Source organism: Solanum lycopersicum, chromosome 10, assembly GCF_036512215.1.
Source record: "Solanum lycopersicum chromosome 10, SLM_r2.1".
Lineage (NCBI taxonomy): Eukaryota > Viridiplantae > Streptophyta > Magnoliopsida > Solanales > Solanaceae > Solanum > Solanum lycopersicum.
This window is the reverse complement of record NC_090809.1, coordinates 59,655,217-59,773,272: the sequence shown is the minus strand read 5'-3', so window position 1 is coordinate 59,773,272 and position 118,056 is coordinate 59,655,217. Positions and strand designations below refer to the sequence as shown.

The 118,056-nt window shown below is 32.7% G+C and overlaps 18 protein-coding genes, 1 long non-coding RNA gene and 1 pseudogene across 20 annotated transcripts; 13 read left to right on the top strand and 7 right to left on the bottom strand.

The window, feature by feature from the left end:
- The first annotated feature begins 11,577 nt into the window (after positions 1–11,577).
- On the top strand, positions 11,578–13,774 carry LOC101257121 (large ribosomal subunit protein eL21x/eL21w). The gene is made up of 2 exons (XM_004249138.5): positions 11,578–11,894; positions 13,329–13,774. Exons 1-2 carry the CDS (start codon positions 11,658–11,660, stop codon positions 13,584–13,586), a joined length of 495 nt encoding a protein of 164 aa, XP_004249186.1. The 5' UTR covers positions 11,578–11,657; the 3' UTR covers positions 13,587–13,774.
- Positions 13,775–15,600: 1,826 nt separating this feature from the next.
- On the top strand, positions 15,601–25,057 carry LOC101256818 (carbon catabolite repressor protein 4 homolog 1). The gene is made up of 12 exons (XM_010313769.4): positions 15,601–16,204; positions 20,564–21,317; positions 21,654–21,740; positions 21,817–21,900; positions 22,005–22,091; positions 22,187–22,273; positions 22,602–22,655; positions 22,736–22,827; positions 22,934–23,048; positions 23,972–24,119; positions 24,279–24,430; positions 24,847–25,057. Exons 1-11 carry the CDS (start codon positions 16,041–16,043, stop codon positions 24,422–24,424), a joined length of 1,818 nt encoding a protein of 605 aa, XP_010312071.1. The 5' UTR covers positions 15,601–16,040; the 3' UTR covers positions 24,425–24,430; positions 24,847–25,057.
- An 846-nt stretch (positions 25,058–25,903) lies between these two features.
- LOC101256534 (probable protein kinase At2g41970) lies at positions 25,904–29,138 on the bottom strand. Its single transcript, XM_010313768.4, has 8 exons — positions 29,000–29,138; positions 28,427–28,644; positions 27,719–27,969; positions 27,509–27,635; positions 27,107–27,380; positions 26,709–26,841; positions 26,352–26,438; positions 25,904–26,264 (listed from the first exon to the last, which is right to left on the bottom strand). Exons 2-8 carry the CDS (start codon positions 28,536–28,538, stop codon positions 26,139–26,141), a joined length of 1,110 nt encoding a protein of 369 aa, XP_010312070.1. The 5' UTR covers positions 28,539–28,644; positions 29,000–29,138; the 3' UTR covers positions 25,904–26,138.
- On the top strand, positions 29,892–29,993 carry LeU6.2ps (U6 snRNA pseudogene; annotated as a pseudogene).
- On the top strand, positions 30,400–32,039 carry LOC104644358 (uncharacterized). The gene is made up of 2 exons (XR_002028737.3): positions 30,400–30,486; positions 31,789–32,039. It is a non-coding gene; the product is annotated as an uncharacterized lncRNA (long non-coding RNA).
- Positions 32,040–36,447: 4,408 nt separating this feature from the next.
- LOC101256232 (uncharacterized) lies at positions 36,448–40,520 on the top strand. The gene is made up of 3 exons (XM_004249135.5): positions 36,448–37,917; positions 40,052–40,131; positions 40,220–40,520. The coding sequence occupies exons 1-3, from the start codon at positions 37,036–37,038 to the stop codon at positions 40,311–40,313; spliced, it is 1,056 nt and encodes a 351-aa protein (XP_004249183.1). The 5' UTR covers positions 36,448–37,035; the 3' UTR covers positions 40,314–40,520.
- Positions 40,521–40,712: 192 nt separating this feature from the next.
- LOC101255936 (thioredoxin-like 3-1, chloroplastic) lies at positions 40,713–42,999 on the bottom strand. Its single transcript, XM_004249134.5, has 5 exons — positions 42,518–42,999; positions 41,459–41,533; positions 41,256–41,322; positions 41,134–41,151; positions 40,713–40,969 (listed from the first exon to the last, which is right to left on the bottom strand). Exons 1-5 carry the CDS (start codon positions 42,817–42,819, stop codon positions 40,871–40,873), a joined length of 561 nt encoding a protein of 186 aa, XP_004249182.1. The 5' UTR covers positions 42,820–42,999; the 3' UTR covers positions 40,713–40,870.
- A 4,446-nt stretch (positions 43,000–47,445) lies between these two features.
- On the top strand, positions 47,446–51,680 carry LOC101255642 (protein trichome birefringence). Its single transcript, XM_004249133.5, has 5 exons — positions 47,446–48,923; positions 49,468–49,660; positions 49,786–49,979; positions 50,082–50,240; positions 51,003–51,680. Exons 1-5 carry the CDS (start codon positions 47,749–47,751, stop codon positions 51,355–51,357), a joined length of 2,076 nt encoding a protein of 691 aa, XP_004249181.1. The 5' UTR covers positions 47,446–47,748; the 3' UTR covers positions 51,358–51,680.
- A 2,423-nt stretch (positions 51,681–54,103) lies between these two features.
- LOC101255151 (uncharacterized) lies at positions 54,104–56,476 on the bottom strand. The gene is made up of 2 exons (XM_004249132.5): positions 56,234–56,476; positions 54,104–55,714 (listed from the first exon to the last, which is right to left on the bottom strand). The coding sequence occupies exon 2, from the start codon at positions 55,702–55,704 to the stop codon at positions 54,451–54,453; it is 1,254 nt and encodes a 417-aa protein (XP_004249180.3). The 5' UTR covers positions 55,705–55,714; positions 56,234–56,476; the 3' UTR covers positions 54,104–54,450.
- Positions 56,477–58,143: 1,667 nt separating this feature from the next.
- On the bottom strand, positions 58,144–60,488 carry LOC101254854 (peroxidase A2). The gene is made up of 4 exons (XM_004249130.4): positions 60,113–60,488; positions 59,767–59,964; positions 59,266–59,431; positions 58,144–58,732 (listed from the first exon to the last, which is right to left on the bottom strand). Exons 1-4 carry the CDS (start codon positions 60,347–60,349, stop codon positions 58,317–58,319), a joined length of 1,017 nt encoding a protein of 338 aa, XP_004249178.1. The 5' UTR covers positions 60,350–60,488; the 3' UTR covers positions 58,144–58,316.
- Positions 60,489–64,828: 4,340 nt separating this feature from the next.
- Positions 64,829–69,923, top strand: LOC101254548 (DNA-directed RNA polymerase III subunit 2-like). Its single transcript, XM_010313766.4, has 3 exons — positions 64,829–65,005; positions 65,826–67,409; positions 67,900–69,923. The coding sequence occupies exons 2-3, from the start codon at positions 65,841–65,843 to the stop codon at positions 69,778–69,780; spliced, it is 3,450 nt and encodes a 1,149-aa protein (XP_010312068.1). The 5' UTR covers positions 64,829–65,005; positions 65,826–65,840; the 3' UTR covers positions 69,781–69,923.
- A 4,196-nt stretch (positions 69,924–74,119) lies between these two features.
- On the top strand, positions 74,120–81,010 carry LOC101251637 (DNA-directed RNA polymerase III subunit 2). 2 transcript variants are annotated; one of them, XM_010313765.4, is made up of 7 exons: positions 74,120–74,491; positions 75,433–77,032; positions 78,466–78,582; positions 78,679–78,759; positions 79,039–79,143; positions 79,225–79,305; positions 79,393–81,010. In XM_010313765.4, the coding sequence occupies exons 2-7, from the start codon at positions 75,455–75,457 to the stop codon at positions 80,890–80,892; spliced, it is 3,462 nt and encodes a 1,153-aa protein (XP_010312067.1). In that variant the 5' UTR covers positions 74,120–74,491; positions 75,433–75,454; the 3' UTR covers positions 80,893–81,010. The 2 variants fall into 2 exon arrangements, with proteins under 2 accessions (XP_010312067.1, XP_010312066.1); XM_010313764.4 differs by having other exon boundaries at positions 74,138–74,491; positions 75,355–77,032.
- On the bottom strand, positions 79,688–82,313 carry LOC101254252 (putative germin-like protein 2-3). Its single transcript, XM_004249128.5, has 2 exons — positions 82,069–82,313; positions 79,688–81,777 (listed from the first exon to the last, which is right to left on the bottom strand). Exons 1-2 carry the CDS (start codon positions 82,186–82,188, stop codon positions 81,247–81,249), a joined length of 651 nt encoding a protein of 216 aa, XP_004249176.1. The 5' UTR covers positions 82,189–82,313; the 3' UTR covers positions 79,688–81,246.
- A 1,357-nt stretch (positions 82,314–83,670) lies between these two features.
- On the bottom strand, positions 83,671–85,007 carry LOC101253951 (putative germin-like protein 2-3). The gene is made up of 2 exons (XM_004249127.5): positions 84,783–85,007; positions 83,671–84,428 (listed from the first exon to the last, which is right to left on the bottom strand). Exons 1-2 carry the CDS (start codon positions 84,898–84,900, stop codon positions 83,893–83,895), a joined length of 654 nt encoding a protein of 217 aa, XP_004249175.1. The 5' UTR covers positions 84,901–85,007; the 3' UTR covers positions 83,671–83,892.
- A 389-nt stretch (positions 85,008–85,396) lies between these two features.
- On the bottom strand, positions 85,397–89,737 carry LOC101253639 (uncharacterized). The gene is made up of 4 exons (XM_004249126.4): positions 89,283–89,737; positions 87,475–87,618; positions 87,126–87,331; positions 85,397–85,738 (listed from the first exon to the last, which is right to left on the bottom strand). The coding sequence occupies exons 1-4, from the start codon at positions 89,528–89,530 to the stop codon at positions 85,581–85,583; spliced, it is 756 nt and encodes a 251-aa protein (XP_004249174.1). The 5' UTR covers positions 89,531–89,737; the 3' UTR covers positions 85,397–85,580.
- A 10,499-nt stretch (positions 89,738–100,236) lies between these two features.
- LOC101251345 (probable protein phosphatase 2C 43) lies at positions 100,237–103,451 on the top strand. The gene is made up of 4 exons (XM_010313758.3): positions 100,237–101,028; positions 101,685–102,049; positions 102,421–102,633; positions 102,705–103,451. Exons 1-4 carry the CDS (start codon positions 100,725–100,727, stop codon positions 103,203–103,205), a joined length of 1,383 nt encoding a protein of 460 aa, XP_010312060.1. The 5' UTR covers positions 100,237–100,724; the 3' UTR covers positions 103,206–103,451.
- Positions 103,452–104,453: 1,002 nt separating this feature from the next.
- On the top strand, positions 104,454–107,881 carry LOC101251048 (probable protein phosphatase 2C 43). The gene is made up of 4 exons (XM_004249682.4): positions 104,454–105,975; positions 106,242–106,597; positions 106,830–107,045; positions 107,116–107,881. The coding sequence occupies exons 1-4, from the start codon at positions 105,672–105,674 to the stop codon at positions 107,554–107,556; spliced, it is 1,317 nt and encodes a 438-aa protein (XP_004249730.1). The 5' UTR covers positions 104,454–105,671; the 3' UTR covers positions 107,557–107,881.
- A 1,296-nt stretch (positions 107,882–109,177) lies between these two features.
- Positions 109,178–112,127, top strand: LOC104644307 (probable protein phosphatase 2C 25). Its single transcript, XM_010314095.4, has 4 exons — positions 109,178–109,964; positions 110,510–110,874; positions 111,052–111,267; positions 111,339–112,127. The coding sequence occupies exons 1-4, from the start codon at positions 109,661–109,663 to the stop codon at positions 111,927–111,929; spliced, it is 1,476 nt and encodes a 491-aa protein (XP_010312397.1). The 5' UTR covers positions 109,178–109,660; the 3' UTR covers positions 111,930–112,127.
- A 603-nt stretch (positions 112,128–112,730) lies between these two features.
- LOC101250757 (probable protein phosphatase 2C 43) lies at positions 112,731–115,199 on the top strand. Its single transcript, XM_010314094.4, has 4 exons — positions 112,731–113,559; positions 113,763–114,127; positions 114,315–114,527; positions 114,598–115,199. The coding sequence occupies exons 1-4, from the start codon at positions 113,265–113,267 to the stop codon at positions 114,973–114,975; spliced, it is 1,251 nt and encodes a 416-aa protein (XP_010312396.1). The 5' UTR covers positions 112,731–113,264; the 3' UTR covers positions 114,976–115,199.
- A 944-nt stretch (positions 115,200–116,143) lies between these two features.
- LOC101250464 (probable protein phosphatase 2C 43) lies at positions 116,144–117,760 on the top strand. Its single transcript, XM_004249680.5, has 4 exons — positions 116,144–116,471; positions 116,579–116,949; positions 117,020–117,256; positions 117,335–117,760. The coding sequence occupies exons 1-4, from the start codon at positions 116,189–116,191 to the stop codon at positions 117,614–117,616; spliced, it is 1,173 nt and encodes a 390-aa protein (XP_004249728.1). The 5' UTR covers positions 116,144–116,188; the 3' UTR covers positions 117,617–117,760.
- The last annotated feature ends 296 nt before the right edge of the window (positions 117,761–118,056 follow it).

The following is a 118,056-nucleotide window of genomic DNA, read 5'->3' as shown; positions in this document are numbered from 1 at the left end:
TAGATGAAATGCACATAATTATTTTTAATTAAAGATTAATCTATATTCAATAATCTTACTATATATTAAGAAATTTACTAAATAATAAGAAATTATGGATTTCAAACTTGCTAAATTATGTAATCCGATACATGCAAAATTGAACAATATTATTGTATTTTACTGATGTATATTATTTTATTAATTAGATAACTACAGCCATTCTAACCAACAAAAAGGAAAAAATTTGTTGTATCAGTTAATTTAATTTGAATTAATAATTTATAAATTATTTATTCAAATTAAATATTATATATGATCACGGTTTGATTTAGTTGTAACACACACCTTTCTCCCTAAAATTCTTCCTTGCTATTCTCATTTCTCGTTGGTCCTCGCCTCTGTCATTTTTATACAAAACACAAATATATAAAACGTGTTTGTCTTTGTATTAAGTAAGAGAAAATTTTACATATAATTATGTATATATTTTTTCGTTCGCCTCTCTCCCCAAGAGAATCTCGCGTTCGCCACTCTCTCAGATCTCACTGGCCAGAGCCTCTCTCACTTAATACAAACACATATGTATATAAATTGTTGTATAAAGCGATAGTAAATTGTATATACAAATACATGTATTTTCATCCTATATATGTATACTTAATAGTATCTTTCCCTATCCAATTTTCTTTTGTCTTTCTCTTTTATTCGCTTTATATCTGCACAAATTATACAATTAATTCTTTTATTATGTATACTGAAACAGATTATACAATTAATTTTTCTTATATATATCGTAATATATATATTAATAACCATAAAAATATAAAATTTATCATAAAACACAATTAAATATAGCTATAACATATAAATATAACTTTAAAATTTACTTTTAGAAAAAGCCTGTAAGCCTTTGGATTTTAATACCCCACAGTCTGGCACCGAGATCGATTGTCAAGTTTTATATCATATAAATTTTAAAAGTTTTATGGCAATACAAATATTGTTTCTTATTACATGTCACAAATTTTATCGTTACTTATATTACATGTCACAAATTTCAAAAGTTTTATATTAGTACAAATATTACTATAACATGTTATATATCTAAATTTCAAAAAAAAAAATTCTTTTTTTGTTGAAATTTTATATTGAGTTAAATTATGTCGGATAATTAATTAATCTTAACAAAAGTAGTAAGTTACTAGCTAATTCGATATTGTATTTTAAGTGGTTCACAAATAGTTGTTTTATATAAGTAATCTGATGTTTTAAATTGTTAACTTATACTAAAGATCATTAAATAGACCACTTCCTATATTGGTCCATTAGACCTTCCCAAAACCCTAATATAAACAAAAATATTCTTCAATACCTCCAAATACCACTTATAACTTTAGAAAACACAACACACTCACACACACACAAAATCAAAATTAAATCCATGGAGAAGATTGGAAGAGAAGCTGTTGATTACATGAATATGAAGTCTTTCTCTCAACCCCTTAGAAAAAAATCCATTAGACTTTTTGGTAAAGAATTTAGTGTTGGTGATAGTACTAACATGTCTGAATCAACTGATAAAAATCCTTTGCATCATGAACCTAAACCAAATACGATGAGTATCTCCGCGAATCGTATCGATAAAACAGGTCATGTTGATGAAATCAGCAGGAAATATGAATGTTACTATTGTTTTAGGAGCTTTCCAACTTCTCAAGCTTTAGGAGGCCATCAAAATGCACACAAGAAAGAAAGACAAAATGCCAAACTATCTCATCTTCAGTCTTCAATAGTGCATGGTAAAATAAAGATTTTTTTTTTTTAATTATATAGTTTATTTTTTGATAATATGACGGATTAAAATGTTTTTCAAATAATAAGTCATTATTTTCTAGGCTTTTTCTACCTAGCTCCTTGAGTTGAGGGTTTAACAGAAACAACTAAGCTCTCTACATACGTATGTAGTGATAATATTTGCGTACATTTTAGATCATGGGATTATGTGACTATGTATATATGTTGTTGGTATTACCAAAGCACACACACATACATAGTGCTCGATCATCATTATCATCATCATTCAACATATGATCATTATACTGTTACTTTAAATACAACGTTTGTTCATTATACTGTTACTTTAAATACAACGTTTGTTTTGATTGACAGAGACGAACCGTAATAGATTTGGTGAACCATCCACTGCAGCTACAAGATTAACTCATTATCATTCAACATGGAGCAACATTAACAATAATAATGTTTATAGTCCTAATTACAATGAAGCATTTTGGCAAATTCCTCCAACAATTCATCATTATCAGAATAATATTAATCCTCCATCTTCTTTTTCTCATGACTCATTTTTTCCTAATGATGAAGAGAAGAGGGAAGTACAAAATCATGTGAGTTTAGATTTGCACTTATAAGGATCATAGTTATAATTAATTAATTAATTAATTTGATTTGCTTTTGAAGAATGATTGAATGTAGTTATACATAAAATCATTCATCATATATTATGGTGCACATAATTCATTTGTGTAATTGAATTTCATCACTTAGTGTGAGTTTTTATATATTGCTAATTATTTCCCTTATATATCTATATGGTTACATATATAATCTTTTAAATGATTTAATTAAATGTAATTTATGTACGTTGAGTAGCTATCAGCGTATAGAAGTTGAACTCTTGTGATTTTTGTTTTTGATTATATTTTATGTATTTTAAGAAATGCAATTAGGAGGATTGTTTTAAATATATAAATTAATCTCATTTGTTTTTCTGTCTGCTCTATTTTCTAATGGTTATTAATCAAGGTCAAACACGATTATATTTAAGAGGGATTAGTATGTAGACATGCTCCTTAAGGCTGTCAATGGTATCCTAGCAACTTTCGATCTTTAAAAAATTTAAACATTAAACATTTTATACGCATACTTCTTCGAGCATTTAGAATTAAATTTAATTTATTTTATATATTTTAAAATAATAATTTTGTTAATTAGTTTATACTTTTCTTAACTTAAGGACCACAATCACATACTTCAAATAATTGAAGATTAAATGTGTATTATAATCAAATAACACAGAGACCGACCGTTATTTTCCCAAATTGAAATGTTTTAATTTCAGTTCAAATATATTTAATTGAACTTAATTTATCTTAAAAAGTCAATTAAATTAATTTTCGAAAAGTAAAATGTGATTAAATATTTTAAAACGAAACGAGTAATAAATACTTGTACATGCACATTTGCACAAAATATAAAGACGAGTCATTTAATCAGTCACCATCTCTACAGCCCCTTTGGTAAATGCTTTGGACTTGACTATTCAGGTTATAATTTTGATCCACAAATTTTTCTTACATTTATGTCATTTTTTGTCTTTATATACATACAAAAAAAAAAAAAAGTATGATTGAAGTGTTTTATATATATTGTAAAGAAAATGTGAGATTGGAGTTGGAGTGTATTGAAAGAAAAAAAAAAGAAAGATATTTTATTTGTCTCAGTTTTTAAATTTTAAAATTTTAAAAACATTATTTTTAACTATTATGATTTTTAATTTTTTTTTTTTTGGAGTTTATAACTTATAACTTGCATTTCAAAAAAGTTGATAATCACATGCATAAAAATCTTGTCAAATTTAAATTGTTTTATTTTTGAAAGATGAAAAATGCACATAAATTGAAATAAAGAAAGTACAAACTCTGTATAATTTTAAAAAGTTATTCAAATCGATCGAAAAGCGATAAATATTACATAAATTAAAATAGAGGAAGTAAGAGAAAAACAAAATAAATGAATTGTGAATTATCAAAACCGGTGAATTATACACTGATTAAATTAAAATAGAATTAAAAAACAAAAATTTTAAACAGACACATTATAAAACAGGTGTACGTTTTACACTAAGGACAACCTTAAATTAAAACTATTTATTTTTCACATGGAAAAATTATGACTCTGTTTGGTATGATGGAAAATGTTCCTGAAAAATATTTTTCTGGAAAATAAGTAAATTTTAGATTTATTTTTTTTCATGTTTGATTGGTAAGTAGAAAATATTTTTCGAAAATAATTTTTAGTATTTAATTTATAAATGAAAAATATTTTTTAAAAAAATCTTTTATTTTTACTAGAGAAAAAATTAATTTATTTTCCTTCGTACCAAACACACTCCTAATTTTTGTTTTTTTTCGTACGACTACCAAGTTAATGCAATAAGATTTTATTTTCACTTCACATAATTATTGGACCCTATGGTTCATGTCTTTGAGATAATGTGTTGTTCAACTGACACAGTAAATATTAGTTAAAGTTTTAGATAGAGATGGTAATGGAGTGATGCAGTTTGGTACATTGTGAAGGGGTTGAATTTTGGTAATGGAGTGATGCTGTCTGGTAGGGGGTTGAATTTAATTTGTAAAAATTTTAATTCGTCCGGTATAATTTTAAAAATTTAAATTAAATTTAAAATTACATATATTCGTAATCGTCCATCCGCATTAGTTTTTTAAAAAACTCACTTTAGTCCGTCCCACATGCCCAACACAATCTTAAACTCGTACCCATAGATGTGTATTTTAAAAATTACAGTATTACATTTTTATATAAATTTAATTTAATTTAATTTTAATTAAATTTCAAAAAATAAATTTTGAAAAGTATTTTTTAGTTTGAGTAATAAATTCTTATATGTACAGAAATTAAAATATAATGATAATTCATTTAGCTACCATCTATACGGCCATTTTGGATAAATGCTTTGGATAGATTCTTTAAATTATAATTTTGTACCATCATATAGGGAAAGGCATAAATACTCCATTAAACTAATCTCTAATTTTAATTACACATTTGAATTTTCATTTTATGTATTTTTACTCCCTTGAACGATTTTGGAATAAATTATTTACGCCCTAAAAGTTTAGGTGACAGATAATGTGTGTATTTTAGTCAAAATAAATTTAATTTTTTCAATAACGTTTCATCATATCAATTTTTCTTCAATATCGATAGAATTTAATTAAAAATAACAATAAAAATTAAAACATGATATTACACATATATGCTATCGTCAGACTTTAACAGAGATTTTTAAAATTTTATTATGTGTCACTACTTCAAAAGGTGGTGAATAAAGAAATAAGAAAAACATGAACTATTAAAATTAAGTATTCGATAAGAGAAATTAAAATCATACAAAAAGATATATACCTAGTATATTATTATAACTTGTTTCTCAAAATTGTTTGAAATATCTTATAGCTTACGACTCAAGATATTACGCTATCTAACTTTGAATATACAAAAGTAGTACAAAGCTTTATCAGTAATAAAATACACATACATCCAACTTAACATATACAAATCACTTCGAGTGTATCTCATATGAAATTGTTACGTAAGTTATCATGAAAGACATAAATATAAGTCCAACTTTATATAAATCTTAAATGGATACTTATACACGCCTATAATTAGAAATTAAAATTAGAGATTAAAACTATCCGTTAAAGTTAAATAAAAAAAAACACATTTATATAATATTAAATGGAGATTGATATGATACTATTAAATTGCATTAATTTTTAGACCTCCCCTTATAAATTACCTGACCCTTTTATACGATCATAAGGTCAATTTCATCAGTATTATTGCATTAGCAATAATTGTTTAACCCCCTGGCCATAAGTTTTATTTACAAATAGTTGTCAAACTCATCATCAATAAAAGATGTGACTCAGATATGTTTTTCAATATTCTTAAAACGATTGGAAGAATCCAACGTAATCTCAGCTAACTTCTTTAAAGGCAATAACTCAAAACATATCCAATCGGTACGTATCTCTATCGCCATATCATGCATTTACGCGAATTTATATTTTATAGAGTGTATATAATATTGTTGTATTTTTTTTAAACAAAAAGTACTTAAGAGGTGTGAACTCAATTTCACGGTTAAAGTATAGTATAATAAGATGATGATTAAATGTATCTTTCTAAGTTAGGATAGAAATTTAAATCTTATAACTTTTTTTAAGTAACATCTCTCCAAGTGGTTATCGGTACATTTTTTTGACATTTCAATTAATTTTTTCTTTTTGCTTTAATATTTCAAAAACTTTTGAGTGTGATTGGAAATTTCTAAATAAAAATTAACGCTTTAATTTTTTATATAATTAAATTATATGTATATATTAAAATTTAAAGCGATAAGTGTTAAAAACAGTACACTTAAATTATTCTCTTTTTTTCTTTTAGTTTCTTATCTAAATTATCACTTATTAGTTTGAAAAAAGTATCCAATAATATATCTAATATATTCTCTCTTTTATTTATAAAAATCTTGTCATACGTTATTACACATTGATAATATACTTTACCTTGACAAACTATAAAAAGATTACTAAAAAAAATAAATTCTTTTTTAGAAAAAAAAAAGAAGTAATTCTACCCTACCCCATAACCCTCTGCTCTTATTTTTTTTTTTAACTTATTTACTTTTTTTCTCGTTTTGTGTTATGTATATTTTTAGAAAAGTATTTTTTTCCTACTTAATTATCGAATGTAAGAGAAATAAAAATTTTCTTTTAAGAGAAGTCTAGCGACAAGTAATATATATATATATATATATAACACAAAATTAAAAAAATAGAAATAAAAGGTTATGTGGGGTGAGGTATAATTTTTTAAATATATATCTGTTATAAATTCATTGAATGAGTGGATAGTCCATAAGGTTGGTACATGAACCTTTTTGAATAAGAATGTATCTATTTATTATGATACTTAATATGGTGACCTTTGGAGTGATTTCTCACTTTATAAATAGGGTTGTTCATTCACTATTGTAATATAGATACAGGTGAGACTTACATACACTTGAATAAGAAGAAAATTCCTCTTCTACTATCTACTTCTCTTGTCTTCTTCTCTTTATGATTATATTCTTATGAGCTTGATTTTATAACACGTTATCAGCACGAGTCTCTAACCAATTGAGATTGAGTTTTAGTTTTACTTTAGCTCATATTTCGGTTGATCTCGTTATGAAGATCAAAGTATTGTATGCATAAAATCAAGTATGTATTTTCTAAAATATTTTATGATTTAGAATAAAATAGTGTTCAGTCACTAACAATTATCACGAACCGAAGACATATACTACTATTGGTTGAATATGACATGCTATACAAAATTTCTTAAATAGAAAAAGGTATAAAATTTTAATAGCATGAATTTGAATGTTATTTTGATTGTTTTGAAAGACTCAAAGGATGAGTCATGTTGTACTTCGATTTATTATACCGTTGGTTAAGGGTAAGACATCAGGTAAAAGTCCGGATGCATCATAATAAAAATATTTGAGGATAAGACGATAGATTCAAGTTCTATCGCACCAAAAGGGTAAGACATCAATTTGAGATTTGATGCACCGTGATTGGGTTCAAGTCCCATAGAATTATGGCGTAAAACGCCTTATATGGATAAGACATTGAGTTTGAGTCAATGCACCATAATGATGATATAATGATGACTAGGCTTTGATGAAAAGTCTTGAAATTCGTTCTATTGAATTTGCTTCATTCCTTGAAAAGAATGTGGTAGCAACATGTAATAACTCTGAAATCCGCCTGTTAACTTGCTCCATTCAATCATATGAATGTGGTAGCAGTGAATGTTAGTCTGAAAGATGACAAATGATTAATGATCTGAATAAGGGCGTGGAGGGACATAATTATAATAGTCATCATTGTGGTAATGATAAAAGGAAGAACACTATAAGTTCTTCAAATAGTCCTTCAAAATGTGAAGGCAATTTAAATAAATATGTGAACTTAAAGTTCAAGGGATAATTCAGCTGCATAATGTTGCAAATCAGTTGCCAGATGAATACACTGACCCTATGATATAATTCAGCTGCAAATGCTCCAATGTGAAGTCCTCGAAGGACAGAGTCTATGATACGCCGGAAGCGTAATAGACCAATCGATTCCAACTATAAAATTCCTTGAAGAAGGAAGGAGCAAATGATCAACATGGTCATGATAATGAGGCAAGTGCTATAAAAGAGCACATTGACATAACAATTCATAAAATCTTGAAAAAGGTTCAGGTACCTGAAATAATAAAAAATGAAGAGATCTCGATAAGTTATGTCTTGTTGGAATCGATATCAAATAACCGTCGACGGTATCTTTGATATGAGGTAGCGCTCAATGATATAAATTGTGATGAGGATCTTGAATTCAAATCTGTCATATAGTGTGAACAGATAAATGGTTGGCCAAGTAAAATGCACAATTCAAGTATATTTTGTTTCACTTAGAAAAGTGACATTTTGGACTGGTAGTCCATAAATCAAGGTATAATGTCAGTGGGGTACAAATAAATTATTATGCGATAGTATAACCGTAAGATATCAAATACGGTTTGTGCCTTGGGGCATAAAGGTTTATCGCAAAAATCCTGACATTATTGGAGATGTTTTCTCCTTTGGTGGATGCAGTGAGGCTTGTTTTGATCTGGCAACATATGAAAAACTTGAATGCATGTAATGAAAAATTGTAATGAAGGTTATATGAAAATCCTTGAAACAATCCAGGTGTCTGAAGCATATAAAGGTTTGAAAGAAACTTATCCAATAAAGCTTCAAGAATCCTTATATGGATTGAAATAGTCAATGAAGAAAAAGGGTACAAAAGAATGACTCTAATTGTCCTTGTATTTTTATGAAAAGGTCTTGGTAAGACAAAATTTTGTCTTGACCTACAGATTGATAATTTGACAAATGAAATATTTGTCTAACAGTGCACATACATTGAAAAGTTTTGATGCAATTTTATATGGATAAATCGCATTCATTGAGTACTCCAATGATTATGAGATCACTTGAAAAAAAATGATGATTCAGTTTGATCTCTAAAGAAGGATGAAGAGTTTCTTGGTGATGAAACTCTATCTTGGTGCAATCAGGGTACTAGTGCATCTTACTAACAATATTTGACCAGATATTTGTTTTGCAGTAAATTTACTGGCAAGATTCATTTTCTCCCCGATAAAAGGACATTGAAATGGTGTTGAGCACATGATTGAATATCCTCGAAGGACCATAGTTATGGGTTTATTCTATCCCGAGGAATCCAAGACAAAATTGATTGATTACGCAGATGCATAATATTTATCTGATCCGCATAAAGCTCTATCTCAAGCACGCTATGTGTTTGCATGTGGAGGCACAATAATATCCTGGGGATCAATGAAGCAAATGTTGCTCTGCAAAAATAAAAGTCCTCCATGAAGCAAGTCAAAAGTGCGTCTGGTTGAGATAAATGACACACCATATTCAAGAAATGTGTGGTTTTTCTTTTAAAAAGGAATATACCAACCACAATGTACGAAGATTAGAGACATCATCACAAGAAATTAAGTGATGTTTTAATCAGGGGGAGTACAATACGCGTTGCACTCTTTTTCCCTTGATCGAGGTTTTTTCCCACTGGGTTTTCCTGGCAAGGTTTTTAATGAGGCAACAAATGGTGCGTATCAAAAGATATGTGTACTCTTTTTCCTTCACTAGAATTTTTTCCCACAGGGTTTTTCCTAGTAGGGTTTTAACGAGGCACATTATCTATGGACATCCAAGGGGGAGTGTTATAAATTCATTGAATGAGTGGATAGTCCATAAGGTTGGTGCATGAACAACCATTCATATTCACTAGGTTACATGAACCTTTTTGGATAAGAATGTATCTATTTATTATGATACTTAATATGGTGACCTTTGGAGTGATTTCTCACTCTATAAATAGGGTTGTTCATTCACTATTGTAATATAAATATAGGTGAGACTTACATACACTTGAATAAGAAGAAAATTTCTCTTCTACTATCTACTTCTCTTATCTTCTTCTCTTTATGATTATATTCTTTTGAGCTTGATTTTATAACAATATCTAAATTATTATTCGAAGGGATTTGCCTGGGGGTGGGGGATGAGAAGTTAGATTTTTTAAGAAAAAGAATATAAAAGGTTTTTCTTTTAGAAAAAAAAAACTAAAAAATTTGGATGGGGTGAGTATGGTGAGAGAAAATAGTTGTGAGGTAAGAAAAAATATTTTATATTTTTATTTTATAATGTTTTAAGGGAGGGATAGTAGTACTTTAGTCTTTAACTTTAAATAACATTAATGATTAATTTAATTTTTTATCAAGGTGCAAGTTTTATTTATGTGACATGTGGATGTGACAATTTTTTTAAATAACAAAGAGAGTGTATTATACATACCATGAAGAGCGTATGATAAAAGAGAAAAATGTATTTTTCAAATTGATAAGTAATAATTCAAATATAAAAATCACACTTTTACTAGTTTAGATATAAAATTAAAAACAAGAGAGATGATTTAAATGTGTTTTTTTTTATCAAATTTAAAACTAGTTGTATTATATATTTTGAAACTATAACTTCTAAAATTCAACAGTTCATTGTTGAACTTAAAGGTCAAAATGGGCAAATTTATATCTTAAATATATTTTTTCATGATTATACATCCATCTTATTCTTCTCTTTGCCCCGCTTCTTTCTCTGCCTCTCGCTCGCCTATCACCTTATGTATTTGTATTATAAAATCTATTTAAATTTTTACAAACTTATGTATCTCTGTATTCAGTACCAATTTTATTCCATGTATCTAATGTCAATTTCATTAATGTATTTGGTATAAAAATATTTAGTATATTTGGATTGCAGCGATGCTATTCTGATGATGATGTTGTTCGAATCCAACCAAAGATAATGTGCGAGATAGAGGTATTAATTGACTTTATACGATGAATCAACCTCTCTCGCAAAAAAAAGTGGAGGAAAAAAGAAATAAGGGAGATAAGAAGGTGGAGAGAAGTGCTGGGGGCGGGGAGGGGGTGAAAGAGAATGATAGATTGAGTATACTATATTATTATTGTTAATGAGAAAGACATTGTACTCAACAATAATATAATCAATTTTGATCACATATCATCAATACTTAGATATGACTATATTCCTTTTTAAAACACTTAACTTTGAAATTATGATAAAGAACTTGATATGAAATTATTTCGTCGATAGAAAACAAAGACTAGTATCACTATTCGTGACATTAAAAAATAAGATCCTTTAATTAGAGAACATAAATACAAGCAAATATGAAAATATCAGTTTTGCTAACAATAAGCATTTTCTAAATAGTATACATGATTAATATATTCCTACCTAGAATTGAACAAGCACAAAGTCAAGCCAATGCGATAGACGTTTACGACTTATCTCACATAATATAGTTTGGATAAAACTTGAAATCATGACAATTCAATATAACTTGTAAGTTCTATCGATTTATCATGACTTGCACAACCTAAAGGTGCTATATTTCAAAACATTTTTATTAAACTTAAAAGGGTCATTTATGCACAAATGTCTACTTTAATTGAAGCTGTTAAAGCCCAAATTGTCCTCCTCAGTCCATATTCCTAAAAAGCCCATATTTTATCGGCCCATTCCCAATCTAAAACCCTAGAAGCTCTATACATATATACAACAGGCTCTATATTTATCTTACGCTAGGGTTTCAGTTGCTCTCTCTTTTCACAAGCAATTACAGCGAGAGCAGAAGAAGAAAATGCCGGCCGGTCATGGTTTGAGGTCTCGAACGAGAGATTCATTCTCTCGCGCCTTCAGGAAGAAGGGTACCATCGCACTTTCGACCTACTTGAGGATTTTCAAAATCGGAGATTATGTTGATATCAAGGTGAATGGTGCTATTCACAAGGGAATGCCTCACAAGTTCTACCATGGACGTACTGGTCGTGTTTGGAATGTTACCAAACGCGCCGTTGGTGTTGAAGTCAACAAGCAGGTCCTTCCTCTCTCTATCTTTCACTTTCACACACAATTAAACTTTATTTTTGAGCATTTTTTGTATGATTATATCATGAATAGAAGCTATTACTTTGTTTGTTTTGATTTTGTTGATTCGATTTATTAGGTTTAGATAGTTGTAATTAGTTTAGGCGTAGAGATCTAGCATTTGTTTACCTTGCCTTGTCGTGAATGTATGCTTATACTAGTAACTGATTGGTTTTGTTTATTTAATTCATTAAATTATGATGTTATGATTGCTAGTTTCTGTAGAAAGATATGGTATCTCCTGATTTTGGCTTTGCTCGTTCATTGTGGTTAATATTTGTTCTAACTTTTTGCTAGTATTGGCGGATTAGTTCCATATTGTGAGTGTCTGCTTTAGTTTTGTTTATTTGATTTACAGGTCGAGACATTTAGTGCTTGTTTCTGATGAGATATATGGTATCTTTTCATTTTGCCCTTGCTTGTTGTTCCTTGTCTGTTTAGTATATGCTGATTGAATTTGTAGTTTTAGATAGAGATGTATTTTATCTTCTTTGTTCGTTTTACTTGTGTGTTTAGTATTTACTGATTGGATTTGTATGTTTAGATGGTTATAGATAGACTTCATGTAGTATTTGCTGATGGAATTTGTATGCTTAGATAGTTGTAGATGGTTCACGTAAAGAGTTCTGCGGTACTCTCATTTTGCCATTGTCCATTCATGTTATTGAAACTATTTTTTTAAAGCAACTTTTAAGTCAATCCGTTTGCATGCATATATGTCATTTTTGGTTTGCAGTGTTAGAGAGGAATTTATACATGGGGATTCATAGAAAATACTCTAACTGTGACATGTAGGTTCTAACCTATGGCTTGAAGCAATGCTTGAATCCCCTTTGTCATGACACTAGAACCTTTCCTTATGGAGTAGTTAGAGTTCTGTAGTGTAAGTTTCTATGATTAAGTTAAATTTAGCTTAATGGACCTTATTGAGAACGTATATTGGTTTAACATAAGCCTCATTGTATTTTTGATCATCAATTTGATGTCATTTGGAAGTTGGGGGACAAAAATTTCTAAACAAGTTTTTATTTTATTGTATCATTCAATATTTATATGAATTGTGTTTTACACTACTTCCTGCATCGACCAGATTAAAGACATTGAATTCATGTTTATTGGGCTTTCTCTTATTCTTTTCTTACTCTTCGTATGATATCTGACACATTCTTATAATTAAAAAATGGTGGTGTGTTTTGTTAGTTCTTCAAAACACTGCTGTTGTTCCCCTTAAATTTGTGCAATAGTAGGATACTGATTGAATTATGAAAGACATTCTAATCCATATCGGAGTTCTAGTTGTTTTTTCACATCCTTGATGTGAAAGTATGTTGTTGAAATGTTTGTGCTGTATGTCAATCTGACTCTTTAATGTTCTGTTTATCAGGTTCGTAACAAGATCTTAAGAAAGAGGATCCATGTGAGGATTGAGCATGTCCAGCAATCTCGATGCACCGAAGAAGTCAGGGAAAGGATCAAGAAGAATGACCAACTTAAGGCTGACGCCAAGGCTAGAGGAGAAGTCATCAGCACAAAAAGGCAACCACTAGGACCCAAACCAGGGTTCATGGTTGAAGGTGCTACTCTGGAGACAGTTACCCCCATACCATATGATGTGGTTAATGATTTGAAGGGAGGATATTGATCTTAATCTGTTTCTGAGAGGTTGTTTTTTCTATTTGGTTTTTCTGAAATTGAAAGACAGAATTAGTTTTGTTGGTGTCAACTCCAGACATTGCTTGTTAGTTAAATTTTGTTTACATTGCCATTAGAGGCCTTTTGTTGAACTTTTACTACAAAGGTGAATTCAAGTATGTCTATCTATTACCTAAATTCCCTGCATTTTAAGATAATTTTCTTGATACGATTGTCTTCTTGTGCAATTTGATTATGCGTATTTATTGGAAATATCTGCTATTTTAGTAATTGGTCTAGTTGCATGTGAAATGACTTGAGAATCATGAGATGTTTTATTTGAACATTGATGGATAGAGTTTACCCATAAGTTACATTTAGTAAGCCCTCAAATGAGCAATATAAATTGTTGGGCTTTTATTAGTTATACCTACAGTAATCAAGTAATGTTATACTATATGTATTCAATTTGCTGTATCTTATATATATTTGGATTTGTTGAAATATTTGATTATTATTGTATGATACTGCAAAATCTGAAAGAAAAATCAGCGATCTGTTTGGTTTGATATTTTTCCATCATCAATATAGTGAAAAGCACGTCTAAAATAGCTAATCCCGGACAACTTATTTTGTGTCCAACCATACTTGTCCAGTTGTCCCTGTTAGCATTTACAATATTGAGATAGAATCATGAAATGTAAATGTTGGTAAATATTAATATGAAATTATTAGTCAAACCATAGTTGATGCAAAAAGTCGATGGATTTAATTGAACCTGTCCTTACAATGCTAGATTTAGCAACGTCCATTACATTTCTTGGTGGTTCATTAAACATTTGCAGTACGATTTCAATGTGTTTCGGAGATTCTACCCTACAATGACCTAATCGAGTTAAAAATGTTTTGCACGATATATTACATATTGAATGTGTCTGTCATTCAACGTGTTTTTTGGGGAAGAGAAAATGAGGGAGAGGATAACAAAGTGAAGAATTGAATCCTCACTATAATAAGATGAAAGTTTAGATAATCAATGTTGGTGAACGTAAACTAGATTGTTTTAATTTTCCAATATGTTTTTCAGTTACGAGTATTCCAAACGTTCCATGTGAAAAAAGGCACTAGGAGTTTGTCTTTTTGATTACCGTAGGCATGTTATCCATATGTCATACATGCCAAAATTTAGTCTTGGCTACATTTTCTAACTTGTATTTTGGCCTCCTTTGTTTTATTTATGAGGTATGTATTTGACAGATATATATATATCGGCACGCTAACTAGTTTGGTTTTACGTTGGTAGGGTCCATTTAAAGAAGAAGTGTTTAATATTGATTTGTTTTCCTATTCAATACAATTTTGTTCTTCCATTACAACTTTCTATGAACATATATTTTGGTTCAACAAAAAGCTCCAACAACATTTTTTTAAAATCAACTAGATCATCCACATCTATAAACAATAAATTAAATAATAATAATCTAATGACTATGCTAACAATTAGTAATAACGATTGATAATTGTCGATTTCGAATGCTTATTTGATTTATCGAGGTATGAATAAAATGAAGATTCAAGTTTAGCACTTCCATTAACATGAGTAAAATGAGGTAAATAATACTCAAATATTGGTAAAGCTATAGCTTTTATAATAATTACGCCTAATAATTAATATGGTATAACAAAGTGGAAAATTCATGTATTCGAGCGTTCATACAAAAATAAACAAGTTAATTTAATTTTCAATCATTTAATGAATCAAACAAATGGATTAATTCAAATAATTTGATTCATTAAAAAAAATTATTCAAACAATTATAATATTAATAAAATCTCTCGACACATATATTTTTAATAAATTTATTTATTTGTTGTTATGATCACTCACAATACATGTATACTAATGAGACTAATTATAATTTAACTTTAATTCGAGTAATTTGGTGGATTTCAAATATTATTTGACATGTCATATTGGAATATTATCAAAATTTAATTCGAGTAATTTTTAATTTAATAATTTTATTATTATATATATATTGGAAATTAGCATGTCCGGACGACTCTCTTCAGCTCCGCTACGACCATCTTTCTTCTCTCTAAAACCCTAAATCGATTCATTTCTGTTCCTAAAATTTTCTTTTTTTCTTTGATCTGTCGCTTTTTCCTCCCAAATCTTTCAACTTAGCATTTGATTCCATTAGATCTCTCTCAATTTTTCTCTGAATTGGGTATTTTGTTTTTTCATTTTTAGGGCTTTTCTGCGATTTTCTGTTTAATTAATTGACGGTGGAGAAGCAGAAGGTAAGGCTGGCGATTGGTGTAGAGTTCAGGTTATGGCGGATCCGCCATATGTCCGCCTACGACAACGATTTTTTCTGAATTATTTTTGCTTAGTATTTGTTGGTTGTGTTTGTGGAGTAGTGTTGAGAAGAGAGTGGAAAGCTTTTTGTGAACTTCGAGAATGCTGAGTGTGTTACGAGTGCATCTCCCCTCCGATATACCGATCGTAGGCTGTGAACTCACGCCTTATGTCCTCTTACGACGGCCGAACAAGGACAAGTCTGTTATTTCTGAGGATGTTTCAGAGTCTGCACCGATTGATGGATATTTCTTGAGATACAAGTGGTCAGTTGGTTTATTTTTAGCTTTTTTCGGTGTATTTTGCTATATTTTTTGCTTTGTGATTTGATTCTAATGCGTTTGTTTGGGGAAAAAATGTAACTTTATGGTGTTTCTAATTTACAAAACATTTTGTGGAAGTGTACTGTTTAGTCTGTTGAAGTCTTGAGGATTTGTAATCAAGCAAGTAAATAGGCAAACAGGATCAAAAAGACTCTGTCTTTCTTGGTAAGAATTGATCTAAATAGATGATGTATTGGAATAGCTGCACTGTTCTGTGTTCTCCTAAAAAATTTTTGGTGAGGATTTTTCATGCTCCGTATGTGAAAGCAAAAAGGGGCAATTTTTGTCTGATTCGTTCTTTTTTTTTTGTATGGAAAGTCATATATTGTGCAGATGGAACTTTCTGGTAGCTCAGATGGGTAGCTCGATGTTACTGATGGGCAGTTTTAATTCCTCACTTTATGAGGACATTTAGTAGATGGTAGATATATGATCCTGTTTGGAATGATACTATGAGGCACTTTGTTAGGCATTTGCTAACATATGTGGGTTTCACTGTTGCATAATTGTACTATTTTAATAGTGGCGGGTCTCAGTGACAGATGTGTGAATTTAGGTTGAATCTTTAGGATTTGTTGCCAAAGAAAAAGAAATATATTAACTTGGTTGATGTTTGCGTTTCACTTGCTTGGAGTGGCTTGAATACTCACATTTTATTGTTTGAGCCAGCAGATGGGAAGCTTCTTTTTTTCGTGGTGTGTGTTGTGGTGGTAGTGGTGGTGGTAGTGGGGGTTAAGTGAATGAACTGAAAGTTGTGTTCTTTTGGCAAAAGAAACATGTCCGTTGAGGTTTTCCGATCTTTACAGTGGCTGCTGTCTTTAAAGAAATAGGATTAGAATGGCTTTGAGTTTAAAAACCTGCTGTCATTAGTTTACTCTGAAAGTGCAGTTTGGATTTGATTCTGTCCTAGTATCTGATAAAAGTTCTGTGATAAATATTATCAAAGTCTAAGCTCTGTATGAGTGTAGAAGGTGCAATTTGCTTCTTGGAGCCGTATGAGGTGAAAATCTCACGTACGATTTTGGAACGGAGATTCATTTCAATTGAATGACGACCATAACGGATGTCGGCTCAATTCGAAGGAAATTACGCGGAAGCTTTGCAGAATCATCATGAAGCCATGCGACTAGAAATTGATCCCTATGATCGAAGTTATATACTCTATAATATAGGGCATATCCAAACAAGTAATGGAGAACATACGAAAGCTTTGAAATATTATTTTCGAGCACTAGAATGAACAAGCTAGGGAGGATAGGTAGTTGTATAAGAATTGTACTGGTGCTATATTTTGGTACAATGTTTGTTTGCAAATGTGTAAGGTAGGGTTTATAAGAATTGTACTGGTACTATATTTTAGTGCAATATTTGGTTGCAAATTTAAGTCTGGTTTATTAGTTATACACTCTATTCGGTACTGTTATTGTACATAGAAAGCCATGGTATTAATAATATGGGGTACTATTCCTATTCTACTACACCTATCCTGATTCAGTACCATTCCTATTTTAATACACCCTATTCATTTAATACAATAAACCAAACAACTGATAAGAATAATCTCAGCATAATGAATCCCAACATTAATAATACACCTGAGTCAGTTTATTCTCATCCATTCTACCAAACGACCCCTTTTGGATGAGATACTATTGTTACTTGAGAAAATTATCAATATTTGGGATCAATTTTCCCAAAACTGGAAATATTGATGATTTATTGCGATCATCTCATTGATGAAATATCTACCTGTCTGGTTGTCTTATTTGTTTTTTTAGTTAAGATAACTTTGTATTCACAAAAAACTCATCAACAAAAGATGACGAGGAACATTTTACAATTTACACGTGGTGTGTGCATTTACCTCAGCAAGGACGACTCAAAAAACTTAACAAGTTTCCTATGAAGTCAACTATGTGTACGGTATCCCCTACCGTATCCTGTTTATACCAAAAATAAAGTAAACTAAGGCGTTGGATTCTAATCTTTTGGCTCTTGATCCCCTTGCCTTCAAAACATCTTGAGTTTCTCTCCTTCCACAATGTCCACTAGACATAAGCTGGGATGGATGGATGGATCTCCACCAATTTCACTGGCTTCTCCACTGCCAATACCTTTCCAGCAGTTGGGTAACTCCATAGAAGATTTAGGCACTACCGAACTAACTCCTACGATATAGAAGAACATATTCCACATAGCTGCTTTGGCAATGAAGAAATAGATTGTTATCAACCTCTACTTCTGGATTGCATGAATACACCTTGAGAAAATCAAGTAAACCTCTTCCTTGTAACACTCCATGTGTAAGCTGTGCTGGTCTTACCACCAACCAACTAAAACAAGCTACTTTTAATGGGATTTTACCCTCCAAATTAACTCCCAGGTCCTTACTTCTATGTTGACTTGGCTATTGTTCCTTCTCCAGTAGCAAGACGTAACTCTGAAAACTCCTTCATCTTATGTGTTGTGATGTTATCTTGTTGCGCTGGTTCTTTCGAATTTTGGCGGAGAGAAACATAATTTGTAAGCCAGGCATAATGTGGTTTCCATTATTCTTCGATGAAGAAATTCCGACTTTATTTGGATGTCTTGATCCATTCTCTAATAAATTACTCCCTCCATTCCATTTAATGTGGAGGTATTCGACCGAGTACATAGTTTGAAGAAATTCAATACGACTTTTACGTGTAACCCAAATATATGCATAGTAGTTCAAATTAGTCATGACATTAAGGGAAAAATGAGGATGCTAATAGTCAATATTTTCTTAAAAAGAGAAAATATCTATCTTTTTCGGACAAACTAAAAAGGCAAGTGTGCCACTCAAATAGAGGGGTTATGGTGTAAGCTACAATCATTGAGATGTATAACTTTTTATCAAACATATGTACTTAATTGGGCGTGCTTGAAAGTGACATTAATGATTATTTTAGATAGAGGATCTTGCCGCAGTAGGGTTCTCCTTATTTACTCCACATGGAGCTGAGCTGGGAAAATACTCTCAATTTACGCCCTGATATTTTTTCCTCGTGTTCTTACCTAACCTTTAGCTATGTTGCTCGGACTCTTCAATAATGTCAAGGGGTGCGTGTCGGATTCACCAAAAGTAGTGTAAGTTTGGAGAATCCGACACGGGTGCGGCATCGAAAAAGTGAAGAGTCCGCGCAACTTAGACCTTTAGAGAAGATGCCCATCACATCTTCTATAACACATTAGAATGTTAAAGAGTCCATCATCTTGAGTGTCTAGTTCATTTCCTGATACGCCATATATCTTTCATCTCGTTTACTAGAAATTTCTTGCAAGTACATGTATTTTTTGGTTGATAAGTTTTAAACTTTTTCTGCTCCAATTGTCTAATTTATCTTGATAACTGTTGCTGGAAAGTGGAAACACTAGCATTCCATGAATATAACTTAGTGATAGGCTAAATGCTGAAAGTAAACTTTGATTGGATGGTTTGCGCAAGTGTCATATTCGAGCGGTATCAAGGAAAATTTAGTGCAATAGATGAACTATTAAAGCAAAAGTGCCACTAGGTGTGCTTAGAATTGAGCTATTTTTGTGCAGCCAGCTTTATATCAATGTAGAAAATTATTAACATTTACTCGACAGTATGTAAGTGCAATAAAGGGAGTGAGTTAGGAAATAATATAAGAAAAAGGGAATGAGTGACTTATCATCTGTGTTGGTGGTAGGTAGCAAGCTATGTTGCTCGGACTATTCAGAAACGTCGGTGAGTGTGTCGGATCCTCCAAAAGTAGTGTATTTTTTGGAGGATCCGACATGGTTGCGGCAGCAATTTTGGTGAGTTCAAGCAACCTAGGTAGCAAGTATCCGGTGGAATAGTTCAGGTGCGTGCGAGCTGGCCCGAATGCTACCATCAATTAAAAAGAGAATGAATGACGCATTCTGAAATTCACATTTCATGTGAGATCGGTGGCTCTTCTTGCATTTAAAAAAAATGCGAGATCAGTCAGCTTTTAACTACGCCAGTCGTATGCGGTGATTTGAAACTAACATGTTAATATTTTATATAATTTATATGGATTGTCTGGCTTTGTCTCAGTTAGGACTCAATTGTTTTCTAGCGGTCCACGTGTGAAAGAAAATCCTTAAATACTTTCAGCATTAAAACAAAGTGTCACAGTTGACTTGCCCACTCGGATCGCTTCACCAATTTTTCTATTCATGCTTATGATAATTTTAGCAAAGCGGCGGAGTTTGTTGGACTGTAACGCCTCTGTTTTGTACTTTAAGTTGATACTTTCTCCACTGGTAACTGTCTGATTTCTTTTGCAGGTATCGTATACAAAGTGATAAAAAAGTTGCCATCTGTAGTATCCATCCATCTGAGCAAGCTACATTGCAGTGCCTTGGGTGTGTGAAGGCCAAAATCCCAGTCTCTAAGAGTTACCATTGCTCACCTAAATGCTTCTCAGATGCATGGCAACATCATCGTGTTCTGCATGAACGTGCCGCTAGTGCTGTAAATGAAAATGGAAACGGGGAGGAAGAAATATTTGGGCAATTTAATAGTACCGGGTCTGGTGTTTCTAATGCAAGTTTGGCTTCTTCTCAATCAAGTGGCAGCTTGGCGAATGGAAACGCACCGTTATATCCTGCAGCAATAACCCAGAGAAATGGCGGTGAAACCTGGTTTGAAGTTGGACGGTCTAAAACATATACGCCTACTGCAGATGATATTGGTCACGCGCTTAAATTCGAATGTGTTGTTGTAGATGCAGAAACAAAATTACCTGTTGGGCCTTCTAGTACCATATTGACGTCCCGAGTGATTCCAGCTCCATGTCCAACTCCACGTCGCATGTTTTCAGTTAGCGGAGTTGATATTCCTGGTCATCTGGATTTGGATGGTCGATTATCATCTTCAGGAACTTTCACTGTGCTCTCCTACAATATTCTGTCTGATGCCTATGCTACAAACGAATTATACAGTTATTGCCCCTCTTGGGCTCTTTCTTGGGCATATCGTAGACAGAATCTTTTGCGCGAAATAGTTGGCTACCGTGCAGACATTGTTTGTCTTCAAGAGGTGATGGAGTAATATCTGATAATAGAATTAACATTTTTGAGTGGGTTGTTTTTACAATTTTTGTAGAGGTCAAACTAATTTCAGTTTCTTTGATGGGTAATTTTTTAAACTTGCTCTTTACCCGGGAGGGTTCTCTTTTCTTTCCTTAATGAAATGGTAATTTTGCTTTACTGAACTTGATTTGCTATTAAAGGAAGATTTTTTCATCAGTTAAATGCTATATATGCTTAACATGTATGACGTTATTTCTGCTGTAATCATTGTGGAAAATAGGAAGTATATATATAAAGAAGGGGGAAAATACTTATGTGTCATTGCTGTATGCTTCCGTTTCAGGTTCAAAGTAATCATTTTGAGGAATTCTTTGCCCCTGAGCTGGATAAACATGGTTATCAAGCTCTGTTCAAAAGAAAAACAGCCGAGGTTTTTTCTGCTTAATGTATACTCTGTATTTGTGAGTTTTTGAATTTCTAATCCGACCTGCTCTCATCATATACAGGTGTTTAGTGGGAGTATCAACAATATTGATGGCTGTGCTACATTTTTCCGCCGAGATAGATTCTCACATGTTAAAAAATATGAGGTACAAAGTATTGTGTTTAGAAAGGTCTTTACTTTTTTATAGTAGCATACTAGAAAGGTTGCACTTGTATCATTACAAATAATAACCTCATGCTTCTTTTGCAGGTTGAGTTTAATAAAGCTGCACAATCTTTGACTGATGCTGTGGTTCCCATTGCCCAAAAGAAGACTGCATTAAATCGTTTGGTTAAGGTATTTTCCTGAATTGCTCTAATGGTTCATCTTTGTATTGCCAGAGTTTGACTTCAGAATTGGCCTATTATGTCTGACCACCTGTTCTATAATAGGATAATGTTGCACTTATAGTGGTTTTGGAAGCGAAGTTCAGCAACCAGGGGGTTGACAACCCTGGGAAGCGTCAACTAGTTTGTGTGGTGAGGAATATGATTTTTTTCTTTCATCTCTTTTACAGTTTTGAAATCTTCAGTTCTTTTTCTCTGGATAAAGGTCTGCCTGAGCTTTCTTATAGCCCCAATCTATGCTGACATGCTAATAACTCTGGTCATGCCATGGTGAATATTTTCTTAATAGACTTACTTTTTTGCTTAATAAAGCAAGTCAGTAACACTGTGAAGTACCTTTCCTGGAATGTTAACTACGCGTGCAATTGTGTATTCCTAGGATAGCTTAAATGAATGTGGATCATAATCTATATCCAGCTGATGCATCTATTGAAATTGTTCCTTCCATTTCTGTATGCAGGCCAACACACATGTAAACGTTCAGCAAGAATTAAGGGATGTCAAACTGTGGCAGGTTGCTATTGAACGCGTTATTAAATATGGAGGTCTCTTCCATTCTTTTCTGGTTAAAAACTCATTGTCTTTACTACTCAGGTTCACACACTTCTTAAAGGACTTGAAAAAATCGCTGCCAGTGCCGACATCCCAATGCTGGTCTGTGGAGATTTTAATTCGATGCCCGGAAGGTCAGTTGTTTCTTGAATTTTCCTTATTGGCACAGTTGATACTTTTCTCCCAAGCCCTCTCCACTTCCTGGAAATACCAATGCTAATGTGAATTGTCACAATGCAGTGCTCCTCATACACTTCTTGCCTTGGGGAAAGTTGATCCAATGCATCAAGATCTAGTAGTGGATCCTCTTGGTATTTTGCGTCCAGCTTCAAAGTTAACACACCAGCTCCCATTGGTAAAACTTTAATCACTTTTGGAAGGCTTCTATTCATGTTCCTGCTTCCACCATTTTGTCTCTCATCTTTTTCACTCTCCATATCAATCTTTTATACAGTGTGTGTTCAGTATGGAGCAAATGATTCCCTAGTGGAAGTAGAGAGAACACATTCCACAATGGTTGTATCGTCCCGAGCCTCCAACACCCCTCATCTTCACCCCTATCCCCACCCCCATCCCCGCCACCGCCACCCAGTGGCGGGCCTAGGACTTCCATTCAGGTGGTTCAAAAAATAAAAGTATAAACGTGTAAATAAGCCTTTAGAAATGGGACCCTTGAATTGTTTTCTGTTTAAAACCACACTTTTAGCATTTTTCTAAAAAAAACAGACCTGAAACTTCAAAAAAAAAGTGAAACTAAATAAGGAAAAAATAAAACGCTATCAGAGGGAATCGAACTGGTGACCTCTAGCTTAACTTTGGGGGAACTTGCCACTGGCTATTAGCTTTTCCTTGTAATCGAAGGGGTTCGAAAAAAAAAAATATATATATATATATATATATATATATATATATATACACCAAATACAGAAAATGTACCTTTATATATACGGTGTAATTTTTCACTGAACCCCCTGGTACCCTGTTCCACGTGGGTCCGCCCCTGCTGCCACCCCACCTCCCTTAGAATCTAGACTATATACAAATGCTATTAGGACTAACATACCTAATACAAGAAAATAAGTAAGAAATCCACTTTACCCAAGGAGATTTTCCTTCATTCCTAATACACCCTTAAATATGATTCCTCCTGAACCTCTTCTGTTCCTAAGAGTGAAGTTGGAGCTTATAAATTTGTATTATACATTCTTGTGAAGAAGTTGAGTAAGATCTGCAAGATATATTTAACCGTTTCTTTTGTTGTGGCATCCATTTCTGTAGGTTAGTGCTTATTCATCCTTTGCCAGAATGGGGGTGGGACTTGGACTAGAGCAGCAAAGGAGAAGGATGGATCCTAATACCAATGAGCCCTTGTTTACCAACTGCACCAGAGATTTTATTGGCACTCATGATTATATATTCTACTCAGGTGTAGTAAAATATTCTCTCCGATTAGATTTACAATATATTTGTCACCTCAGTGTTTTCCTTTGTTCTTCTACAGTCCATGATTTGGATGGTGCAGTATATGCATGTCCTTGATGGAATTTGTCATGAAGGCTGATATATGTGATGGTTGTTTTTTCAGCTGATTCATTAACTGTTGAATCTTTATTGGAGCTCTTGGAAGAAGAAAGCTTGAGAAAGGACACAGCACTTCCTTCTCCAGAGTGGTCGTCTGATCATATAGCACTCTTAGCTGAGTTCCGGTGCAAGCCGAGAACTAGACGCTGATGATGGGTGTGTACTCCTTCCTCATCATCTGATCTTTAATGTGATTCATTCTTTGGTGAGGGGGGGAGGGTTAGAAGGGGTTGGATGGGTGCCCAATTTAGGAAACATAAAGGTGAAAAATGATCTGATGTCTAGTTTGGCTAACAAAATCAACAAGTTATTTTTGGAAACAGTAAGATGTCTATAATGTTTTGCCATCAACTGATGAGGAAATGATTTGTTGAATATGTTAACAAGCAGCATGCTATTGATAATTTGTTGAATATTTTCAAACTTGATCAACTTCGTTGTGCAGTGGTATCTACTCTTGTAGATTTTAGCATCATTACAGACTGTCCTTAAAAGCTTGTACGTCTGTTCGGGCTTTCATTATTCTTCATGAAAGTTTTTAGATGCAATAATTATGTATCCATTTGCCACAGGTCTCACTGCAAAGGATGAGTTCAAAAATAGAAGCAGAAACAATTACAAGGATGAAAGATAAGTTATTGTAAGAATAGTAGATGGAGGCGCCTTGTTCTTTTTTTATTTCTCCTTTTTCTCGGTATCCTATGGTGGTATAGCTGTTGTTGAGCTTCTTTGTATCATGCTACATTTGATCACATAGAAAAATTATGATAGTTTCTTAAGAAACATCTCCTCCCTTGTCTACCTTGCACTTTTTTCTTCACCAGGCTGTTTCAACATTTAATTAGCAGCTACAGTTAGCTGTATGTTTTTACTTTTATCGGCACTGGAATAAAGTCACCGGGTCACACAGACCCAATAATTCTCTTGTTTGGGTCTAGCCATTTGGTATTTCAGGCCCACCGACTCTGCTAGCTTGGGTTGTGTTGGTCTGTATAAAGGGGGAACCATTCATTCCCACAGTTCCAACCCAAAACTTTTGGTTTAGGGGGGAACACACCTCTTGATTGTTGTGCAAATTATGAGTTTATACATGGTGCATAAACAAAGAATCACATCATCAAGAAACAAAAAAAAAAGTAATCCATCCTTGTCCAAAGAGGTCTGGTGTTCAAGTTTCTTGGGTATGGAGTTGTTTTTGTTAGGTAGTGTGAGATTTTTTGGCGCAAGTTTGGATTAATTGGGCTTTAACGTGGGTATCAGACATCTTGTAGGATATTAAATATCAAGTAAGTTGAAGTTCTTTGCATATGACAATTTTATAATTGTTTTTACATATGAGGATCATGTCAAAAAAAGTGTTTACAACAACAGGTTACTCTAATATAATAAGCGCGTTTATTGGTAATATATATATATATATGTATATATATATAAATATTTATATATGCCTTCAATGACATTTTGAGGATTTTGGGTTTTTTGTTCAATCAGAAACTTACATATTTATATTTATACAAACTCCCAAAAAGTAAAAAGACTGGTATTGATATCCAGTGTCACTACTAACCTAGCTATGAGAATTTTTTCGTAGTTCTTTCAAGCATTCTAATTGTGAAAAAAAAATACATATTGGATCAGAAAGGGGAAAAGACAAACTTATCTACACTCGGTGTTTACAGCAATACATAACATGTGTCTTCAAAATACGCGTCATTCACTTAATCATGGTTAATCAACACGTATAGTACCTCATTTAATCATTTAACCATGAGAAATATGTTATTATGTAAACATTGAGTGTGAGTAAGTTTTTGCCGTAACATTAAGGCTATCAGCTCCTGCTGGTTTCAAAACCAGAAATTTACTATGCTTGAGACTCTGGTCCTGCTGGTTTTGAGTTGAGAAGTGGTTGCAGTGCTTTGACAACAATTGTCATATTAGGTCGAAAATCGGCCTCGTATTGAACACAAAGTGCAGCAACAGCTGCCAACTGAGAAAACATTACAACAGCAACTACGCCTCAGTCCCAAACATTACATACAACTAGGCAAGATTCATTGTGTTTTGAGTAAAGTACCTTAGCAATTGCTTTTGGAGGATAGTCATTATTTAGCTTAGGATCAACACATTGCTTCACTTTGTCTTCACTCAATCTTGGAGTTGCCTGAAGAGAATTTCGAGTACAGATCAGCAGACCGGTGATATACAACAACTACCTCAGACCCAAACAAGTTTGGGCCGTCTGTATGAATCATTATGCTGTAACGATATTTGTATTGTGAGGATTCATCATGAATTAACAGGTTTTACGTTGGCTATTAGCCTACGTCAATCCTTCTTACTTGAGACCGTCAATGTGAACAAGCTCACACAGGCGGACTGGTGGTGTATATATAAACACTAGAAAAGAAAGAGGTATAGGATGAGAAGCTACCCAAGTGACAAGACTCTGTTGCCCTTTAGGCATTGTATGATCTACTGGCTTCCTTCCTGTCAACAGTTCTAAGAGCACAACGCCAAAACTATAAACGTCACTTTTCTGAGTAATCTGTCCTGTCATTGCATACCTACAGAAAAACGCGATACCTTTGTTTAGCATAAAATAAACCAGCCGTATCTGAAACTTGTCTAATTGCTTGATGCATCAACGTTGTTCGTTGTTTCTCTTAACATAACAGGATTGCTTTGTCCGATTTGTGGTGCAAATAGAACAGCTTGTAGCTACTGTATGATCTTGATCATGTCTGTTTTATCTTTGTTTTGTTGAAAACTACGCAAAGCAATAGGCTATCTAGAGAAACTACATGTTCTGCTGTTATAAGCAGGGCTTACTCTGGTGCATGGTAGCCAAAAGTTCCCAAAACTCTAGTGGAATGTAGACGCGCAGCAGTGTCAGAAGACTGGTTCGAGATGTTGAAATCAGCAACTTTGGCTGTAAAATCATCAAAGAGCAATGCATTACTTGATCTGACATCGCGATGAACTACAGGTGGCTGAATCTTTTCGTGTAGATACTCTAGTCCTTTTGCTGCACCATAAGCAATTTTAACTCTTTGATTCCAGGTAAGTACTGGACCTGGCTCAGCACCTTGTACACCTTTTCTACCTGCAACAATAGAGCAACTACGCCTCAGTTCCAAATAAGTCGTGGGGGTCTACAATCAACTAAACACTACAACAAACAGAAGGATTCACACAACAACTATCAGGATTATGACAGAATCTTTAACATACCATGTAAAACATCGTGTAAAGATCCCATTGTCGCGAACTCATATACCAATATACGATTGTTCCCTTCGAGACAATAGCCCATCAGAGTCATAAAATGCTCATTTTTAAGCCTTGAAACCATTGATAACTGAAATAAGTTGAAACATTTCAAGTACAAGTGTACTTTTCATCATTCTAAAAAAGGGAAAAAAAGGGCATTGATTCATTAACCTGAGCTGCAAAATCAGAATCTGGTTCTGGTGAAGCACTAGTATCCAACTTCTTGATTGCTACTTGCTGTCCATTGCTTAATTTCGCGCAAAAAACGCGGCCATAAGATCCCTCTCCAACCAAAGCTTTCTGACCAAAATTTCCTGTCAATCTGTTTAGTTCATCTAAGGTGAAAACTGGTGCCTCAATTGGTAACACTTTCTGAGGAGTTCCACCTCTTGCAGCACTCCTTGGCTCTCCTCTATCACTCGCTACAATACAAACAAGTCGTAATCTGCTATATGAATCTTCATCGATCATGCTTATAATACAAAAGTACTAGAACTTCCCTATTTTTGTTTCGATTAGCATACTCCTAAAACATAGAACAAACATATTCTCAACTAAGTTGTATGTCATCTATATCGATCTTTTTTCTCCTATTGTACCCTTATTTTCGCTAAATTATCACATTCCAAAAAAAGTCACACAACTCTCTGAGATGAATAACTATTAGTTGAGTAACTACCTGACATACGACCAACATATATCTATGTAATCGATATTTGTGTCTAAGAATATACATCGATCGTGCCCTTTTAACACCTTCAATCTACATAGTTTTGTACTTTTAAGGGTCAAATCCATCTAGAGGTCGATACAGAACATAAAAATGAAAATTACACGGAGTTAAAGAATCGAAAAAAGATTAGATTATATGATCATTACCACCACCAGCACCACCACCATATGGATTGCCAGCTCTAGGAGGAGCTGTGTTCTGATTGGACGGAGGACCGCCGCTATAAACGTCTTCTTCTCCACCTCCACAGCAAGACATTTTTGTTCAATCAAAGCTAAAAATATTCCTTTTTTTTTTAAATAAATAAATAAAATTTAATCCAATGCCTCCCAGGAGAAATTTACATGTTGCATTATCAGTATTCCTAGGAAAATTAAAAAAAAAAAAGAACAATTATTAGAAAAAATAAATAAATTCCAAAAAAAAAAATCAAGACATATTACAGAATAATTCAATATTTAAATATATGAACATGAATTAGTATATTTCACGGAAATCATACCATAGGAAAAATGTAACCTCAAAAATATTTTATGATGTTTGATTAGAGCTGTCAAAATAGACTGACCCAACCCAACCCTTGTAATTACTACTGTCATTTAATCTATCATATTAAACAATTCAAACACAATCTTCTAATAATTTTCAACACATTCATTTTTCGATTTCATGGACATTATGAAACGAATAGATGAATCGAAGAAATTAATATTACGTACCCGAAATTTTTTTATAAATTAGGAAATGAATGAATCTGGAAGAAGAAATTACAACAAAGAAGAAAGAAGAGATTTCATGGTAGAATAATTTCAGCCATTTCTCTTTCTTTCTTGTTATTATTATTTTTTTCTTTCTTCTGTCCCAAAAAAATTGATGAAATTTTTGAGCAAATAATTTTTTTTCCCTTTCTGTTTAACGAGAAAATCGCATGAAAATACTCTATTTAACCACTTTTTATATATAAACATAACAATATTTCTACGTACTACATGCATCCTTATTCCTTTTTCGTCCACTTTATCAATTACCATGCAACTTTTAAAATTCGTTTTTAGAGAATAACTAATCTTTAAATAACTTTTTCATATGGTTTCATGTCGTGTTTTTTTATATAAGTGTTATGCTTGTAAAAATGTGATTGTACAGACTAAAAATGTTTGAAAATAAAGTCAAACATAGATAACTCATCTAACCCAAACATGTTGGACCAGTGCTAAGCACAGATCATAACCAATCTAGTTATAGAAGATATAATAATATTTGGTCATTAATTGTAAGTAAATTCTAATTTTGGTTCATGTAATATATGACTAGTATATGTAATTTTCAATTAATTAATTATTATGTGTGTGTTACTCTTGGTATTTATGCTTGTGAATTTTCAAAACTACTATAATGAATTACTCCTTTCGTTTTATTTTATACGTCTTTTTTTATTTTGTATTTGTATTAAAAAATGATGTAATTTTATCTTTATTTAATGTTTTCTTAAGTCAACTTTATAATAAATAATGAATATATTTTCAAGATTAATTAACTACTCTATCAAGTATATAATAGGCAAAATATGATACTTTAAGCATAAATTTTTAAAATGAAGAGTATTGTGGTGTCCCTTCGGGAACATCCGATAAAATTGGAACGATACAGAGAAGATTAGCATGGCCTCTGCGCAAGGATGACACGCACAAATCGAGAAATGGTTCAAATTTTACAAAAAAAGAAAGAGTATTATGGTCTAACTATTATATTATTTAAAATTAATTTAATATTAAAATTAATATTCAGCATCAACTTAAAAGTCAAAAGTGTTATTATATCAAGTCAAGATATATAACAATAATCCAATTTTTAAATTTCATCACAATCAATTCTATTAAACTACTTCAATAATTTTTTTTTCAAGAAGGATACAAGTCAAATTTTGCTCTGACTGATAAATTGTATCAAACAAAAAATTAAATACATAAATTTTAAATCAATATATAACAATATAGAAAGGTCACATTTTGATTCTTTCATAAATTTCACCATATTAAATTTTATACATTACTTCCCAAAGAAAATTTAATGAATTTTGCATTATAAATAGCCTCTTTCACCTTACATCAAAGTGCACTACAAACATTTGAGATCAACTTCAAATATTCAATAAGAATGGCCAAGTTTTTAAACTCAATTCTTTGCTTCTTTCTTATTCTCTCAGGTTTGTCCATTTCTTTTTTCAATTCTTTATTTACTATCTTGTTTATGATAAAAGAAAAAAGCTTAAGTCATATACATCGTAATCGTAAAAATAATAATTACATGCTCTAGCTTGTGGCGGAGCTAATTTTTTTAATTCATAATTTTTGAAAGCGTAATTTTTTTGCTTTTCAGAACTATTAAGTTTTATCGAATCAGAAGCTAAAGTGGTAGCTCCGCTTCTGACTATAGCAAACAATCTATTTTACTTTCAAGATTGCAAATCCAAATTTTAAGGAATTTTTATCTATAGATATCCTTTGAATTAGTTGATAACGTAAAAATTATTTACACTGACGATGTATTCAAGATCTAAAATGAGATTAATTTGTTTTGTCGATATATAAGTGTTATTTGTTTAATTTTGGCAATTACTGAAGTAAAGGCCCAAAAGAGATGCACAGCAATATTGGATACACTGGCCCAATGAATTGTGTTTGTGTTTTCAATTGTAGCTTCAATTAATGTACCTTTAATTAAACACAAAATATTGGTCTATTTATGAAATAAAAATATAAATGGTTATTATATTAATGAATACTAGTATTATCTATTTTAAAAGATGTTTTTTTTACCATTTTATACCTTATTTAATTTTTAGTCGGGTATTCTATTGTAATATCGTCTTTTTTATTTTGTTTTTGTCCATTGTAATTTTTTTTTTTATGTTTGACTTCAATTTAATTTGGATGTTGGTTGATTTAGGTTTAGGGCCTGTTTGGATGGGCTTAATAAAAGAAGCTTTAAAAAAGTACTTTTGAAAGTGCTGAAACTTATTTTTAAAATAAGCAGTTATGCGTTAATATAAAAGTGTTGAAGTTGCTATGCCAAACGTGAAAAGGGAAAAATAGAAGAAAGAGATGTTAGGGTTATGCGGGTAATTTGGAGATTGTATAAAAATATTAAGGGCAAAAAGATAAAAATGTGATCAACTTAAAACAACTTATAAACTAAAAAAAAAAAGCACCCCTCCCCAGCTTTTAACTTTTGGCTTAAAATAAGTTTTTTTTAAACTTAAAATAAGTTATTTTGAGTATTGCCAAACAACTAAATAAGTCAAAAACCAGCTTTTAAGTCAGTTTGACCAACTTTTAAGCTGAGCCAACCAGACTCTTAATACTTTAAAAAATAAAAGCACTTTGCCTTAAAAGATGATTTCATTTTTAATGTTTTGAATTTAAAAGCTTCATAACATTATCATGGTATTTCTACATCACTTTTGATATGCAGCCTATAATTTTTTACTATTTTTTTTGATATGTAGTTGCAATGACAAGTACACGAGTGAAAGCTCAACAAAGATGTTCTGAGACATTGAAGGCCTCAGATTGCACCATGGCTGAGTGTCAAAGTGAATGCTTACAAAAACATAATGGAACTGGAGTCTGTACTGGTGGCAATATAGGCCCCTTAAGTTGTGTTTGTGTTTACAATTGCTAGCTTCAATATTTTGAATTCTCCCATTTTATGAGAGGAAAAAAGAGTTATCAATAAAATATTAATCAATTTCCTTAAGTATTGTTCCATTCATTCTTACCTCATTTTACTTTCTTTTTTAAGTATATATGCATAGATATTATATTTTTTGTTTAGATTATTGTTTCATCAATTTTAGCGCGATTGAAAAGTACATTTCATACATTGTTGACGATCATATATATGAATTTTTGATTAACCATCGATATGATTATTTCATTAATATAATTGAGTTGATAGCCATATGAATTATGATTAACCATATATATGATTATCTTGACCGAACATAACTGAAACTAAAAAGAAATATCAGAATGAATATTTTTTAAATTACTGTAAACGACATAAATTTCAGATCAATTATAAAGGTTGTACCTATTAAACATTAATACCTTAATCATCTAAATATACTTGTGATTGCATGACACAATAACAAATCAAATCATGACATATGTCATTTGGATCCGAAAAATTATTTTAAATAACAAAAGTAAAATAAAATTTATACTCCTAAAAGTTCCACCCACCCACCCACCCAAACCTTCCCACGTTATCGTCTTTTTTACTTCTTCTTCTTTATTATAAATTAACAATGATAGTCCATTTTTTTTATAAAAAAAAAATAAAATTAAACAGTTATCTCCCCCCCCCCCCTCCCCTATACTCGAAATCTCTACTACTCTTTTCTTCTTTATATAATAAACGGACCAATAATTATAAAATATCTATTGTGTCTTTTATCTTGATAGCATCAAAATTTTCTATTCGTTATCTTTATCGTTTTATCATTACTAATCATTTGTCTCAATTATAATAGATGATGACAAACGTTTGCCTAAAAAACTAATTAATTTTTTTTATCATCGAATAAATAAATATTTGGCGGAATATTGAAGATGTAGATCTACTTAAAAAAAATAGAAAAAATAGAAGAAGAAGAATGGGAGAGGGTGAGAGAAAGAGAGAGGAGGATGGGGTGGGGTTGGGGGTTGGGTGTGCACCTACGTAAAAAAGAATGATGGAGAAGGTCAATGTGAATAGTACATGATGTGTAATTTTGGGCTGGGGAAGAAGAGTACATTTTCAAAAAAAATTATATATTTTTATGCCTTTGCATTAGTTTAAGTATATAAGTTTAGAAAAAATATATTAATTTCAATAGCATTACGCGTCTTAAGAGAGTGTAACACACGTTATTTGACATGTCAGTATTTTGTGTTTAATAGAATTGACTTTTGAACAAATAAAATGGTCATTAGGCACAAAGATAAGTTGAGATGTTCAAGTGAAATATGCAGATAACTTTAAGATAGGGGCCTAGCTACCTTTCTTGGACTCCCTTCATCAGAAAATTACACCGTACTTATAAGCAAAATAATAATTTAAATGGTCAAATAATACATTATGGACACTTTTGGAAAACAATAAAATTTGTCTAGCTTAGTGGTTTCAGTCGTTCAACTCTAACTAAAAGTTCTTTGCAACTTGCAGTTGCGCGGGTTCGATTAATATAACTCGTTTGATTCGATTCTTTATTTTCTATTTCACGTTGTTAGTCATTAGAAGTTTGTGAAATCTTGAAGTATAAAAGTTATTTCACTCGAAATTGAAATATCTCTCTATTTATTTGGTTGTTCACTTCCTATCAGTTTAACGTGAACATTAAAGCTAAATATTATTTAGTTTGATTTTAAAATTTTGGTACATTTTAATTAAAAAAAATTAGTTATTAATGTTACGCATTTTAATTTACAAAATTTTAGTATACTCATTCTTTAAATTATTTGTACGAGTTATGAGATTTTTGGACACTCTTCGTAAAATTTCTGGCTACATCACTGCTTTAAGGGGCTGCATATTGGAGTAACTTGAAAAAAATAATTTTTAAGTAAAAAATAAAAAGTCAAATTAAAATACCTTTTAAATTAAAAAATAAAAAGTAGGAGGAGATCTAATTATGGTTGTTGACTTATTTCAAGACATTTTTTTACTTATTTTTAAGTTACTTTTGATGTTGTCAAATACTTTCCAACTTATTTGAAGTCATTTATTTTTATTTATTTAAATTATTTTATATATTTATCAAATATTTCAAAAAGTAAAAAACGGACTTAAAAGTAAATTTGACAAACTTTTAAGTCAATTAAAACACCCTCTAAATAATGCATTTAGATTACTTTCTAAAACAAATCTAAAAAAATTTAGACTATAAAAGCCCCTCTCTCCTTGCTCTACCAAACCACACAACTCTAGAAAATTCCCTTAAAACATTTGAGTTCATCAGGCTTCAATAATGGCTAAGTTCTTGAGCTCTATCATTTGTTTCTTTCTCATTCTTTTAGGTTTGTCTCCTTTTTCTTAGTGAAAAAAATCTTTTTATATACTTATTATTTTGTTTGTGACATAGAAAAATAGTCGAAAATTCAGAAGTCATCAAAAATAACACTTTTAAAATGCGAAATAGTCTGGTAGACCCTTGTACTTATATGCGCTTGTATTGTCAACCGTTCTACTTACCCTTTTGTCATCTAAATCTCCGAACTCAATAAAAGTATGATTGTTAAACCCCTCTAACCATGTGTGTACCTGACTCACCCTTGCATAGATGACATGTCAAATCCATGTCACTCACATTAATACCACGTCATAATTATGTATTATCTATTTTAAAATAAAATATTAATTTATTCCAAAATAGTGAAACCACCATCTTCTCAAAGCTGCCACCATCAACTTTCCTCATAACCACCCAAACTCCATTTCCGGCCAGCTTCAACCAGCAATACAAAACCCCATTGTTTCGACCTCCATAGATCCACCAGCAACCTCGAGGTTCACCAACGAGCAACAGTGAACCAACCCACGTTGCTTTTTCATTTTCACCATTTCTAGCGAATTCTTGAGCTCCAAGTCACCGAAAACCAACCACAAGGTCACCAAGGACCCATTTCTCAACCATTTCCATCTAAAACAACCACCAAAAAATGGATCTCAACTTGACCAAAAAACCCCATTCATGTTTTTCCTTTTTTTTTTCCCGGTGAACAGCCGCATAACCCAATATTTGCAGACTCGATCCAGCCGTGAAATGACAAAAATCTGCCGGAGAAAGCTGCCACATCCACCATTCCTCTTGCCGGTGAGACCGTAAACACTTCCCCTCACACATCTTTGTCTCTTTGCCGCCTCCGTTCGTCGTATAGATCGTCTAAAGAAAATGAAAGAAAAAAAATGGTTGAGCAAGGATGGTTATGCCTGAAAAAGTAGGTGCATGGGGTGAAGAAAACGAGTTTTTTGAGTTTTTCTTTTTTTTTTAATTAATTATTTTATTCTTTAATAATTTTAATAATTTTTAATTTTAAATATGGTGCTCAGTTGCTTTTACACGCGTGTATTCACTCTCTCTAGCCAACTCAGACATCCAAATGTCACATAAATTTGGTCAATGGTAAGAGGGGTTAATTAAATTATATTTTATTAAATTCAGGGGTCTAAATGACAAAGGACAAGTAGAAGGATTCACAAATACAAACGCATACAAGTATAAGAGTCGACCAGACCATTCCGCCTTTTATAAAAAAATATCATGACTGTTATGAATTTCAAATTTTAAAAAATTAAACTTCACCATAGTTATCTGAACGAAATCTAATTAAATTTCACCCTTCACTATCACAAATTTCAAAAATTATGACATTATATATACATATTTCTTTTTTCATAACAATATCATGGTGTATTCATATCACTCCTAATACGTAGCCCATAATTTTTACTATTTTTTACATAGTTGCAATGACAAATATACAAGTGAAAATCGAATAAATATGTTCTGAGACATTAGACACCACAGGTTGCATCATACCTGAGTGTCAAAGTGAATGCTTATGAAAACATAATGGAAGTGGAGTTTGTGTTGGTGGCGATGTGCCATTAAAATGCAATTGTATTTACCGTTGCAAGCTTCAATATTTTGAACTTTACCATTTATGAAAAAAATGAGTTATCAATAAAATATTTAACCATTTTCCTAAGTATTGTTCGGTTCATTCTTAGCTCATTAAACTTTCTTTTAAGTATATATATGCATATATATTATTGTTTTGTCTTTTTTATTATTTCGTTAATTTTATCGCGACTGAAGAATACATTTTATATATTAGTGACAATTATTTTAATTAACCATTGATATGATTATTTCATCAATATAATTGAGTTGATAGCCATATGAATTTCGATTAACCATAGATATAATTATTTTGACTGAACATAACTCAAATTAAAAAGAAAAATCAGAAACAAATATCTTTTAAATTATTATAAACGACATAAATTTCAGATCAATCACAAGTATATCTAAATAACGTAATATATGAACTCTCTCTTCTTCTCTTTTTGATAAACTCAAAAAATAATAACTCATTTATTGAAGAAAAACAAATTAATCATATAAATTTTCGACTAAAAATTTAACCAACCATTACAATTAAAAAATTTCATATTTACTTAGCTCAAAAAAATAATTGAAGCAGCGATCGTCGAGCCTGATCGACTCGACTCTTTTCCCTGCCGCCCCCGGCCTCTCACTTCGTTTTGTTCTTCTTCTGTACCGTCGCTTGAATGAAGACACCCGATCGGCCCGACTTTCCCAAATGCCCCACACCGGCCCTTTTCGTTTTACGGGTTTAAATTTTTCGCGTCTTTCACTCCAACTAATTAAATTTTTAGATGAAATTATCATACATATAATTCACGTTATTTAAAAAAATTCGGGTGGGAACTCTTGATTATTGTAGACTAATTAAAAAGTACTAGAAGACTATTTTTTAAAAGAAATAAATAAATAAAAATTTAGGTGTTCCAGATCCTTCTCAGCAATTCGAGTCTTTTGGAACCCTCTAGAACCCTTTTTTTCCTTTTATTTTTCTCTCACTGCGTTCCATTGGTCCATCACGTATTCCCGCAACACAGAATCAAGTCCTCTCTCACGTGCTCATATCGCCGCCGCCGTACTCCACCGCAGCGCCGCCGTAGAATGGCTCGTCTTGGAGAAGGAGACAAACGATGGATCGTGGAAGATCGACCCGACGGAACCAACGTTCACAATTGGCACTGGGCGGAAACTGACTGCCTCCATTGGTCACGAAACTTCCTCACTAACCTTTTAGCCAACAAAACCCTAGTTGACGGCGAAGGTAACCTCAAAATCCGGACGAAAAAGATCGAAAAGCTTGAAGGAGAAGCTTATGTGAATATCCGAAAGGGGAAGATTATTCCGGGTTACGAATTGAATTTGGTTGTCTCCTGGGAAGGGGAAGTGAAGGAAGCTGATGGTAGTAGTGTGATGAAAATTGAAGGAAATGTTGAATTTCCTTATATTGCTGATGAGAATGCTGATGAAGATCCGGAAGTTAAGGTTTCGGTTAAGGATGAAGGACCTATTGGGAAGAGATTGAAGGATGCGTTTGTTGTAAAAGGAAAGCCCTTTGTTTTGGAGCAAGTGAAGACGTATGTTAAAGCTATGGCGAAAGGTGGTCCTGCAAAGGAAGAAGGTGAGGTGAAAAAAATAGTTAAGAGGCCTGCCGGCGCTGGGAATGTTGCCCTTCCTCCAACGACAGCTGTGGATGAGAAGGCAAAGGTTGTTGTGGCTGAGAAGGAGAAGAAGAAGGAAGGGTTTAAGACAATTACGATGACGGAGAAGTTTAACTGTAGGGCAAAGGATTTGTTTGAGATATTGATGGATGAGAATAGGTGGAAGGGTTTTACTCAGAGTAATGCAAGGATAAGCAAAGAGGTGGGAGGAGAGTTTAGCATATTTGATGGTTCAGTGACTGGAACTAATGTGGAGTTGCAAGAAGGGACGTTGATTGTGCAGAAATGGCGATTTGGTAACTGGCCTGATGGTATACATTCCATGGTATGATTTCCTGACCTTTGCTTCTGTGTTTGTGTTTCTTTGTTTGTCAAGAGTCTTCTTTTAATGTTAAATTAAATAAGGCAAACTACTCAGTATCTGAACAGAGTGACACTGTTTAAAGAATGGTATATCCGACCTCAACTAATTGGATTCGAAGTAGCTGATTGATTGCTGTATGATCTTTTATGGGTTTGTAGTGTGTAGGATGAGTTATGTTCTGGCTAACTTAAGTAGTATTTGTATGTTTTAGTTTGGAGATTTCATATGAATAGGCAAAAGATATAAACTTGCGTCTTTTGTTTTTACTGTTAATAAGGCAAAATGTTTTTGTGTTGGAGTGGAAAGGAAGTTGGAGAATGGTATAGCTGACCTCAACTAATTTGGATTTGAGTTAGTTGCTTGATTGATATATGATCTAGTGTGCAGAATTAATTGTGTTATTGTTAACTTTACTAGTATTGTATTTGTCTATTTAAGTTTCATATGAATAGGCAAAAGTTAGAAGATTGAGTCTTCTTTCTAATGTTAATTTAGGCTAAATATTTAAGTATTGGAATGAAATATATATGGTTAGAGTGGAAAGGAAGCTGAAGAAATGTATAGCTGACCTAAACTAATTTGGATTTGAGTTTGATTGATTGATGTGTAGAATTATGGATTTTCTATGTGTGTGTAGTGTGGATAATGAGTTATATTCTAAGTGACTTTACTAGTATTTGTATTAAGTTTAAATATTTTCATCTGAATAGGCTAAAGATATAGGCTTGAGTCTTTGGGATGAAAAGTATCTGATTAGAGTGGAAAGGAAGCTGAAGAATGGTTTAGCTGACCTCAATTAATTTGAATTTGAGTTAGCTGATTAATTTATATGTAATCTTTGTGTTCTAGATAACTTTACTAGTATCTGTATGTTGAATTCAAATATTTTATCTGAATAGACAAAAGATTAGTTCTGAGTCTTCTTTTTAATGTCAATAAGACAGAATATTTTGTATTGGAATTAGAAATATCTGATTAGAGTGGAAAGGAAGCTAGTTTGGAGGGACTACAATCTTTCTTCTTAGATGATAATGGAATAGGTGGAAGATATGTTATGTCCATTCAAGTGTACAGTTCTCTGTTACTTTAACTTCTTACTTGAACTAGAAGCAAGATATGGCCACGTGTATTGAAGTCAACCTCTAGTTCTAAATAGGTCCAAATTGATACATGGTTTCGGGCTTTCGGCGTTGTTGGTCAACAAATTTTGGTGTAACAATGGTGTTTATGAATTATTTCCCCAGGACTTTGGTCTAGTGGTAAGGGCGTAGCTTGTGAATGGCTGGTAGTTAAGTGGAGAAGGTAGAAGGGCAGACCTATCATGATATTCCCGTCTGTCATCCGATGCTACTTCTGCCACAAGCACACAGGAAGTGTCAACCACTTGCTTCTGCACTGCCCAGTTGTCTTTGACCTTTGGAATATCTTTTGCTTTTTTGGGGGGGTCTTTCTTGGGTCATGCATTTCTCTGTTAAGGATGCTTTTGAAAGTTAGAGTTCACAGAAAGTTGACAAAGCCATCAAGAGTATCTCCATGATGATCCCTGGTGCTATTTGGTGTTTATGGGCAGAGAGGAACAAACGATGTTTTGATGAAATTTCAACTTCAGAAATCTTTTGCGAGACAGATGTCTAGTTAGCCTTTTTAGCTGGTCCAAACTGACCCCTCTAAATAATTTAGAACTCTTCTTGGATATTTTTAGCTCTATAGTCTAGGAAGAAGCTACACATCCTTATTTTTGTGAGCTTAACTGATATATTTTTGTTAAGCTTGCATCATCTTGATGCCTTCAAATGAATCTACTTTATCCAACAAAAAAAATAGAATGGCCGACCTATCATTCATTTAGTTTGAAACCATGCTCACTGGCTTTAGGGATTTCTCTGTCATTAAAAAAATCATGTTTGAATTGATTTACTGAATTAAAAACTCTCTTTATCCCCGCTCGTTAGTGCTATTCATTGTACAGTGTGGCCAATATGTTTAAATAGATAGAACTGTGAGTACCTGCTGGCGACGTGGCGTGTTGCGAGCCTTAGGGTTATAAATGAATGGGTCTGATGGAATGGTCTCTGGTGATAATGAAACGTTGCAGGTTCGAATTACTTTTGAGGAGCCTCAATCTGGAGTTACAGTTATCAATTTGACACATACAGATGTTCCAGAGGAAGACAGGTGTGTTGTTGTTTATCAGATTACTTGTCGTTTGCTTATATACAGTTATACGTATTTCGGCTTCTCATTTTTGCTACTGATGGTACAGATATGGTAATGCAACTGTTGTGGAGAACACGGAGAGAGGATGGAGGGACCTTATCTTCAACAGGGTACGGGCTGTTTTCGGTTTTGGAATCTAAATTCTCCACAAGCGTGGAATTTTAAAAGCGATGCTTCCCTTCATTATTGACTGCACACTGTATGAGTCCGTTCAACTGAGTTTTTCCCGAGTCGATTATCAGTTTTTTCGAGCTTAATAACTCAATTTGATGGTGAACTTTTAGAATGTCTCGATGGAACTTGTTCAACTTGTTGTCTTCAATGAAAACTTATTCATCTTTGTTGGATGATAGTAGCGTCCAGTTTTTCGTTTCATAATCGCTTGTTTGGTGTGGTGTATGCGTCATTTTGATATCTATGCATACTGGTGGCAATCCGTTTTAGCTTCATCTATTTTCAATCCGTTCAAATTTGATTCTAACTCTCTCGTTTGCCACCACTACGTCAGCTAATATATACTCTATTTGTTTCTAACGTAGTTTTAAGTTCCAACATCACCAATTCACCATATTTGATAATGCAAAAGGATTCTTTGTAACTACTGTACATATTTAAATGCCCTTTGCTGAATATACAAATTGATGTCAAACTTTTGACATAGCAAAATAAATAATTTGTTTAATTGGACTAGTAATAACTACACAAAGTTTTTGATCATTTCTCTCACTTCTTCAATTACAAGCCACGCCTTGTGCCCTCCAATCACCTCAGCTTTCATTTCTCCATATTTCCACAACTGCAACAACAATTACGCCCCAGACTCAAACAAGTTAAGTTTAACTACACGAATTCCCTCTATTGTTATTTAAAGCTCATTTCATATCATCATCAAATTAAATAAAATGAAAGTCATAAAAGATCTTTCGAACTTTGAAAGGTTGGAGAATTCATAATGCTCACCTGAATTGTTGGCATTTTCTGGAGATCAAAACAAGAATCAAGTTAGCTACCTAACACAGGATCATGAACAGCAATAGACAGCTAAAAAGATTACTTAAAGTTGTCCCCAAGATAGTACTTACTGAGATGTTTCCTCTCTTCACTAAAGTTTGTGGCACTTTATTGACATCCACATAGTAGAATTTGACTCTAAAAACAAGAGGGAAAAGGACATAAAAATCCAGTTTGTTGTCAAACTACAGCCAAATTAATAACATGGCAAAATAGTTCATGATTCCCAAGGCATTGTATTGTCTTTGAGATCAGACATGAAAAAGGGGCTTACTTGGTATCAAACTCAGCAGCAAGTTTCTCCAATTTAGGCTTCAAATATATGCATTTCCGGCACCAAGCTGCCATCCTATCAATCATATGCTACAAACAAATCAATCTAACGACAACTCTATGAATTTGATTATGTCTCTAACAATAAAGAAAATACAAGATCTCATCTCGATAGAGTTTGATTCTGTCTCTAACAATAAAGAAAATACAAGGTCTCATCTCTAGGCTCAAACGCGAGATTTTCGATTAAAAGAAGGACCTTTACTATCAAAAAGACTTCATCTCGAACTCAATTTCAAAACATATCATTAAAGGAAAGACCTTTACTACCTAAAAGACTCATCTTAAAGTTCAAACATAAGACCTATAGTTAAAAGCAAAACCACCTTTACTATCAAAAAAAGTCTCTCGCCTTATACTAAAACTCGAGACGTACGGTTAAAGACATAACCTTTACCATTCAATCACATTAGACCAAAATTCGAGACCTATGATTAAAGACTTAACCTTTACTATTCAACCATATTAGACCAGAACTCGAAACCTTTGATCAAATACAGAATCATTCAACCACATTAGACCAAAAATTTGAGACCGGTGATTAAAGACGGAAACTTTACCATTCAATCACATTAGAACAAAACTCGAAACCTATAATCAAAGACATAACATTTACCATTCAACCACATTAAAACTCAAGACCTATAATTAAAGACAGAATCTTTACCATTCAACCACATTATACCAAAACTCGAGACCTATAATTAAAGACAAAATCTTTATCATTCAATCACATTAGATCAAAACTTGAGACCTATAATTAAAGACAGAATCATTACCATCCAACCACATTAGACCAAAACTCGAGACATATAATTAAAGACAGAATCTTTACCGTTCAACCACATTAGACCAAAACTCGAGACCTATAATTAAAGAAAGAATCTTTACCATTTAACCACTAGATTAAAACTCGAAACCTATTATTAAAGTCAGAAATTTTAACATTCAATCACATTCATTCTTGTATCACAGAGAAGGTAAAGATAAGAATTTTTACCAATCAATGATGACAGGTTGTGAAAGCTCTTTAGCAGAGTCTAAAATCTGATCAAGTTGTTCACTACTCTCAATTGGTTGCATCTCAACAGCAGCTGGTCTTGACAAATCTGGCCAAGAGGCATGAATTCTTAACTCCCTTTTCATTTTCTTCTTCCAATCACCTCTTCTTTTATCAACAAAACAAAATCCATATGATTTTACAATATTAACATTCCCTCCACTGTTCAAAAACAGATGCTGATTCTCCCTATTGTAGATTTCTCTGTACAAAATTTGGGAATTTGGTGCTAAAATAGACATTTTTTAGAAGTTTTTGGTACTTGAAAAGAGGTGACTGTATAAAAAAGGATTAGATATTTGGGTGTGTGAGGTTTTTTTCCTCATTCTTTTTTAATTTACAAGTAGATATTTTGTCAAAGGTACAAACTTGTTGCATTCTTGATTTTATTGCTTGAAGGTAAAGCTTATCCACTTATCCTTGTAGTGTATTGGAATTTTGTTAAAAGGAAAAAAAGACCATTTGGTCCCCACCTTGTAGTAGAGTAGCTTTTCCTTTGACCCTTTTTCCATGTGGAAACTATATTATACGGCGGGAAATAGACGGGTTAGGTTGAATTTGAACATCAATGATATAATTAATGAGAGGATCAGTAACTCGGTTAAAAGTTACTTAAACTGAAATGAGTTATATCAAAATGGGCTAACCAGTAGATCATAATCTAATTCGAGTTTTGATCTATTTATTTTCTTGTAATTTGCTTAAGTAACTAATAGTTCTTTTTCTTCTAAATGTGATTGCATATCGAATATCGTATATAAAACAGAAAGATATTCCTCCTTCGTAGGCTTGATACGCCTTACTCCACAAGAAATTACATATGATAATCTTGAAAATTGATGGTCTTAAGCTTTCGATATCCATTTGCATCAAGTTCAAAAGGAAAAACTTGTTGACCTCGAAGTTTTGTTCATTAGGCAAGAGAAACGGGGACAAAATTTTAATATTGCCGATCTTCAAGGTCATTCTTGTAAGAGAAAATTATGTGGCTAGGCAAATTTATACTATTTAATTACTCATCATAGCTATAGATTGCTATAATCACCACTCGCGACAAACATTATACATTAATTATGTTGGCTGACTTCGAGTTTGTATAATTTGTTATGTTTGTATATGTATAATTCGCCAGGATATACAAATAAATATGTATAGTATACAATTTTTTAACCTATATACATATACAATTCACCTCTCTCCCACTCTCTGTCCTCTCTCCCTCGCCTCTCTCCTCCCTCTCCCAATCTCGCTTGCCATTTATATAAATGTATATGTATAATATACAGTTTAATACAATTATATACCTATACAATTCACCTTTCTCCCACTCTATGCCCTCTCTCTATCAATTTCGCTCGCCTCTCTCCTCCCTCTCCCAGTCTCACTCACCTCTCTCCCTCTCCCAATCTCTCTTTCCATATATACAAATATATATGCATATTATACAATTATCTAACCAATATACATATACAATTCACTTTTCTCCCACTCTTTTCCCCCTCTATCTCGCCTCTCTTCTCTCTCCCAGTCTCGCTCGCCTCTTTCCTCTTTCTCCCAGTCTCGCTCGCCTTTCTCCTCCATAGAACATATAGTTACAAATTGTAATTATCAAACTATAGCTATGAAGAGTAATTAATTTTTTTTAAGTGGCTATATGTGAAACATTTCCTTCTTGTAAATCATCCTTTCACTCGAATCCTATGTAATTCTTATTGGGCCCATTAATTTAAAAGCCCATCAGCATATTTGAGTTTTGGGCAACCCAACATGGAGTGAAAGCCCATCAGCATATTTGAGTTTTGGGCAACCCAACATGGAGTGGGCTGATAATTGATATAAAGCCTATCAAAATAAGGAAGCACACTTGATCATTTTAGTTTATTTATCACCGTAGTGAAATGATAAGTACTTTTTTTTAATTTAGAGATATCAATTTCGAGTTCAGAATGTTATTTTAAACTTTATCTCAAAGTGAAACTTTGCCAGCGTGACGGTAAATTAATTAAACCTCAAAATGCAAATATAATCGGAAAAAAAAAAGTAATAGTAGGGTATAGAGGAATCATAGGGCAATTGATTAAAAGTCCATGTTGTTCTATTCAATTTTCATATTACAAAAAGTGTGTGACAGAACTTAAAATTATCTCAGCATTTCGTCTTCTTTCTATTGAAGTCATCTAATTTTATTTTATTTTCATTAAATGAAAATTTTGAATGAAATTAGCTAGCGTTTTATGACATTTATTTAAATTGAAAATATTACACTTAAAGTTGTGTTGAAAAATAATTGCCTTTTTTTAACTTTGAGACTAAATTTGAATATATATTCTACTAAATTTAGATCAATATAAGATTTTCTTTTTAAGATGAACTTTTAAAATTTGACTAAATCCCATGAACAAATAATAATCAATATTTTCTCAAAAAAATAAAAAAAAAATCTACTTTTAATCTTCATGACGAAACTAGAGCTTAATATTCGATGAAATATTTAGTCGGTGGACAAAAAGTGGTTGGCAAATAGGAAGTCAAGACTTTAATGAAATTATAGCCCTTTTTTCCATTGGTCATTTATTTCCTCAATTATAAGAGGTTGATATTATTCAAACGTCTCTCTCTTCGTTCTTTTATTTTTTGAATAATACTCTCTCCGTTCAAAATTATTTGTCATGTTATGATTAATTTTTAAAGGTAAATTAAATCACATTAATTCAATATCTCAAACAAAAAAATTAGATATTCTAAAACTATATGAAAAGTTCTATAAATTATCATTTTTTGTAATTAATATGATGAAAAAATACATCTTAAAATATTAACCAAAATTTATATAATTTGACTATAAAAATAGAAATCATGACAAACAATACTGAATAGAGAGAACTGTAATTAAAATTTCATATTAAAATTATTCAATTAGATGGTTTACGAAAAACAAAAGAAATTCATATTTTTTTTTCCTTTCCTGTGAATGAATATAAAATGTTTGAACTCTACAATCAAACACTATAAATATGAGATGCATGCATTCTCCTATATATGGTTGATATTAAAAAGAAAAATCAGAATTTGAAATTTATACGTTCGTTTATGTTATATATTTTGAGTTGATATATATATATAAATAAATTATTAAATTATAAATTTTGATACTTAACATATTGTATGACCTCTTAAAATTTTAAATTCATACATGTTATTCTAGTAACAGAATTAAGTCGACAACATATGAGTAATTGATTTTTCCTAGTATGGCCCTAGGGACATAATGTTTGATATATCAACAATCATTCTATACTATTATAAAAGATCGTGATAAAGTGATAAATATTTCATTTACAAATTGTTACAAAATCTAACAAATTTTCGAAGTAATCCATTTTAACCTTGTACTAGTGAAAATGTAAAAAGACAAACATTCTATTTAAAGTACTTGTTGTTTCTACCCAAAAAGAAAAAAAAAAGTACTTCATGTTACACGTGGCAACATCTCCTTCGTTTGTTATTTATCTCCTAAATTCTCTCTGACAATACCAAGGCAGTGGCATTCCTGCTAATAAACTCAAAACAAGTGTTATTTTCAAATCCAAAGTGTCAATTAAACATTGACAAAGTTGAAAAAAGGTGAACTAAGATTTGACCTTTTGAGTCCACTAACGACGACGTATGATAGATTAAATATTTCCTATTAAAGAGTTAATTATGAGTATTATTTGAAGTAACTTGTTTACTTCAAATTTAATTAAAGTAGCTTTGTTTGTTTAATCCATATTTAGTAGTATTGATTCATTGTTGATTAGTAATCATTGGTACAAAGTTGGTTGAAGTTAGAAGCTAAAACGAGTACGTTCTAAAGTTGATTAAGTTATATTTGGACATATATTATAATTAAATATATATTTTTAAAACAATTTACAAATATTTTTAAATAAATATAATTATTTCATCAATATTTAAACTCGAAAGTAAATATAATTATCTCAAGCTTTAATGAACAAACATAAATACATAAAGCTTTTTGATCATAAATATACTCATCTTAGTCTATCAATTAGCTTTTAAAGTTCACTTGGACCCAAATTCCATTTTCAAATTATGATATAAAATCATAATTTATTTTAATATTTTATTTACCCACTTCTTTGAACCTTAATCATATTACTTTCATCTTAATATTTTATTTATTCACTTTTTTGAACCTTTATATCATATTACTTTCTTTTATTTCAAGTTAATTGAGCTGTTAAGGTATTTTTCATTTTATAAATTAATTTAATTTTTAATTTTTAAAATTATTTTTAAATACTTTTTTAATTTTACTCTTCATTAATTAGCATTGGAATCAGTTGTTAATTAATTTTCAATTAATTTAATTATAAATTTAATAATAATCAATAAGAGTAAAATTGAAAAGTTATATTTCCTCTATGTGTCAATCTTCTTTTTTTTTTTTAAATGGTGCGAAACATTTTAATAATTCAATTAATTTGAAACGAAGTCCATATTATTTATGCACTAGTTATTGCATAGACTTTTCAAAAATGAACATGATCTTAAACAATTCTTATCTCATGTCTCAACTTTTAATTTACTTATAAATCACGTAAGAAATGTAAACTGTGATAAATTTCTCCTTTTGCTCCTTAGTCTACAAGGTATTAGCGCCATTTACAATGTTACTTTCAAAAAACTAAATTCTTACATAATAATACTCAATCGTCGATCACCGAAAAACACTATTTTCCATATTCTCCATTTGAACTAAGATGTGTTGAAGTATTGTCCCCAACGTTCATGTAGAATCAAACTACTCTTCATGAGATTTATAGTTACATTATTTATAATTTTTTAAAAAAAAGTTCAATTCCATCTTTAATCTCCCTAATGAACTACCAAGAAAGTGTATAAAGTATTTTTTTTTTTTCTCACAACACATACTCTCTCTATTAGAAGCACACATTGAGACTTGAGAGTCCACATTCCACACAACACGCTTTAATACATACTTACAAAGTTTCTTCTTCCTCTTTCTCTCTCATTGCCATTTACTGCCTTTTTCACTTCTCAAGGCTTTTCATTCTTCTCTCTTCTTGTTTTCCACATCTCAACTTATATCAATACATAGTGTTCCTCACTAAAAACTCTGTTTTTTTACACCCCATTAAGCAGATATGGCTGATACAGCAAAATATACACCAATTAATGGTGGAAAAACTCTGATTACAGACCTGAAAACTCACTTCTCTTTTCTTAAAACCAAAAGAAGTGTTACTTGTGCATATGGGTTCATGTTTGTTTTCATTCTTGTTACTTTTTTCTTGGCTTTTAGTCCTTCACCCAACTCTTCTTCTCCATGGTTCTCTAATATCTTCTCTTTAAGCAGCAGTAGTACTAGTTCTAGTAGTGGAAGTACTTTTTCTGATGAATCATCTAGATCTCACTTCTCTTCAGTTTATTCTTACTTTTTCCCCAATTCCTCACAGCAACTTCAAAATTTTGCCAGCCCCAGATCCCAAAATTCTAATTCTGAGCCTCTAAACAATGATTCACATGATAAAGTTGAAGTCTTGGAAACCCCCTTGAAGCCTTCTGTGAATGTGCCAGCAGTAGCGCCAGTATCTTCATCTGGGTTGAATCAAGAATCATCAAATGTGAAAGATCAGTTTAAAAGTAAGGGTTTTGATGATAAAAATGGAGTCTTGGAGAACCCCTTGAAGCCATCTGTGAATGTGTCAGCAGTAGGATCAATATCTCCATCTGGGTTGAATCAAGAATCATCTAGTGTGAAGAATCAGTCAAAAAGTAAGGATTTTGATGATAAAAATGGAGTCTTGAAAAGCCCCTCGAAGCCTACTGTGAATGTGTCAGCAGTAGCACCAAAATCCTCTTCTGGGTTGAATCAAGAATCATCAAGTGTAAAGAATCAGCCTAAAAGTAAAGATTTTGATGATAAAGTTGGAAATTTGAAGGCAAATCAGAGCAAAAATCCATTGGAGAAGTCATCAGCAAGTGTGAATCAGACAGCAAAATCTGGTAGTGAGAGTAAAGAGAAGGAAATTGCAGAAAAGGGAGTGAAGGGTAATTTCACTTCCTCATCTGTGAAAAGCCAGAGTGATGGTACAAATCTAGATGTGTCTACAAAGAAGAAGAAGGATGAAGATTTGGTTAAGTCTTTGTTGAATTGTGATTTCTTTGATGGGAATTGGGTGAAAGATGAGTCTTATCCTTTGTATAAGCCTGGTTCTTGTTCTTTGATTGATGAACAATTTAACTGTTTTCTCAATGGTAGACCTGATAACAATCATATGAAGATGAAATGGAAGCCAAATGGTTGTACTCTTCCAAGGTAATATTTTGATATTTATGCTCAAGTTAATTCTAACCATAATTTTATCTGATCTATGAGCTTAAATGACCCCAAAACTTGTTCGGGACTGAGGTGTAGTTGTTGTTGTTGTTTGAACTCCGAATTGGCACGAGTTTGAGCTTTAAATGAGGCAATGATGATTCATATAGCCGATCTCAACTTGTTTGGACCGATGCGTAGTGGCTGTTATGAGCTCCAATTAGGCCGAGTTCAACTTGTTTGCGACTGAATATGTTGTTGTTGTTGTTGATGAGTTCATATGCTTCTTCAGTTTTCAATCATTCAAGAAAATCCATTGCTTATGGAATATGACATTTTTCATTTTTGTTCATTATGTGTAAGATTTGATCTAGTTCTTTAATTAAACCATGATTTCTTCATCTCAAGGTTGATCTTTTTCATCGATTACGTTGTAAATTAATCTTATAATAGGCTATTTGTACTTGTTTTGCTTCTTTGAGATCAAATCAATATATGTATTCTTGAAGTTTCCTAACAATTGATTTTTGGAATTTGTTGACAGATTGAATGGAACTCATATGCTGGAATTATTGAGAGGAAAGCGATTGGTATTTGTCGGTGATTCGCTCAACAGAAACATGTGGGAATCCCTTGTTTGCATTCTTAGAAACTCTGTTAAAGATCAGAAAAAGGTTTATGAAGAATCTGGCAGACAACATTTTAGGACTGAGGCTTCATATTCATTTCTATTTGAGGTAAGATACCGTACCCGTGTCACAGACATTTTTGAAGAGTCCGAGCATCATAGCTACTATTAGACTTCGTATAATCGCTATATGTTCATAATCTAATGACATCATTAAATTTTTCGATAATTCAGGAGTATAATTTCAGAGTGGAGTTTTTTGTATCTCCATTCTTGGTTCAAGAATGGGAATATTCAGATAAAAAAGGAGTGAAGAAGGAAACACTTCGACTTGATTTAATCGGACAGTCTGCTGATAAATATAAAAATGCTGATATCTTAATCTTCAACACCGGCCACTGGTGGACACACGAGAAAACTTCATTGGGGTAAGATTTATTGTTTTTTGTTTATTCAATCAATATGTATAATCTATAGTTGTTTATGCTTAAAGAATATAATTTTACATTAAACAATGCTGCACGTTTCAGGAAGGACTATTATCAAGAAGGAAGTCACGTGTACAACGAATTAGATGTTCTTGAGGCATTTCGAAAGGCTTTAACAACATGGGGAAGATGGGTTGATTCCCATGTAAATCCTAAGAGAACATTTGTTCTCTTCAGAGGTTACTCTGCGTCTCATTTTAGGTAAATCCCAGATTACATTTACTTGTCGATAACTCGAGTTCTCTTCTCTATAGTAGTGTTGTTATTCATCCGTTAATTTCACGCTTGGTTTGCACCTACGGTTACTGAACTTTATTCACTATAACAGTATGGTCACAAAACTATCTTTTGTTGCGTTAAAGTACGTGTTAATTGCTCAAATGATGACTAGAAGGTTAAATATTCTTTTAATATTATTTTGAGCCAGAAATTTAACCTTTGGGCCATTTGTCTCATTTGAGCAATCCACACCCCTAGTTCAGTTACTTTAATGTGACAAAAATTAGTTCTGTGATTCTACCGTTACCGCGGATAAAATTAAACTACTCCAAGAAAACTGTGAATTACATAGGGATAGGAAAACTAATTCCTAGGAAAATCCCCATGTAATTCATAGTTTTCTTGTAGTGTGCACGACCATTCATGAAATTAACTTGTTCATCCATAACCTATTAATTTTTATTGCCCTATGTTGCGCGTCCTCTACAAAATGTTGTTGTTGCACCTGTGTCATATCCTTGAACAACGCACTACATTGGAGGCACTTGACAACATTTTTAACGAGTTCGAGCAACATAACTTTTGCCTATTATACTATATCATTACAACAACATAATACCTAGTGTAATCTCACAAGCGGGATTTGGTGAGGGTAGGATGTACACAAATCTTACCCCTACCTTTGTGAGATAGAGAAGTTGTTTCCGATTGTTTTGCTTAAACTATCTAATTCTTTTTTCACAGCGGCGGACAATGGAATTCAGGTGGAGCTTGTGACCATGAAACAGAACCAATCAAGAACACAACATATCTAACTCCATATCCATCAAAGATGAATGTTTTAGAAAGAGTTCTAAAAGGGATGAAAACTCAAGTCTCATATCTCAACATCACAAGAATGACAGATTTTCGAAAAGATGGTCATCCATCAGTATATAGGAAACAAAAATTTACAACTGAAGAGAAGAAATCTCCATTGTTGTTTCAAGATTGTAGTCATTGGTGTCTCCCTGGTGTACCTGATGCTTGGAATGAGTTGCTATATGCCAAGATTTTAGTAAATCAACATCAAAAACAACAAGACTACAACAAGTCGTAGAGGGTCGGGTCCATTATTCATCGAGTGTCACACTAGTAAGCCTCATTGACCCTCGTGAATTTCTCGATTATATATACAAGAATATCGGAGAGTATGTTTATAGACTATATAAAACGAGAGTTGAGAAGCTACCCTCATTCTTTCCGTTAAGGGGGAGCCTTGAAGCAACAATAATGTTGTCTTCATGTAATCTATACGTTACTGGTTCGAGCTGTGGAATGAATTAATGATAGTATCATATCATGTAAATTATATTCTTAAATTATTTACATTATTTATTTTGAATAATTTAATGAATTATACGATTAATTATGTTTGGATCATGGTTTTGTATACTTTTTTTTTAATACCAAATTGTTGTTTGTGACATAGCATTTTTCTTAATTTTTGTGCTTAATTAAGGGATTTAATTAAAAGTTCCATGTTACACATGACATCTCTGCTTGACAGTGAAAATTAGTTGTTTGATTAGAGAGCTTGTCATGTTGGACTGTTTAGGAAAAAGATAGTTAAACTATTTCTTAAATATTTTAATCCTGTTTATTTTTTTCTTGTTCACATGGGATGTTTTTTCTCTAAGATTTATACAAAAAATAAATAAATAATTACATTTAGTACAATTTAACCAGTTATTGTAGTATTTTACTTTATATGAGCATCTTATTTTGCAAGGTTAACATATTAAATTCACTGGAAAAGTTAAGTCAACCAAATGTAATAGCTTTATCATGAAGACTTCTTATAAAATATTATTCTCTCTGTTTCTATTTATATAGTGTCATTAAAAATAAATATTCGGCATATTTGTTATTTTATAAAATCAACGCATAAATAATATTACTATTTTTTCTATTTTACTTTTGTGAGTTATTAGTCTTAAAAATATATATTTGACCAATATAGAAAAACTAAATAAATAATTCATGTCCATTGGTCAAGCTAATTAATCAAAGTAAATTAATTCATGTTAATAGATTGAAAATATGACTTAAAAACATCAAAAATGAGTAGAATAGTAAAACTTATTTAGTCTTTTTAATGTACGTAAAATCTAAGATGATAGACATATAGATAAGAATAAAGAAAGTGTGTTTTATTGAATTTAGTTTTTCGTATGTTAACTTGAACATTGTAAAATAATAACATGTAAAAATGTAGATTTTTTGGTGTTTCAAAACTATTTTGAAGTACACCTTTTCAGGGAAGGAAAAAAATGACATTATATATGGAAAATATTTAAATAAATATGAGCAAATCCTACTACTTTTGAAAAAAACAATCCTATTTTGGGTGAATTTTTTTAAAGAAAATGTCTCGTACAAATTAGTAGTACAATATTTTTGGACTATATTTATGGTATATAGCTATTTATGGGTTGTCTTCAACTATTTTAGAAAAAGTGGACCAATTGTCCAATTTGAATTGATCACTTCATAGGGGACCATTCAATTTAATGCAGTTAATCGTTCATGAATTTATCTTAGATTACGTGTCATTTTTGGACTAAAATCGTGTCGATTCAATGCGCGTATGGTTTATTTTGATATCATTATTGAGCGATCATGTAAATTTATAATATTCCGTATAAAGCTCTTTACTTTCTTTTCTTGTTTTGACATGAGATTCATCTAAGTTATAATATGCATATTTATTTAAAAGTTTATTAGCTTGTGTCTGTCCTTCGTTATGAGTGTTGAATACACCCCTCTTCGGTACTTAGTATGATTGCGAGTTTTTATCCCACGATCGTACTATTCTGATATCATATTTATCGCGAAACTCAATCTCATGACACATATTATCTGTTTTGACCAACATATTCTAAGAATTTGTTCCTCAAATTGCGCAATCATCGAACTTAAAAGAGGATGTATAGTATAAACTTGTACTTTACCTTATAAAAATATTCACTTTTCTCTTACATTTCAAAGATTCGCTTAAGATGTAAAATACTTCACTTTGGCCCCCATTGTTAGGAATTGATACATTAAGATTCTCAACGCATTTCATTGACCAATACACCACATCTCGATTCGTGACATGAAAGAACTAGATATGTAGGAAGCTTCAGCCATCATGTAAGAATTTGAGATCAATCAAAGATCATGAAACAGACAAAAGATTAAAGGCATAGTATTCTGCAATAATCTTAGTATTCAATAATGCAAGATAACAGAAAGCTTCTAAAAACAAAGAAAAAATGAATGTTGTTCACATCTTAAATTAAAAGCTTAACGTGAGCTGAGCTTAAATGAAACAGTCAAGATTCATATAGCCGAACCCGACTAATTTGGACTGATGCATTGTTGTTGTGAAGTCCAAAAAGCTCTTAAGCTCTATATTGTAGCTCGGACTCTCCAAAATTGCTGCAGTATCTCTATCAGATCATCCAAGAATGCACTATTTTGAAGGATTCAATACACACGTGACGACATTTTTAAAGAGTCCAAGCAACATACACTATGGGATGCAGAACATCATAGAATTCAATTATTGAAGTATATAAAGAGGTGAGAGGTCCTACACTTGTGAAGGTGATCCTTAAGATAGTAACATCCAAAAACATTATCAATATCAACAATTCCCAAATATTGGGAAAAAGGAGTGTCAAGAGATGAGATGATTTCTGCTATCTCCATGAGTACAATCTAGCACTAAGTGCAGCCACAATGATACAAGGCACATTATACACCACCATTTTAATGCTCACAGAAATACCAAATCAAGTAAGCCACAAGAAAGAATATATGGATAAATCTCAATTTATTGACGACATCAATAGAAGGTATACCAATAAAACTACCATTTGCATGGTTATTTACAGAGGTAAAAGACAAATTCGCACGATTATTTTAAACAACTTTTTTTTCCTCTTTTCATATGTCTTGTAGCTGGAAAGCTTGGACCTGTCGGATAACGAAACTAATGGTAGAAGACTAAGCAGTAAACTGAAAAAGGTATCATGAAACTCAAGGAAAAGAGTACATTTCCTACCGATACACCTAAAGAAACTCAGAAGTATCAATGACATATGGGTAATGGAGGGGGGAAGGGGGTGCTTTGGAGGCCGAACATGATAAGAAGGAACGCAAATCAGTTTAACCTCCTCCTCCTAGGTGCACGTGAATCTCCACTATCCACATCCGAAATTCTGGAAGCATCGTTTCTTCTTCTGGAAGATGATGTAGAAAGGGAGACCCTAGAATCTATTTCAGCAGCAGTATCCACTGTTTGACTCTCTGAGTGTATAACAGCAGCAATACTCGAAACAGAATCTCTATCTTCAACTGGTAGAGGCTGCTCCTGATTTCTCTCCACAGTATTACTACGGAAGTATGGCTCAACCAGCCTTCCACCAGAACCAAAGGCAGAAGCAAGATTGGCATAATTAGCAGCTCGATGTGAATTTGATCTGCGGAGTAAAAGAGAGGAAAGACGACGGGTTTCCCACACATCAGAGTTAGTTGGACTGGTCTGTGTCAAGTCAACCACGTCATCAGAAGGCAGAACAGGATTCTGTTCTCTGCGTCCCCTGGAAGTAAGAATACGGTTGAGCAGTGAGCTGCTTCGCTCAGGTAATTCATGAGAACCTTCAGAATTCTGCTGTTGTAGCTGAGACAAATCAAATCTACTGCCAAGACGGCGAATCATTTCTTCCATTGGAATGGTGAATGCTGTCCTTTGAATAGTCTGTCTCCAGCTCTCCACACGCCTTGCTTGAGGCCTATGAGGGATTTTCAGAGTTGAATCCTCTTCAGGCTCTCGCACATTAGTTCCACGTCCATAAATTGGGATTACATTCTTCATAGTCACTTCCCCTTTACAAACAGGGCATTCCTTTGCATCTGAATGGAGATGTAACCACCGATAAAGACATGGCCAACAAAACAAGTGACCACAACAAGTCACAACAGGTTCTTTCGACAAGTCTAGACATATATTGCAATCAAAGAAGCTTCCCCCCTCCTCACTAGTAACCTTTTCGCTGTCTTCTTTTTTTCCCAGAATCTCGTCATGTGAATACCCATTATTGTTATCGCATGTATTTTCCACCTCCGAGGGCCTCTCCTCAGCAATAACATCATCTGTTTGTGATTCACTCCTACCAATGAACTCCATTGCAATACTTCTAGCTTCTGCAGGAACAGGAATGTTTCTCAAAGCTGACCGCCATCTGCTCCTCCTTTGCCTAACCACTTCCCTAAATCGATAACCATCTAACAAATCCTCTAAATTCATATCCTCAATGGGAAATGTTGCAGGAACAGACTCTGAATCATCAGTAGGACTTTCAACAGGTCCCAAATTCAGATCAAGATTCATCGTATTCGGTGTACTATCCCCCATGGCAATTCAACTTCAACCAACAACAAAAACAAATAACTACAACAAGCTCCAATTTCCAAGCTAAACGAGGTAAAAGACTCGAGCTTTCCCACTATACCAATTGAAAAAAGAAAACAAGATTCCCTTTCAAATCAATTCAAATGAAAACCCTCAACCTTCTACTACTATTCCACTCAATTCAAGCAGCTAAAATTTGAGCAGAAACCCTAACATTTCTCAGGTCAGAACAAAATCAATTAAACACCCCATATAATTTAACATAACCAACAACCAAAACCTAAACCAACAATTCCAAGAAAGGTGTAATCTTTTCTGGCTAAGTCACATTAATAACAAAAACCCAACAATTAAACACAAGAAAATCGAAAAGGGTCACTAAGATTGTGAGCCTAGATGAGAATAAAGTTCTACAAACATCTGAAAACCCACAATTTAGAACCCCTTTTTTCAAAAATTAAAATCAAATTAAAATTTAGGGTTTTTTGTTCAAGAAAGTAAAACAAAAAGATATAGAGATAGAGAAAGAGACCTTGAGCAGCAAGATTGAATTTTGATGAAAGAAATGAGGTATAATTGCTATGAAATTAGCAAAAATTTCAGTTGATTTGCCATGTCTGAGTGAATTAGGGATCTGGTCCACTAGTATAGAGAAAAGAGAGATTTTGGTGTCTAATTCGGGTTAAATTCCGACCCGAGAAAGTAGAGAGAACAGCTCAGATACAGAGGAAGGTGAAAGGGGTGGGGGTGGGGGGTGGGGTTATTGTCTAAGCACACGTAAGCAAATTTTTGGTTATTTTCTTACATCCCAAAATTTGGTGTGTGTCCAAATTCATGCCATGTCATCATCCACGTAGGCAAGTGGGTCCCACTTGTCAACTTTCTTCTTTTTTTTTTCGATTTTCAATCTAGTGACTGGTACTTGTGTTCGAGTTTGATCGGGTAGCGTTCTCTATCAAAGTTTTTCCCCCCATATATGGGGTTTGAAGAAATTTTCAATTGTTACATCATTGAATTTTCTAATTGCGAAAGATTAAGGAAAGGAAATTCGACGTATAAACAAGGTTTCACGGGTAATAGTAGAAGAGAAATTCAACTTATATAAGGTATATTAGTGGTGTGAAATTTATCGAGGAAAATTGTATAGGTTTGATTTGAAATAGATTGTGTTAAATGTATATTTTAAAGTTGTTTTTAGTATAATAACAATTATCAAAATTGATAATTTTGATAAGACAAATATAATTGTATGAAAATAATAGAGTAATGACGTGCACTCAACTTACTATCTTTGTCGGTCTATAAATTAATTTTATAACTATTTTTGTTGATCTATAGACCAATTTTATAACTATCTAAATCGATCTACAAATTAATTTTGTAACCATTTCTACCTTAAGATTAATACATAAGAAAAAAATTATTGGCTTTAATAATCATAAATTGTCAAAGTGATTTGAATTTTCAAACTCAGAAATCCTGAAACTGAAGTTTCTTGAATCTTAGTTTGAGGAAAATGTATATGTGGATAAAATTTCACATTGCTAATAGTGAAAAAGATAAAGACTTTTGGAAAAAATATGTATGCAATTTTAGCTTAAAATGAATAATATTATTACTATTTTGAATGTATTTTAAAATTATTTTAACCCAACAATAAAAACCTTCTTATTGTGCAAAAGTTTCTTAGGCCCACCATAACTTGGAAAACTCTAGATGCATGTGAAGCTGCTAAGCTCCCAAGTCCCAATTATTGGGCTTAAGTGGTATATGCGGTTAGTGACGGAGTCATAATTTTTAATGAAAGATCTTAAAATTTATAAAAATAGATATATGAAGTAATTAAAGGGATTCGATATCTATTATATATACCTAAAAAATTATTTCAACCATATACACATGATAATAATATAATGTTTCGCCGAATGAGATTCAGATGAAACCCCTTAGTACAAGGTGGTTCTACCCCTGCATGGTGTAGTTGAAATTATCGATTCAATTGAATTTAATATTTTTGATATAATGTATATGAGATTCTAATTAAATGCATGATTTTAAAAGAATGTATTCATCAATAAAATATAATTTATCTAAAAGAAAAAAGTATAATCAAAGAAAATATTATTTTAACTTCAAAAATGATGAAAGAAAAACGTAATTATTGATAGAATTTAACTTAACACACACAATCTTTTCAATGCTATGTCTAAATACATATGTGAAAGATCACAAAAAAATTAAAGATATATGGGATCTTGAAATTTATATAATTCTAAAATTGCATTGAGTTTAATTTAGTGATGCATAATTTTGTTTAGGAAATGCTAATTACTTTGACTCAATCATCCTGCTTTTTAAATAAGAAAAGAACTGTACATCTGACTCCTCATACGTATGTCAAATACATGAAGATATTAATTAATGACTCAATCAAATTCAACGTTTTGAATACGAAAAAAATCATTAAAATTTTAATATATATAAAATTTCAAACACATTATTTCAAAAAGTACAATAAATACATCAAATAGAAATCACACACAGCCACAACCCTCAAATAATTATTAATAATGTTACATAAGATGATTAATCTAAACAAATACTAAAACTTATTTTTAATTAACTCTCTTACAATCTAATCTAATTTCTCCATTAGTCCCTGTTAATGGACTAATATTCCCCATATTAATCATTGACTCCACAAAGCTCTGAAAAAAGACATTTTGGTCCCTGCTAAATGTCTTAATAATATTGGTAATTTCTGATGCACTATTTTTTGAAAATAATTTTTGATCCGACTCCAAAAGTCCTTTTTTATTTTGCAAATTAGCAAAATAATTGTTATCAAATTTATTTGGAGTTGTAAGATCAAGATTAGCCAAAGCAGTGTTACTTCCTTTTTTTGGACATATTTTCATTAATTTGGCTAAATAATTAGTGTTTAATGTTGGATCAGGCTTTCCAGTACCATTAAAATTGTAAAGCCTCTCTCTAAATAAACGACATTGGGCACGTCCAAATGTGTGAGCACCTAATGCCAAAATAAAAATAAAAATTAGTGACCATCGACATAATATTTGACGATGTATTCTCACGATCAATATATTTAACGATAAATTACATAGCTAATTCTTAACTCTCTTACATACATATATATATATATGATAGTAGTTAATTTTCATGTTAGATATTTAATTTGTGAGTGAAAAATATATATTGAAAAAACTACATATTAAGAATCAATAATGAATAGTTATGTGTTAATCGTAGGATCAAATAATATAAAGTTGCTAATTAAAGATAACAGTAAGGACAATAACTTCTATCATAAGTGAGAAAAGTTGTCTATCCTTTTAACAGAAAATATTTTTAATATTTATGATAATCAATCAATAAAAATGTCTTTTATTATAATAAAAACAGATTTAACTTATATACATGAATAGTTATACATAATTTTTTTATATATATAATATTGTAATAATTACTTTATTTTTATGCTATAATTTCAATTTTAATATATATATTTATTGATAATTATTTTTTAGATGATCTGATATATACCTGATAATGCAACTAGATCAGTAATGGTGAGGCCAACAGCTGAAAACTTTGTAGTAATTTTATTTATGTCTTCAAGAGGAGAAGGAATAGAAATATTAGCTCCTCCTTGATTTGCTCTTCTACTATCTCTTCTCCCTAATAACACATTCCATGAAGGACCACCTGCCTGCACCCCATTAAAATATTTAACAAAAAAAAAATTATTTATGTTTGAAAGTTCATTTAATATACATTGATATTTTATTCGAAATTCAGTAATTAAACGTCTTTTAAAAACTCATAAGATATTTAAAATTCTAACTTTGTCTTTATTCCTTAAATAAGTTTTTAAATATTTTATCAGTATATTGAATACATATTGAAGTCTAGTATCACCAATAGGTCAATAAAATGTTTATTGACTCTTAATTTTTTTTTTTCTGAAGAATCTGATATGAACGTGTTTTATATTTCAAAACTATAGCATATATATTATTAATAGAAGTGAATAATGTAACGTACCAGAGAAACAGATGATTCAGCAGCAAGAGCGAGAATATCAGCACAAGAAACAACACCAGGACAACAATTCTCAACAGCAACCTTGATATTATCAACAACGTTAAAACCCCTTAAGGAATTAGCATTTGGAGCGGCATTTTTTTCACTCACTATCTTTGTTTTCGCATTATTATCCAACAATATTGATGCATCACATCCCTAATCATTCACCAGAATAATTAAAAAAATTAACATTCTTAAATTAACGTTTCGAGTTTAAAATTTAAATTTTAACCGTAGGTTGTGAGTTTTAAATTGATCAAAAAAATAGAAATTCAACAATAAAATGTCAACAACATTTACGTACATTAACAAAGCAATCATGAAAATGAATTCGAAGAAGACTAGCGCCAATACGTGCATCAGATTGCAAAGCTTCTTGAAGAACACATCGAACAATATCCGAAACATTTGGACAATTATTCTCATAAAAATTGGAATTTAACTGAGCATTTGAATGGGAAAAAATGCTCAAAACTACAAGCAAAATGCATATTATTACTGAGAAATTAAAAGAATAATAATAATAAGAAGAAGAAGACATTTTAATTTGTTTGGCCAAGAAAGCTATTAGGCTATAGACTATATCTTATGCTTATATATAGCCTCAATATATAGGCAAAGTATTTAGCCATACTGTTATTAAAGATTTTAAAAATGTTTAGATTCGAACGCTAGAGGGCGTTGATAGAAAGTGTTCTATATACTCGTTATAAGATTTGAATATTTCTCTCTTTTTTTGAGTTTGTTTTTAAGACGTACGTTAGATTCAAGACCTAATTTATTTCTCACATCTTATGAAACCTCTTTTTTATTTCTTGATAAGAATAAATCAGAACTCGAATTTAACACCCTTAAACAATAGCAATAACAAAAGGTCTAAGCTATTACACAATTTATTTTTTTTCATAAATCATGTAAAAGATAACACTTAGTTATTAGTTATCGCATAACTATTCATTCATTATCTATCATTTTAGTACTCTCTTTCTCCGAATTTATGTAATATATTTTTTTTTGTCCGTCCTAAAAATATTTAACTTTAAAATTATTTTTTACCCTTATGAATAGTAGTATATAGTCATACATATTCATTGATCATTATAGTCTTGATAACAGTGAATCATATGATCCTAGGGGTTGTTATTGTCTAAAAAATTATAATTTTTGAACTAACTTAATTTTAAAATATTTCACTTTATCGCGTACCGATTGACTTTTGGTGTTTAGAGGAAAATATTACCTTTATTAACAACTTCAGAAGTCATAATCAAAAAAGGAAATTGGTGATCTTAGGATATTTTGTTTTCTATATATATGAGTACAGTATTTCTCGTGATATTAAAAGTAAAAACTATTCCTACAATATTTGTTGTTTGTTAATTACATTATGGCAAGAAAACAAATGTACTAGTAATATTTAGCAATATGATAATTATTCTAACATTTAGAAAAATCTCAACAACTTCTTCAAATTTTAATTTTTTTTTCTTGAAAAAATTTATACGTAACCATCAATTTTTAATTAGTCACAGAATTTTAGCATAAAGTATTGAAGAAGATTCTCCATAATTAAAGGAAAATCAAAGTATGGACCTTCTTGGTTCCTTTTCACACTTAATTGCATTTAGTGATTCTAACACGGAAAATATTACTATTATTTCTTTTCCGTTTCAATTTATCTATTTATTGACATAAAATTTGAAAAAGTAATAAAAATATTTGAATCTCGTGCTTTTAAATTAAAGTAACGATATATATAAATATATCAGAATGTCTTTTGATATTGTAACTTTAAACATATTATGTGAAAAATTGAGATTGAAAATCTTTCTATTTGGAATGACCAAACAAATAAATTGAAATAGGTGTTATTCAACAAAACTCAATAACTTTGGTTCAAACTCTGAAATTAGGTCTTAGGCCTAACTTACACCCCAAAAGTTAGCTCAAAAAAAGGAGGATTGCGCAAGTCTTATAAGGAGTCCACCCATGTCATTAACCATCGATGAGGTGTTAAAGAATGACAAAAAGTTTCACATCGATGGTTAATGACATGGGTGGACTCCTTATAAGACTTGGGCCATCCTTCTTTTTTTGAGCGAGTTTTTGGAGTGTGAGTTAATTTTACATGGTATCATAGCAGGGCCCGTCTCACATCGATGGTTAATCATTTCACACTTTCAATTCTTGCTCCGCTTGTAATTTACGAATTCGAATCTAAAACATCTTGATCGATTATTACTATTACATAGTTGGATTTGGACTGTACATAACTAAAATTAAGATTAAGTTAAACTTATGGATTTGAGGTTCACGCTTTTAATTACCCTATTCGACTAATTGTTTGATTATCCAAAGATTACGAATTTATGAGCTTTGTATTTACTCTTCTAACAATGAAAATAAACGAATTTCATTTTTAAAAAAGAGTTAATTACTTTTAGAAGTTGATATCAATTTTTTTTTTAAAAAAAAATAATCGTGGTAATAGTAGCTTTAACTTTGTATACAAACATTTTAAATTTATTCTTGCTTAATAATCCAATATATAAAGTTGAGAAGCCTGTGTAGAATTTTTATCCTATAATTAGCGTGCTAATTACTACATAGTTCATCATAGTTTATATGACGTAATTTGAACTGACACAATTTTAAAAAATATTTTTTGAAACTAATTAACAAGACAACACAAGCTAAGGTTGATTGAAACTAGTTAATTGAAATAATTACCCAATCTCAACATTAACTTTTATAATGAACCTAGAAAAGTTCATTACAGTTTACGCGCAAATTAGAAGAAAAATGAATTAGTGACATAAGTGATTGGACTTTATCGAAACGAATCATAATATATCTTCGCACAATAAATTTACTTCAAAAATTAACTTAGTCACTCGATCTGTTGTGCGGAATTTGATATAATACGAGAAAATATATACGCGAAAAACAAGACAACAGATTTACGTGGTTCACCAATAAATTGGCTACGTCCACGGGAAGAGGGGGAGCAGTTTTATTATGGAGAGGCAAAAACAGAATTACAGAATAGGGTTTGCCATAGCGTCTATATATAGTGCTAAGCTACGCCCTAACAGGCTTGAGCCCAACATACAGAATCAACAGAAAATAAAAGGCCCAATACAACAACATTGTATACCGTCGGGCTGGGGGCGTCTCCGCCCCCCCGGACCCCCAGGCCAGGGGGCGCGTCGCCCCCCTGGACCCCCCGACTCGCTGACCGGGCAGCGAGACCCCCGTCCTTTCTATTTGTAGCGGGTCTGATTCAAGGCATTCAACACGATCAATGATCAGAATAAATTTACTTTAAAAGTTAACTTAGTCATTCAATCAATGATCAGAATGTATATATTCTACAAGGGGCAAGGGGCAAGGGGCAATATATATCTTAATAACACCTTTTATGTAAAGATTCGAAGGAGTTTAGATATCCAAAATTCAGATATACTAAAAATAACAAATTTTTACTGAATTATAAAATTAACAACATTTTGATTTGAAAACATAATTTATGTATTCACGTGTATAATAATAGTGCAATACATTATATACACACGCATATAATATCTTTGCGATAACGAAATACATTGTATTTGTACATATAATAATAACATAAGCATTATATATGTGCGTATATAATATCTTTGCTTACTTGTATCCTCTATAAAATCTAAACTATTCCTTGTACTTTTATATATATATATATATATATATATATATATATATATATATATATATATATATATATATATCATTTTTCTAAAACTATCGCTATTTCGAATATATATGATAAATACCTATTATATTCAATTGGGTTTCTTTGTGTGTTCCCTCTCTAAACACGTGAATTTTGCTTCAATCCATAATTAGGGCTTGAAATTATAAAAATTAATAAAGTTTGATTTAAAATTAAATGCATAATATAACACGGTTTTTTATTTTTCTTTTCTTAAATATCTAACTTTTATCTTTATATATCAAATTTTATATTTGTGACAAGATTCTAACAATTTGCTATGTACTTGTGCCACTTGAAATTATAAGCTTTTAACTTCTTCTTTTTTTTTTAGTTTCAATTGCCAGGAATGAGAATAGAATATTGAATTTTATATATATATATATTAGTTACAATTTTTTAAAATTATCGCTATTCAAATAAAGATATGATAAATACCTATTATATTCAATTGAGTTTCTTTGTGTTTTCCTCTCTAAACACGTGAATTTTGCTTCAATTCATAATCAGGACTTGAAATTATAAAAATTAATACAGTGCGGTTCCAGGATTAGATGCATAATACAACACAAACTTTTATTTTTATTTCCTTAAATATCTAACTTTTATCCTTATATATCAAATTTTATATTTGTGACAAGATTTTAACAATTTGCTATGTAGGTGTGCCACTTGAAATCGCAAGCTTCTTATTTTTTATTTTTTTTAGCTTCAATTCAGGATTGAGAATAAAATATTAAATTAATATTAACACATATATAAGAAATATATATATATATAAATTATAATTTTTAAAAACTACCGTTATTTCGAATAAATATATGATAAATACCTATTATATTCAATTAGATTTCTTTGTGTTTTCCTCTCTAAACACGTGAATTTTACCTCAATCCATAATTAGGCTTGAAATAATAAAAATTAATAAAGTGCGGTTCGAAATTAGATGCATAATACAACACATATCTTTTATTTTTGTTTCATTAAATATCTAACTTTTATCCTTATATATCAAATTTTATATTTGTGACAAGATTCAAACATTTGCTATGTACGTGTGCCACTTGAAGTTGTAAGGTTCTAACTTTTTTTTTTTTAGTTCCAATTGCAGAATCCTATTGAGAATAAAATATATATATATATATATATATATATATATATATATATATATATATATAATTTCCCTAAAATTACTATTTCGAATAAATATATGATTAAATACCTCTTATATTCGATTGGGTTTCTCGTGAATTTTGCTTCAATCCCTAATTAGGGCTTGAAATTGTATAAATTAATAAAGTGCAATTCAAAATTAAATGCATAATACAACACAGGTCTTTTATTTTTCTTTCCTTAAATATCTAACTTTTATCATTATATATCAAATTTTATATTTGTGACAAGATTCTAACAATTTGCTATGTACGTGTGCCACTTGAAATTGTAAGCTTCTTACTTTTTTTTTTAGTTTCAATTGCAGAGTCAGGATTGTGAATAAAATATCGAATTTAATCGAACTCGTATTTGTTGATGTTTTGATACCAGTAGTCTTATTTTTTTGCAATTCGAATGTTTCAACTTTGTCATAATAATGGACTAAAACTCTTATGTAAAATATGAGAATTTGCTAGAAGGAATCAAAGACCTAATTATTCAAAATAATTAATAGCAATATGTGATCATCACTTTTAAGTGTACGGTTGTCTGTAGTTTGTTTAAGGGGGCGGAGCTAGGTAGGGTTTGACAAAAAATTATACGGTTTATATATGGTTAAATTTATTATATATTGAACCCTTTTTGATTCTTCGCGTGTTTACTTTTATATTACGAACCTGATCATAGTGAAAAATCCTGGATTGTGTTCATGTATATCTAGAGAAGTAGAATACATGTATGTATGTATACGCGCTACGTGTGGTTTCGTAGAAACTCAATAGCTTTTCCTCAAAACCTGTATGTATATTAAGATATACTTAGTTATTATTATTGTATATTAACTTGAGATCGATGTTGGAATCCATAAACTTCAAATTGTTGATTCGCCTCTGATGCCTGTGTATACCTGCTTTCTAGATACAAGTTGCTTAGTGATAGTTATACTTGTAGATTTGTTTGTGATTGCTCTTGAATTAGCCCCTTATACTCATTGTGCTCTTCTGTATGTTGTTGTGGCAGGGTAAAAAGACATCAATCTTGCATTTTTTCGACTTTGATCCTAGCTCATTGTTGCCACAATCTTATTGTTTCGGGTTCTGTTCTGCAGGGAAGTTGATTGGCAATGAATATGGATTGCGATGCTACTATGTCCAGTCCGAGAAACAACTTGAACAACGGAATTGACAAGCAGTATCTTGCTTCTCCTATTAAGAATTCGGTGGACAAGTATCAACTTATTCCAGAATTTCTAAAGGTGAGAGGATTGGTGAAGCAACACTTAGCCTCGTTCAATTACTTGGTTAAGACGGATATAAGGAAGATTGTACGTGCAAATCATGAGATTAGATCAACACGGGATCCTAATATCTTTCTTAGGTACAGAGATGTCCGTATTGGTGAACCATCGATGACTTATGATGGTGTAAGGGAGAAGCTAAGTCCACAGAAATGTCGACTAGCTGACCTTACCTATGCAGCTCCAATTTTTGTCACAGTAGATTACACAATGATAAGGAACGGGCAGATATCAATGGCAACGCAGAAAGATGTTGTCATTGGACGAATGCCTATTATGCTAAGAAGTTGTTTGTGTGTGCTGTATGAGAAAGATGAAGAACAACTAGCAAAACTTGGAGAATGCCCACTTGATCCGGGAGGATATTTTGTTGTCAATGGCAGAGAGAAGGTGATTTTAATTCAAGAGCAGCTCTCGAAGAACAGGATAATCATCGATACAGATAGAAAAGGTTGTGTACAAGCATCTGTTATCTGCAGCACAGAAAAAACGAAGAGCAAAACAATTATAAAGATGGAGAAAGAAAAGGTATACTTAGAGTTGAATATGTTCAAAACCAAGGTCCCCATAATGGTTGTCATGAAGGCCATGGGAATGGAAAGCGATCAAGAGGTTGTGCAAATGATAGGAAGAGATCCTCGGTATAGTGCTTTGCTTTTGCCATCAATCGAGGAGTGTGCAGATCTCAAGTTGTATACACAACATCAAGCACTGGAGTTCCTCGAGAATGACAAGATGTTCAGAATGCCTTCGTATTCTACTGGTCCAGTTGAGAAGGGAGCCCGAGCTTTGAGTATTCTTCGTGACATGTTTCTTGCACATGTTCCAGTCAATCAACATAATTTCCGCAAAAAATGCATATATGTTGCAGTAATGATGAGGCGCATGATGGAAGCAATCTTGAACAAGGATGCAATGGATGACAAGGACTATGTGGGGAACAAAAGACTGGAGCTCTCTGGTCAGCTACTCTCTCTCCTTTTTGAAGATTTGTTCAAGTCGATGAATGATGAAGCTAGGAGGGAATTTGATGCTTACTCCAAACCTTCCGACCTGTTATATCATGTAAAGAGAAGCAACAGAATTACCGTTGAATTGCAGAGAGCCCTATCTACGGGCAACTGGGATATTAAACGATTTAGGATGCACAGGAAAGGCATGACTGAGGTTCTTGCTAGGCTATCATACATCGGAACGTTGGGCTACATGACGAAGATCAAACCACAATTCGAGAAGTCTAGAAAAGTTAGTGGCCCTAGAGCACTGCAACCTAGCCAGTTTGGCATGATCTGCCCTTGTGATACTCCAGAAGGTGAAGCTTGTGGATTGGTGAAAAATCTGGCCTTGATGACTCATGTTACAACAGATGAGGATGAGCGCCCTATTATGTCTTTGGTACAGTCTCTATAATTTATGTTTCTCCTGCCTTGTATTCAAGTGTGTAATAATCCGAACAGTTTTTACCACATATATACTGCTGCCGAATTGAATATAATAGCTACGGTAATGTTTTCAGCTGCTTATGTTACAATTTATGTGCCAATAGGGCTGTTTAACTGAAGTTTTTTCTTAAAAATGAAGTGTTTTTATTGTTTGTCCGTAGAGAGTTGGTAAGAGTCATGTCATCAAGGTGATCTTAAAGAAGTGATACTATTATAATCTCCTTAGGCCTTAATGGACCGATTTACATGGTGCATTGATGGCGAGGGGTTGCAAGTGCTTAATAGTAAAAGTCCTGTTATTAGACATAATTAACTTCCTATTTTGTTGTATTTGCGTTAATAACCATAATAAAATCCAACTTTTCAGTTTGTGCTAGAATAAGTAAGTAAAATTCCTACATCATTTCTGTAACATGTAATTGAACTTTTACATGATGGAACAGTGCTACGACTTGGGTGTTGAGGACTTGGAACAACTTTCAGCAGCAGAACTTCACACGCCAAATTCTTATCTCATCATATTAAATGGACTTATCCTAGGCAAGCACAGGAGTCCCCAGCGATTTGCTAATGGAATGAGGAAGCTACGGAGGGCTGGTCAAATCAGGGAGTTTGTAAGCATCTTTGTGAATGATAAGCAGTGCTGTGTCTACATTGCTTCAGATGGTGGACGTGTCTGTCGTCCACTTGTAATTGCTGAAAAAGGTGTTTCTAGGATCAAGGAGCTCCATATGAATGAGTTGAGGGATGGTGTGCGTGACTTCAACAGCTTTCTAAGAGATGGTTTGATAGAATATCTTGATGTCAACGAGGAGAACAACTCATTGATTGCTCTATATGAAAAGGAGGCAACACCAGATACAACACATATTGAGATTGAGCCTTTCACAATCTTAGGTGTTTGTGCTGGTTTGATACCTTATCCTCATCACAATCAGTCCCCTAGGAATACCTATCAGTGTGCGATGGGTAAACAAGCTATGGGAAACATTGCATACAACCAATTGAATCGGATGGATGGTTTGCTTTACCTTTTGGTGTATCCTCAACGCCCTTTACTGACTACAAGAACAATTGAGTTGGTTGGATATGATAAACTAGGCGCTGGACAGAACGCTACTGTTGCTGTGATGAGCTATAGTGGCTATGACATTGAGGATGCAATAGTAATGAACAAGTCTTCTTTAGATCGAGGTTTTGGGCGTTGCATAGTGATGAAAAAACATGCCGCCATGTGTCAGAAGTATAAGAATCTCACATCAGATAGGCTAATTAAACCACAACGTCAGGGTTATGAAGCAGAAAGGATTCTGGATGATGATGGACTAGCTTCTCCAGGAGAAATTATTCGAAATGGTGATATCTATATCAACAAGGAGTCCCCTACAGTCACGGTTGCAACAGTCACATCTCCAATGGACTTGCCGGATAGTGCTTATAGGCTAAGTAGACAAACTTATAAAGGTACTGAAGGGGAGCCAACTGTCATTGACAGAGTGGCTCTTCACTCTGATGAAAACAACAATTTAAGCATCAAATTTATGATACGTCAGACCCGTAGGCCTGAGATTGGTGACAAGTTTAGTAGCAGACATGGGCAGAAAGGAGTCTGTGGCATCATTGTACAACAGGAAGATCTTCCGTTTTCTGAACGTGGAATTTGCCCTGATCTAATTATGAATCCTCATGGATTTCCAAGCCGAATGACAGTAGGAAAGATGATTGAGCTTCTTGGCAGTAAAGCTGGAGTTTCGTGTGGTAGGTTTCATTATGGCAGTGCTTTCGGAGAACCCAGTGGTCATGCAGATACAGTTGATGCTATCAGTGAAACTCTGGTAAAGCATGGATTTTGCTACAATGGGAAGGATTTTATTTATTCAGGCATCACTGGTATGCCACTACAAGCATACATCTTCATGGGGCCAATATATTACCAAAAGCTGAAACACATGGTCGTAGACAAAATGCATGCTCGTGGGAGTGGGCCTCGTGTTATGATGACAAGACAACCTACCGAAGGGAGAAGTAGAAATGGAGGTTTACGTGTGGGAGAAATGGAACGTGATTGTTTGATTGCATATGGTGCAAGTATGTTGATACACGAGCGCCTGATGCTTTCCAGTGATCCATTCGAGGCTCAGGTTTGCAGAAAATGTGGTTTATTGGGATATTACAACTACAAGCTGAAGATTGGCATTTGTTCCATGTGTAAGAACGGGGAAAACATGTCTACGATGAAGTTGCCCTATGCGTGCAAGCTCCTATTCCAGGAGCTCCAATCAATGAACATTGTTCCACGATTAAAACTAACAGAAGCTGTTTGATTATACTGTCACATCTATTAGCTTCTCGCTCATTTTTGGTCGTTCCTTAACAATTGACCTTACTTTTCTAATTGCCTATGTTTCTTGTTACTTTTATTTATAACATCACATTTTGTTTTTTTATAAGATGAATACCTTGCTTCTATTGAATGTAGCATAAGATGCAATGTTGCCTCTGTATCTGATGCAAAGTGTATTAAGCAGGCGCGCTTCTATGCAGTAGTTTGACATTATATTGCCTGATCAGTACTCGATCTGGTGCATATTAGAGAGCTCGTATGACAATATGATGGTCGATTGAGAACTTCCTATCTTCCTTGCATTTTCAACGTTTGAAATATGCTCACGTATAATAACAACAACATATACAATGTAATCCACAAGTGTGGTCTGTGAAAGATATGGTGGTACGCAGACCTTACTTCTTTTTAGTTTTTAGGAAGGTAGGGTGAGTGTTTGCGATAGATATGTAAAAATATGATCTTGTTATAGATTGGCTTGCAGCTGATGTTGCAACTACAGTATGTTGGGAGCATTCAGAAAATATTTATGAACAAAAAAAATGGTTGTTTTCTGTGGTTAAGGTGTTCAAAGTGCTTTCCACCCTGAAAGCATCCACAGTTGATAATTAATTAGGATTCTCATGTATTAAATCCACGCTTATACTCTCTCGGTCTCAATTTAAGTGTCCTAATTTATTTAAATATGGAGTATAAGAAATAAAGAAAAAATATAGTTTTTTTTAATTTTTTTGTCTAAAACTCGCTGTTAGGAATCGAAAACTTATTAAGAGCCTATTTGAGGTTGTTGTTGAGAGTCTAGAAGCGTATGTCTTAAAAAAAAAGAAGGGAATTTAAACTTATTAAGAGCCTATTTGACATTGTTGTTGAGAGTCTAAAAGTCGGCTTCACATAAAAAATTGAGAAGATGTTTAGTGCCCTCTAAAATTTCTTTAAATGGATTCTAAAAATTGTGAGACTGTACATACTGCTGATCCCTTAACTCCCTACGAATGTTTTATAAATGTTTCACAAAGAAATCTTCTAAAAGTCATATTTCTAAAATATTCACATAATAATCCACATGAAAAATTCATATTTCCAAAATATTCACGGAATAATCCACATGAAAAAAGAGATTTTTTTCTAATTTCTCTAAATTGGCCCTAAATGTTCAAAATGAATTCTAAAGATTAATCATGATCTTTTTCTTAATATCAATCATTTTAATCTTATTGCCCATATTTTGTGAGTAATAGTATGATAAAAGTGAAATACCAAATTGGCACAACTATATACTTTTATCATATATTATTATAAGCATGAAGCTCAAAACTTAAAAGTTGAATTACTATTTTGCCTCTCTAATAAATTAAAACTTTTATAATTTTCATATATATAATCTTCTTATTCTCATTCCATAATCTTGACCTTTCAAATTTCTAACACAAATATAAATAAAATAAAAATGAGTAATTATTCCTTATAGACAAGAAATTAAAGTAGATTCATGTATCTTTAAAATTAAATTTCATCTCTATTTTTTTTATATTTATTTTAACAAAGTAGATTCATATATCTTTAAAATTAAATTTCATCTCTATCTTTTTTATATTTATTTTAACAATAATTCATGTGACTTTTCATGTTTCCAAAATTTTATTCTATAAATTTAACTTTTTCAAGAAAATTTTTTATTTACCACTCCTACAATTTTTGTGTGTAAGAACTCTAAACATGTGAAATAATGTCACAATTTGAGGTAATAGTTGTGAAATTCCCTTCTGCAGTCACGAGAATAGACAAAAATTCAATTACTGAAGCATCGGAGCTTGATGTGTTAGTTCTATACTTATTTGTAGTAAGAATCATAATAAGACTTTTTTTGTCTCTCTTCATATAGTTGAGTTCTTGTTTTATTAGCAAGTTGCTCTAAATTCATATTTGTATTTTGTATGCTCAAATGTTCAGTTTCACTATAGAGACAAAAATAAAATGAAATGCCTAATTATCTTGCTTATCTGTATCTTTTCTTTTCTTTTCTTTTTTTGCTTCGTACTTATAATTTTACATATACATTAATTTTCATCTTTAAGAATGAATGTGATAAAATAGGATGTTTACTCTTTTCTTTTCTTTTTATGAAAAAAAAAGGTGAAACATATAATATTAGATTAATGGTGGATAAGTTATGTATGAAGAAAAATTAAATTTTATATAAAAATAGTAGTTATTCATAAATATTCTGATTTTCAAAATATAAATAATAAGACTTTTTACATCATAGTTTTAAATATTTATATTTAACTAATTAGTTTAAAGTGTTTGTGGATAAAAATTTAATACAATATTTTAAACCATTCATTATAATTATCAGGAGATTCAAAAGGCAAAGTAAAAAAGTTGAAAGGTTTTGTTTTCCTTTCACTCAAAGTTAATCTTACACTATTTCTTCTAATATTATTCTATCAATAAAACGGAACTATCAAGAAATTTAATTTAGATAGTTGTTATTTTTCCTTTTTGCTTTGTAAACTTATTTTTGAATCATAAACGAAGTTTATTTTATTAATTTTTCATATTATTATTTCGATGCATTCACTAGGAGGTCAGAAAATTGGAGTGTCACAATTAGTAGTAAAACAAAGTAAGAAATCTCAATTAGACATATTTTATTATTTAGTTATATTATCTTTTAAGAAATAATATATTCATGGGTTACACGCGCAAAGCGCGTGCTCGGAAGCTAGTAAATTTATAAATATAAAAATGATACTTTATTGTTGTTAAAATACTTAGTAGATCTCTAGCTAAGTAGTTATAGATTACAATTATTTCTCATTTTATACTAAATTTATAGAATAAGAGTTTAAAAATAAAATTGTGTTTGATATATTTTGAAAAGAATATTTTAAATAATTTTCATATCATATATTATTATATGTATGAAGCTCTAAAGTGTAAAGTTGAATTACTATTTTGCCCCTATGCGAAATTAAAAAGTAATAAAATACTGTATCCAAATATAAATTAAATATCTAATTAAATAGTAATATTTGAATTACATAATAGAGGAGCAAAATGAGAAGTTCAGCAGTCTACTCAATTTACTGTGTGAAACAATGAAATAGGATGAACACTAATAAAGAAGTTGAAACGTATTTTGTTAATTATGAGAAGTTGAAAGGAATCAAATTAAGTCATTGAGGAATATCAAAGAGTTTTTATCAACAAATCTTCAAGACTACACTATATAAACATACTCAATATTAGTCATTCAACATAAGCTTCCATTGTTAAGTGGGTACAAAAGTGTTTTTTAATTTTCAAGTACAATCTTATTAAGTCTAGATTTTTCCGTTTGATTTGCTAACTTTATTTGAATGATATAGGTAAAATAAATAGCTTGAAAGGTATAATCACACATCAAAAATTGAGTATTGCACACATATGGTTTGATGCTGAATGATGATCAATTCTCTTTGAAACTCTCTAAGCATAGTTTCCCGCAGAAAACCATGTTATAAACTTTTAAACTATTAATAATAAATTGAAATTGCAGTTGTTTGCTAGCAAAATATATCACATTTTCTTCAACTAATGTAGCAACTGCAAGTCTTGTCTAGCAGTGATGGATAGTAGTTGTAAGCCTATAAATGTAAAGTCTGGGTATATCTGAAAGTTTTTAATGAAGTGGTTACATTTGTAACGACACACATTAAGGATAAAAGAAGACTTTAAGTAACGTCGCATTTTCCCTTTGTAATTCTTTAACTTGATGTGTTTTTCTTGGAATATTTTACAAATATTGATATTTAATCACCTTTTGATTGATCAATTTCATGTATTTTTTAGTTGTTGATGACTGTCTGTACATTTAATTGCTTATAAACGGGTAACTTTGGAGACTTATCTAATGTGCAGTAGATCGAAAATATCGAGAGAACACTCGAAAAAAACATCATGTTCTCCTAATAGTTTATTATATACTTTTTCATTTATTTTTTTTAATTGATTTTTAGGATTTATTCAATCACATAGTTTGGGCTCCTAGAATATGGCGCCCTTGGGGCTTTCTATTTGATTGTATCGAAAGACCCAATGAATTGGGATTTCCCTATTGGTCCAGGTCATTTCGGGGCAAGCGGAACTTTTATGATGAAAAGGATGAGCTTCAAGAGACTGATTCGGGGTTCTTGCAGAGTGGAACCATGCAGTACCAGACACGAGATAGATCTTTCAGGGCCTTTTGTAAATGAGGTTGCAGGCAATCCAGTCTATTAGTGGGTACTTTTCTTTTATTTCCAATAGAAGAGGGATATACCATCAACTCAGATTTTAGGAAAGTCTCGATCTTCGTCCACACCTAGGACATAGATTGGGATACACGGGCAACGTGCTCGGAGACTAGTTTGTCTAAAAGTGAAAATTCACTCAAAAATATATTATAATCACAACTTCAAATTGAATTTACAATTTTCACGAATCATATGTCAAATAAAGTAAAATAATTTTTTGTGCAACTTCTCCATTAATTATTTACAATTTGTTTTTGGGCAAATAAAACTTTCATTTTTTCTTTGTCCCCTTCTCCCTAAAACCCTCACTCTTTTTGCCTTCACTTTGGCTGGGTTCCATTAAAACCCTTGGAGCAAAGCTCTGAAGTAAAAACTACAAACGAGCAATCGGACTGAAAATTTGGGCTTCAAATCGTAAGCTTTCTTCTTCTTTGTTTCAGTTGTTAAGTTTTTTATTTCCGCAAAAAAAAAAGTTTGTTTAGATTTGTTGATGTTTTGATACGATTGAAATTATCATTTTCGCTATTAATATGAAGCCTTGACATAACCGGTAAAGTATGTGACCCGGAGGTTATAAGTTCAAGTCATGGAAACCAACTTTTGTAGAAATGCTGGTTAAAACTGTGTACAGTAGACTCGTGGTCCGGCTTTTCCCTGGACTCACATATAGTGGGAGGTTTAGTGTACTGGGTTCTAGAAGGAACCAAATAATTAGAATTCACTAAAAGAAAGAATTTGGGGATCAAAATTGTATGCTAGTTTTGCCAATGCTTTAGGGCTTTGATTCTCGATGTTCATTTTTTTGCAAAGGTTCAGTTGTGTTGGAGATGAGAAGAAAGAATGATTTGGTTTTGGAAGAAAACATTTGAAAAGATGAACTATGAAGAGAAGAAAAGATGCATGCTAGGCATTTTTGCTTTTAGTTTTTCTTTTGTGTACTTGTGTTAATTTCTAGATGTTAGAATGCGGATAATGGAAACAAATACTATGATTCGCTAAATACTTTAAAAGTTTCTATGCTTCTCTAAATGATACTGTGTGGTAATGGCCAGCTACGAAGCTTTATTCTTGAAATGTGGTTGGAATATAGCAGAAATTTGTAAGGAAACTGCCATTCATACTTGTGTATGTATACCTGCATCATTCTCATTACATAAACATGTCACTTTCTGGATACAAACTGCTATTGATGGTTAATAGTTCTACTTGTCTATTTGTGTAAAATTGCTTTCAAATTAGTCCCCCCACTAATTGTGCTTTATACCTTGTTATGGCAGGGGAAAAGAAATCATCTTGCATTATTTTGACTCCCATCTTGCTCCTGCTACAATCTCATTGTTTCTGTCTTTGTTCAGCTGGAAAATTGATTGGCAGGACATGGGTTATGATTCTACCATGTCCAATACGACAGAGGACTCAAACCAGGGAATTGACAAGCAGCACCTTGCTTCTCACATTAAGAATTTGGTGGACAAGTATCAACTTGTTCCAGAATTCCTAAAAGTGAGAGGTTTGGTGAAGCAACACTTGGACTCCTTCAATTATTTTGTAAGGACGGAAATAAAGAAGATTGTCCGAGCAAATCAGGAGATTAGATCAACATTGGACCCCAATATTTATCTTAGGTACAGGGATGTTCACATTGGTGAACCATCAATGGTTTTTGATGCTGTAACCGAGAAATTATGTCCACAGAAATGCCGACTATCTGACCGTACCTATGCAGCACCAATTTATGTCACCATTGACTACACGACAGGAAGTCATGGGCAAACATCAGTGTCAACAAAGAAGAATGTTATCATTGGAAGGATGCCAATTATGCTTAGAAGCAGTTGTTGCGTGCTATATGGGAAAGATGAAGATGAACTAGCAAGACTTGGAGAATGCCCACTTGATCCTGGAGGATATTTTGTAATCAAAGGCACTGAGAAGGTTATTTTAATTCAAGAGCAGCTCTCGAAGAACAGGATAATCATTGATACAGATAAAAAAGGTTCTGTACAAGCATCTGTTACCAGCAGCACAGAAAAAACAAAGAGCAAAACAATTATAAAAATGGAGAAAGAAAAGGTGTACTTAGAGTTGAATATGTTCAAAACCAAGGTCCCCATAATGGTTGTCATGAAGGCCATGGGAATGGAGAGCGATCAAGAGGTTGTGCAAATGATAGGAAGAGATCCTCGGTTTAGTGCTCTGCTTTTGCCATCAATCGAGGAGTGTGCAGATCTCAAGTTGTATACACAACAACAAGCACTGGAGTTCCTCGAGAGTGACAAGATGCTTAAAATGCCTTCATATTCTACTGGCCCAATTGAGAAGGGCGCCCGAGCTTTGAGTATTCTTCGTGACATATTTCTTGCAAATGTTCCAGTCCATCAACATAATTTCCGCAAAAAATGCATATATGTTGCAGTAATGATGAGGCGCATGATGGAAGCAATCTTAAACAAGGATGCAATGGATGACAAGGACTATGTGGGGAACAAGAGATTGGAGCTCTCCGGTCAGCTGCTATCTCTCCTTTTTGAAGATTTGTTCAAGACGATGAATGATGAAGCTAGGAGGACAATCGATACTCTTCTAGCCAGGCCAAGTCGCTCCAGCCGTTTGGACATTTCTCAATACATAATCAAAGATAGTATTACTATGGGCCTGGAGAGAACCCTATCTACAGGCAATTGGGATGTTAAACGGTTTAGGATGCACAGGAAGGGTATGACTCAGGTTGTTGCTAGGTTGTCATACATTGGATCATTAGGTCACATGACAAAAATCTCACCACAATTTGAAAAGTCTAGAAAAGTTAGTGGTCCTAGAGCACTGCAACCTAGTCAGTTTGGCATGCTTTGCCCTTGTGACACACCAGAAGGTGAAGCTTGTGGATTGGTGAAAAACTTGGCCTTGATGACTCATGTTACGACTGATGAGGATGAGCGCCCAATCATGTCTTTGGTACAGTTTCTATTATTTATGTTCCTACCGCTTGGTATTTAAGTGTGTAATGAAGTTGTACAAGTAGTATCCTGAATCTTTATTTGGTTATTTCTTAACTCTGAGCTTTTACACTTGATATTATAAATCTCAAAATCACAAGGGGACTATGGTCATTATAAAAGTTAAAACCAGAAGTTGAGGATTATGTTTAGAAGCTTTCATGGAAACAAGGAAGCCCAGGAATGTGATTGTTTCTTGTTAATCTTTCGATCCCAATGTTTTGACCATATTACTACATAAATTTTTATATTAAACTAATCTACCTGTGTTATAGTTACTGTACCTTTTTAAAAATGTTCTGTCCTGATCTCTTTAGTACTTTGTTGCTTCTTCACTCCAGTTTTTTCTTTTTTCAAATTGCTTTGAAGTGATTTTACTTGAGCCAAGGGTCTATCTGAAACAACCTTTCTACCTTCCAAGGTAGGGGTAAGGTCTGCCTACACACATGATATGCTAAAAACTAATCTACCTGTGGAAGGTTATGTATTAGTTGTTTGTTTTTCGTAGGAGAAACAAGTGATGAAAAAGTTCAAACTCTAACTGAACTGGTCAAAACAACATAAAGACAGCTCCTTATGTAGGATTTCTGGATGAGAATATGAAAAGTTTTATCCTTAGGATTTCTAATTATGGGAATATTCTCATGTGTAATCTAGATATAGCATAGCAATCTAATTCTTCTTATCTTAGCTTGATTGTCTCTTTAAAAAAAAATCAACCAAAAGAAAAAGCACGGGGATGATAATTTTTCTATGTGACTAGGAACTTGTTAATTGTTGAAATTTTCACAGCGGGATTTGATGGGTTATAATCTCCGAAACGCAATTTGCTGATTGTAATCTTGTGCTCTGTAATGATTTCACATATCTTTGTATTTTCCTTATCACACTTTCTATGTTTTAAAAACAGTTTTGCACTTAGGATCAACATGATGAAACTTGTAGGTATCACAGGCTCTGCATGCTATACTTATTTAGGGATTGCATTGGTACTATGATATTGATAACTTTGGGATTGTATGCTAGTAGAAAATGTTGAGAAACTGTAGTCTCAGATATTGGAATGTGATAGGTCTAAATGGACCGAAATTTATAGTCAAGAACGAGGAGGATTATACTTTTTTTGCTTCATGTTGGTCTTCGTAATTCGTAGAGAGTTGGTAAGGGTCATGTTGAAAAGGCGAGCTCAAAGAAAGTGAGTCTGTCATCATTTCCTTAGGCCTAAATGGACTGACTTACCTGGTACAATTGATGGTAGTAGCTTGTAAGAGATAGTTAACTTCCTATTGTGTTGTATTTTTGCATTAATAGCCACAGAAAAATCCAACTTTTCAGTTTGTGCTAGTTTCAATTAGTAAAGTTTTCACTTCATTTCTGTGACATGTGGAACAGTGCTACTGCTTGGGTGTTGAGGACTTGGAACAGCTTTCGCCAGAAGAGCTTCACATGCCAACTTCCTATCTTATCACATTAAATGGACTTATTCTAGGCAAGCACAAGAGTCCTCAGGTATGTTCGAAGTGGAACAACTATATTTCTCAAATTTCTGCATCTGAAGTTAGGCTTGTTGTTTACCTTTCACCAATGAACTGTTATTTTAATCAGCGATTTGCTAATGCAATGAGGAGGCTACGGAGGGCTGGTAAAGTTGGGGAGTTTGTAAGCATCTTCGTGAATGAAAAGCAGGTAATTTAACAGTTGGTTCTTTTGCATCTCCGTCCTAGTATTTATTTTGTCAGTTGATAAAACTACCTATACTGGGGTTGAATTCCTTTTGGTTCAAACTGTCAGGATGAAGACTAGATTCAGAGTCTCATAGACAATTCTTATATCTCTGGTAGTTTTTGGTTAGCATTGCTCCACCATAGTGGTGCTGTTAGGAAAATATTTGCATTTTTCCTCTTTGCTTTTATCATTTGAAATATGATTTGAATGATTATATATAAGTCGGAAAATCTCTTGCAGCGGTGTGTCTACATTGCTTCAGATGGTGGACGTGTTTGTCGTCCGCTTGTCATTGCTGACAAAGGTGTTTCCAGGATCAAAGAGCACCACATGAGAGAGTTGAGGGTACTCATCTTAGCTGGTTCTTGCTTCTGAGCTGTATGTTTTGATGTCAGTTCCCCATCTGATCTGATTTTTTTATTGAAGGATGGTTTGCGTGACTTCGACAGCTTTCTAAAGGATGGTTTGATAGAATATCTTGATGTCAACGAGGAGAACAACACATTGGTCCGTGTCAAGCAAATGATAAGTGTATTTTATGTTAAAAGAGTATTAATTACGCTAGAACTGACTGCAATAATGCATGTTCCTCAGATTGCTCTATACGAAAAGGAGGCGACACCAGAGACAACACATATTGAGATTGAGCCTTTCACAATCTTAGGTGTTTGTGCTGGTTTGATACCTTATCCGCATCACAATCAGTCCCCCAGGAATACCTATCAGTGTGCTATGGGTAAGCAAGCTATGGGAAACATTGCCTATAACCAGTTGAATCGGATGGATGGTTTGCTCTACCTTTTGGTGTATCCTCAACGCCCTTTACTGACTACAAGAACAATCGAGCTGGTTGGGTATGATAAACTAGGGGCTGGTCAGAATGCGACTGTTGCTGTGATGAGTTATAGTGGCTATGACATTGAGGATGCAATAGTAATGAACAAGTCTTCTTTAGATCGAGGTTTTGGGCGTTGCATAGTGATGAAAAAATATTCAGCCATATGTCAGAAGTATGAGAATGGCACATCGGATAGAATAATTAAACCACAGCGTCAAGGACCTGAAGCTGATAGGATGCAAATTCTGGATGATGATGGAATGGCTGCTCCTGGAGAAACTATTCGAAATCATGATATCTATATCAACAAGGAGTCCCCTACAGTCACGAGGACTCCAGTCACGTCTCCTATGGGTTTGCCAGATAGTGCATACAAGTCAAGTAAACAAACTTATAAAGGTCCTGAAGGGGAGACAGCTGTTGTTGATAGAGTGGCTCTTTATTCTGATAGAAACAACAATTTAAGCATCAAATTTATGATCCGTCATACCCGTAGGCCTGAGCTTGGTGACAAATTTAGTAGTAGGCATGGGCAGAAAGGAGTCTGTGGCACCATTGTACAACAGGAAGATTTTCCATTTTCTGAACGTGGCATTTGCCCTGATCTTATTATGAATCCTCACGGATTTCCAAGCCGAATGACAGTGGGAAAGATGATTGAGCTCCTTGGAAGTAAAGCCGGTGTTTCATGTGGTAGGTTTCATTACGGGAGTGCTTTCGGAGAACCCAGTGGTCATGCTGACACAGTTGATGCTATCAGTGAAACTCTGGTGAAGCATGGATTTAGCTACAATGGCAAGGATTTTATTTATTCCGGCATCACTGGTATGCCACTACAAGCATACATCTTCATGGGGCCAATATATTACCAAAAGCTGAAACACATGGTCGTAGACAAAATGCATGCTCGTGGGAGTGGGCCTCGTGTTATGATGACAAGACAACCTACCGAAGGGAGGAGTAGAAATGGAGGTTTACGTGTGGGAGAAATGGAACGTGATTGTTTGATTGCATATGGTGCCAGTATGTTGATATACGAGCGCCTGATGATTTCTAGTGACCCATTTGAGGTTCAAGTTTGCAGAAAATGTGGTTTATTGGGATATTACAACTACAAGCTGAAGACTGGCATTTGTTCTATGTGCAAGAACGGGGAAAATATATCTACGATGAAGTTGCCTTATGCATGCAAACTCCTATTTCAAGAGCTCCAGTCAATGAACATTGTCCCACGATTAAAACTAGCAGAAGCATGATTATGGTGTCATTTGTATCTGGATTATACATATCTTGGTAATGATTATCTCACAAACAGTGGTACTTATGGTTTCTAAATGTGCTATGTGAGTGTTCTTTTTGCTGTGAGAAGAACAATGTCTTCCTTTGATTCATAGCTAGTTCCGCTCAATGATTTTTTTCCTTTAGTGACTTTGCAGCATATCTTGACCTTCATGAGTCACATTTGATAATGTTGGGCAAAATGTGTTAACTTCACAATAGTACTATTACAATTTTAAGCTATTGAATCAAACAATTGTACATACAAAAGTAATACAGCCAAACTAAGTGACAAATAACACACTTCTGAAGTTGCCATATTTGCTGTTGCTTTAGAACTTTGATTGTATCTGAGCAACCACAGTTTCATCAACTTGAAAAGCCTTGGCAAGAATATCTGTTGCTATGGCTGGTTCTGATTCGAAAACTACATTAGCAATGCTTATAACACCAGGATTCTGACTACTCAAAGCAGCAACAGCAACAGCATTTCCATATCCCACATTGCGTTGGTAGTGAACAAGTCCAATTGGAAAAACAAACACATCGCCTTTTTTAAGGACCTTAGTAATATGGCGATTTTCAGGATTTGAAGATACGAAACCAACTTGAAGAGAACCGGCAAGGACTGTGAATATTTCAGTAGCTCTTGGGTGAGTGTGAGGCGGATTAACTCCCCATGGTGCATAGTCTACGCGTGCCAGTGAGATACCTAGAGTGTTCAGTCCTGGTATTTTAGTCGCGTTAACACGAGTTACCTTGGAGCCAAAAGTGTTTGATGTGTTTCCAGCCAAATGTAGGCCACCGAAGAAAAAATCCTCTGAGATAACAGACTTGGGATCTTTGCAAGCTAAGCCATTTACCTTTAACTGAAACAATGGGAAAAATGCAATCGTTCAAGTTTATATGACAAACTTGCTTTTTTAGTATTCCAAAGAAAGACACAATTCTAAATTTGAAAACGACTATCTTTGCACTTCTTCTTTGGCCTTAATGAGAAGCTCTCATTACTAGACATATGTTATGACATGTTTAAGTTCACAAGCTCCAAAAGTCTTTATAAACTTTGTGCCGACTCAAATATGTCAGATAAATTGGCAGAAAGGGATTATATAACAGGAAAATGAGATTCTTATCGCGAGTTACTTTTTTGCAGTACCTGTGCTAGCAAGATCGGCCACACAGAAATCTTGCATTGGACTTGACTCAAAAGCTAACACAGCACAGCAGAAACTTAGTGCTATCAGATTCAGCAGGAGAAAGTGCTTAGCCATTACAAGAACTAAAGAAAAGAAGCAAAACAACAATATTAAATATGCATCAGTTCCGAACTAGCAGAAAAAGTAAGGAGAAAATATTGTAAGAGAAGGAAGATGTTTCTGTGAGATGAAATGATTGATAAGATAGTTTCCTTATATAGAAGAGAAGAAAGAGTCCATGTATGCAAAGGTACTCTTGAGTTTTGGTGAGTAATTTGTATCTTTTTGAAATGATTGTGAACAGCCGCCCAAGCACACATGAAGACTTTGATAACAATTAGCTGTCATTTACAGTGGATATGATATAATTTGCAGAAACAAGTCAAGAATAAGAGGTTAGCTGGCTCAGGACAAAGGTGAATGGTTCAAAAGGCTAACTTTTAAGGATAAATGGGATTCTTCAATACCTCAGATGGTCAAATGGAGGATTTGTTCACAGAGGCGGAGCTAGAGTTTTTATTGCAGGTTCAGCAGAACTCATTAACTCGCTTTGGCAAAATATTATATCTTTAAAATAAGTTTCCCTTATCCACTCTATCTGACCTCTTTCACTCGTTATTTGCATTTGTCCAGCCAGACAGGCTGTAGCGCCTATGCCAAAGACGCATAGAACAAAGATACCAATGTACCATAGGAATCATGATGTATCCTTTCCCATACAAATTGAAACCATGCTCTTTGAACAACTCAGCCTGCATTTATCTCAGATTATATTGTGGTAAAGAAATACGGAGAATGGTAATATAGAGAGTTTAATAATATCGTATCCTAGTTTTATGACTATAATTCCAGTTTAGGCCTTTTGAGTTACAAAACTACCTATGATATCACAAGTCATATCAGGAATAGTCTGTCAGTTCTGGTCATCATATAAAATTGAAGCTCAATCTGTTATATGGCAATAAAGCTGGTCAAGAATACTGTGCAAGAGTTCATAAAAACTCTTTAGGACTAATGTTACCTTGTCAAAAAGATTTTGAAGTCCGATTTTGAATCACTCGCGTTTAGTATAATTTCATGATTTATTTCCTCAGTAGACAAGTATAAGTCATGAAGACAGTAGGTATTACCTTTTGATTGACTTGGTTGAACTATTTAAATGATGTAGCAAGTCATAAAGACTGTGTTGCAATTCAAATCATGTTGATATATACATAATTTTTCACATTATCTATGGTACAGTTTATTGAAGAAGTCCATCTGATGTCATGAAGACTAGAAAGCAATGGACAACATGTTATCTTATAACAAAAGTTACTCTCTATTAACTGATGTCACTGTGCATGTGAGAGTTCATTGTTTGGATTGTAGGCTGATTTTGAGGTGATCGCGGTGATTGTTCTAGCTGATAAGAGTACTGACAAATTTGGTTCTTGACATATGAAAAGTTCGAGAGACTCAAACTTACTATAGTTCCTCAAAAGGATCAAGACTTGTATTTTGTATCTATTTTTTCTAGTTAATCATCTCATCACAACATTTTGGGCCATTCAGATACTAATAAACTTTTCAATTTCAAGAAATTAAGTGAAGAATGAAATCAAAGTGCATACCACATAAAAGTTCTAGAACAAATAAATTGATACAGATATTCCTCTAGTGAATATCTGTTGACGAATCACACAGTAAATGAATAAAAATCTCACTCCTTTATCACGGCACACAAGAAACAAATGCTCTCGAGCTTCCATAGGTCTGTTTGTAAGTAGTCTTGCTGCTTCAAAATTTTGATTGTATCTGAGCAGCAACAGTGGCATCAACTTGAAAAGCCTTGGCAAGAATATCTGTTGCTATAGCTGGTTCCGATCCAAAAATTGCATTGGCAATGCTTATAACACCAGGATTCTGACTGCTCAAAGCAGCAATAGCAACAGCATTTCCATTTCCCACGTTGCGTTGGTAGTGAACAAGTCCAACTGGAAAAACAAACACATCGCCTTTTTTAAGGACCTTAGTAATATGGCGATTTTCAGGATTTGAAGTTACGAAACCAACTTGAAGAGAACCTTCAAGGACTGTGAGTATCTCAGTAGCTCTTGGGTGAGTGTGAGGAGGATTAATTCCCCATGGTGCATAGTCAACGCGAGCCAGTGATATACCTAGAGTGTTCAATCCTGGAATTTGAGCTACATTGGCAGGAGTGACCTTAGAGCCAAAAGTGTTTGATGTGTTTCCAGCCAAATGTAGGCCACTGAAGAAAAAGTCATCTGCTCCAACAGATTTGGGATCTTTGCAAGCTAAGCCATTCACCTTAGCTGAAAAAACACAGTAAGAAAATTCATCGAATCATTGATCTTCTAGTCTTTAATATAATACTCCCTTAGCTTCGTTCTAGTTTATATAACACACTTTCCTTTTTAGTCCCAAAAAAAAGAATGGAACTTCATAATTTGGAAACAAATAGCTTTACACTATTCAATTTACCCTAAATGACAAAGTTTTATCAGTTATCACCACACAAATGTTATGAGATGTATAAGGCAACGACTTCCAAAAGTACTTATTTATTCCATAAACGTGCTGATTCAAATTATGTCACATAAATTGGAGCGGAGTGAGTATACAAGAGGAAAATGAAATTCTTGTGACGATTTACTAGTTTGCAATACCTGTGCCAGCAGGATCAGCCACACAGAAATCTTGCAATGGACTTGGCTCAAAAGCTAACACAACACAGCAGAAACTTAGTACTGCTATTAGATTCAGCAGGAGAAAGTGCTTAGCCATTTCAAGAACTAAAGAACAGAAGCTACAAGGAGAAAATATTGGAAGAGAAGAAATATGTTTATTTCTGATTGATAAGATGGTCTCCTTATATAGAAGAGAGAAAAGGCTTCATGCATGCAAAAGTTGTTTGAGTTTTGGTGAGTAATTTGAAAATATTGTAAAGGGCCGTCCAAGCACACATGAAGACTTTGACAATGAGTAGCTGTCATTTGCAGAAAGAAAACAGGAATAAGAAGTTAGCCGGCTTAGGACAAAAGGAAATTGAACATAAAGTGCAGTGTTATTCTTTAATACTTTGTGTGGACAAATGGCGGACTTTGTTCACCGCGGAGCTAGAGTTCTAATTACAGGTTCAAGCAGAACTCACTAACTAGTTTTGGTGTCAAAATTCTGTATTTATTTTAAGAAATCCACTCAATTTTGTCTCAGCGCGAAGCCATCGAGAACCAGATAATATGTTCAGATGATTTGACGGAAATAATTTTGAAAAATAACATAGTGCAAACATCAGATTTTGATTGAGCAAATCTAACTTGAGAATATTTCACACATCAGAAACCTACAGAGAGTGGTTTAGCAAGGGGAAAACCAAAAATGAAAGAACAGAGGTGCATCAGAAGTATGACTGGGAAACATAAATATTCCATCAAACTACAAAAGATGCAAAGAAAATTTCAGGACTAATCACTAGAAGATCCATCGTCATCTTCATGCTGTGCCACAACCTTCTCGAGAAACCTTTTCCTTACTCCATCCAGCACAGCTTCTCGGGACTGTTCCTTCTTGCTACGCCCATCGTTTAGAACAGGATCTGACTGGCAGAGTGTCAATGCAACACCTGAAGTAAAGGAATGCAGATCTATGAGAGTGGGCCAGCAGAGAGTAGAGAACATATAACAAAGTACTTGGAACCAGCTCATACATTGTAGAGAAAATGCAAATAAACTTATATAAGTCACATGTAAATTGAAAAACAGCAGAACATGCCAAGTCTGCAATAGCTGGATCATGAAACAGAGATAGATAGCCTTTTGTTTTACGAAAAAGCAGTTGACTAATTACCTTTTCATTCTTGAATTCTAGTAGAAGCATTATAATAGTGAACAGAATGGTGTACCTTATGTGAGTGAAGCTGAAATTAAGATGAACGATCATACAAGATAAAAAATGACTGCATACAAGAGAAGCTGCAAGTATCACACATCTAGGATGATAAAACGCCACTTGAGATAGGTTGATCAGGACATACACAGACTCCAAATGCACCGGTCAATACTGATTGAAGGTATTAAAAGAGGTCGAGATAGACTTAAAAATAACATGGAATGGTTGTCTCAAAAAACCTTTATGTCTAGCACCGTGCAGAACTGTGCGAAAGTTAAGTTAATGGAAGCAAAAAATCCACATATGCCCTACTGACTAGTTGGAATTAAGGCTTAGTAATGATCATATGCCTATATTAGGTCCAGTGTTGCTAGAAATCTTTTTAACCGGTTTAGATATTTGTATGTCAGTGGGAAATGTAGAGAGCTTCTGCTGTTAAAGACCACAAATTAATGAATACTGAAATAAAGCAAGTTCAAATAGCGTGAAATGGATAGTCAGAAGTCATGTGTAGACTAGCTTGGGATAGAGGCGTAGATGCTGTTTTCATGAATTCTAGTAGAAAGGTAACTGCTTCTGTTCATCCCCACCCCACAATCAACACAAGACAAGAAAAAAGATGGTTAGTGTGGTTATGTTGTTCTATCATGAGAAACACACTGATAGCTACCACACTCTTGAAGTAATTTCAGAAGGTATGAGCTAATTTCAGTAGTAGCACCACCTACACACTCTTGGTGCCACTGGACCAGCTCTTACAAAACAACGAATAGAGACCTAAATCCATGTAGAATAAACAAAAGGCCATGCTCGAGTTTTACAGAAAGTATACAAGATATTAGAAATTCCCAGAAAAGAAGAATTTGCATCTATATACAAGCCATCTATTGTGGCTTACTACCATATAACATCTGCATAAAAAGCCTACACAAAATCTTCATACAGGTAATAGATGGAAACGGGCACAACACTGTAAGTGAATTCACCGAATTTCTACATCTCGAAACAGTAGTAAAAGGAAGTTGAGACAGAAAGTCAACAATTTCACTAAATCATGCAAAAAAAAAAAGAGAAGGATTGGGGTAGCAACCGGATAACAGCTATGAAGAAGAGGATCATACCTTCAGGTGTGCATCTCCGACCAAAACTATGAAGTCCAACATAATTTGACTTTAATGCACCATTGTGGTACACCAAAACAGTTGGAAGATTACAATCTGGATAGTTCGGAATGCAATCGGTAGAGATAATTTTGACAAATTTTGTTACAGGGTATTTTGTTGCTAGTTCGTCTAAGCACTGCAAAAGTATCTGGCAGCCTGAGTATCTGTAAAGAACATAAAGTGCTACAGAATTATTGACACAGAGCTACAAAAGAGAAAAGAATAATGAAGAGATGAAAAATATTTGAAGCTCAAGACCATTGATGTAAGATTGCTTCACTGATGAAGAGATAAAAGCATAAATTACCCATCCTTATACAGAAGCACAACCACCCAGATGTCTTCTGGAGCTTGGGAAACCTCTCGCACAAAATCTGATCCAGAAATTGGTATCACTGATCCAAATCTCACAACCTTAGCAACTTCTCTCATCTCGGCCATCCTCTTCTTCCTTCAACAACAACACAAAAAAGATATATAAGAGATGCTCAAATTCATGTCAACTTGCATGCTACATGACAATATTTCATCACCAACACAACCGTAAATACTATATCAGCATAATTGGATATCCTTTTTCCTTATGATGCAAATACTGATTTCGGAAAAAAATGTGATTTACTTATCTGGAAAAGCATTAATTGCAGGCGCACGTTTGCATTCTGTAGTTGATAACGAAGTAAAATTGAATTTCACCACGTGGAAAACGAGGCAGCAATATATGACTCCATAAAAAAAATATTACACCATAGGGTAGGAATGACGGCTTATATTGTCTAGTAGTTCATGGGCAACTGTAGTTAATTAATTTTTCAACACTCATTCTAGTCCAATGTTTTTAGTATATTATTAGGAAGAGAAAAGATATATACAGCCCCCAACCCCCCAGTTATGAAGCTACATGTGAAGCCTTTTCACTGATAACTCGAAAAGAGTATTGAGAATGATTCATCAAAATTGCTACATTTTTTGTAGAAGCAAGGAAGACAATCATTCAAATATAGGCCTATTCTGTTGGACCTTATTTCTTCCGCTGGGCTGAAATAGCTCATTTTCCTCTTCACTTGGCGGTATGGCTTGACTATGCCTACATTGATAGAAACAAGACATCTAGATGACAACTCAGAAATGCTTATGTGGTGATCTTTCAGTTACCTTTATCTCAAAAAAAAATTGCTTATGTGGTGATCTTTCAGTTACCTTTATCTCAAAAAAAATAAATGCTTATGTGGTGATCTCTTAAGGTGTGTTCCAAATGGAAGATATATCATTTAAAAGGTGCAAAGTTTAAACTATATGTGTCTAACCTCAAACTAGTGAAGCATAAATCAAATATCGTATTCCCAATTTTAAATCCCACCAGCTTGCTCTCTCATCCCTACCACCTTTTCCTGTGCCTGGGATTCCATTTGGTTCAGATTTTAATCTTGATCCAATATAAAGACGAGGTATGTTCATTATATCCTTCATGAACTCGTTTAGGAATAACCAATTCATGGGGTGATTGGAGTATCACATGGGGGACTATAATTAATCACCACAGGATATATTTGCATGACCTAGAAAATTTTATGTAGGTGCGAATTCTGTAACTTATAGTTAGTTAAGGCAGCAATCTATGATAACATCGGCTAATCCATTACGAAGGGCGCAATTACCTCATTCATATACAACCAAAATTATTGTAGTTAGTTTTATGATATAAAGAGAACATCATAGACTAGGTAAAAGCTGATTTTTGATTGACACTGAAGTTTCTGACACTTGAGGGGATCTACAATATCATCAAAAGAACAAATTGAATACAAAAAACTAAATAAAAGAAGAATCTTTACTGATTTCTCTCCCTCAAACAACAGTCTACTAAAAACATCAATGTAAAAAATAGTTAATTCCATCAAGTAAACCTCAGTTCAACAGCCAGCAATCCAGTGGAATTACTGGAGGTGCACGAAAACCAGCCACAGTTTATCAAAACAAAAACGAAAAAATGAATTGTTTACATCCAATCCGCTGCAAACCCATTTCAATTAAGGTCCAAATCATCTATAGTCATAATCCTTTTCATCAAAAACCAAATACTCCATAATTTTCCAAATAACAAAAGCAAAATACCTGTATTCCTGAAGGAAGCGATCGTCATTGAGATCTGGGTCATCTTCAAGATCATCAAGCTCATCTTGAGTCTTCTCATCGATCCAATCCTTGTCTTTGGATTTTGAACCTTCATCCTCACCAGGTGTAAACGGGTCGGGCTTAAAAACAGGAGCTTTTGGAGGGAGATTTCCAAGCTTCCTCTGTATATCATCCCATTGTGTTGATGCTCCTTCAACATCTTTGTACACAAAATGATAATCCCCCATTTTGATTCGCTTGATTCTCGTTCTTTCTACCAGAAATTAGAGAAAAATTAAGGGAAAGGTGTTAAATAAGTCTCACTTTGTTTTCGGTGAGGTATTGACCAAGAGTCGATCAAATTCGCTCTAAAATGTAATTAATTAATTATGGAATCAAATTAATATTTTTAAAATTTTCTAATTTTTTATAAGATACAAAAAATATACTTTTATAATTCTCCTACGGTGAAGTTCATCTTTTAATCCCCTTCCTTAGAAATTCGATTTTATAATCCTCTTCCTTAGAAATTGGGAAATTCATCGTTATTTTTTCTTTGCAGTTGTTACTCTTTCTCTCCAGTTCTTCATTACTCTCTCATCTTTCTGAACTGTAATCGTGTTCGACTAGAAATGAGTAAATTATTTTTTTGAAATACTTTATAAATTCTGAAGTTTTTTTTTTGAATTAATGAACAATAAAATGTTCTGTAGGTGTAAAAAATGAATAATCAACTTAATGATGTGTATTATTTATCATTTTTGAAAGAAAATCAGCCAACTCAAAAAATTCTTATTTTGAGGAAATGTAAAATTATGTTCACTGTTTGCTGAAGTCTTGATGTCTTCATTCTGATTAAACTTGGGAAGAATTGATAATGGTTTAGCTGGATGCAAAATTATGTTCACTGTTTGTAATTCATTGAAGTGTAAATATGAATATTTAGCATTTTGTGCTTTTTCTGGTTATTTTTTTTGTTATGTTTCTTTAAAACGTCCAAAATTTTTAGTGTATTTAGTTCATTTTCCTTGTTGTTAACTCCCTAAGAGGCTTGTAGGTATTGACAATGTTTGTCACCCCCTAAGGTTTGTGATTAAGCAATCTGCCTCCTTTCCTCATCTTCTTTGTTTGTTAAGACTTGTCATTTGGAGGTTGAGTTTAGTTAATATTGGTGGCTAGTTGTTATTACCTAATATTCGTCGGTTCTTCAATATGTTTTGTGGAAAGTGTTTCTTCATGTCCAAATTATTGGGTTCTAGTCGTGATAAGTGTTAAATAAGATTTATTTGTGTCGTCATTGTGACGTTTTGGAGTCTGGACAGTAGCATAAAGATGTGATCTTTATTTTCCTACATTACATAATATGAGTTGTTGCTTATAATAAGTTGCTTATTTTTGTTGCATGTGAACTCGTGGTGAGTCCATTTTGGACTCTTTTTCCTTCCTCCTTGCATCTTGAGTTGGATTGTAACCCAAATCTCCTCCTTTTATCGAGTCGGTTGTCATCATGATAGAATTTCAGAAGCTGAAATATAGTCTCGAAAAACTAAAAAAGAGGCGGATATGCGGCATGTATACATTTAGTATACAGTGATATACAAGGGAAAATGCTGAAATACAGCTCAAAAACGCATATACACATACAGGTTGAAAATCGGAAACCCCGGTCTCAAAAAATCCAAAACAAGTTGTATACAGACTATATATAACAGTATACATCCATTGTATACAACAATATTTTGAGCAAAAAAGGAGGGGTTGAAGCCCAAACACAACTACAGCAGGCAACACTTTTAATATTTATTAATAATGTCCAAAATTTAGTTTGTTATATATTTTATTTATGTTTTTATTATTTACTTTTATTGAAAGAGTACAATTATTAAATAATAGGAGGAGAAATTTAGGGAAGAAAATAATTTTAAAAAGGAGCAATCACTAAAAAAATTTATTAGTTACAAAATAAAAGATAACTGTCAAAGGCATTCACAGAATTGATTACATTTATCATTATGAATTTTCAATTGATAATACTTGATTTTTGGTCAATTTTTTTGGATTATAAATCAAATTTTTTCTTTTTGATTAGAAAATTTGAAATGAAATAGGTCAAAAAAATCGTTGACAAGCAGCTTTCGAAAAGCAATTTTTTACTAGCAGTTCGATAAAATTGATGAAATACAATTTGGATCAATTATTAGTTAATTTCTTCATTATTTATGTTTTTCTAATTGACTATAAATTTGATATGATTTTTTTACATAATTGTACAACGTATCTATTTACATATAAAATTGTATGTATTATGAACAAGTTAGTATTAAAGAGTTTTAACAGATTTGCTGAATTTTTTTTGTTGGTTGAATACGAAGATATTAATGGATTGTTTGAGGACTGACTTTCTGGTTGGCTAATTCGTTTTAGTTTTTGGACAAAATGGAATTCCAAACGTAAAAATTACGACAATCGTGCTTATTTTTATTTTTTCTTTGGTTATTTGTTTTCTATTTTTTGAACTATTTTGTATCCCTTATCGAAAAGAATATCATAAATGTAATGTATTTTGTAAGTGTTTGACCTGAATACAATTTGTATATTACTTTAATATGCATATACGTTGGCTGACATATTATAAAATTGTGATGCACAAAATATAATTTTGTTCAAAACAAGATAAGAGTACCATCGTAAATAAATATTATTTTAACTTAGGTACAAATGAAAAACAAATATATTTTTGTTATGTTAGGGCTTTGTTGGCGGTCGTAGTTTACAATTGAAATAGAAAAATACAGTTTTGTTCAAAATATGATACAAGTACTATTGTAAATACTTACATTTTTAACTTGGATACAAAAATACAGTTTTGTTCAATTTTAATTTGGATAGTAAAGTGAACATATAATATACAAAAGTTGTTCGTATACAATAATGATGAAAAACATAATAACAAAGAAATACAGACTTGTCGGCATTGAAAATTGAGTTTGAAATAAAAGTGAGATTGAAATATAAAATGGGTACAATAATACTCGCTTAAATTGGAATACAAATGTGACTGTTGGTATACCATTACTATGAATACAAAATAAAAAAAATACAAACTTGTATTTTTACAATGTAACACTGAAATACAAAATGAGCAAAATAAAAATATAATTTTTTATCATTTAGTTTGTATTCTGAGTGGTCGATGATTGTGAGGTCGGTGGTGAGAAAAACCAATGACGCCACCATTTTGCCGACACTGATTAAAAGCAATGATCAGCCATGTATATGCTTCGATCTAGAATATTGATTATTAGGTGGGATATCACTTGCAATCCTCTTAGAGGGCCATTAGAGGGGATCCTTGAGGTTTTCATTATTCAAAACACTAAATAAACAATTTTTTTGAAAGATTTAAATAAAAACAAAACGGTTAACAACCCTAATAATCGAATAAAGATGCATACCTTAATCAATGAGATTCTTGTGAATATATTTCTGCCACTGGAGAGTGATTTAGAGTTTATCAAATCATTAGTGTGATTTCAACTACAAACAGCAATTTTGAACGATTTAAACAAAAATAAAATCATAAAACAAATCTTAAAAAATGAATAAAGATGCAAAAAAAAAAAAGGAAGAGAGAGGCTTTTTTGAAATGAAGAACATGAGAAGAATTGGAAGATGAAAATATGAGAGAGAGAAAAAACATTTTATTTTTTAAAAACATATGAGAGAGAATTCATTGGAAAATGTGTAACTAAGGTGAGATAAAATAGGAAGTAAATTAGGATTCACAATCTTTTATAAAATAATGACATTTTATATTTTTACTAATCATTTTAAAATATGAAGGTTTTTACTTAATATGTTTGATTTTTTGACTAATTTTCCCTTAAAAATAAAATGGCCCAACATTGTCTTAAAAATTGATTTAAGAGTATTTGTCTTAACAAGATGAAATAATGATAAATTAATTTAAGCGAGCTTCTCAAACTTGACGAAATAAAACAATTAATTTGAATGTAAACTAAATGATTTCAACGACTGAGAATTACAAATAAATTATGACTAGACTAATTTAATAAAAGGTGTGCCAAAAATCAAAATCTTTTTGAAACGATTTTCGAATAATCATAAGTTATACAAATCGTATACATAATTATGTAAAACACATATATTATCTAAAAATTGTGTCGAGATCAATTTAAAATAACCTTAAAACATTTTAAACTTTATAAATTCTAATTGTTTCAATTCGTTTAAAATTAAGAAGCTCGTTAATTGATTCCTATTTGGGAGGGTCAAAATTAGGTGTCAACACTCCCTTTCTTTCTTTCATTCTTTCTTACTTTCGTTCTGTTGTCATTTCTTTCTTGCTTTTTGTTGTTGCTCTGTCTCCTCTTACTATTGCTCTTTTTCTCATTTTTTTTTTCATAGAATAGTCAATGACTGTAGACTCTATAAAACTTATATTAATAGTTAATTAGAGAAGTAATATAATCGTAACAAATGAAGAGCTAATATAATCGTAACAAATGAAGAGCATAAAAAACTACAAAATGAATTAAATTAAAATTAAAAATGTATTACAAACATATTAAAGTTGAATTATTAGAAGAGAAGTAGTATAATCGTAACAAATGAAGAAGCATAAGAAACAACAAAATGAATTAAACTATAAAAATGTAGTTGAATTATTATAAGAAAATTAAATATGAATGCAAAAATGTAGAAAATAAAAGAACATTCTTTAATCTGCATGTAAAACTGAATAAAATTTGTATCAATAATAAATTAAACAAGTAACCGATAGTAACAAATCAATTAATTAATTGCAAAATGCATTAAAATTGTATTTAAAAATGTATTACACAAATATTAAAGTCGATGTAGAAGAGAAAATTAAGCATGAATAAAAAAATGCAACAAATGAAATATTATACAGTGATTTATAGAGTGAATTAAACTTGTATCAATAATGAATTAAACAAGTATCCAATAGGAATAAATAAATAAAAGAAACTGCAAAATGAATTAAATTTGTATTACAATGTGTTAAATTTGAATATGAAGACAAAATTAAAAACGAATGGGAAACGTAGCTAATGACTGACAAGACAATGATCTGTAGAGTGAATTAAACTTGTATCAATAATGAATTAAACAAGTACCAAATGATAACAAATAAAAAAAAGTGAAATGAATTAAATTTACATTAAAATTGTATCACACGTTATTTAAAATTGAATTAGAAGAGAGAATTAAGAATGAATAGAAAATGTAACTAACAAAATATACATGACAATGATCTTATAAACTGATAAGTTATATCAGTAATGAATTAAACAAGTATCCATTAGTAACAAATAAATCAAACAAACTTCAAAGTAAATTAAATGTGCATTAAATTGTATCATCTAATTCAACTTTAATACAATTGCAAGACAATTTTAATGTTATATTTAATTCATTTCAATCTAATATTTCTACTAAAATCAATTATAAATTTAATCAAACCCTCTTAAAATTGAGATATGAACTTCAAACGACATTTTCAATCATTTGTAAGAATTAACTATTCAAACTTATCACAAATTTGTAAAATGCAAATAATGAATTCAAATTTGAAGCTTTACAATGACTATCAATGGTGAACTCTTACTTCTGTAATTTTAATGATTTGAAATTTCTGCTTTAAATTGTGATCTTATACAATTTTGCGGTCTTTTTGTTCCTCTTTTCATTTTTTTTTTTGAATAAAAATAGTGACATGGACGGAATGCTTAGTTTTTATTATAGAGATGACACCTTGTTTAATTTATGGATGATGAAAGTCCCTGGTTCTTGGATGAACTTATTTATTATACCAAGCGACAAAGTATATAGAGTTATACCGACGTATATGTTTTCAGATAATCAAGTATTACTGTGTCTTAAATTAGATAGTAAAGTAATGTCAAGATTTGTATATAGGCTCATATCTTTTGGATCATTTGGATTAAGGAGTCAAATATGGCCTCTAGATTGTGATGACATTGGCATTGATGCAATTACCATTAAACCAGGTATGACACAAAAAAACTTTTCTGAGATTATAAAGCTGAACAACTTGAATAGTGAGATTAATTAACACTTGGCTGATAGAAGGAACTTCATATATTTGGATAATTATTCTGATTTTAATTGCTCTCTAGTTTAATTTTGCTGCAGATAACTTTGTCGTACATAAAAAAAAAGAAAAACTTTCATATATAACCACTTAAAAATAATTATATATATATATATATTTTGTTATTAATAAGTTACTTAATGAGCATTACACCTTCTAACCTTTTAATAATATATATAACATCTAACCTTTAATTTAATAATATAACTCCTAACCTTTCATATTCATAACCTTCAAAATATTTAATATAAAAATTATAACTCCTAAATATTACACCTATAAAAATTCACTTTGAGACATTGCATGATAGTCATTTTTTTTTATTTTTCTTATTCTTCATTTTTTGTTTCTTTGATTTGTTAATTTCATTTGTCTTATTTGATTTGATTTTTGCAGGAGAGGGATGTATAATGAAAAACATTATATATTTTGCATATTTTGATTTTGTGAGGTAAAATAATTTGACATGTCTAATTATCATTATCACTTTTGTTCTATTGTAATTACATATATATTTGATATTATTAGGTTAGATTGTTGATGATACAAATCATGATTTTTTTATTAAAAAAAATAATTTGTTCATTTTCTTTTTTGCTTCTCTTTGTAGTTTTTTGAGATTTTTTTTTATTCTTGTAGTTTCTACCGACACTGATTGACTTTATTCACTTTGTAAATTTAAAGAATCGAATTATGTTATGTTGAAAATTCTTTCCTCTTCAGATCATATAGAACTAAATATTTTAAATATTTTTGCTTGATTAGTTAACTATAATTTTGTGTCTTTTTGTTGTTATTATTGTAAGGATTGTAATTATATTATATTGAGAACATGATCCTTCTTTCCCCTTCAAATCATATATAACTAAATATTTTAAATATTTTTTCTTGATTAATTAACTAATTTTATGTATGTTTATTGGTATCATTATAAGGATTGTTTATAGTTCTCCGGTTAAACCTCCGATGCAATAAGAGTTGATTGGTTCTTTATCAGATTTATTAGTTAATTGAAAAAACGTCAATATATCTTATTTCTAATTTCGTCTAACAATATCTTCCTCCTCACTAACTATAAAAATGTTATACAAATATATAATAAATATAAGTAATAAAAAAAGTAATATATCACATCTTAATATAAAGTAAATAAAATACTAAATATTAAATACAAATATTATATAGCTAAGAATTAAATAAATCGATTTCTCTTTTAATTTTGTATCTCACAATCACATAACAATGATATGATAAAAGTACATAGTTTAAACGTTGCATTATTTATTATATTATTTATGTATAGAAATTATCTATAGGCCAAATGTTTCACAATTTTGAGAATTCAATCAACAAAAAATTTTAATATTTTTTAATTTTATTTTAAAACATCCGTACGATTACTTTTTTTTTTTTGATAATTTCAAAAAAAATTCTATTCCTTTTGATTAGCTTTTTAATTCTATGTCCCTTTCTAAATTTGTTTTTAATTAATTTTTCTCTTAATAGATATCTCTCCTATAATATAAAATAAGAGAAAAAGTATATATTTGTTCAAAATAATAGTAATTACTAAAAATAATGTTTATTATTAGAAGCATATTTGGAGACTTTTAATATTTTGAAATTTCTAAACTGATGTAAAAAGAAAATATGTCATATAATAAAATAAATCATAAAAATATGTAACATTTTTTTTTTACCCTTTTCCTCTTATTTTTATATATTTATTTTTAATTTAATTTTTATCATAAACTCACACCTCTTCATCTTTCATAACCTCTATACTTTATTAATACTTACTATTAATACCTATAACTTCCAACTTTATATATTCATAACCTCAAATTACTTAATGTTTAAAATTTGTGACATCTTAAAAGTACATAAAAAATATTTCTAACCAAATATATTTATGTTTAGCTTAATTGTCCTCTACTTTAATCTTGTAATGCAAAAATCTATCGACAAAGACTGCTTTGAGTAATTATTTTTACTTCTAATAAGAATAAGATATATAAAAGAAAATAATTGATTATTTTTTTTGCATGAAACTATAAGAGCAAGATCATTACTAAAAGTAAGACAAAAATAATTTTTGAAAATAGTAAAGTGTATTTGTAGGTACGCTTAGCGGGAGAGATAATCAAAATTATTATGAAGTTATTTTTAAATTTTAAATAAAATATGAATCATGAAAAATCTAATAAAAATTAACTAAGAGAATCATTTAAACATTTTGCTTAAATTAATAAAAAGCTAAAGACAAGCTAACTTGATTATGTTAAGATACGATGCTAATTGTTACTGTTTAAAATATATATATATATATATATATATATATATATATATATATATATAAATTAGTAAAATACTAAAGACGAGCAAACTTCATTCTCTTAATTACAATGCTAATTGTTTGTGTTTTATTAATAGAATTAAATAAGAAAAGACTGTAAAAAAAAGGAGACTAAAAAATAGCGTTGAAATAAATTTTAAAACAAAACTTAGAATTATAGAAGAGAATTTATCAAGGAAAAAATTAATACAGATAATCATTTCAAATATACTTATTACTTAACCACTCATCCTCCATTATAATGATTCTAAAAATTTACTTAGTTTTTTCTCCTACACTTTAATTATAAGAAAATATTATTTATCGGTAATAATTATAAATATTCATATTATTTGCGAACATTTTTTTTATGTTTACTTTACTTAGAAAAAATTCAAGAGTCTAATTATAAGTTTTTAGTAGATATATAAGTTTTTTTAAAATCTTAACATAAAACCTTTAATCATTCATTTATAATTGTTCATTTATTACTTATTTTATTATGCATTTTAAAAATAATATATTATTTTTATGTTAATTCTATATCACTAAAAATTATTTTAACGAACTTAAATCATGTATTACTCATTTCCTTCCAAAGAATCAATATATAGAGAGAACTTTATATTTTAATATATAATTATTGAAGTACCTTTTTAAGTCTTCAAATTATAGATAGCTTATCTATTACGAATAATTTTTCATATTTCTAAGTCTGTTTTTGAATTTATTACTATTTTAATTCTTTTGATATTTTTAAAAAAATTTAAAAAACTAAAAATCTCACTTTAAATTTTTAACAAAACATCAAAGTTAACCATACTTAATTTTGAGAACTCATTCAAATGGATAATAAAGTCATAATTTCTTAATTATATATTATAACTAACATAAAAGAATAGGTATTATTCAACCAAGAAAAAGTATGGGTTTTTACCGTACTGCTAATTTAAGGTATTTATTTTTTGATAAAATTAATTCATGAATTGAGTTGAAATTACAAAGTTAAATAATAAAATTTATTATATAATCATTTTTGATTTAAAAATTAAAATAAAAATGAAAACTTTTAGACACCGCGCATAGCACGGCTAAATTTACTAGTTAATTAATACACGTCAGTAAGCTAACTAATAGTTAGTTACAGCCACCTCAACCTGCACTATATTCAACAAGCTATTCACTTTATTCTTCATCTTTTTCTTGGATGATGTAATGTAGACTAAAGTTTTTCACGAATCACTTGTGCTACCATTTAAAAATCACTTGTGCTACCATTTAAAAAGAACAAGTTTAAATTGAGCGGAGATCAAAATATTAAGTAATTTCTTTTTAATACGTGAGATAATAAATATTTCATAAAATTAATCGAGATATAAAATAAATTAATCCAAACAATATATGCATAGAAAAGATCTCTTTTTTTAAGAGATGAGAAATAACAAACACAAATGAAAATTAATTAAGGTGTGCACACAAACTGATATAAAGATATTATACTTGTGTTTAGAAATTTGATGTGATTCACTCAAAATAATTTTCTTCTAATAAATGTCATTTATTTGTTTAAGTACTCTTTTTTCTAGAGTGCGGTTCTTTTCGTTTTATGTGAATGTGAAATATTTTACGTATAGTATTATTTTTTTCCTTCTAAAATTGAACAAGGAAATAAAAAGAACAAGAATCCTACACGTTGACCACATACAACTTGTTGACTTCTTTGTAATAAAAACATGATTAAATAAAAGTCAACACACATATTGGTTTAACAAAGCTACACATCTTATGATTATGATATGCTTCTAATAATGCAAAACTTTACCACAAGTTCTATTTAATTAATCATAATATTTACTTAAACGTTGACATGATATAATGAACAAACACCTCATTTCCTTATTAATTAAATATTTGTAATTATTTAGTATTATGTTTTAACACATACAAATTTAAACAAAAACTAACTCTACATCAACTCTTTTTAATATAACGATCCGAGTTAATTGTGAGCACTTTAATTTATTTCACGAGTTATTTACTACTTATCACCATTTTGATAACCATATCGTTCAAATCAGTTTGCACAAAGTATTAAGCTAGTCTGCACGCACCTCAACTCCACAACACGAGGTAACTACTAGTCTTTTATCATTCTACCAAGTAACTATATTATTTTTATATCCGTCAAAACTTAAAATTTAAAATCTCATCGTTCTCAATCACTTCACTAATTACTATATATAATGGACCCTTTAAGTATCACCAAAGAAACTTGATTTTTCTTTTTTTCTTATTTATAATAGAAAATTCATTGTTAAAATACATATTTCGATTTTATGTGATATCCTTTTTGAAAAAAATATCGAGTTAAATTAAATGTGTCACGTAAATTTAGACAAAAATAGTATACGAGTAGCTACAAACAACCACCAGTGGAACCTTTCTCTTCTCTGCAAACAGAAACCGCCCAAAAACTTCTCTATATATATCTTCAAGAATCGCTAATTTTCTGTTGCAATTCTCTCTCAATAACTGCATTCAGTTTAAAGAGAAAGATCTCTTCATTTTTGAAGCTACATTGATCATTTCTTAGTCAGCTGCACTTCTTCTACTTCGTTTGGGTATCTCTGTTGTGTTCTCTTTCAACCCATTAATGGTGTTGATGTGAGAACAGAGGTGGGGTTGTTGAACTTTTTATTTTTTTTGGGCATTTCTGGTTTCTGGGTGTAGTGTTGATTGATATTCACGGACTTCTACTCTGTTTGTGTGCGTCAGTTGGATTTTTTGATCGAGATTGAAGTTTCATCGGAATTCAGGGAAATTGAATTTGGGTTTTTCTGCTAGTGTTGAAATATTGGAGTTTTGGGGTACATTTCTACATTTTCGATCAGCTATTAGCTATACATTTTATAGTTGTTTTTTTTTGAGTTTAAGAAGGAAATGCACGATGGTTTCTTGGCTGGATAGGACTGTATCAGCTTGTTGCCAACCTTTAGGTCGATATATCGGTTTGAGCAGCAGTGAAGATGGTGTACTGGGAGGTGAAGATTACCCATTGCTATGGTATAGAGACCTTGAGAAACATTCATGTGGCGAGTTCTCGTTTGCTGTGGTACAGGCTAATCAAGTATGCGAAGATTATGGCCACGTTGAACCAGGTCGTGAAGGTACCTTTGTTGGGGTTTATGATGGCCATGGTGGCCTTGATGCTTCAAGATTTGCCTGTGATAACCTTAGCCGCCATTTAATAAGTGAGATCAATTTTCTCTATTTTCTTGTTGCAGTTTTTTGACAATGGAATTTATGGTGTTTTTTCCTTTGCATTGTAAATTTTACTCTCGTAGTATTACTCTTGAAGTTTCTAGCTCTTTGATTTCGATTACTATTTGTTATTTCTTGTACTTCGATTGTATTATTATCTGCTTGTAGATACTGTTCGTTTTTTTGCAGCATATTTTGTCATGCTATTTTTAGTATCTTGTCGTGGCTTCTTCATTTGTAGTATTCCTGTACCCGGACTGCTTTATTATGCTTTTTTTATTTTAGCCGAGGGTCTATCGGGAACCTAACAAGGTAGGGATATGGTATGAGTACACACTACTCTCCCTAGACCCCCCTTGTGGGAAACCTTCTAAGATAGGGGTATGGTATGTTGTTGTTGTTGTTGTAGATACTGTTCGTTAATGATTTTTTTCTCTTAGTTTGTCTATAAGTAATTGTATAGTAGAAGGTTTCAATTGTCACCAAGGGTTTTGCAGTTTTCTCGCAGCTCAGGCTTTATTTGTTGCTGTAGTACTGGTTTATGTTTCTTCTTCAGAGTGACAAATAGAAACATAGAGGAACAGGATCATCTTTTTGGTACTCTTGAGAATTTTCAGGCTACGCAGCTAAACACAGTTTTTTACAGCGCTTGCTCGAGAAAAAGGAACAATAGATAAAGAAGTTCTTAATAATGCCTTCGCTGCAACTGAAGATGGCTTCCTTTCTATTGTGGAAAGGGAATTTCATGATGATCCAGAAATTGCGTCAACGGGGAGCTGCTGTCTGGTTGGTGTTATCTGGAAAAGGAGATTATATGTAGCTAACCTGGGTGACTGTAGAGCAGTATTAGGTCAAACAGGAATATTCAATAGGATTTTTGCTAAGCAATTGACTAATGATCATAATGTCAGGATCAAGGAGGTCAGGGATGAACTGAGAGCTCTGCACCCAGACGATCCAAACATTGTGACTTATGTCAGAAGAACATGGCGTGTTAAAAGCATTATACAGGTTTGCTTTTAAACACTAATATTCAACACAAACTTATTATGTTCTGTATCATTTTGAATTTTATATCTTGATATCTCATGACAGATGCTCATTCTTTTTAATCAAAAGCAATTTAGTTTCCATCATAGTCCTTAATGTTATCAGAAGATTAGTGAGCTTAAACTAAATTTGCGTAGTATTTATGAGGCTCTTAATTATAGTTTGTTGTCAGTGACATTTGGTGGCTTAATCCAAGAACAACTCTTTTTTAACTTGGGAAGTAATCTGCCATTATATCTGTTAAGTACATCCAAATATACTGAATAGAACTATATCTGCCTCGACCTTTTAACATATGTGTTTCCTTTTATGTTTATTTCTGCATCTTTTAGGTAACTAGAGCAATTGGAGATGCATTTCTGAAGAAGCCAGAATTTGCTATTGGTGCAATTCCTCTTAAGCGGCCAGTACTAAGAGCTGATCCATCTTTCTGTTCAAGAAACTTACAACCATGCGATAAATTTGTTATATTTGCTTCTGATGGGCTGTGGGATCTCTTAAGCAATCAAGAGGCTGTAAAAATTGTGCATGCCTACCCTAGACAGGTATCTGACATTTATTTGATAAAAATGTCATGTTTGTATGGTTAAAACTTATTATGTTTATCCAATATCAGGGCATAGCTAGAAGACTTGTTCTATCAGCCCTAAATGTGGCTGCACGTGCAAGAAAGTTGAAGTGCGATGACCTTATGAATTATGACAAAGGTGTCAGGAGGGCCTTTCATGATGATATAACAGTCGTAGTCATCTTTATAGATCACGAGAAGCTGAATGACAAATTAACTGCGCCTGGAATGTCAGTTCGAGGATATGTAGACACTCATCGACCATCAGATTTTAACATTGAGCAAGAGGTTGCTACAGAGACTGAACACACAGAGACTGAATCCACAGAGACTGAATCCACAGGGACTGAACCCACAGGGACTGAACCCACAGAGACTGAAGCCACAGGGATCGAACGCTCAGAGACCGAACCCACAAAGACCGAACCTACAGGGACTGAACCCACAGAGACCGAATGCTCAGAGACTGAACACACAGAGACCGAACCCACAGGGACTGAAGTCGCAGAGACCGAACCCACAAAGACTGAACTCACAGTGACAGTATAACAAGTTGTTTGCAGTTGTTCTTTTGTAGGGAAGCCTGGATCTCCCATTTTGATATACAGTCCAGATGAACAGCAAGACTATTAGGTTACCCATATGCCACCACCATCCAAATTTTTGAATGTACAAAGACATGCTGAGAAAACTGTCTCCTATTGTTTGTTTACCACAATATCTGTCAATGTAAGGCCATAAACACATTCTGTTTCAAGATGTATACACATGAACCCCACAATCTTGCCTTTTGAAGATTTCTTGCTTGTTCTAAAAATTGTCTCTATCTCTATCTCTTGCAAGGGTGGATTTTCATCTTATTCCCTTTGTCGCAAAATTACATCAAATTATTTTTATTTGTATATCGTAAATGTTATGGAATCCATTTGGCTTCTTCTGACGGTGCTAATAATGCTGTTGAGAACCTACTAAACCATAAATTTTTTCTTGTGCCCTTGTCTGCAACTATGCAAACATGGAATGAAATGTGGTGAAATTAAATCTTTTTTCTAAATTCTACAGAAGTGTTTTAGAACCGAGAAGGGAATTCCATATTTCTCTAAACTCTACTATTGGTTCAATAATATATTAAATGATTTTTCTTGACGGATAAGTCATTATCTTAAACGACATATCAAAATTAACCCAATTCAACTGACTCATATAGTATGGATGGTTTGGTCTCACTAAGTCATAAACAACAACATAGTGAGTGTAATTTCACAAGCGGAGTTTGGAGAAGATTGTGAGTACATAGCCTTATTACCCTACCTTGTATGAAAAAAAAGGTGGTTTTCGTAGGCCTTCGGCTCAAGTAAAACACATCAAAATCAAGAATGGGTAGGAAATACAGTAGCAAAGAAATCATGCTCAAAATAATTCGAATAAGAAACATTAGCCACAACAATATATGATAACTAAAGCAAAAGAATCAACAGGTAATAATAATTAAGTTTATACTAATTTGTTAAAGGTGATGAGGCTCAGGTCATTTGAGAATCCATTTGTTTATCAGGTTACATGTGGTTCGGTTGTACCACCAAATTGTGAAAAATAACGATAATTTTTTGGAGGTAGAATAAATATCTTTGATATTTATACTTAAAGAAAAATCTAGATAATTAGATGTTGATCTTCTTGCAAACATTGGAAAGTTGGCAGCCAAACCTAACAGTAACTCCAATTGTTCCTAATGTGCATCTTATGAAAGATGATGATGATTCCTTTGATGATCCAGATGGATACAGAAGGTTAGTTTGAAAGTTCAACTTGGCTCTTCTTGATGTTACTTTAGCAGTAATTGTTGTTAGTCGGTTCATATCTGCACCTACAATCAAACATTGTTCAGTTTTGGAACAAAATTCTATGTTATTTGAAAGGAGCTCCTGGACTTAGCATATTATATAGCAATCACAATCATGCTTGTATTGAGTATTTGCAGGTGCCGATTGGACTGGATCCAAAATTGATAGAAGATCTATTACAGGTATTGTGTCTTTGTTGGAGGGAACTTGGTGTTATGGAGAAGTAAGAAGCAAAGTGTTGTATCTCGACCCAGAGCAGAATCTAAAGAAAGAGCTATGTCACAGTCTACATGTAAAATTATGTGGATACATAATCTTCTTACTAAAATTGGGTTAAAGCATCACATATCAGCAAAACTCTGGTGTGATAATCAAACTGCTCTTCATATTGCCTTGAACCCTGTATCATGAAAGAACAAAACATATTGACTTTGATTGCCATTTTATTAGTGAGAAGATTCAGGAAAGGTTAATTTCCACCATGTTAGGATATAAGCGTCCACTAACACTCAATGAATCGGGTCTCTTGACACAGTAAGAACAATAATGCAAGCACAAACAGTAAGTAAAGCAACACAAGCACTTCACATGGAGAAGATTCAGGAAAGGCTAATTTCCACCGGCTATGTCCAGCTCATCACTTTGTCAATTTCTGATCTAAACAGAATTTGATCATCCCTAACTAACTTTACCATCTATATATCTCTTCAAGAATCGCTTATTTTCTGTTGCAATTCTCTCTCAATAACTGCATTCAGTTCAAAGAGAAAGATCTCATTTTCAATCTACATTTATCACTTTTTAGTCAGATGCAGTTCTTCTACTTCGTTTTGGTATCTCTGTTGTGTTTTCTTTCAACCCATTAATGGTGTTGATGTGAGAACAGTGGTGGGGTTGTTGAATTTTCTGTTTCTGGGCATTTCTGGTTTCTGGGTGTAGTGTTGATTGATATTCACGAACTTGTACTCTGTTTGTGTGTCAGTTGGATTCATTCTTGTGTTTTTTATCGACATTGAATTTTAGTGTTGTTTGTTCGGAATTCAGGGGAAATTGAATTTGGGTTTTTCTGCTAGTGTTGAATTATTGGAGTTTTGGGGTACATTTCTACATTTTCGATCAGCTATTAGCTATACATTTTTATTGTTCTGTGAGTTTAAGAAGGAAATGAAAGATGGTTTCGTGGCTGGATAGGACTGTAGCAGCTTGTTGCCAACCTTCTGATCGATATGTCGATTTTAGCAATGGTGAAGATGGTGTTCTGGGAGGTGAAGATTACCCATTGCTATGGTATAGAGACCTTGAGAAACATTCATGTGGCGAGTTCTCTTTTGCTATTGTACAGGCTAATCAAGTATGCGAAGATTATGGCCACGTTGAACCAGGTCGTGAAGGTACCTTTGTTGGGGTTTATGACGGCCATGGTGGCCTCGATGCTTCAAGATTTGCCTGTGATAACCTTAGCCGGCATTTAATAAGTGAGATCAACTTTCTCTATTTCCTTGTTGCAGTTTTTTGACAATGGAATTTATGGTGCTTTTCCTTTGCATTGTAAATTTTACTCTCGTAGTATTACTCTTGAAGTTTCTATTACTATTTGTTATTTCTTGTAGTTCGATTGTATTATAATCTGGTTGTATATACTGTTCATTTTTTTGCAGCATATTTTGTCATGCTATTTATAGTATCTTTTTGGTACTCTTGAGAATTTTCAGGCTAAGCAGTTAAACACATTTTTTTACAGTGCTTGCTCGAGAAAATGGAACAATAGATGAAGAAGTCCTTAATAATGCCTTTGCTGCAACTGAAGATGGCTTCCTTTCTATTGTGGAAAGGGAATTTCATATTCTTGATCCAGGAATTGCGTCAACGGGGTCCTGCTGTCTGGTTGGTGTTATCTGGAAACGGACGTTATATGTTGCTAACCTGGGGGACTCTAGAGCAGTATTATGTCATACAGGAAGATACAATAGGATTTCTGCTAAGCAATTGACTAATGATCATAATGTCAGGGATGAACTGAGAGCTCTTCACCCAGACGATCCAAACATTGTGATTGGTTTCGGGGGAAGAACATGGTGTATTAAAGGCATTATAAAGGTTTGCTTTTAAATACTAATATTGAACACAAACTTGGTGTGTTATGTATCATTTTGAATTTTATATTCTGATGTCTCATGACAGATGCTCATTCTTTTTAACCTCAAATATGCTTTTGAACACTGACCTACACAAAAATTGATTTGTCAACTTGGGAAGTAATCTGTCTCGGCCTTTTAATTTGCCTTTTAATATAGGTGTTTCCTTTTATGTTTGTTTCTGCATCTTTTAGGTAACTAGAGCAATTGGAGATGCATCTATGAAGAAGCCAGAATTTGCTCATGGTGTGATGAAACCTTTTAGGGGGCCAGTAGTAAGAGCTGATCCATCTGTCTCTTCAAGAAAGTTACAGCCATGCGATAGATTTGTTATATTTGCTTCTGCTGGGCTGTGGGATCTCTTAAGCAACGAAGAGGCTGTACAAATTGTGCATACCTACCCTAGACAGGTATCTGACATTTATTTGATCAAAATATCATGTTTGTATGGTTAAACTTATTTTGTTTATCCAAAATCAGGGCATAGCTAGAAGACTTGTTCTATCAGCCCTGAATGTGGCTGCACGTGCAAGAAAGTTGACGCGCGATGACCTTATGAATTTTGACAAAGGTGTCAGGAGGGCCTTTCATGATGATATAACAGTCGTGGTCATCTTTATTGATCACGAGAAGCTGAATGACAAATTAACTGTACCTGGCATGTCAGTTCGAGGATTTGTAGACACTCATCGACCAACAGATTTTAACATTGAGCAAGAGGTTGCTACAGAGACCGAACACACAGCAATCGAACCCACAGGGACTGAACCCACGGAGACTGAACCCACAGAGACTGAACCCACAGGGACCGAACCCACAGGGACCGAAGCCACAGGGACTGAACCCACAGAGACTGAACACACAGTGACCGAACCCACAGAGACCGAAACCACAGAGACTGAACTCACTGAGACGATATAACAAGTATTTGGCACTTGTTCTTTTCTAGGGAAGCCTGGATCTCCCATTATTGCCTCGTTTTACCAATTAACATTTTGATATACAGTCCAGATGATCAGCAAGACTATTAGGTTACCCATATCCAAATGGTCATCGGCAAATTTTGAATGTACAAACACTTGCTGAGGACACTACCTCCTATTGTTTGCTTACCACAATATATTTGAATGTAAGGCCATAAAAGTTGGCATTGTGATCGGAAAAAAAAAATACATTCTGTTTCAAGATGTATACACATTCTTGCCTTTAGAAGATTTCATGCTTGTTCTAAAAATTGTGCCCTTGTCTAAAACTATGCAAACATGGAATGAAATTTGGTGAAAATAAATCTTTTTTCTAAATTCAACAGAAGTGTTCGTAATGATCCCCAACCGATTTCAAATAACAAAATATTTTTTGAGATGATTTTCGATTATATTGGTAACTGAATTGAACTACAAACTAAGATAGTAACGGAAATAACAGAAAATGGGGAAGTCGAATAGTAGCTTCATGACTCGATAAAATCTGCAGAAATAGAAGAGAAATGGAATGAAAAAATTGTATAGAAGGAGAGATTTTGGAGAAGAACATACCGTGCAAATTCATGCCCTCTCTATTCTGTTAGTCAGTTAAATATACCATTTAATCAAATTGCCTGAGTTGGCAAGTCTTACTAATCCCAACCTTTGAAGCTCAGTAACTCGCAATAAACCTCGACCCTCCACGTGGTAATTATTATTACTACATTCTGAATAAACCCCAGCTCATGACAGTGTTTTAGAACCAAGAAGGAAAAGCCATATTTGTCTAAATTCTATTATTGGTTCAATAACTGAGATATAAAATTCTCTAGAGAGTCTCGAATAGTTATTTACTCAATTTTATGAAAATTCATAGGAGGTAATTCAATCAAACGATTAATATATTAAATGATTTTTCTTAAGGGATATGTCAAAATCTTAAACGACATATCAAAATGAATGCGAATAACCCAATTTAACTGACTCATATAGTATAAGATGGTTTTCTCTCACTGAGTCATAAACAACAACATAGCGAGTGTAATCTCAAAAGCGGAATTTGGAAAAAAGATGTGATTTACTATATGCCTTCGCTCAAGTAAAACATATCAAAGTCAAGTGAAAGCAGTAGCAACAAAAAAAATATGATAACTAAAGCAAAAGAATCAGCAGGTAATAACAACCAAGTTTATACTAATCTGTTACAAAAGTTGATGGGATTCAGGTCTTTTGAGAATCCATTAATTCATCGACAATGGGAATCCTGCTTGGCCTTCTCTCCTATGCCGAATTTGCATGTTCCCTCAAGTCTTTACTGCACACTAGGTTTCATACAAAGGACTTGGGCCAATTGAAGTACTTTTTGGGAGTAGAAGTGAACAAAAGCAAGATGGGAATTTTTCTGTCTCAGATAAAGTATTTAAGCTTCTTGACTTCGACAACACAAAATAATTATTTCAAAAAGAAAGATATTTATTGAATTGTGATCAATTTTAAAGGAAATAAGTTACTGATCTTAACAGAATCTGATCATCCCTAACTAACTTTACCACCTATCTCTTCAACAAAACCTTCTATATATCTCTTCAAGAATAGCTTATTTACTGTCGCAATTCTCTCTCAATAACTGCATTCAGTTCAAAGAGAAAGATCTCTTCTCCTCCTTCATTTTCAAGCTACATTGATCATTTCTTAGTCAGCTGCAGTTCTACTTCGTTTTGATATCTCTGTTGTGTTTTCTTTCAACCCATTAATGGTGTTGATGTGAGAACAGAGGTGGGGTTGTTGAATTTTCTGTTTCTGGGCATTTTTGGTTTCTGGGTGTAGTGTTGATTGATATTCACGAACTTGTACTCTGTTTGTGTGTGTCAGTTGGATTCTTTCTTGGGTTTTTTTTTATCCAGATTGAAGTTTTAGTGTTGTTTGTTCGGAATTCAGGGAAATTGAATTTGGGTTTTTCTGCTAGTGTTGAAATATTGTAGTTTTGGGGTATATTTCTACATTTTCGATCAGCTATTAGCTATACATTTTATAGTATTTTGAGTTTAAGAAGGAAATGAAAGATGGTTTCTTGGCTGGATAGGACTGTAGCAGCTTTTTGCCGACCTTTAGGTCGATATGTCGGTTTGAGCAGCAGTGAAGATGGTGTTCTGGGAGGTGAAGATTACCCATTGCTATGGCATAGAGACCTTGAGAAACATTCATGTGGGGAGTTCTCTTTTGCTATGGTACAGTCTAATGAAGTATGTGAAGATTATGGCCACGTTGAACCAGGTCGTGAAGGTACCTTTGTTGGGGTTTATGACGGCCATGGTGGCCTTGATGCTTCAAGATTTGCCTGTGATAACCTTAGCCGCCATTTAATAAGTGAGATCAACTTTCTCTATTTCCTTGCTTTTCTATTTATTTGTTGTTAAAATAAAATACTTGTTGCAGTCTTTTAACAATGGAATTTATGATTTTTTTTCCTTTGCATTGTAAATTTATGGTATTATGCTTTTTTTATCTGAAACCTTCCAAAGTAGGGGTATGGTATGTGTACACACTATTCTCCCAGACCCCCTTGTGGTATATTGTTGTTGTTGTGCTATAAATGTTATTGCCTCATAACAACAATTTATGATTTCAAGTTTTGGTAGAAATGATATTCATAGTGATTATGTGCAGAGTTGCAGCATTTTTCCATTCTGTTTATGCTCTATTGCATGTTGTAGCAGTGTTAGAAAATTTTTCTCTTAGTGTTAGTAAATGTTTCTCTTATCGCGCAGCTTCGGCTTTTTTTCTCCTTTATTTGTTGCTGTAGTACTGGTTTATGTTTCTTCTTCAGAGTGACAAACAGCAACATTAATTATCTTTTTGGTAGTCTTGAGATTTTTCAGGCTAAGCAGCTAAACACGCTTTTTTTTTTACAGCGCTTGCTCGAGAAAAGGAAACAATAGATGAAGAAGTCCTTAATAATGCCTTCGCTGCAACTGAAGACGGCTTCCTTTCTATTGTGGAAAGGGAATTTCATGATGATCCAACAATTGCGACAACGGGGTGCTGCTGTCTGGTTGGAGTTATCTGGAGAAGGACATTATATGTTGCTAGCCTGGGTGACTGTAGAGCAGTATTAGGTCATACAGGAAGATACAATAGGATTTCTGCTAAGCAATTGACTAATGATCATAATGTCAGGATCAAGGAGGTCAGGGATGAACTGAGAGCTCTGCACCCAGACGATCCAGACATTGTGCGTCGTGTCGGAAGAACATGGCGTGTTAAAGGCATTATACAGGTTTGCTTTTAAATACTAATATTCAACACAAACTTATTCTGTTATCTGTTAATTCTAGTTTCTTCATCCAAGAGCAACACATTTTTAACCTCAAAAATTGATTTGTCAACTTGGGAAGTGATCTGCCATTATATCTGCCTCGGCCTTTCCTTTTATATTTGTTTCTGCATCTTTTAGGTAACTAGAGCAATTGGAGATGCATCTCTGAAGAAGCGAGAATTTGCTCATGGTGTAATGGAACCTTTTACGGGGCCAGTAGTAAGAGCTGATCCATCTGTCTCTTCAAGAAAGTTACAACCATGCGATAGATTTGTTATATTTGCTTCTGATGGGCTGTGGGATTTCTTAAGCAATGAAAAGGCTGTACGAATTGTGCATGCCTACCCTAGACAGGTATCTGACATTTATTTGATAAAAATGTCATGTTTGTATGGTTAAAACTTATTTTGTTTATCCAATATCAGGGCATAGCTAGAAGACTTGTTCTATCAGCCCTGAATGTGGCTGCACGTGCAAGAAAGTTGAAGTGCGATGACCTGATGAATTTTGACAAAGGTGTCAGGAGGGCCTTTCATGATGATATAACAGTCGTGGTCATCTTTATAGATCACGAGAAGCTGAATGACGAATTAACTGTGCCTGGAATGTCAGTTCGAGGATATGTAGACACTCATCGACCATCAGATTTTAATATTGAGCAAGAGGTTGCTACAGAGACCGAACACACACAGATAGAAGCCACAGGGACCGAACCCACAGGGACTGAAACCACAGGGAGTGAACCCACAAGGACCGAACGCTCAGAGACTGAAGCCACAGAGATCGAACCCACAGGGACTGAAACTACAAGGAGTGAACCCACAAGGACTGAACTCACAGAGACTGAAGCCACAGAGACCGAACCCACAGGGACTGAAACTACAGGGAGTGAACCCACAAGGACCGAACGCTCAGAGACTGAACTCACAGAGACTGAAGCCACAGAGACCGAACCCACAGGGATTGAAGCTACAGAGACCGAACCCACAAAGACTGAACTCACAGTGACAGTATAACAAGTTGTTTGCACTTGATCTCCCATTTTTGCCTTGTTTTACCAATTAACATTTTGATATACAGTCCAGATGAACAAACAAGACTATTAGGTTACCCATATGCCACCACCATCCAAATTTTTGAATGTACAAAGACATGCTGAGGAAACTACCTGTTATTGTTTGTTTACCACAATACATTCTGTTTCAAGATTTGTACATTCTTGCCTTTTCAAGATTTCTTGCTTGTTCTAAAAAAATTGTTATTTTCTAGTCTATAAATTTGCTGTGATGGGATTTAACTGCTAATATCTGGCCATTGGGCTACATCTACTCCGATTTTAAACGGAAAAAAAAGATGATCTAAATAAATCTTGTCTAAAAATTTTACCAAAGTGTTCAAGAATTAAGATGGCATTAGTTATTTGTCTAAAATTCTACTATTATTAGTTTAATAAATGAGATATAAAGTTCTCTTATGAGTCTCAATAGTTATGTACTCATTTTTTGAAAAATGATAGTAGAAGGTAGTTCAATAAAACAACCTTTTATGATAAGATTGATTTTCTTAAAAGGTATATCAAATCTTTTAAATTAAATAAGTAACGATAACTAAATAATATTTTATTTTATTTATTTTTTTTAGCTTTAATTATTGATCCTTATAGTTCTTCCGTTAAACTCATTCCAACATCACTTAATACTTAACTATTGTTGATCATTGTTTATATACTTTTCTTCCTTAATAATCTTCCTCCACAACCTTTTTACATTACGAAACTCTGTAAAGTTATATAATAATTTTTCTCCCATGTTTCGGTCATTTTCTCTATCATTTGTATACATGTATATGTGGTTTAAGTCTCAATCTTAGTATGTTTAGTGGTATAATGCTTGATACGAAAAAAGAATGATTATCTTTAAATTAGAAATATTTATCTCAATTTCTTAAGTTAATTATATGAGATATGATCACTTTGTCAGTTACTGATCATCCCTAACTAACTTTACCATCTATATATCGCTTATTTTCTGTTGCAATTCTCTCTCAATAAATGCATTCAGTTCAAGAGAAAGATCTCTTCATTTTTCAAGCTACATTGATCATTTCTTAGTCAGTTGCACTTCTTCTACTTCGTTTGGGTATCTCTGTTGTGTTTTCTTTCAACTCTTTATGGTGTTGATGTGAAAACAGAGGTGGGGTTGTTGAATTTTCTGTTTCTGTGCATTTCTGGTTTCTGGGTGTAGCGTTGATTCTTTTTTTTTTGATCGAGATTGAAGTTTTAGTGTTGGGATTCAGGGCAATTGAATTTGGGTTTTTCTGCTAGTGTTGAAATATTGGAGTTTTGGGGAAGGATGTTTCGTTGGCTGAAAAGGATTGTATCAGCTTGTTGCCGACCTTTAAGTGTATATGTCGGTTTGAGCAGCGGTGTTGTGGTAGGTGAAGATTACCCAGTTCTATGGCATAGAGACCTTGAGAAACATTCATGTGGGGAGTTCTCTTTTGCTATTGCACAGGCTAATCAAGTATGTCTAGATTATGGTCACGTTGAACCAGGTCGTGAAGGTACCTTTGTTGGAGTTTATGATGGCCATTGTCGCGTTGATGCTTCAAGATTTACCTGTGATAACCTTAGCCGCCATCTAATAAGTGAGATCAACTTTCTCTATTTTCTCATAACAGCAATTTATGATTTCAAGTTTTGGTACAAATGATATTCATAGTGATTTATGTGACACAGTTGCAGCATTTTTCCATTCTGTTGATGCTCTATTGCATGTTATATCGTAAGGGTTTTGCAGTTTATGTGGGATTTTTCAGGCTAAAGCAGCTAAACACACATTTTTTTACAGCGCTTGCTCGAGAAAATGGAACCGTAGATGAAGAAGTCCTTAATAATGCCTTTGCTGCAACTGAAGATGGCTTCCTTTCTATTGTGGAAAGGGAATTTCATGGTGATCCAGGAATTGCGTCAACGGGGTGCTGCTGTCTGGTTGGAGTTATCTGGAAAAGGAGATTATATGTTGCTAACCTGGGGGACTCTAGAGCAGTATTAGGTCATATAGGAAGATTCAATAGGATTCTTGCTGAGCAATTGACTAATGATCATCATGTCAGGATCAAGGAGGTCAGGGATGAACTGAGAGCTCTGCACCCAGACAATCCAAACATTATGTCTCGTGTCAGAGGAACATGGCATGTTAACGGCATTAAACAGGTTTGCTTTCAAATACTAATATTGAAAACAAACTTATGTCATGATCTATTGTTTCCATCATAGTCCTTAATGTTATCCGAAGATTAGTGAGCTTAAACTAAATCAGGCTCTTAATTCTAGTTTCAGTAGCTTTATCCAAGTAGAACTATATCTATCTCGGCCTTTTAATATATGTGTTTCCTTTTAGGTAACTAGAGCAATTGGAGATGCATTTCTGAAGAAGCCAGAATTTGCTCTTGGTGCTGAACCTCTTTCTGGGGCAGTAATAAGAGCTGATCCATCTGTATCTTCAAGAAACTTACAACCATGCGATAGATTTGTTATATTTGCTTCTGCTGGGCTGTGGGATCTCTTAAGCAACGAAGAGGCTGTACAAATTGTGCATACCTACCCTAGACAGGTATCTGACATTTATTTGATCAAAATGTCATGTTTGTATGGTTAAACTTATTTTGTTTATCCAATATCAGGGCATAGCTAGAAGACTTGTTCTATTAGCCATGAATGTGGCGGTACGTGCAAGAAAGAAGTACGATGACCTTATGAATCATGACAAACATGTCAGGAGGGCCTTACATGATGATATAACAGTCGTGGTCATCTTTATAGATCACGAGAAGCTGAATGACGAATTAACTGTGCCTGGAATGTCAGTTCAAGGATTTGTAGACACTCATCGACCATCACATTTCAATATTGAGCAAGAGGTGGCTACAGAGTCTGGAGTCACAGAGACCGAACCCACAGAAACCGAAAGCTCAGAGACCGAACACACAGAGATCGTACCCACAGAGACCGAAAGCTCAGAGACCGAATCCACAGGGACCGAACTCACTGAGACGGTATAACAAGTTGTTTGCACTTGTTCTTTTCTAGGGAAGCCTGGATCTCCCATTTTGATATACAGTCCAGATGAACAGCAAGACTATTAGGTATACAAATGGTCATGGGCAAATTTTTGATTGTACAAAGACATGCTGAGGAAACTACCTCCTATTGTAAGGCCATAAAAGTTGGCACTGTGATCGAAAAAAAAAATACACTCTGTATACAGATTCTTGTCTTTCGAAGATTTCTTGCTTGTTCTAAAAATTGTCTCTCTCTATTTACATCTCTCATGCACACACAAACACGCAGAGCTAGGGGACTGCGGGTAGAGTTTCATCTTAACCTCTTTGTCGGGAAAATTACATCAAATTATTTTTATGTGTATATCGTAAATGTTATAGAATCCATTTGGTTTCTTCACGTGTTTTACTAAATCCTCTTTTGAAGGTGCTACTAATGCGGTTGAGAGGCTACAAAACCATAAATTTACTATTAAATGATTTTTCAATATCTTAAATGACATGTCAAAGTTAATGTGAATAACCCAATTCAACTGATTCCACAAGCGAAATTTGGAGATGATTGTGAGTACATGGCTTTTACCCTACCTTGTAGGGAAAAGAGAGGCCATTTCTGATAGGCCCTCGACTCAAGTAAAACATATCACAATCAATAACAAATAATATGATAATTAACGCAAAAGAATCAGTAGGTGAGTTAATTCAAAAGTAGATAGTCTTTTGAGAATCGATGGCCTTCTCTCTTATGCGAAATTTACATGTTCTGTAAGCATTTGAACTTAACAAAATAAACACCTATGGTTTCATTGTTAACAGAACTCGTCAATGGCAGAAACCTTTAAGAGTAGTAACTCAGAGAGAAGAAAGGGAATCAAATATTTCTTATCCAGCTCATCACTTTGTCAGTTACTGATCTTAACAGAATCTGATCATCCCTAACTGACTCTTCAATAAAAAAAAACAACTTCTATATATATCTTCAATTCTCTCTCAATAACTGCATTCATTTCAAAGAGAATGATCTCTTCTCCTACTTCATTTTTGAAGCTACATTGATTATTTCTTAGTCAATTGCACTTCTACTTCGTTTGGGTTATCTCTGTTGAATTTTCTGTTTCTGGGCATTTCTAGTTTCTGGGTACTTCTACTCTGTTTTAGTGCTGTTTGTTGGGAAATTGAATTTGGGTGTTTCTGCATTTTGAGTTTAAGAAGAATGTATCGTTGGGTGGAAAAGATTGTATTAGCTTGTTGCGAGCCTTTAAGTCGAAGTCTCCCTTCGAGCAGGGGTGAAGATTACCCATCTCTATGGTCTAAAGACCTTGAGAAACATTCATGTGGGAAGTTCTCTTTTGCTACGGTATCTGGTAATCCAGTATGTGAAGATTATGGCCTCGTTGAACCAGGTCGTCAAGGTACCTTTGTTGGGATTTATGATGGCCATGGTGGCCCTCAAGCTTCAAGATTTGCCTGTGATAACCTTAGCCGCCATTTAATAAGTGAGAGATCAACTTCCTTTATTTCCTTGTTAATATAACAAACTCTGTTTAGGGTTTTAGTTTCTTCTTCAGAATGACTAAACAAACACACTTGTTTTTTTTTACAGGGCTTGCTCAAGAAAGGCGAACGATAGATGAAGAAGTACTTACTAATGCCTTTGCTGCAACTGAACAAGCCTTCCTTCATCTTGTGAGGGAGAGATTTGACGATGACCCATTGATTGCATCAAAGGGATCCTGCTGTCTGGTTGGTGTTATCTGGAATGGGACATTATATGTTGCTAACCTTGGGGATTCTAGAGCAGTATTAGGTCATGATCATATAGAAAGACCCAATAGAATTGTTGCTGTTCAATTGACTAATGATCATAATGCCAGTAACGTCGCCATCAGGAATGAACTGACTGCTTTGCACCCAGACGATCCAAACATTGTTGTTTATGAAAGAAATGCATGGCGTGTTAGAGGCATTATACAGGTTTGCTTTTAAAATACACAGAGACTTGTTGTGTTCATGATGCTGATTAATTTCCCTTTATGTTTTTTAGGTAACTAGAGCACTTGGAGATGCATATCTGAAGAACAAAGACTTTGCTCTTAGTACAAGTTACCCAAAATTCCACCTTAAAGTACCTATTACGCGACCAGTAGTAAGAGATGATCCAGAAATATCTTCAAGAAACTTACAAGCTGTTGATAGATTTGTTATCTTTGCTTCTGATGGACTGTGGGAACTCTTAACCAATGAAAAGGCTGTAGAAATTGTGAATACCTACCCTAAAAAGGTATCTGTTATTCCCCCACTGGCTTTTAATTGATCAAGATTTATGTTTGTAACTTATTTTGTTTATATCCAATATCAGGGGATAGCTAGAAGACTACTTGTATCAGCCCTGGATGAAGCGGCAAGAGTTAAAAAAATAAAGTATGATGAACTAAAGAAGATTGGCAGAAATGAGAGGAGGAACTTTCATGATGATTTAACAGTGGTGGTCCTGTTTATAGATCACAACATGCTGAACAGAAGATTATCTGTGCCTGGAATGACAGTTCGAGGATTCGTTAACGCTGCTCCTCAACGATCAACATTCAATATTGCTCAGCAACAGCCTGGTAATGAGGAAGAACTCGGTGACATGCCATAACAAGTTGTTCTTTTCTAGGGTAGTGACACTCCATGTGCCAAGTTTTGATATAATACAGTCTACACTCTATTGTTCGTTTACCACAATGTAACGCCATAAATACATTCTGTTTTCAAGATTTATAACATGCTTGCATTTTGAAGATTTCTTGCTTGTTCTAAAAATTGCTATGATATGATGGGATTTAACTGCTAGTATCTGGCCATTGGGCTAAATACACTAGCGGAGAAACCATGATGATAAACAATAGCAACAGCAAATAATATGATTAAGTAAAGCAACAGAATCAGTGGGTAATGCTAACTGAGTCGTTAAAGCAAAGGTTATTTTACCAAATAAGTATACTCTTTCTCTGGGCACAATCCACTAATAATTCAATATCCATCAATAGAATCTGCTATTCAGCTTGACATAAGCTCTAGTCCCAAACATATAATATT

Coding starts and splice junctions, on each gene's coding strand:
- LOC101257121 (XM_004249138.5), top strand. CDS start 11,658: ATGCCGGCCGGTCATGGTTTGAGGTCTCGAACGAGAGATTCATTCTCT. Junction 11,895..13,328: donor GTGTTGAAGTCAACAAGCAG/GTCCTTCCTCTC, acceptor TCTGTTTATCAG/GTTCGTAACAAGATCTTAAG.
- LOC101256818 (XM_010313769.4), top strand. CDS start 16,041: ATGCTGAGTGTGTTACGAGTGCATCTCCCCTCCGATATACCGATCGTA. Junction 16,205..20,563: donor TATTTCTTGAGATACAAGTG/GTCAGTTGGTTT, acceptor TTTCTTTTGCAG/GTATCGTATACAAAGTGATA. Junction 23,049..23,971: donor TAACACACCAGCTCCCATTG/GTAAAACTTTAA, acceptor CCATTTCTGTAG/GTTAGTGCTTATTCATCCTT.
- LOC101256534 (XM_010313768.4), bottom strand. CDS start 28,538: ATGTCTTGCTGTGGAGGTGGAGAAGAAGACGTTTATAGCGGCGGTCCT. Junction 27,970..28,426: donor TGGTGGTGGTGCTGGTGGTG/GTAATGATCATA, acceptor TTTGTATTGTAG/CGAGTGATAGAGGAGAGCCA. Junction 27,381..27,508: donor TTTACACGATGTTTTACATG/GTATGTTAAAGA, acceptor CTATTGTTGCAG/GTAGAAAAGGTGTACAAGGT.
- LOC101256232 (XM_004249135.5), top strand. CDS start 37,036: ATGGCTCGTCTTGGAGAAGGAGACAAACGATGGATCGTGGAAGATCGA. Junction 37,918..40,051: donor CTGATGGTATACATTCCATG/GTATGATTTCCT, acceptor GAAACGTTGCAG/GTTCGAATTACTTTTGAGGA. Junction 40,132..40,219: donor GATGTTCCAGAGGAAGACAG/GTGTGTTGTTGT, acceptor CTGATGGTACAG/ATATGGTAATGCAACTGTTG.
- LOC101255936 (XM_004249134.5), bottom strand. CDS start 42,819: ATGTCTATTTTAGCACCAAATTCCCAAATTTTGTACAGAGAAATCTAC. Junction 41,534..42,517: donor CAACCTGTCATCATTGATTG/GTAAAAATTCTT, acceptor TATGATTGATAG/GATGGCAGCTTGGTGCCGGA. Junction 41,323..41,458: donor GCTGCTGAGTTTGATACCAA/GTAAGCCCCTTT, acceptor TCTTGTTTTTAG/AGTCAAATTCTACTATGTGG.
- LOC101255642 (XM_004249133.5), top strand. CDS start 47,749: ATGGCTGATACAGCAAAATATACACCAATTAATGGTGGAAAAACTCTG. Junction 49,980..50,081: donor CACGAGAAAACTTCATTGGG/GTAAGATTTATT, acceptor TGCACGTTTCAG/GAAGGACTATTATCAAGAAG. Junction 50,241..51,002: donor TACTCTGCGTCTCATTTTAG/GTAAATCCCAGA, acceptor CTTTTTTCACAG/CGGCGGACAATGGAATTCAG.
- LOC101255151 (XM_004249132.5), bottom strand. CDS start 55,704: ATGGGGGATAGTACACCGAATACGATGAATCTTGATCTGAATTTGGGA.
- LOC101254854 (XM_004249130.4), bottom strand. CDS start 60,349: ATGTCTTCTTCTTCTTATTATTATTATTCTTTTAATTTCTCAGTAATA. Junction 59,965..60,112: donor TTCATGATTGCTTTGTTAAT/GTACGTAAATGT, acceptor GTGAATGATTAG/GGATGTGATGCATCAATATT. Junction 59,432..59,766: donor CTGAATCATCTGTTTCTCTG/GTACGTTACATT, acceptor AATGGGGTGCAG/GCAGGTGGTCCTTCATGGAA.
- LOC101254548 (XM_010313766.4), top strand. CDS start 65,841: ATGAATATGGATTGCGATGCTACTATGTCCAGTCCGAGAAACAACTTG. Junction 67,410..67,899: donor AGCGCCCTATTATGTCTTTG/GTACAGTCTCTA, acceptor ATGATGGAACAG/TGCTACGACTTGGGTGTTGA.
- LOC101251637 (XM_010313765.4), top strand. CDS start 75,455: ATGGGTTATGATTCTACCATGTCCAATACGACAGAGGACTCAAACCAG. Junction 79,144..79,224: donor ACCACATGAGAGAGTTGAGG/GTACTCATCTTA, acceptor TTTTTATTGAAG/GATGGTTTGCGTGACTTCGA. Junction 79,306..79,392: donor ACGAGGAGAACAACACATTG/GTCCGTGTCAAG, acceptor CATGTTCCTCAG/ATTGCTCTATACGAAAAGGA.
- LOC101254252 (XM_004249128.5), bottom strand. CDS start 82,188: ATGGCTAAGCACTTTCTCCTGCTGAATCTGATAGCACTAAGTTTCTGC. Junction 81,778..82,068: donor ATCTTGCTAGCACAGGTACT/GCAAAAAAGTAA, acceptor TTTCAGTTAAAG/GTAAATGGCTTAGCTTGCAA.
- LOC101253951 (XM_004249127.5), bottom strand. CDS start 84,900: ATGGCTAAGCACTTTCTCCTGCTGAATCTAATAGCAGTACTAAGTTTC. Junction 84,429..84,782: donor GGCTGATCCTGCTGGCACAG/GTATTGCAAACT, acceptor GTGTTTTTTCAG/CTAAGGTGAATGGCTTAGCT.
- LOC101253639 (XM_004249126.4), bottom strand. CDS start 89,530: ATGGGGGATTATCATTTTGTGTACAAAGATGTTGAAGGAGCATCAACA. Junction 87,332..87,474: donor GTGCTTCTGTATAAGGATGG/GTAATTTATGCT, acceptor TGTTCTTTACAG/ATACTCAGGCTGCCAGATAC. Junction 85,739..87,125: donor TCGGAGATGCACACCTGAAG/GTATGATCCTCT, acceptor CCTTTACTTCAG/GTGTTGCATTGACACTCTGC.
- LOC101251345 (XM_010313758.3), top strand. CDS start 100,725: ATGGTTTCTTGGCTGGATAGGACTGTATCAGCTTGTTGCCAACCTTTA. Junction 101,029..101,684: donor CCTTAGCCGCCATTTAATAA/GTGAGATCAATT, acceptor AGTTTTTTACAG/CGCTTGCTCGAGAAAAAGGA. Junction 102,634..102,704: donor TGCATGCCTACCCTAGACAG/GTATCTGACATT, acceptor ATCCAATATCAG/GGCATAGCTAGAAGACTTGT.
- LOC101251048 (XM_004249682.4), top strand. CDS start 105,672: ATGGTTTCGTGGCTGGATAGGACTGTAGCAGCTTGTTGCCAACCTTCT. Junction 105,976..106,241: donor CCTTAGCCGGCATTTAATAA/GTGAGATCAACT, acceptor ATTTTTTTACAG/TGCTTGCTCGAGAAAATGGA. Junction 106,598..106,829: donor GTATTAAAGGCATTATAAAG/GTTTGCTTTTAA, acceptor TGCATCTTTTAG/GTAACTAGAGCAATTGGAGA.
- LOC104644307 (XM_010314095.4), top strand. CDS start 109,661: ATGGTTTCTTGGCTGGATAGGACTGTAGCAGCTTTTTGCCGACCTTTA. Junction 109,965..110,509: donor CCTTAGCCGCCATTTAATAA/GTGAGATCAACT, acceptor TTTTTTTTACAG/CGCTTGCTCGAGAAAAGGAA. Junction 110,875..111,051: donor GTGTTAAAGGCATTATACAG/GTTTGCTTTTAA, acceptor TGCATCTTTTAG/GTAACTAGAGCAATTGGAGA.
- LOC101250757 (XM_010314094.4), top strand. CDS start 113,265: ATGTTTCGTTGGCTGAAAAGGATTGTATCAGCTTGTTGCCGACCTTTA. Junction 113,560..113,762: donor CCTTAGCCGCCATCTAATAA/GTGAGATCAACT, acceptor ATTTTTTTACAG/CGCTTGCTCGAGAAAATGGA. Junction 114,528..114,597: donor TGCATACCTACCCTAGACAG/GTATCTGACATT, acceptor ATCCAATATCAG/GGCATAGCTAGAAGACTTGT.
- LOC101250464 (XM_004249680.5), top strand. CDS start 116,189: ATGTATCGTTGGGTGGAAAAGATTGTATTAGCTTGTTGCGAGCCTTTA. Junction 116,472..116,578: donor CCTTAGCCGCCATTTAATAA/GTGAGAGATCAA, acceptor TTTTTTTTACAG/GGCTTGCTCAAGAAAGGCGA. Junction 117,257..117,334: donor TGAATACCTACCCTAAAAAG/GTATCTGTTATT, acceptor ATCCAATATCAG/GGGATAGCTAGAAGACTACT.